General features: G+C 41.0%; 1 protein-coding gene across 4 annotated transcripts; it reads right to left on the bottom strand.

Moving 5' to 3' along the window:
• Nucleotides 1-1,460: 1,460 nt before the first annotated feature.
• Nucleotides 1,461-105,439, bottom strand: thrb (thyroid hormone receptor beta). 4 transcript variants are annotated; one of them, XM_065471474.1, is made up of 11 exons: nt 105,070-105,439; nt 45,625-45,688; nt 28,220-28,289; nt 26,134-26,184; nt 11,829-11,929; nt 11,598-11,745; nt 10,760-10,965; nt 9,675-9,761; nt 9,380-9,526; nt 8,963-9,221; nt 1,461-7,335 (listed from the first exon to the last, which is right to left on the bottom strand). In XM_065471474.1, exons 3-11 carry the CDS (start codon nt 28,224-28,226, stop codon nt 7,094-7,096), a joined length of 1,248 nt encoding a protein of 415 aa, XP_065327546.1. In that variant the 5' UTR covers nt 28,227-28,289; nt 45,625-45,688; nt 105,070-105,439; the 3' UTR covers nt 1,461-7,093. The 4 variants fall into 4 exon arrangements, with proteins under 4 accessions (XP_065327546.1, XP_065327547.1, XP_065327539.1 ...); XM_065471475.1 differs by having other exon boundaries at nt 9,675-9,701; XM_065471467.1 differs by lacking the exons at nt 26,134-26,184; nt 28,220-28,289; nt 45,625-45,688; nt 105,070-105,439 and adding an exon at nt 13,617-14,133.
• Nucleotides 105,440-111,949: the final 6,510 nt, after the last annotated feature.

The raw sequence follows: 111,949 nt of genomic DNA, 5'->3' as shown, positions 1-111,949 counted from the left end.
TTTTGTCAGCCTGGCTACAGTGCTGAAGAGAAACCTGGGGTTGTTCTTATTTTCTTCAATCAGTGACGAATAGTAAGATGTTCTGGCTTTGCGGAGGGCTTTCTTATAAAGCAGCAAACTATTTCTCCAGGCTAAATGATGATCCTCTAAATTTGTGACACGCCATTTCCTCTCCAGCTTACGAGTTATCTGCTTTAGGCTACGTGTTTGAGAATTATACCATGGAGTCAGGTACTTCTGATTTGAGGCCTTAGTTTTCACAGGAGCTACAGTATCCAGAGTCGTACGTAGTGAGGAGGTAAAATTATTAACAAGATGATCGACCTCTGTTGTTAGTCAGCATTTGCTATGAGCACCTTTATTCTTCAGCACAACCTGAACTCTCTCAGGCAGCCTTCAGGAACAACGCTCCGCATCTCTTGAGTATCACTCCAAAGTGCTTCTTTGTAGGTTGGCTACACTTTGCTCTCTCTCTGTGATCCACACTTCTTCAGGGACGCTGGCTCCCTCAGAGTTTGTGTTTGTGTTTCCAGCTATTCTTTTATTGCACTGGAATCATCATCACTGCCAATAAGGTGATTTCCAGATGGTTTCACATGCTGGATCAAAATCTGGCTTTTCTGTTCATAACTGGGTCAAACTATGAAAGAGGCTCCACCATATTTTATAGACGACTTCACCTTCCCTTGTCCTCGCTCACACATATCGATGACAATTCAAAACATTTAAAATTTGACTGATTAGTTATAGTGTAAGGCAAACCTCAGCCTTTTCTCCCCGTTTCCCTTCGCTAAGAATGACCTCTTGACGGCCCCCCTCCAAACGAGACCTTATAGTTCAACAGCAGCAGGACCGTGATCACCCCAATTCTCATGGACTTCACTTTAAGACGCTGCTCTTCTGCTGGCAGTGTTTTTTAGGTCTGTCTGTTTTTGTTCTCTGCTTGACTCATTTTAAGTACTGCACACCTGCTGACAGAGCTCTTTATGGAGAATCACCTTGCTGTTGCAAAAATACTATGTTATGCTTGTCAAGCACTGTGTGATATTTAAAATATATTTGGCATTTTATGGAGATTCACCTAAAGAAATGGGAAGAAATGATATCATTTTAACGTTGTCCTTACGTTAAATTCCTGTTTTATGCTTTAATGATCGATAGGTCAGTGTTTAATGGTTTAACTAACAACAACAAAGAAAACGTCTTTAAATCATCAGGCACAAGAACTGGAATGAAAAATAGGAACCAAAGAAAAACTTTGAACGACCTTCAGAAAGCTCAGAGAAATATTACTTAAGACCACTTTTTACATATTAAAGCAAAATACAAAGAATGAGGTGGGCTCAAGTCTTTTGCACAGTACTGCACATTAACCTGTGTTTCATAAAATGGGCGCACAGTGAACCATTCAAACAGCCATACAGAGCACCTACAAAGTCTGAAGAAGTGAAGACACCAAATCAAATTCTCTCAAAACCATCTTTATTCTTAAGACCCAAATCACAAATTCTGCAATCATCGCCCGTCAGGCAAAATCAAAATCATCAGTCCTCCAAGCTGAAAATGTCCAACAGCCGTTTGAGGAACACAATATTCTTTGTTCTTCCTTTTTTTCTGCCACAGATTCACTTTCACATCTCTCTGCACCTCCTGGTCGAATTCCCGGTTTGCATTAAACAGATGACTTAAACAAGAAGACACTCAAACACACAAGGAGAGAAGAGAAATCTGTGCCGACTGTGGATGACCGCCTCCCTCTGACCACGCTGACCCTAAACGTGCTCATGTGTGGTTTCTTTTGGACTTGAATCCAGCTAATTTAACTGTTTTTATCATTTGTTTTTTTAAATACGTCTCCATCAGACGTGGAAATACATTTGAGAGCAACACTGTATCTTTTTAACACTATGCAAAAACAATATGTTCATATTATGCTAACATCTGTAAAAAAAATCTGCAGTCTGAAAATATACATCCTTTTCCTTTGTACTGTAAAATAGCTTCTCTATGGCGCAACTCTTGTTATTGGTTGTAACTGAGAAACCTTACGAGCAACAACTCACGGGAGAGATCACGGCCAACTTTCACCTCCTCAGGTAAAATAAACATGTTCCTAACCAGCGGTGAGCAATGACGACGTTTACATGCACCACAGCTCTGCGTATGTGCTCAGTGAACACAGCCAGGATGCAAGATACCCAATTTATAGCCGTCCCGCAAAAAAGGAAAAAAAAGTGAAACTATTTGTATCAAAGTGTAAAAAAACATGTCGATTATTTTGGATTAAAGCTGCATTCATCATCCTGCTGTGAACTATTTGACTGTTGCAGATCTTTGCAAGCTTTAACTCCTTGTTTTGGTTTCACTTTCTCCTCAGTGCTTTTTTCAGTAAAACGCTCAGATAACTGATCAACATGCCGAACCAACAAAGTCATGGGGAGAACCCAGAGGAACGTGGGTAGGAGCTGTCAAAGAGCCCGGCTGGTCTGCAGCTTTTTAAGCTAAACTTTCAGGATTCATATTAGAGCGTCCACAGACTGAAATAACTTTATGTCTACAAGTTTGATGATATATTACTACATCAAGGCCATCATTTGCCTCAACCATAAAACTGACAGGTTTATTGTTATGAACTGCTCAACTACATTTATGAGTGAAAGTATTACTGACAGGTTATTTATATTTTTTTTACAGAAACCAAATAATGCCCTCCTCTTTGTTTTTATCCAGGTCACTGTTTGAAACATACACGTTTTACAAAAATACTGAAGTTTCTTCTTCATGATTCCTGATGATTGTGTTCTTCAGCAGTTCTTTAACTGTGACCTGCATTAGTTTTACAGTATCTATGTGACTTTTATGATAACTGTGAGACGTCTCTACCTTCAAGTTCATTCTCTGACAGTGGGGCTGGCTGCACAGACAGGTTGGCTCCATCCATCCAACCACAGGGCTAGGCTTTAGATACAGTACTGTGCAAAAGTTTTGAGCCACCCTTGACGCCTTTATGTTTTGCCTCCAACGAGTAAGCCTGCAAGGCTTTCAAAGTCTGACTTTCATTTCTTCTTCTTCTTTGTGTTAAGCCACTCCACACTGACCTATAAACCATCGGGCAATATTCAAACTGTATGTTTAGCATGAGGGAGGTGGTCTCAGTAATCCCCTCGTTGTAGCTGAAGTCAGCAAATTGAAAAATGCAACAAACTAGAAAGTAAGGAGGAACACGGTCTGATGTGAAAGAAACTGACGGCTGTCACTGTCCTGACCACACAGTGGCTCATTTTATGCTTATAATGAGTATCCTGAACATGAAGCCACAAAGAGAATGACTGCATTGTCGGGCAGCTGCAGAGAGGGGGTGTGGTTTCACAGAAATATCATCAGCCTGTTAAAGCAACCTTTGTTCAATCTACTGCACGCTACAAAAACACATTAAACATAAAGCTGTTAATCACCTAATTTTGGACTTTCAGTGGTTAAAATCTATGCAGCTTTCTTAGTGTCTCTTTACCTGCACAGGAAAACAGAATCATCTGCACAAACTCAGGAACTGTTATTACATTTGACAGCAGTAACAAAGTTCCAGTTTTGATTCCCAGGCCAAAATTCCCTGCCCATGAGGTAGCGGCTAATTACAGCCCAACAACTATCTTGGTGGAGGACTGGCAGGCCAAATCAAGAGCAAACACAGCTTTGTGTTTTTCGGGCTGCAAACAATAGTTGCTGCTACTTTAGCTGAATGTCTGAAAAGTTACACTGCCAAATTCCTGAGACTAGACTAAAAGTCTTTAGTTAAAAAAAGACGTGAAAGAGAGCCTAAAAACCGGGAACGTGCAACAACAAACCATGTTTACCACATAAAAACGATGCTTTTTACATGACTTTGTTCAATCTACATGTTCTAACAAACAGAAGCACACCAAAGGGACATTGAAGTCCTGAGCTGAGATCCTGGGATTGTTGGGTTGAACATTAGATAGTCAGCTAACTTCTGATGTGTTTGTGCAGCCAGCCCCTGTTACTGAGACATGAAGACATTCATTTCATTAGAAAAACAGGTGATGTTACGCTAATGAGTCTAGCACGTTGATGTTGGATGCACGTTCTGACAGCTTTCGTCAAAGGCTTCTTCACATAACAAAGTCTTTCGTTGGCTGCAGACGCAGGGGTGCATGTAAACGTGGCCAACCGTTACGTTTCTGAATGGCTCCGTCTCAGCAGGGCCCGGCCCGGCCCTTCATGTCGACGGGGACCAGCCTGAGCTCGGGTGCCTCTCCCTCTGATTGTCTGTGCATTTATCTGAATCTGTACAGTTTGCGAGGTGTATATGTGTGAGGTCCGGGTCATTCAAACACTGCAGCAATTCTATTGCTTTGATAAAAAGGCATCACTTCACAGAAATGAGAAGAAACAAAATAAAATACAAGCTGCTTTGAGGAGTAGTGTGAAGCTCAAAAAAGCGAAATATAAAGAGCCGAGGTCTGTCACATTGCAAACGGCTTTTCAAGAAACGAAACAAAACCAGAGGCTAAAGAACAAAGAAAGAGCTCTACTTTTCACAATCTCACCAGCCTCGTCAGTGTACCTTGGTGATGGCGAAGCATACAGTTTACTTGGCCTCCGAATGCCACCGGTCGGTCACAGTCGTGGAGTCGGACCCATGTGTTATCTGTGTGAGCGATACACCAATCAGCCACATCACTAAAACCAGTTACAGGTGAACACTGGTCTTCTCTGCTCCATTTCCCAACCCTCCAACCGAGGCAGACAGAGGCCCACTCCAAAAACCACTGCCAGTACCCGAGTGGGACCCAGCATCTGTGCCAGTCTTATTGTTGTGGCTGATCAGCTGCTGCACAACAGCTGCACAGATGTACTGTACATTCTGTATATGTGCATGTGTGTTACTGTACTATATGCATGCCATCCTGCGAGGGTGCCGGGCTCTTATTCACACATGTAAATAACATTACACTTCAATCAGCCATAGCCCCAACTCACCATAGCACCATGACTTCACTGTTTTAATAGAAAGTCCACCTCCACTCACGGAGACACTAAACAAACAGAAAAAATGCTGACTAATTATTTGACTTTGAGGCAACAAGGCTGAGATGAAACACTGAAATCTTATGCTGGTCTTATAGTTGAAGTTCCAACCGCAGACTGAAACAGCAAAGAGGACAGCCTGTGTGTGGCAGGACCAACAGGGAGCCAATTTATACTCAAGTGGAGGGAGGATGTAATGAGGGCATTGTTCACCTAGTTTTGGCACAACATGCAGTACTGTGACACACAGACGATCCTGGCCTCAGTGCCACCGTGTGACGAGTCTCCGGCACGACGAGCGGCTCATTTTAATGCTGCTTCTGCATTCCATTCACTGTCAAGTTTACATCGAAGTTTTGCTTTTGTTGTTTCGTCGTTTTGTTTCTTGTCGAAATAAAGACAAACAAACAGAAACTCGAGCAAGATTTTTTCCACTGTACAGGTTTGAACACGGCCGCACAGAACCTCTGCATTTTCAGTTAATCTGTCAGAGTTGCATATGAAATGCTTTGAGGTTGTGCTAATTAATCATTAGTCTATAAAGTATCAAAGCACTGGTCATATCATGTTGTCTGACAATAAGTCCAAAGGCAATTAACAACGACAAAGCGAGAGACACTCTCTCAGTTTATTAGTGTCCACACTCTGATTTCAGAAACATTCTTAGCTTTCAACCAGACACAAAGATGCTTCCTGCTCATAAACAGAGAGCTGGCTTTTGACTATTTTGCTGGCCCATATATGCTGTTGTAGTGCAACAGTATTTATGCAATATACTGCAAAATGCCACATATCATTTTAAGGGTTGGGTAAGTAGACTTACTGTTAGCTGAAAGCCCAGCATGCGTGTGTGTGTGTGTGAAGGGTCAGAGAGAAGTTGTGTTTGCAGTGTGCACTGCCACCGTGTGAAGTTTGAAGGGACTCATTACTCTCGTAGAGACACTCCAACAGAGTAGTGTCCTTAGATTTGTGCTTCATGCAGACTGTCGGTTTATCCTTTGACTAAAAACATCCTGTTTAGCGCTGCCTCGTTAAGGTTCGCCTTACCTAACGAGCCACTTTCTTCCAATAGGACGGCTTCAGGAAGCCTGGCTCAGGACGAGCTCTACTGCCTGCAGCAAATGAGTGTCACAGAAGGTGTGAGAAAAACCTTTGGAAACCTCGATTTAATAGCAGTCCAAGTGCTGGGATTGTTTTTACATATATTTAGTAAATGATTTGAAACTTTGGTCATGTTTAATAGGAACAATCAGCATTGCAACATCAAATGAGAAAAGACACACAGGTCCCCTTTAATATTGCAAAATCCTGCTCAGGTTTCTCGCTCGGAGCGTGTCTCGAGCTGACGTTTGTTTTTCCGACAGCTCTGGAATGCAGCGTTGCAACTTAACCTCGTAATGTGCGGCTGCCGAGAGACTCGCAGACACCTGCGAGCTGCCGTCCGTTAGAGTACGCGTTTTTAACGGTCACAGTAGGATGGCGAGGCACCGGACAGACTGGACACTCACCAGATGGACGAAGGTTGATATATTAATCACGGGTGCGGTAAAGTGGAGCGGGTTTGGGGAAGTGCCGACGGTTTGCTGACAACGTTTCGTGTTGCGGATGAGGTGAGCAGCCAAGTATTTTAACATAAAGGAAGGAATATACAACATATGCTTGGCTTCTAACGAACAAACAAGTGTTGATGAGATTACCATGATGCAACGGTACAATAATGAAAACAAAAAACCTAGAGTCAAATCTGAGGTGAGATGTTATATCCATGACAACAATAACAGAACAAACCAGAAAAGTCAAAAAGCTATTCACATGTACCCGCACTGTCAGGAATGGTTTCATCCAAAAATAGACCAGAGAGCTACTCTAAGGTGTGGAATGAAGTGACACTCAGTAGTGCTGTTAGAAGGTTCGTTGTGATGGGCTTTCTGCTGGTTCCACCCCTGAGACCACCAGGGTGCCCAGGCGCACACACACACACACACGCACACACACACACACACACACACACACACACACACACACACACACAGAAATCCACTGGTCAGTCCTCGAAGACCTCCAGAAACAGAGGAGGGAACAGCTCGGTGGGACACTCCACTTTCATGTGGAGGAATCGGCTGGCGTGGCAGGTGCCGATCATCCGCAGGTCCGTCACCTTCATTAGCAGCTTGGGCCAGAAATGTGCCACTTTGTGTTTGCGGTAGTTGATATAATGTTCAAAGGCCAACAGGAACTCCTCTTGGCAACGCTCGATTCGCTCCACACTAGTTAGGCCTGGACGATCTGAAGACACAAGCACATCAACAGTGTTGTTATGCAGCGTCCTGCAGAGCTGTAAAGCGTTTGTCCCTGACACAAACCTGCTGAGAGAAACCTGATAACCCTTCATCTTCCTTTGCTAATAGGAAGGATGGCTTACAATAGCTTAATTACAACTCACAAGGGTCTAGGCTCTATCTATGACTGATTTGATTATGTGTTTGGGATCACTGTCATACTGGAATATGAAGATCATCCCAGTTGGATCCAAATCTGACTTAACAGGATCTCCAACACCACTGGCTGAAGTGCAGTCCCAGACCACGACAGACTATCCGCTGTGCGGTCTCTCTCACGTCCTTCCATCCAGTTATTGTGTAATTTGGCATATCTGAGCCTATTCCTCCTGTTTCCCTTACTTAGGCATGTGATGAAGCCCTGTGCATGAGGAAGCAGCCTTAACACGACTGACTGTCAAATACTGTTCTTCTTCTTTTGTCCTCATTGTTTTTAAGGACATGCTGCACACCACGCACAGTTTTCAGTTACAAGCTTTTTATGGAGAATCACCTGGTTGCTGTATTTGTCAAATCCTGTATTATTTGGGATGGTTTGGAACAAATGTGGTGGAGGTAGGGCTCTGATCAGGTGTGTGGTTTATATAAGTAGATATATCTGTAAACATATATATCTTTATACGTGTTACTGAGGTTATAAAAACAAATACATGTAAGAAATTATAATGAAGAACTTCTGATGGGCATAAACAGGAAGTTGGGATTAAATGAGCTCATACTGCTTCCTGCTCGTTTTTGAACATGTAAGTTATTTATAATTATTATTGTTTTGTTTGTTTGTCTGTTTTTTCTCTGTTGTTGTTATACTATTTAAACATGTCCAAAATAAAGATCCAGTACAAATACACGGTGTTTTTGCAACAGCCGTGTACATTTTGTTCATGTGTGGACACACTGGGTCATGCACTGAGTGCCTTGAATGACTCTTATGTCATTTTTGACTGAAAATGAGTTAAACACAGGCGTAGCTGTCTGCTCAGTCTGACAGCTCCATGTGTATACACTACAGTGTCAGTTATTATTTATTGTAGTACTCACAATTATTTTTCTTTTTTGGCACAAATAGTACGAAACAAAAAAATGTAAAATTTAAAGATGATCAATAAACACAAATAATTAACTTTCTATCCCAAAGCGATTCATCCTTGTTGCTCTAAGAGCAGTGTTATCTAACCTTCAGTGGATACTGTAAAGTGTCAGGACAGATGGGTCTGCACCATAAAGCACATGAGTATTGATCTTCAATGAGAGTATTACAGAGAAATGCCAGTGGAGCCAAAAACAAGCTAACAGGCCGAAGCCCCTCACAATGATTACGGTGATTAATTGATTAAACTGTGGTTTGATATAGATTTCATGTCAAAACCAAGTATTCACACAAGCTGTGCAGCTGCAGATTCACGCTGTTGTACTTCCTAAAAACGTGTTCCCTGTAAGCCAACGTTACCAACAGTGTAATAAGAACGCAGTAACACTCTGGTGTGCTAAGACAGAGCGAGACCTAGAAGAGCGAGAAAGAAAACCCTTTAATAACCTCTTATGTACACGGGTAATTGTGCACTCTAGGTGATTACCGGATGAAAGCAGGATAACAGCTTGCAGAAGAGCCACCTCAGAGTCATCCAAGTTAAAGGAGGACAGCGACACGCCAAGGTCAAAGATGGCGTCTGAGACTACGCCCAAGCCTCCGTTCTTGAGCTGACCTCGTGTCACTGCCATCTCGCCGTTGAGTGTGAGGGTCTCGCTTTCTGGATCGTAGCGAACAGCAGCCCGCAGCGACATGATCTCCATGCAACAGCCTTTCAACAGGATGATCTGGTCTTCACAAGGCAGCTGGGTTAAAGAGAAGAACGGCTTATTTAGCAGGAGTGGACAGGTGGAACTTCCGTTATGTCAAAGACTGTGAAAAATTCATATTCAATCTGAATATACAGCTCTTTAACCACTCAGTGACACATTGAGAATCACCGTTTCCACTCAAACAAACTTACCTCACAGAACATAGGCAGTTTTTTGGCAAAGTCCACCACTCGGGTTATGGCAGGGGTGATAATTTTTGTAAACTGACTGAAGGCTTCTATGTCCACTTTACTTCCTTCAGGTGCATTACCCGTGGACGCTTGACCAATATCCTCAGGCTGAAAGAACGAAGAGTGGACATCAGTGTTTGCTGGTTTCATCGCATCATTTGTTATTTATCCATCGTTTGCTTTTTACATGTAAATGGCTGAAAACCTGTGTCGCCATCGTTAGGCTCAACTGAACCGTGTGTCTGCTGTGTCTTACCTTAGTTTCCTTCACCCCCGCTGCACTCTGGTCAGAAGTATAGAATAAATTACATGTTATTTCATTAAGAAGCATTGCTTCCTCGACCTGTTGGATAATCAACAGGAATCGTGAAGTTTCAATGAAGAACCCGTGTCAAGCCAACTAAAAGAAAACAAGTTAAAACTGAAGACAGATGAAAGAGTGCGCAGACAGAAAACAGGCAAAGACAGAAATAGGACACGAGTTTCCACAGCAAGACTCGGGACCACGGATCAAACGGGTCCTTGGGAACGCTCTTCATTGGATCTTTGTATGCGACCTCAATCAAAACTTTGGTTATGTTTTCAACACTTTTTGAAACAAATTGCATGAAAAACAACAGATGCGGCCATGAAAGTTTGCAGACAGATTAGGCTGTGTTCATGTTGCCGCAGGGAAAGTCTTTTCAGGGAAACAGACTTTCCCCCGTTTTCCCCTGAAAAATAACCCTTCTTTTTTTGCCAAACCCCGCCGGCCGATCAAATAATTCTGCGATTAATGAGCGTTGTCTTTAATCGTGCCATAGAAACTCAGTATAAAGTCAACAAACAGCTGACAGACTCTCAGTCCGGACAGAGTAATCAAACTTAACAGAAAAAGCAAAATTAGTCAAAAACAGAGTGAGGTGTGAAATCAAAAGCTACAAACAGAAAGAGAGGAAAATTAAACAGCACGAAAAAAAGCAAGTCATTAGTATTAGCAATTAAGAGTTGCTGCTCGGCAAGACATAAGACAAGAGTAAGATGTTCCAATATAAATTAGTGCTGCTGCGTTGAGGAAACACTTTTCTCCATCGTCCAGCTAATTCTCCCCACTCTACAAGGAGATACAAAAAAACACATGGACATATTAACATAGGGAACAGTGGAACAATGGTGGTGGTGGAAGAGGAGGAGACGGGGACATGATGCGGAAGGGGGCTGGGACGGGTTGGAAGCGGGCTGAGATGGGCGGGAGGGGGAGGTAGGTGGGGGTCAGGGGGGTTGGTGGTTTGAACAAGGCACAGTAATCAATACAGTCAAGGCTTTGGTGAGGAGGGAAGGAGGAGGAGGACGATGTCTCACCAGGAATTTCCGCTTCTGCTTCCAGTGGTTGCCCTGGGCGTTTGTGGCCATATGGGCTTCGGTCACCATACGGATGAGGTCCCACTCCTCTTGGGTGGGCTCCTGTCGGTCCCACGCCGTCTTCTGCAGTTCCTCCCTACGACGGCGCTCCCGGTTCTCCTCGATTAGCTTCCGCTTGGCCAGCCGCTTGCTGTCATCCAACACCACTGGGGCAAATAAAGGGGGTCAGCAGGGGGCCAAGGGAGACCAAGAGAGTAGACGGGAAGGAAAAGGAAAGAGGGAGAGGAGGGGAGAGGGTAGAGGGGCATAAAATGATGAGTTGTTCCAACACAAGAACATGACATCCCACTGAGGTGACACTTGTTCATGCTTCATGTTCATGATTGTTCTTGTGTTTTGAACCGTTTTATTTTTTGGACTTTCAGAAAGCTCACGGTGAAAAATGATACAGATACAATGTAGCAGGAGGCTTTAGATTCAAATGACCCATACATGAAAAAAAACAAACTTTCCATTGTATGAAAAATGTGAAAGGCACTAAATCAAACAAAACGTGAATATGGAAACCATTATTTGTTTTTCCATGTGGTGAAAAATCATCACTGCTTTTATTTGGAGTAAATATATTTCAGGTGATGACAAACCCTGATGAACATTCTTTAAATCCAACTTTTTTTGTTGATTTTGTTACTAATTCTGCACTTTCTTCATAAATGTCTTTGTTTTTGCAAATAAATGTCAGAATTCTTTTTTTCCAATTGAAGAACAGGAGAAATGCAAAAGTGACATAAAAGATATAAAGACAAGAGTAAAATATCCTGTTACTGAGGCCACTTACAGTCTGTTGCCATTCCCACTGCAATGCACTTCTTGAAGCGACATTCCTGGCACTGGTTTCTGGTCACTTTGTCAATAACACATTTGCCCTCGTACTTACAGGCATAAGTTGGATTGAGATTCTTCTGGATTGTGCGCCTGAAGAATCCCTAGAAAACAGAAGGCGACGTGATCAGAACAGGGAGACCGCGAAGGCCGACGGAAGCTGAGGCCATGTGGTCACATGGTTTACCTTGCAACCTTCGCAGGTAATACAGCGATAGTGGTAGCCTGTAGCTTTGTCCCCACACACTACGCATAGCTCATCCTTGTCCAGGTAACTTGGTATGTACCCTAGAGAGAAAAGAAGGAGACAACTGGATTGTTTGTTTTAATTTTAAAAATAAGGCAAACGAATGTCAAGTAAATTTGACGACTGGCATTCACAATGTTTTTCCAAACACATTCATTTTTGATTATATTTTAATTAAAATTGGGGCAATGTACTGTTCTTTGCACAGTAGTAAAAAAATAAATGTATACACACTCACACACACATATATATGAATGAATGTGTGCATTTGCATAACATACACACTACAGAATGATGTAACATGACTCTTTGTAGTCCTGTTAAAAACTACACCCCCCTTGACTCAGCAGTGGGCACGTCTGTCGCTGGCCCATTCTTCTTTATAATATTTCTTCACTTTGTTGAGATTTGCAGGGAAGTTTTCATGCACAGCTCTGCCACTGCCTTTCAACAGAGTTGAGGTCTAGATTGTGATCAGGCACCACTTCCCCCAAGGCCAAGCCTTAGTTTTAGCTTGAGTCTGGAATACTTTGGTATACAGAGAAGTTCATGGTCAGCTCAGAGACTATAAGGTATTCAGATCTGTGGCTGCTAAATGAGTCCAAATCATCACTGCTTGACAGTTGCTATGCAGTATTTGTACTGCCCTGCTGTGTTTGGTTTTCTCCAAACAAGGTGCTTTATCTCCAGACGTGGCTGCTTTGCAAAGTTCTTGAGGTGTTGAGGTTTGTTCCTAGGCAATTTTGTAAGTCTAAGCCATGCTGTCATGTTATTTTAGAGGCTTTCTTCTGGCAACGCTTACAAACAAGCGATAGTTGTTCAGTCTCTTTCTAATTCTACTGCTATGAACATGCTAACTGAAGTCTGTAGAGTCTGAGATGTTGGTCTTGGATTTTTGGCATTTTCTGAATATTGCGTAGTTTGACCACGGGGTGAATTTGTTGAGACCTTGGCTCTTGGGAACCTGTGGAATTGTTTTAGTACCTGAATGCTCTAGATCAGCAAACTGCCAAAACCTGTTCTTTTATGTAGGTGGTCACACTTGCTAACAGCAGAGTGTGGAGTGGCAGGTAAACTCTGATGCTTCGAACACACTTCATGGAAAAATCTTTGTAGACTCTAATATTGTGGAGTCTATCTTGTATTTGAGATTGGGTTGAGTGAGTTCTGTCACCAGGACAGTAGGTTAACAAACTGATCAATATCTTTTGTCGGCCTTCTGTTGCCTCAACAGCAATCAATAAGGAACCCCGTCTACCTCAATCAAACACAGCAACAAGCCCTGATCACAGACTTCCAGCGCTCGATGCCTTATGTCTTGGATTTATGCTTATCGGACTTAATTCGAAAATCCCAGACATCATTGATCGATGATCAAGAAGGACTTGTGACCAATTATCAGTTTGAGCAAGCGTATTACAAGTCTGTTATATTATAGACACACACACACACACACACACACACACAGCTAAACTCAAACACACACACACACATGCGTGCACACTCACTCACTCACTCACTCACTCACACACACACACACACACACACACACACACACACACACACATGCTTGCATACACACAAACCCAGTTAATTACAGAACAGTGGAGGCTGTTTAAGTTACTCGCAACTTAAACAAGTTAAACAACTTAAACACGTCCGAGCTCCAGTTCTAGCCCCTCAGATACTTTGTTAAAGAGCTAAATAATCACAGACTGCCTGTCATACCTTTTCTGTGCGCACTCTGCATCCACCGCAGGTGTGAAAATTCAGGTTTGATCTCGGGGAAGTACTCAGGCTGGTGGAAGTGACTGAGAGGGACCTCCATGCTGCAAAACTCACTCTTAAAAACAGAAGGACCAGCAGCGTAGGAACACGAGTAGTGCTGGCTGGGGGACCAAGCCTGCTCCATGCAGGGTGGATGATGAAGGGGCTGAGGCTCACAGTTGCCATACCCGGACCCTTCGCCCGAGTACATGCAATGTTCCCCACCTCCCTGCACCGAATAGCTTCCGACGCCGGTGTGAGGCATCTCGTACATGTCCGGAACGCAATAGTTCATGATGAAGAACTTCAGCAGAGCACCATAAACACTTCTGGGTCTACCCGGAGAACTATCTGCTCTCAAAAAAGAAAAACCTGAGCTGGCATCAAGCCACAGAAATGAAGAAAATAACTCCTGATCTGAAAGGACTTGATGGAGTTGACCGTACTTAGGAGCAAACGCTTTATCCAACAAATCCACAGACCACAAACAACACCTTGCAACTGCCCCACCCGCCACCACCCGGCCGAATTGGGAAGCAGAGATTTATGACGACATAGGGCTCTAATCTTACACTTCACAAATCCGTGATGTACCACAGACAGTGGCGATGTCACAGATTAAGACATTACATGGTGCACCTACTGTAAGAAACATCTCACAACAACCACAAAAGTGAAGAGCAAATCTAAAGAAAAGCTGGTCCAAGAAAACACAAATGGTTAAAAAACCTGACTGAGGAGGGGTCGCATATGATAAAAGAATTATCTTAACCGCGATCCTTTCCTAACCTCATAACTTTGGCCTTTACATTTTGACCAATGCTTATCCTCTGGGTATTTTAACAGAACCGACTAACAAGTTCCCTTAGGTCAGTTACACAATTTATTCTTGAAGCCACTTGGTGAGTACTACAACACTAAGAAGGTTCTAAGAAGGGTTTTAACACATGGCCCTGATTTTTCACCAATAAGACTCTAATGTGTATTTAGATCCTGCTGTGCAGCTTATGGAAAGATAGGGCACATATTAGTGCAATTATTTGGGATTTACTTAGAATAATGAATACCTGCACAAAAACCAAAATAACATTTTGGTTTAGGTCAGCAGCTAAATCAAATTCAGGGATTGAGCCATGAAAAACTGTGTAAATGCCTGTAAATGTACAAAATAGCACTTAACATTTATTGTCCTTTGTTGAGCAAAGAATTTTAAATTGCTGAAAAACATTTAGTGTGGAAATTTGTAAACCAAAAGTCCATTTGTTTTGTTTTTCTTGTCACTTTTAGACTCAACTAATTGTTTGCAAAATTAGTTGAGTCTAAAAGTGTTTTATATATTTATATCTCTATATATTTATATATATCTATATATAGATTTAAACAATGAAACACTGTGTGGTCTGTTTTTTGTAAAGTCACTTATTAATCCCAGAGAGGTTATGCTCAGTCATACTAATGAGGCGTCCTCGTCAATAATGATGACAGCCTTGAGATTTAAATGTATTTAAAATTTGCATGGTAAACAATATTTTTTCACACACACACACGCACACACACACACACACACACACACACACACACACACACACACACACACACACACACATGCACACACACGCACACACACACGTTTGCTGTGACCCAATTTCATTTTAATAGTTACTTTCACTTAATTTCGCACTTTTTTCCTGTTCTGAAAACTCAAATTTAGAGACAAATAGAAACACTTTTTTACAACAGTTAAGAAAAAAACAAAAACTGATGTACTGAGGCTTACTAGAAAATCTTATTTGTATATTTGTAGTTAAAAAATTATGGTAACACTTAAATCACACGTTAAATCTTCATGCAAAAAAATACTCAGGCTGATTTTCACTGAAATACACTGCCTGATTCTTTGAGAAGGAAACGATGCAGCGACGGTGAGTGGAAACCAAAATCATGGCCCAGTTATAACATTTAAAGTGACAAACATGTCGAACTCTGGTTGGAGGGACAAGTCTGACTGTGAAGCGCTCGAATTTTAGTCTTATTAGTAGCGCGACACTTCTGCGACGTCTACGAGCTTTAAAGAAAACTTTTTGGTTACACAGTAACAGCTGTGCAGATTTAACGCCTCACTTATTGTGCAAAGTTTAACCATGAAATGAACAGAATCAATCAGATTTTCTTCTCTTCTGAAGCAGAGCTAATATAACAGCATCAAAGCTTGTTTATCAGTTTAGATTATGACAGAAAGCACGATCAGCTCCTCAGAGCCTGAGGTCATGGTACCGTACCAAAGAATGATGGAATGCTCCCTCCGGGTTGGGGAAAGTGGCTGCATCTATGCAAAGAAACATCTTAGGATCTTATTCAGGAGTGATGGGAAGGTGGAGTGAGAGGTGGACTGGCAGATTGGTGTGCGTCAGGAATAAAGCTTTGTACATGACTGTTGTAATGATGGTTGGCAAAGGAAGGCAACACTTTGGCCATGAGAGAGAGTCAATAACATCTACGTGCTGTGCTGTAGAGCAGCTGCTCCTCCATGTTGAAAGGTCTCATGTGATGTGGTTCAGGCATCTGGTTAGGATGGCTTTAGGGTACCCAGAATGCACTGGAGAGATTCTGTATCCCCTCTACCCTGTAACTGGATTGAGATTCCACAGGACGAACTGGAGCCTATTGCGAGGTAGAAGGATATCTGAACACCTCGCTTAGCTTGACTAACTATCATAGTTTACTTAACGATTGACTTGGTTGTTGTTGATGATAAGGCTTTCCAGACACCTGGAGTCACAATTAAATTGTGAATGGTCAAAAATTCCCATAAACCAATTTCTAAACCTCATGGAAAACCTTCCCAGAAGAGCTGAAGGTGTTATAGTGGCAAACAGCGGGTCAGCATCATTAGAAAATATGAATTAAGGAAGTCACTGACATTAATATGCATCTCGAGGCAGATGACCAAATAATATAGTTCATTTATGAATTACAGTAAATTATCATTTCATGTCAAATCATTGAAACTCAGCATGATGCCATGGACGAGCTTTTAAAATAAAAACTCAAATTCTTTTTTCTTTTAATTTAGCATCACCAACGTCTGTAGTTCAGACTAACCAAAAAAAGTAGACCTGAAAATAGTAACAGTGGCACAATCACGTATTACAATCTGTTTAAAAGTCTGTTTTGGTATGTTGCATATCCATCCAAGTCAACCAAAAGATGTCATCTCTCCAGTGTATCCTGGGTCTACCCCGAGGTCTCCGCCTGGTGGAACATTACTGGACTGCCCCACATAGGAGGTGCCCCTGGTCAAATTCCTGAACCATCCCAACTGCTTCCTGTCGACACAGAAGAGCATGGGCTCTACCCCAAATGTCTGGACTCTACACCCTGTCTCTGTGGGTGAGCACAGTTCAATCCAACCACAAACCACTCCAGTACAAGCTGGCAGTCATTACTCCATGAAACAACAAAACCACGTCATCTGCCAAAGCTAAAACTGAACCAGACACTATGTGCCCCATGACTGTGCTTACAATTCTGTTCATAAAAGTGATGCAGAGCATTGGTGTCGAAGAGCAGCCCTGGGAGAGTCCAACACCCACCAAGAACCAGTCAGACTTATAATCAGACCAATGCGGACCAAGCTCTGGTGTTGCAGGGACAAATAGCTTGCAACAACGAGCATGATATCCCATACTCCCAAAGCACCCGCCCTGCACAATAACTTAAGGGATGTGGTTGAATGGTACTAGTACTACTACTACTCCCATCCACGCTTAAATATCCTTGACAGGATGAAGAGCTGGTCTCAGTTTCTGTGACCAAGACAAAAACTGCTTCTCCAGAATCTGAGGTTTGAGTACCAGGTGGATACTCGTCTCCAGTACCCTGACATAGTCCCAGGGAGGCTGAGAAGCACGATCCCCTAAAGCTGGTACGCTTTCTCCGATCCCCCTTCTTGAAGAACTATCACACCCTGTACCAAATTTCACACTTAATTTTATATTTAATCAAATAGGTAAGAAATAATAATATACATCTGACACACAAAACATAAAGATGTGGAACAGACGTCTCCCATCCAAGTACTAACCAGGCCCGACCCCGCTTAGCTCCTGAAACCAGACAAGCTCAGGCGTGCTCAGGGTGGTACGGCGGTAAACTAACAGATATCTAAAATTATTACATTTTAATCTGAAACATGGTGGTGGGAGTAGAGAACCACTTTTCTATGCCCATGTGCAAGACTCACAAAGTTTGTACAAAAAAGGGAACTCATTACATAAAATAATCCTCATATACTGTAGCATCTACATGTGTGTGTTTATAGACAGAAGTTGCATAGTGTAAGACCAGCATGAGTAAAGAGTTAATGGGGAAATACTAGAAAGCTTTGTTGCTGTGCTAAAAGAAAACGATCTACTGTGTTATTAATAAACTTTGCGTTGCCTCATTACCATTTTTCTCCTTCTCTGTAAAAGTCTTCTTGATGTCTGCCTCTCTGTGACTGAATTTTTTTAACAGAAGACCTTGACCTTGATTAATGTTTATTTTTGACCCATGGAAAGCTCTCTAATTGTTAATTGGTTCTTCATTAAAGACAGGAACAACAGATAGAACAGTTAAGCCTTTAACCGTTAAATACAGGCTGCTGTCAAAGAAACACAAACATGCTTTGCTGTACTTGTAAGACTCAAAGATTTCTTATTAAAATGCAAGTTGGAAAACTCCAGCTGGAGATCAGTAATAATAACAACAACAATAAGGCTTTAAAGACAATCAAAGTGATAAGAAATAATAATATATAGCTAAAAATACCTGTCATGGAGGTGAGTTATAAAGCTGCTTTATTAAAAATGACCCTGAATTGCACCACATGGGCCATCTATTTAAACAAAGAGTAGTGACTGTTAATAAGATTGAACCTTTTGACTTGTTCCGTTAAAAATACGTTTCAGTGTTCAGCGTTTGATTGATCTGCCTGGACGAACAGTTAAAAAGGCTTATCGTGGGATTAGCAACTCCATTAATGTAATAAGTGTGAGTGTGTGACAAGTAGATGTGATCAACATGCAACAGCTGGTAAGAGGCTGGTCCTATGAGGCAAATCTTCTTGCAAAGAGGGCTTGATACCAGTTTAACTTTTTGATGAGGTGATGTCCTGGTCCTGAACTAATCTTGTTTGTAGTTTCTTAACAACTGTTAAGCATTTGTCAGACAGAGTTTAACGCCTGTCAATAATGAAACAATCTGTTGTCTGAGTGGATGCTGTGACTGTCTACGCTTTTTTCTATGCGAGGTTTTGGACTTTTAGTGACAAATTTAATTAATTTGTCACATTTTTTAATCTCCAATTCTTTGTCTTCTTTGTCTTTGTCACATAAAGTGAAGCTTTATTAGATGCTGAAAAGCTGAAGTAAAACTTACTGTTTAAATGCAGTATTAAAACAGCATAAATAGAAAATAACGTTAATATTTGCATATGACTCACATAAACATTCATTATAAAGTAAAAAAAATTATATTTATTAAGATATTTATATATATATTTCTTTAAATATATATTTTCGTCACTGAGCTTTGAGAAGACAATCTAGCAAGTGTAGCAGATCTGAAAGCACTTATGTCTTTATTAAAATTAAAATATTAAAATAGAGAAAGTTAATATGGTAAAATGTAATATACTCATATGCCTGGTGTATCACTTTTAGTAACTGGAAAACAACAAGTACTACGGTTGATCTACAGTAAATTAAGAGCCCCTATGAATTTTCCTACTTACCCGGAGTAGTCACATAAATGCCAGCTGTCTCTTTTTTCCTCCCCTATTTAAAAAATACAAATGTACAAATACAATCCAGCATCGTCCCTAATAGATGACTCGAGGTATTCCTGCCAAACAGCTGAAGTAACCAGCGAGGCCTTTGACCAAAAAACACCCCAACTTTCCGTGCCGTGCACCTACGAGACGAACTTCGCTCCCAGTGGCTCTTCACCACAGTGGCCCTGCGGCGGGCTTTTGTACACATGTATTCCCTCCCTTGATCGTTTGAGGACTCGGGGGTTCAAAGCTGGTCATGAACAATTTTTGGGTGTGAGGAATCTCTTTTATCCAGAGGCCCTCAATTAACATGATCTCTGGTGCCAGTTGTCCCTGGCTACTCTTTGTTACCTGAGGAGGCCACATTAGTTGGTGAACCTTTCCCTTAAAGTTCAGGGTAAGCTGAGGGGAACAACAGAAGGCTACCCTCAGTAAAGGTTAAAGTTGGAGAGGATTATCCTGCACTTTAGGATAAGGTGGGTGAACTTGTTTTGAATCCTGCTCTTCCTTTTTTCTCATTATAAATACTGTCATTGCCTTGTATACACAACTCCACAAGGATCAGACGCCCAACACGCCCAGAACTGCAAACATTTGCTGAATGAATCATCATATTGTTAAAGAAATATCACCTTGTTTATGAACACGAATCACTGAATTTAGACAAACTTGTAGGGTTGTGTTTATATTACACAACCTGATCCTGTTATGAGGGATCGAGTGCAGATCACCAGCAAAGTCCAAAAAAGGTTTTCCAGGTGAGACAAAAAATGCTGTTTTTAGAGCCGTGTCTGCTTTCAGCACCGATTTTATTAAGAAGTCTAAAGAGGAGCGACTGCTGAGAGGCAGCGTGCAAAGCATCATGGGAAGAGAGTTTAAGAGCCAAATATTACTGCATGCAATTTTGCATAATACACAACTGGAAAATGAAAACAAAGATGACAAAAACATTTCAGGTAAACTTAAAACGCTCCACATTCAGGACATGATACAAGTGCATGTGGGGGTGGGGGGTCATTTGTTTTTGTTTACGTTTGGAAAAATGGAAACGTGATGATTCATATTATTCATTCAGAAAGAATACAATTAAAGTTAAATCTGCAAAAGGGATTTTTCTTATTAAAAGGACAGTTACTTTTCAGTTTCCTTTCAGAGCATTTTTCAGCTAAACAGAGGAGCGGAAAGTGTAGAGCATCTCTATCTGTGTGCTTCACGTGTTAAAGGACAACTCTTTAATTTGGTGTTGAACTCTGTTTAACTGTACGCTCAACCTAATTTCCAATTAAACATTCGTTCCATCTGCCATCAGTTCTGGCTTTTGGTCCAAAAGAATTATGAAAACTTCCTGTTTGACGCTAAGATGACCTTTCAGGAAGTGGTCATCAAAAAGGTATGGGATTATAACCAACCAGACTGGATGTAGCACAAATTCCAGGTGAAACTACTAAAAGTGGTGATACAGTGATGCGTGAATGCTTGCAAACTCTTTAGAGTCAATGTTTCTGCTTAAATATGACCTGAGACTAGGGCTGCCACAAACGATTATTTTGATAGTCGACTAGTCACCGATTATTTTTGTGATTAGTCGATGTGGCGGAGGTGTGGTCCCGGGCGCGGCTGCAGGGGAGGAGTGGCGCAGTGAGCTCGATGGGGCGGTGCTGGAGAGGCAGGTGAGAACAGCTGATGGCGTTTGGACTAATGACAGTTTTCCTGCCTTTTTAGTGAGACGGGAGAGGAGCGGAAAGGAAGCCGGGACTCAGCTGAGACCGGAGCTGTCAGACTGTGTGCTGTCACAACAAACCTGAATCTATAAATAAATGTGGCCGCTGGCGACAAAGTACTCTGCGTGTGTGTACGTGTGTGGAGTGTATTTCACAGTCGACTAATCAGATCATGCATCCATTGGATGTAAAACATACAGCTTATTGCATCAGCAGCATCTGCTTTTATATAACTATCATTAGCTTACAGCTTTAAGTGTTTAATGTGCTAACTAAAAATAAAGACAAGATGATAGTTTATTACATTTTAATGAAATTTGCAGATTGTCTCAGTGGAGTTTAATAAACTCAGCCGTCTGCTCCTTGCTATCTAAAATATATCAGGACACCGGAGTAAATTCTCCAGCATCTCACACTTCTGATAATCAGCTGTCTGCTTGATGTTTATTCAGCTGTGTAAAAACTATAACTTTAATCTCAGTCAAACCGATTTACTCAGGAACAAATATAACACTGAAAAAAGCCAAACAATAACATTTTTAAGTTATCTAAGTGACTTATATATCATGTTTAACCTGAGTAGCGAAAGACGGCGGTGGGTTTGAAAACGATTTGCCGGGAGTCCGGTGTTCTCAGCGGCTCTAGTGAGCCTTGAACCCCGGCTCGCTATCGAGCTGGTGGCTAACAGACGTCTCCGAAAACGTCGGAGCGCTTTTGAAAATATGTGGTGTCTTGATAAACTGAGCAGAACTGTCACAAAAAGAAGGCAGAGAACAAAGTTAATCAAATAAAAGAAAAATGTTACACTATTTCTTTATTTATTGGGAATTAAATCTATAAAAGTTTAGAAAATATAGGAAGCTCCAGGATTAGATTTTCACTTAAAACTAAAGTCAGAATCAACAGAAAGTTGGTCAAGTGTGAGTGGATGCCCTATTTTTATTAAAAAATTGATATTTAAGACTTCTAAGGAAGTGAATTATGACATAAACAAAGGAGATTTCTGAGAACTTCATAAAAGGACTGTTTTTGCTCTTTTTGGAAAAACTGGATTCTCCCAGTCCAGACCGATTACCTACAAAGTCTTCATATATATATATTTATTTATTAATTGAGTGAGCCGAAGCATAGCTGCTGTTTTCTGTTGTGTCCACGATGACAGTCTCCCTTTCAAACACATCCCAGAGGTCTTCTGTTGGATTTGAATCTAGTGACTATGGAGCCTTTTCAGTACGGTGATGTTCAAGAGTCCAGGTAGAGATGATGTGAGCTTTGCTATAGCGTCTTATCCTGTTGGAAGCAACAATGCTTAGTTAGGCTGTGTATTTAGATTATTGGTACTAAGGAGCCCAAATATCCCCCACACCATTACGTCACCACGAGCCACTGACAGCAAGCAGGACACATCCGTGCTTTGTTATTTACGCTAAATCTTACCCCACCATCTGAATGCGACAGTGTTACATGGAGAGAATATAACATTGTTTCATCAAGCATGATGAAAAATGCAGACTAAATTCAACCTTAATTTAAACTCTTCCCTGCTTGTGAGACTGGCCTTGCTGTCCTGCATAAAGTTCATTCATACTGGAAGTTATTTGTGGTAACAAGCATAAGTCAGATCAACCAGATTAACCAGTGTGTTTACAATTCAAGAAACCCCTACACGCCCTGGGTACTCATAAACACATTGTGAACATTTTAGGAATTCTCCACCCAAATGTGGATTTCTAAGAAGAACCGTGGGTCTTTAATTCAAGTTTAAATAGCGGTTTTCTTTTTTCAGTGATCTTATTTTGTTCATTAGCATATGAAAGAAATTTAACTGAGTTCTTGAAGATGATTGACATGCTGAGGTCATTTGAAACTTTATTTTATAATTAAAATTTGACCTAACATTAGACAGAAAACCCCAGCAATCAGATGACCCCCAATGAGCAAGCACTTGGGTACAGTGGGAACAGAGGTTTATTCTATTCTACTCTACTCTACTCTACTCTACTCTACTCTACTCTCGCTGCAGCATTTTGGCTCAGCTGCTTTTCAGGAACCTTAAAAACTCCCAAACCCTGATAATAATGAATTAGTCCAGTCTGGAGTTATAAATACATGAACTAGTTTTTCAGCAACACCCTGAGTTTTTTACTTTTATTTTCTAATTTTAGAGGTATTGTGCAAAGACATCAGTCCTGCATATTTAATATGTGCACTGAAGAAGATTCCTCACAGTGTTACTGGAGGCCAAAGTCATGCAGATGTTTCTACGATTTTTAGGGCTGCGATGAATTCTGAATCCCCTTTCTTCTAATAAACCATTTTTCTGCATTTGATCAGTTAGCTCTTTTACAGCAACTCTTTCAGGAACTTTAGAAATAAAATAAAGACTGGCCATGTTACTGCTTTTTAAGTAACCATTTTTAAGTTCTGGTTCAGTTACCAACACCTTAAAACCCTGAGGCACATAGCTCTTTATCAGACACTGATCATATTCAGAAATGAAGCTTCAGTTAATGACAGAACCTCTTTGAGTCTGATATGTCAGCAGGGGCCTAATGGGGATGCTGATGGTGACTATTGAGGTTAACTCAGAAAGATCATTTAAACTGATTAATTGAACATATTTATGTTAGTTTAGTTAAATGTTTTCATCATTAATCAGTAGGGTCTTAAAAGACAGACTGAATTCAATAGTCCATGTATAAGTGATTTACTCTTTGGTGCAGCTAAGAGCATTATTATATTATATTATATTATATTATATTATATTATATTATCCTTTTTTTGTACTTTTTTACAATTTTTAATTTTTTTTAAGACTTGTGGTGGTCTGAGAGCAGACGATGGTGATTTGAGGGGATGAAAAAAGGAAAGAAGTTCTATGTAGGTGTATTAAACTGCAACAATTTGAATATATATTCAATGAATATTTCAACAACATAGTGCACTTTTATAAAAAAAACCACCCACTTACCTGTAGTTTTATTACAAACATGTTTAAAATGTAATTTTTAAAAAGAACAAAGACCTTCTCTTTCACTTGTAAGGTTGTAAGTATCAGAGTGTAATAAAGTGATCTGGTCACATACGCACAGTGGTAAAACCAAACCAGGCTGGTATCCACATCCCAAAAATCCAACAGGGATTTAGTGTGGGTAAGAATGACTGCAGTGAACTCACCATCAAATCTATAACACAATTACTTATGAAAGAAAAATCAATATGTTGCCGTGGCAACGTCTGAACCTGACTGAAATGCTTTCATACAGAAAATGATTCCTCATTTTACTGCTGCAGACTTTATTTTTCACACATGGCTTTTGCTGGTTTCCTTCATGACCTATTAAATAAATAATGATGTGATATAATAGGTCATGTGATATAATAGGTCATGTGTTGTTATTATCTGAGGTTTTTGATTTTAGGAGCTGCTAATGACCTGATGATTTGGATTACTTCCTGATATGTGAAACCCTGCAGCTGAAAGAGGGGATACTTTGTTTACATTGGGACTCATTGTAAAATGTAAATGAGCACACACACACACACACACACACACACACACACACACACACACACACACACACACACACACACACACACACACTAAAATCTTTTAAACACAACACCTTATTGCTTATTGAACAGCTTTCTGTAAGTGTGTGGAACTGAGGAGACACTTTAAAGAGCCAAATGTGTTCTCATAGTTGCTGACACAGTATTTCATCTGCGCAACAGTTCAGGGTCGACTTCTTCAGCTTTCAGTGGGTGACAGGGCTGCACTGCTGTGGAACCACGGTGTTGGTATATGTGCAGAATGTGGTCAGGAAGGAAAGCTCCTTCTGAATGTAATAATAATAATAATAATAATAATAATGATGGGATCTTTATATATTTGCTCATGCCATGTGCACTTATGCAACCCTGTCCCCTTTTAAGGACATTAAGCTACAGATCCTGCATAGCTGCTTAGACTCTATTAAAGCTTGGATGGCTGACAGCTTTCTCCGACAGAAGTTTGTGCTCCTGACAGATTTGTGTCTAAGGTAATAGAAACCTTTGGTCCCCTTGCATACATCTGCTAAACCCTCTGTCTCTGGGTAACTTCACACTTTTACATTGACGCTCGTGTCAAATCTCTGCTTCACTCTTGTTTTTAAACCACTTAAGAAATATTGCCAAGTTAAGTCCCACAGTGTCACACTCTGAACTGTAAACTGTTATTGGTGCATGTATTTCATGTGTATCACTGTAATTCACTGTTCACTTGTCTAAGCCAAATGTCTCCAGCATGTTCACAGTGCTGCGGTGAGGCTTCTTCGTCCTCACATATCACGGCTGCACTGACTTTTAGAGCTCTGCATGGAAAAGAACCTGCAAACACCTGAGTATGTGCTCAGCAGGTCCCTGGGTCATGTGATCAGGGCTGTGCATTATGCTGAAAATGAAGGAGTAACAGTGAGCCCAGACTCTCCACCTCTGTGGGCTCTGTGGTCTCTTCCAAACAGCTAACAGTCAGCTTTTTAGACTTGTGTTTGACCAACGTTTGTTTTCAGTGTTCTGGTTAAAGGTGCAAATAAAGCTTTACTTATTTATACATTTTGAACTATGTATCGCTAACCTCTTTCCTCTTTATTATTATTGTTATTATTGTTACAATAAGTGAATGTCCCACTTTTTGAAAGCAAACTCTAAATGAGCTGACGTCTGACTTACTGTCTTCAGTTACTCTACGTGTTGTAACGTGATGTATGCAGCTTCCCAACATCAGTGAAACTGAAATGACTAGGATATGATTTATTTTGAACTGAATCTACTCAAAAATGTTCTTAAATTCAATAATCCCAGTTTTTGAAGCCCTTTCCAAGTTTTTCCTTAACAAATCCGAAGCTACGGCATGCTGACAGAAGAAGGAAACAGCAGTGTAGAGAGGGAGGTGAAATATTACCATTTTGAATGGCCTCATCTTTCCAGCGGGGGGAGCATTTTTCTGCTGGCTCTAAAATAGATGGGAGAGGCACTTTAAAAAACATAAGCTACGTTGTCATAAAACAGCTGAGAGAGAGAGAGGCTAATGCTGCTCTGCTTTGTACATGAACTTAAAAGCTTTCAGAAGTTGGTCTAACAGAGCAGCAGGTTCATGTAAAAACTAAAACAGCATCTCAGATACCAAAGCGGTCGTTGTCCCCTTGGAGCTTATGTGGTGAATGAAAGCTTAAGTTCATTTTGTCAGTGTGATAACATGTGAGTGTAAGTCTGTTGGCTATGTAGGGATGGCCAGGTCACTGAGGTCGCCCAGGCTGGTTAAATCCAATTCCAGCCCCGCTGACCTCACTGATGCCCAATTTGCTAGTTAAGTAAATAAATGCAGAGCTACATCCTGTCTTGGCTGTTTAATATAGGGCAGCATGGCTGCATGCAGCGTCCTGCCATCTTCACATTTCTTTGGTTGCTTTTTGATGCTTTGATTTGGCCAAATGAAGTGGTTGGCACTGCTGTGTGTGAACAGGGATGAATCATGTTATAGAAATGAATGGTTAATATGTGTGTGTGTGGAAAAGAGTTGATTTTGTCAGCTGAGACCTTTTTGATCTGGAAACATTTCACAGTTTAACACTGATCACTCTCATAGTGAGACACAGTTGGAGTGATTTCACCTGTTTCTGCTGAATTGATTAAAACATTGTTATCACTCTAACACAACGTGGACCTCTGGTGGTGAGGGCAGACTATCACTGTCCAACCAAAGTGTAGAGTTCAAACTGTCTGACATGCAGTGGTCGGGGTTTTATACTCGTCACTGATCTCTGCCAACAAACACTTTGGACAAAAAGAAGCAAACTGTGCATCAGTCCTGCTGCTCGGAGGGGCTTTCCTGCTACGAGTGTGAGCATCTTCTGTCAGTTACAGCTACCAGGTTAAAATGTTATGTCATCTTTACAAGCTGATTATTGAGACCTGACCATGTTTTTAAAGCCATTTCCAACAGCTACAGTCGAGGGAAAAACTGGCTGAGCACAATCATTTAATAACAGGTCAGGAAATTCACTGACAAATGGAAAAAGTGGATTATTTCTAAGACCAATCCTGATATTTGGTCATTTCTTGTTCACTAGCATTTGTTATGTGCTTGTTTCTGTTTCTTTGCTATGGTAATATGAAAATGCAGTTTAAAAATAGGTTTTAGAAAAGTTGAGTTTCATGGTAATGCAGCAGCAGTTTTAACTGCAGCTATGATACGAATCAAGTTCCTACTGTTGCAAATTCATTTGTGGTACTTTCCATATCACTTCTTTTAAAAGGATGGTCATAATTCAAACACTTAAACTTATTATTAGGTCTTGACTCCCTTCTGCTTCTGCTCTGACGATAATTTGCTTCCACAGCTTGTAACACTGTCCTGGATCTGTACATCTGATTCAACTCTGTCATACTGTACATGTTAAAGCACCCATTAGCTTAATGGGGTTGCACACTACTAATGTGATCCTGAACTGCAGTAAAAACTGATTTTTAAAGAACTCTGTTGAGGAGTTAATGGGTTACTATCTCAGTTGTTTAACACCAGCTCTTTCACAGGCTGAATGACTGACTGCTGTCAGATTATGTGTAGAAACTGTGGGGTGCCACAGCAAACCTCACACTTCATTTCTGACCTCGTTGCCGAGCAGCTGACAAATAAACTGTGAACCAGAGGTCCTGATGTCAAACCGGCTCAGTGAGAAGTGGGGGGACACAAAGTCATTCTACTGGTTATTGTGTAGCAAGTCAAATATGTTTATTTACTTCTGTTGTCTAACACAGTGTTCTGAAAGTACTCGCGTTACAACAGTGCTAACCTGTACGCTTGTACTTTGCTTGATGTTGCCGGAGTGTTGTTTCCCCGACGTGATCAGAATTAACGAGTAAAACAGAGTATCTGCTGTTTTTTTAGTTTTCACATCAACTTTCACACCAACTAAAAAAATAGAGAATAATAAGACTTTTCTTTAGGTTCCATCATATTTGGAGTGAAGCTGGCAGTGTGAGCTTACCTGACATACTGGTGGGGCTTCAAGGCAAAGACGTCATCCTCAGAGCCTCATCAGACATCTGGGTTCCTACCTACCCAAACACAGAGACAAACGTTCAGTCATTCTTTATCTTAACAGAGCAGCTTCACACTTCTACACACATCTCTGAACAACGTGTTTTCCCTCACAGCTCGTCATTTTAAAAACATAAAGTGTACAGGAATGATCACCCAATGTTTCTGTCATCGTTAGATTAAATGAAACTCTGCACAGGCTGCCAGCTCTCAGTTCTTTTCCTCTGTGAAGGATGACATCTAGTGGTTACATGCTCACACTCAGTTCATGTAACGTCTCAGGGTCCAGGTATCATTTCTTTCCCTCTGAGGTTTTGTTAGCGTGCATCCAACACACAAACAACACACTGTACACACCAGGCATTCAACTCTGCTGCAACGTCCTTGTTTCACTGTTTGTCAGCTCAAGGTTACTCTTAGTAGTAGTTCTTATTTGCACTTATGTTTCATGCTCGTTTATCTAAAATAGGTGTTTATAATGCATACAGCACTTAAAACAGCTGCACTCATGTAACAACTTCATGTGCCAACAAAGATCATGTGACATCATCAGAATCATGGTGTCAAACATAAGGTCCGGGGCCCAGAATTGGTTTGACAAAGACTCCAATCCAGCCTGCACATTTCACAGCTTTCTGTGATGATAAAGACTCTGCCTGGCTTTGCCGTTCACACGACACCACAGAAGTGAAAGACAAACACTTAGACGAGAGACAAGGTTTTGTTTTTCCACCATCTACTATAAAATGTATGTTTTTATTCTCGTGGTCTCACAGTTAATTAACAAAACTTGTTTTATAAACAGTCTGAGGGATGAGCTAACTTTTACATCGTTATCATGTAAAGAAACTTAGATGTACTGTTATATTAAAATATCTCAGGGATTAAATGTTTTACACTGACAGGATAGTTTCACTGGTCCAACTGTTTGGTTGTTCTTTGCTAAACTGTCTTATGTGTAGACATGACACTGGTTCATCCTTTGAGCTTTTAATGCTAGAATGACTCACAGGGTTGTGGTGAGAGGCTTAACAGCCAACGACACCAACAAGGACGACCCACACAAAATGTTAACTTCACTATTTGGCTTTTAAAATTCAGATAATGTCTCTTTTCCTTTCACAGGGCGATACATCTGATGCTGAGCGTTTGTCTGATAAACAACTGTCAGTGCAACAGTTTATTGAAAAATGAATAATAAATAATAAATGAATCAAAGCCACAGCAGCACATACACAGTGCAGCACGCTATCTGGCCGTTACTGTACCTGACCCAGGGTGCAGCTGAAACTGTAACTTGCTACAGTAAGACGAGAAAGCAGGAAGCTGAATGTCCTTGAGCAGCTGTCCTCAGGAGGCCACCTCCACACATACGCATCACACTTTCCTGTAGCTGAAGCCACAACAAGAGGACTCCACCTGATTGAGATTGGACTGATAAGAACATGGAAGGCTGCTCTCTGCTCACATAAGCATGTATCCTCTCACTGCACGCCGATCAAACCTCACGTACTGTCACTGTTTTTTAAAACATCCACACCTGACACTTGCACAGTGGATAAAAAAGTGTCAGCATGAAATATCTTCAAGGTTTATTAATAAAAAGATTGGAGGATGCAAATATAATCATGAACAGGTCAGGATGCAGGCTTCAACACATTATAACTAAAAAGAAATGAATAAAAAATGAAGTCAAGCAGAGGTCAGGTCAACTATGACATGATTAACACTCACTGAACACGCGTGTGGGTATTCCTGAGGACCATCTCAAGCTAAGGATCACCAAAAGTCTGGATGTAAACAGGAATACCTGAGTGTTTGTTCCCTGTTCCCTGGGTCGTAGGTGCCTGGAATCTGAGGTTACATGTGGTGGTAACACCTTTTGGTCAGGCCCTGTATACAATCTGCACTTCAATTCATTATATACCTGAAACTAAAATGTTGTATTAAGCAGCGGTCTCCGTTAGGCCGAGTATTAAAACAGCCAATCACGTTCCAGTTTGTAACTCTATACTCTGTTTCAAAAGCTCATTCCCAAAAAGCTCAGGAAAAAAAATCAGATGCCTTACAGTATTATGGGAAACTTTGCTTCAGTTTGCTATTTTTTAACCCTAAAAAACATTTAATATGAGACAACAGCTGGGAAGGCCTCACAACTGGATCCATCCTACCACAGGTCTCTGGCTAAAACGTTTTTTAAAAAGAAAGATGGAAGAAAACAAAAAGCTTCAAACCAGCCAAGAAAATGACTATTAAACTAAGCAAACTCTTCATGCGGCACATTTCCTCTATAAACAACCTTTTTAACCACAGAAACAATAAACTCAAAGTGGAAAAAGCAGTCAGTTCCAACAGGGACACTTGTGCAGCTATAACCCTAATCAGATATGCTAGTTATCAATGTCTTGGGTTTAGTACAATCGATCAATGATGTTGCCTCTAATAAAAAAATAAAATAAATAATAGAACACGATGGATAAGACTAATATTACACAGTGGGGAAACATGGTGGTATGAGGTGTGAAAGTCTTTGTGGTAGCAGAGCTTAATGAGTCTCTTAGTAAATGTCCTGGTGAGTGGTGCGGAGGATGATCCATGATGGATAACAGTGCTTTCTACCATGGTCCTGAAAGAAGTCTTACTCTATATTTAACACATAAAATGTACGGACATCGTGTTGGAGTTACTGCTGTGAATTCTTTCACCCTGGAAATGATTTCCACTGAAATTTCCCTTTCACTTTTTTACATTTACAGCGGTCCCTCGTTTATCGTGGGAGTTATGTTCCGAAAATAACCCGCGATAGTTGAAATCCGTGAAGTAGCCAACTTTATTTTTTTACAATTATTATAGATGTTTTAAGGCTGTAGAACCCCTCACTGCACACTTCATACACTTTTCTCAGACAGGCATGAACATTTTCTAACTTTTCTCTCTTGTACTGAACAGGAGATACGACACGAGATTGACTGACAATGGTCTACAGCCAATCAGGATGCAGAACACAATGCGCTTTAAAACAAAAAAGAAAAGAAAAAAAGAAACAAACATAGAAAATTGCACAAAGAAAATCTGCGAAACAGCGAGGCCGCGAAAGGTGAAGCGCGTTATAGCGAGGGACCGCTGTACCTGATATTTTGTAACATTTTTAAGTTGTTAAACTGGAACAATTTTCAGTCACAGAAGTGTTTCAACTCTGGCTTTGATTCATCTGATACTAAGTATATAAATACAAGAGACATGAAATTCTATAAGTAGGAGAATTTAGCAGGAAAGCTGATTGTTGATGTCAGAGTCTGGCACCTGCAGCTGCTGCCTGGCTCAGTGGTACGTCTGCTCTGCCTCTAACTATACTGGACCTGACTGCTTTATGCCCATATTGAAGGAAACCTTGATCTTTTTAGACAGATGCTGACTGTAACCTGTTGAATAAGCGCGAGCTAATTTCAATGTGATTTCTGTTAAAATGACTGAAGTCATCTGTGAAATAACAGCCGCCTGTGTATGTGGCCTTTTAGCACACTAAACTCTGTTCTACAAGGTGCATGAGGGCACAATGAGGCTATGAGAGGGAGGCTGGGTTAAGACATTCGATTGAGCAATCCAGTGGCATTAATGAACATGAACTAATGGGCTGCTGTCAGTGCTTGTACATCCAGAGCGCAGCAGCCCTTTAAACGAACCCATCAGCCCAAAGGTTTGTCAAATGCCCAGTATGCCAGATTCCCAGTCCAGCCCTGGATTAGGCTAAAGATGTGATTGTGTCACATGAGCAGGTTCCTTAATGGTGTAGGGTTATGGTGTGATGTTGCTGTGTAAGTAACCGTTAAGTGATTGATTCCTTTTATGTAAATGCAGTTGGGGAGTAATGGACAAATCTTATACAGTGACGTTCCAGGACCATCCAAACGGGTCAGATATGTTTGGTTTTTTAAAAACATGTAGACTGATGCTGCATGAGGAAATGCATAATCTTCATTCGACAGTCACATGTGCTGCACTCTTCAGAGGAAGTATTTGAGACAACCTGATGCCATCAGACAGGAGGTCCACAGATGGTAAAAGGGATACAGAGTTGATACAGCTCAGTGCTCTTTATGACTTTCTATAATTACAATTTCTGCACATTACTGTCCCGACTTCCACTGCAGGCAGCATTAGCTGCAATAGCTGAGAGCAGAACAGCCTACTAGACACTTTTTCTACCTGCTTTTGAAAAGATAGAAGCACTGCTACCGGGATGTAGCGATGGTATTTCTCATATTTCTCTGCTTGACGTGCATGTGCAGGTATTGATTTTTACTCTTGAGTTTCCTGGAACAACTAAACGCCCCACTGAGGTCCTGAAAGAATCAACCTTTTGTCTTTTGCTTGATGAAAATGCACCAAGTTGTGATGATCATCAATTTAAACTGTAGCCTTTTGTTTCTCTGAGTGTCAGGTTGTGCACCAGGTTGTGTACAGAGTGCTACACAAACACCATAAATAAATGTGAAATTTTCTCATAGCTGTACTTTCATCAGATAACTGAAGTCAGAAAAGTAAAAACGCTCGGGTAGGGACACGACATGCTATACAAATGGCTTCAATACGTATGGTGGATTTAAAGATCACATGTGTTGTGCTTCAGCTTGACTGGGCTGATGGAGTGAATGACTGAAGACCAGGTTTGGGAAAATCCAGACCAAGACAGAATCAGCCACAGTTAGGTTAATACAGTCGAACACAAAGATGAATGAAACTCAAATGGTCACCAAAGTCATCGAGTTTCAGATCCCACATGAAAGCAGCTTCTGTCTGTTGGAATCAGATTTGAGCCACAGCTGGAGTCAAATCACAATCATGTGATCTCCGGTCACAAAGTGAAACTGTAGTCAGTGCATACTGTCCTTTATAGATGTCACATCTTACAACTGCAAGCACACTGAACTCTATTTGCTTGGAAGCTAGGTTTATTCAAGGGTTTGCACTGCTTTGAGGCTGTGCTTTTCCTCCTGTGGATGAAGACAGAGTAGTTTTCTGAAGACTATAGGTCTTGTTTACAATCCTAAATAAGCCTTTGTGTATATGCCTCTTTATCAGCTGTAAAAATCAGACCCTTACGAATTGATTAGAGCCTTAAAAACATAATGATAAAATCTTAATTCCTGTGATGTGGTATGGTTTCAGCATCAGTCCTTGTTTATGGAGAACTTTTGGTGAGGGTGAGGGTAAGTACTGCTGCTTTTCCACAATCTGAAGTCTGAATTAGGGATTCGATAGATTTCCATGGATTACTTTCAGTTTGGGTGTAACATGGAAGTGGACACCAAAAAGCCTCACACTGTGTGACTACTGATGGTGTTTATCTTATTCAACCTTATCTTATTATTGGATATTTTACTGTTGGTGTTAAAAATAATTTCTTCTCCAAAATGTCCAGATAGACACACTAACAAACCAACACTACATCAGGTACCATCACTCTGACCTGATCAGAGGGTAAATGCTGGTCCTTCCTCTATCTGAGCACTCAAAGCGTTTTAAACAACTTGTACATTCACCCATTCACTTTTTTTTCTATGCTGCTTCCTATCTAACATTCACACTCCAATGGATGCATGGGAGAGCAACATGGTCATATTTGGCATGCAGACTGGAGCAGACTGGGATTGAACCACCAACCTTCCAGTTAGTAGGTGACCTGCTCTACCACCTGTCACTTACAGCCAGGCCACAGACACATCTGCGGCAACAACAGAGGGAAAACAGAGTGGCTATAAAGAACGAGATGTGACTTACATGTATGTGTTCAGAATCCTGAGGTAAGGCAGGAAACAGGAAATAGGCCTGTAATAGGGCACATGCTGTACACTTCCTCGCTGCTATCATCCAAGGACCAGATTAACTGATAGTTACTGACGAGTACTACAGGAAAATGAGGCTGTATACATTTCATTTCCTTTATACTTTTATATAAAAGTTCAGCTGATCTATGTCTGAACTTGTAACCTTGTTCTCTCAGCATTGAATTGGAGAACTGCAGATTTTAACTGCTGAGCATTTTAATTTCCCTTCATTATCTTCATTGTCTGTTATTAGTTAGTTTTACTTATTTTCTTCCAGTGTAATTACCTTGTAAAACCTTTTGGCAGAGGGTAACAGATACGCAAGAAACACAAAATAAATGAAAAGCATGCTCTTGCATCACCATGCTCCACTTTTAAACAAGTTTTCTATCTGTAATGTACTGTCACCACGTACATCCTTCAAACCAGACCCAGCTGACAGAAACTGAAGCTGCATGAAAGTCTGGATCAAAGGTTTGCTGCACACACTTAAAACCGTTGTAGTGGTGTTTAGCTAACAGAGCAACACAAAATCATACAATGCATTTCCAGGTTTGCCTACATTAACATTCATGCCAACTTTTACAAGTGCTGAAATGTAAACATGCCATTACTGTCATGTTCATAAGCACGGTCACTATCAAAGTATAGTTTGGTCACACCACACCTTAATTCATTTCCTTGTACTGTAGTCCAGCTAATTATTCTTTTGGCAAGTTCAGTAGCCCGAGTCTCGTTTTGGTTTGGTCAGTAGCTCCTCCCAACGTTTAGGTAATTTTGCTGCGTTAGGTTTAGCCTTCTCAGAATAATTTCACAATCAGTTTCTGTGTCTGAGTTGGTTACCAGCACAAAAATCAATCAATCATCAAGTGTCCAAGTGCAGTAATTTATGACCACCACTACATATTTCTACTTGCAACTGTCCATCCATCTGTTATCTTCCACTTACCTGGAAAGTCTCCCAAGGGAAGTACTCAGGAAGCATCCTTACCAAACCCACCTTAACTAGCTCCTTTTAACACACAGGAGCAGCGGCTATACTCTAAGATCCCTCTGGATGTCTGAGCTCCTCATCCTATAACTTAAAAGTTTGCTCACTTACCAAGAAATGAACAGTCTCTAACTTAACGTAAGTTCAAACTGTATGTCAACCAAAAATCCACAAAAAAATAATGATACCAAAGTCATAATTTGAGTATCATTACTACTTTTGGAGAAACCCTTGTTGACAAGCACAGTTGTAAGACGTTTCTTGTAGTTGGTCCCTAGGTTTGCGAATATCTCAGCGAGAATCTGGCCCACTCCTCTTTATAGGAATGAAATCTTTCAGGTTTCTTGGCTGTCGCTTGGACACTTGAAGCTTCAGCTCTCTGCACCTACAGACCTGAGGTCTGGAGACTGACTCGGCCACTCCGTCATGGCTTCTCTGAGTCATTTGAATATTCACTGGAAAATTTAAGTTGGACCTATACCGGAGCTTTCTTAGGCACATGACCTGGTGGATGCTGCAAGATTTCAATTCATTAAGGCGTAGTGTGTTATCAGTGTTCTTTTTGGCTGCAGTCCCAACTGCCATCATTGAGATCACTGATCAGGCTCATCCCAAGCGGTTTCGGGCTGATCCCTGACCTTTCTCATCATCCTCACCCCATGAGGCAAGATTTTGTATGGAGTCAAACCAAAAGCAATTTAAAGTCTTTTTTTCTTCCATCTCTGTTGTCACAGTTGTCACTTTTTCACCAAGCTTCTTGCTCATGGTCTTGTAGTCTACAATGTTTTTCCCGTTCATTGACAACCTTCTGGTCTGACCATGGAGGTGGAGAGGTTGGAATGGAAGAAATGAAGTCTGTGGACAGGTGTGCTTTATGAACACGGAGTATTTGTAATTGATTGATTGTAATTGTTGGGTTATAGGACATCACTGAATTTTATTTCATTTCATTGAATAATATGCAATTGTAATGTGCTTTGTCTGCAATTTAGATTGATATTTTGACTCTCTCCATTACAGTGAAATTACCATTAAAAATTCGAGTCTGTTAATTGTTTTGGAAGTGAGTAAAGTTACAGACTCTCAAAGTGAATCTCGACCAGCCCTGCTACCAGGGAGCTTCTTAACTAACGCAGCGACCTCTGCCAGTGTAATAGATGTGGCTTCCCATGAGTTTTCAGGCTCTGCCTTCTCTATATTGGAAGTTTTGCCTCGGTTCATCAAAGTGCCTTTTCCACTGCTCTACAATATCTCAAATCAGAGCCAAGCCCTGGTTTCCCTTCCTGAGTCCCCGGAGAGCTTGCCAGAACAGGGCTCCCAAAAGTCCTCTTCTGTGACCTCCTCCACCATCGCTGCTTTCTTCAGCTTCAGGTCCGTCTAGCAGCCGCCCTGCCCTTTGACTTAACTCACTAGGCAGTGATCAAATAACAGGTCCGCTCTTATCAGATGATACAACAGCAAAGTCGATCATTGCCATGTAGACTATGTACACTATGCACATCTTGTGCTTGAGCATGGTGTTTGTTATGGCCAACCCATGCCTAGCACAGAAATCAAAACGCCACACTGATTTGGATCAAGCAGACTCTTCCTTCCATCATGCTTCTCCAGGTCTCTGTCAAAGTGTTAAAGTCTCCCAGGAGAACTATGGAGACTCCAGGTGGAGCCTCTTCAAAGACCCACCAACACCCAAATAAAATGTCTGTGGGTGGTGCATCCACGGAAATATGTCACGTTTTGACATTTTCGAGCAACAACACAAGCAACAAGAATTTCTCTCTTTTTTTCATGAATTGGCCCATTGGTATAGTCAGGGTGATTGAAGTTGTGAGAAATATATTTCTTTGATTTTATAGCAACTTCTGTTTTTTAATTACCTTCTAATTATTCTGTTATAGGGCATCTCATTTTAACTTTTCTCATTTTAAGGGTTCATGCATAAAATATTTGAAAGCATGGAAATAAAGGATTTAAAAAATGGTCCAACAATGAAGACCTCGTTGTTGTTTGCTGTCACAGCCCATGGCTTGTGGCCTTATGTGAGAGTGAGAACAAGTAACAAGTAACAGCCTCACTTTCACACACAGCTCTCTCTTCACCACACCAGACCATTACAGTGTCCAATCTCGCCGTCATTTCCCATTTATCCTTTTCATACTTGTGAGCGTCCTCAGATACTTGAACTCTTCTGCCTCGGACACCAACACGGAGATGGCACAGGGAATTTTTCTGTCTGAGGATGATGATCTCAAACGTGCTAATTCTCATTCTGGCTGCTACACACATCATCTGCATACATCAGAGATGAGATCATATGGCACACCTTCCAGCCTTAGGCTGCTCCAAGACAATCTGTCCACAAAAATTATGAACGTAATCGGTGAAAAAATGTTAACAGAATTTTTAAATGTTAGAATATCTGTCACAGATAAAGTATAGGTGTGATAAAACAGTATTCCTGCATAAAATAATAATGGCAGCATAAATGGCCAGTTATACTTGTTGTATATAAGAGCTCGGTCACCTGAGGTTTAAGTATAGTTTGCTGCTAACTGCTTCTGATTGTCAGTTTTTACTCATTTTGATAGTAAAACAACCGTGTAGCTTTCACAGTTCAACCATAGTTCAACAGTTCATCTCTGCACTGAATTTGTGTCGCTTGACAATTTAAACTAATGCACAAAACAGACAAATACATGATAATAAAAATGATAACTGTGGTTGTTTTGAAAAAGCCTTATCTAAAGCCAAATGTCAGCCCTGCCCAGTCTTCAGTTTACCTCCATCATGCATCATGAATCAGCACTGACAAGGAACAGTCAACAATAATCGTCATATTGACCAATATGCATCTTATTTGAACTGGCATTTAGATAAGAGTCCATCTTCATCGGACAGCCACTACGCCTGGAGCTCTAATACTTGATTTACAAAGCTGCAACAAACAATGCAACGTGATACACGCTCATCATCATGGCAACCTGCATCACACAAGGGAGAGCAGATGGTGCTTTCATTAAAGAATTCAAGCTGACAGAAGAATCAGCTGAATGATCAAGTCTCCAGTGCACTTATCATATTACATTAAGTTCTCTGTACACAGAGGCTGCCCACTGTGTTTTGTTATACTGCATGCACTGTGAGTTGAGTAGGTCCAAATAATCTACTGGGAGTACTAGGACCAAAAAGTCATGCTCAGCAGCAAGAACACACTCATCATGGATGACAGCTGGAGCTGCCAATCACCTGCAGATCCATGAATGATATTTGGTGCCTAAAGTCATCATCAATAAATATTCCTATTTAAGTGAAACCTTTTTATTTTCATTTACTAATCTCCTCAGAGCAACACAACCCATCTGTTAGGCTTAATTTTTAATAGACAGACTTTGGCAGGCGTGGTTGTGGCGCGGCTGCAGTGGGAGCTGACGCACTGGATCGGTTCATCACGCCGACCTGCATAAATGGTACTTGGTCCTGAGTGTGGGGTTTGTTGTTGATGCGAGTACGGCTGGCAGTGGGAGAGCTGCGGCCACTGTGTGTATACAGCAACTGTGTGTGTAAATCGTGTGGCGAATAAAAGATGCTGGAAAGCACGAACATGTGGTCAGGTCGTGTCATTACAGTGGTGCCGAAACCCAGGACGGGGGCACGGCAGTTCCAGGACCGGGCACGCCAAGGGAGGAGCTGGCCAAAATGGTGGCTGAGCTGGTGGCCACGCAACAGAAGCAGGCAGCGGTGTCACGCTGCAGGACCAGACCGAGCGTCATATGGAGGTGATTAAGAATCTGGCAGCGCGGATCCAGTCCTGGCCGCCACCGCCGCCACCCCCACCAGCGTCCCCCGGCGGCGCGGGTGTGGAGGAGGTCCGGACTGTTCAGGCCCCCGTGCAGGCCCCCAGGGTGCGACCAGCCAAGGTGCAGCCTGCCTCAGCGACCATACCCACTCCTCGGGTGGGAGCGGCTGGGGCGCGGCAGTTGCCTGCACCTTGGATTGACCACAACCACGCCCGCCACACAGTCATGTGTACAGCAGGTAAAACAAGTACTGTACACGTCTTTAATTTTCTAAGTAAATGCATTTCTAAAGGTGCCTCTGACCTGAAATTCTCACCAGATGCTGGTAACACGATGCACATGCATTGCTCAGGTGTGATTTCGGCCCATTTGGCCACAAAAACAGCCCAATAAACCCTAAGCTTCAGTCCTTCCATAGAGTTTCAGTTGGAGTTGATTGGCTGGCGAAAAAAAGTACCATGTGGACCAATCAAAAAATGATATGGCAACATGGCATTTAGTTGTTTAGGAAGGGGGAAGTTTTAGGAGTGACGGCGGTGTTTTGAGATGTGAGAGATTTGAGACGTTTAGCATAAATCTTGTGTAGTCAGTGTGTAGTTAGTGTGTAGTGTAGTCAATAGTTTTGTTGTGTGTGTCAGAACAATGAGGCGACTGCTGAATGTTACAGGTGTTACAGCAGTGATACATCTCCTGTTGTCAGGCCTGCAGGTATCAGGCTGTTGTTCTCCTTTATCTCATAGTGGACACAAATTATTTTTTGGAGTGGCACAAATAATTTGTGTGGCATCAAATTTGATGCAGAACAGCTGATTGTTCTGTAAATAGTTTGAAATGTTTATTTTAAAAAACACCTTGGCTGCATTTTTAGGTAAACAGCTGCAAAAAACTTTGTTGTTTGCAAAACTCAGTTACTTTTTTGAAGAAGTAACTATATAATTAATTTCCCAACATTGGTCATTATTTACTGTATTTTGCAGACAGAGTTACAGGACTCTCTCCCAGACCACAGACTCAGACTCATAATACAAGTCAGAGCAAAAAAAAAAGAAAAAAAAGAAAGTTGAGTTCAAGTTATTTTTCCTTCCAATAGTGTTAACATGCTACACAGGTCATGAACAAGAGATTTTTTTAATTTTCATTGTAAGTGGGCTAAAGCAGTTAATTAAAAGTAGTCTAACATAAATGCTGTAATTTGATTACTTTAATAAACCATGTAACTTGGATGGATTGGATGCTGGCGTGACCACAGTGCACACGTCTGCTGTTGCTCACAGTGGTCCAAGGGACCGCTCAGGGAGTTTGTGTGTTCGCTCAGACACATGAAACATTAGAGGGAACATTGCATATGACACGTGCCAGTGTCGTATGCTGAAGAACAGCCTCACACTATGATGTTCCCACCTCCAAACTTCACTGTTGGTACGGTGTTTTGGGGATGAGTGCCTTTTGACCTCCAACCATGGTGTGCATTACAGCATCCAAAGAGTTCGGTTTTGGTCTGATCTGACCAGACTATATCCTCCCCGTATTTCACAGGCTTGTCTAAGTGCGATGGATCCTGCATGAGTGAGCACACGTACAGGCCATGTTAGTTGAGTGCACTACTCATCGTTTTCTTTAAAATAATTGTATCTGTCTTCCTGTAGCTCTCCACAGGTGCTCCTCAGCTCTTGGACAACTCTTCTGATAATTCTTTATATTCCTCTGTCTGAAACCTTGTGGGGAGCACCTGACTGTGAACAGTTTATGGTGAAATGAGGATCTTTCCACTTCCAGATTATGGCCCAGCAGTGCTCCCTGGAACTTTCAGTAGTTTAGAAACTCTTCTGTAACCAATGCCATGAGCAGGTTTTGCAACAATAAGGTTGTGAAGGTCTTGAGAGAGCTCATTGTTTTTACCCATCATGAGATGTTTCTTGTGTGACATGTTGGTAATGAGACACCTTTTTACAGACCATCAGCTGGGACTGAACCAGCCTTACTTTCTCATTTCTGACAGATTTCTGCTGCTGTCATGACTGTCCATGCCTTTTTGCACCTCCCTTTCTTCATGTGTTCAATACTTTTCCCCTGTTTCATTTCTTATTATTATGCATAAGTTAATTTATGGATTTGATTTCTGTGGATGGGTTGTTACCAACATCTGATGAGAATTTCACATCAATAGCACCTTTACAAATATATAATACAAAAATATTTACTTAGAAAACTGTGTTCTATACTTACTGTACGTACTGTACTTACTGTTGTATTTCCTGCTTGCAATCTACTGTACATAATGCTGGAATGGCCACAGCTTAAATTATATGGTTGCAGAAGTCTGTGACTGTAGCTGGTGGCTTTATATAACTGTCCAAACAACTCCAGACTGAAATCTATGTTTCTTTTTAATTAGAGGATGTTAAATTAGCCACAGACAGCTAGTGCAGGGAGATATTTACTGAACTTAGTATTTGTAGCATCTTACCCAAGGAAACTTGACATGCAGACTGGAGCAGACCTGCTCCTACCTACTTGTGTTAAAATCTGTGTAGGGTGCAGAAAAGGAACTTTTTAGTAGGGGTGGGTTTTGATTATCGATTAAAATCGATTCTAGCTTGGATAATGTGATATCGACTCATTAAAATCCTGAATCGATTTTTAAATATACATTTATTTTGCCCGAACCACCAGAATCTCAGGTTAAACCTCACAAAATTTCTACAACCGCCAAACAGCTAAAACAGTAAATGAGAGCAGGTACACGGATTCTGCACAAAGACGTAAACACAAAGCGCGGACCCGACGCATCCGAATCAGTGAGATGTCGCCTTTCTCACCCGACGGCACGTACGCGGACGCGCTGTCGGGGCTGAAAGTCGACCGCTCACTCATTTTGAAGCGTCGGCGGGCGCTTTGTGTTTTTGCGCTCGATTCTGAAGCTGCAGGTTTTATCTCTCTCCAACCAAAATTGATTGAACCAGCAGAGAAAGACGACCCAAACTAGGCTTCACATTTCGCTTCACATAAACATCGTCAGGAATTTCCTCTTATTTTTTGCTGTTTTGCTTCCACCACGATAAAATCACACTTCATTTCTGCTGTTCAATACTGAACAAATGTAAACTTTTTAAAATTCTGCAAAATTGCAAAATGCTTAGCTGTGTCTCTAATCAAACCTCTATAACTTTGCTAAAAAACCCAGACCAGGAAAACCGCCTTCTGTGTTTTATCCTCAGTTACTTTGACACAAAGGAATCTGCTGTGATCACCTTTGATAAAGTCTCACAAGTGTCAGCTTTCTTTTTATAGATATAAAAATATAGATATGTACTGATAAGTGATCAGAATTATAATATTTCTGACTGTCTGAGGCAAAATTTCCCCGATTCGAATCAAGTCGTGGATCAAATCGATTCTAGAAATCAGTGACGATACCCAGCCCTACTTTTTAGTGAGGAACTTAACTTTCAGATCCCTTCTGATTTACATGAAATGTTATCTGAACTAATTACCATGAAGTACAGCCAGAGCTTAGTATCACAACCTGCTTCTTGATTAAAACCTTTTATTGATTTAATAAAAAGAAACTGGGTCACTATAATTTCACTCTTATTCCATTTCATTATTGCAAATAATATTAGCATATTACTTATCCATGGAAATATTTCAGTCATTAAATCCAAAATGCACTGTACTCTTGGAGTTCTGCCTTTTTAGCTCTGTAACCATAACTTCATTAATTCAAGTTACAGCTAATAATTTGCATTTATGAATCAGTGACATGGTAAATGGGCTGGTTCTTATACAGTGCTTTTCTCCTCAAAGCCCTTTATACAACATGCCTCATTCATCCATTCACACCCAACTTATACAAGAACATTTTCCAAGACCTCAGTTCTTCCTGTCTAACATTGACACTCTGATCAACGCAGCAGAGAGTAACTTGGGCTTTAACGTCTTGCCCAGGGACACTTGGACTGCTCTGTCTCCTGAGCTACAGTAAGAATAGAAGAGAACAATCAGGAATCATTTGTTTTTATATTTTTTCAGGTTTCTCCTCCTAACCTTAGCATCATTCTTTAATGTGCAATGTAGCACTCCAGCCTAGCACCCTGCTATGATGAATAAAAGCTTACACAGGCTTGTCTAATTAGCAGGCTTGGTAGCACAGTAGTAGCATAAACCACCGGACTTCCACCCAAATGAGTTAGCTGCAGCCTGCTATTTGTAGACATGTGTCTGTGATTTTGATTTTTAATCCATGTTTAAACCAATGAAACCAAAATGACCTGTTCAGGTTCACAGATTTGTTCCACTTTAGAGTATGGTTTCAGTTCAAATATGTCCTTTCACAACCAAGTATAAAATATTGATGCAATTTCAGAGTCTGAAAAGAGACACTGAAGCAAATGTGCCCTAAACTCTTTTAAATGTCCATCAGGGAGGACATCTGTGGTTGCAAAGAAGCCTTATTGTCCTGCAGACAGGAGAACAAAGCTCTGTGCCTTGACCTCGCCAAATGTGATGAATCCATGTGCTCAGTCGCTCTTCGTGCATCTTACTATTATACACAAAGTCTCTGTGTTTGTTTCTTTACGTATATCTTCAGGCCCTGTGGGTTCTAACAGTGGGGGAAATCTCTATTTGATCAGTCACCTCTGGTAATAAAACCTTTATGACTGACAAGTAAGGTCTGTATACAAGCTGCCACAATGAATTTCCAAGTCTGGGCTCAGACATAAAGATACAGTGAGGGAAAGAATTATTTGATCCCCTGGTGAACTTTAAAATTTGCTCATTAAAAAAACAAAACCAGTCTGTAGTTTTTTATGGTAATTTAGAGAGAGACAGAATATCAACAAAAAAGCAGAGATCCAGTATTTCATCTTCTGGCCAGAATTCTTGCTCCCGTCGACTTGTTACAGTCAATCAGTGACAGACACTGTTGATCTCAGCTCATTCTGTGTCCACATAATGAATTTCTTCCATTCCAACCTCTCCACCTATCACAGACCAAAGAGCTGTCAAAGGACACCAGGCACAGGATTGTAAATGTTGTCCAAGATAAAGACAATGTTGGATAACACAGGAGCACGTTCAGTGAGAGACTGAGAGTACCGAAAAGCACCACTGAACGACACAGGAAATCATTCCTGCCTGTGGCCATCTCCCTGTACAACATATCCACTTAACACACTGTTTACTGCAACAGCTACACCCTTCTTGCACATGTTCTTTTTCAGCTATTTATTAATAGTGACTTTTATGTATTTTTTTCTCCTTATCTTTCCTCATGTGGTGCTTTTTCCATTGTTATACCTCTCTGACCTGTCTTCCCCATGTGATTTTTTGTGTAATGTATGTATGGTCGGAGGGTAAGATGGCGCCGCCATTGCATGCAATAGGTCGGCAGCCTTAACATTTCCCCTTGTGGGACTAATAAAGGTATATCAATATCAATATATATGCCTGTATATATTGCGCTATTCTTAGTTAGTGTATTGTCTGTCTTTGTTAATGTTTGTTTATAACGGAGCACTGTAACGAAAAAGAATTTCCCCTAGGGATCAATAAAGTATTCTGATTCTGATAAATATGCACAATGCACCACTGGTATTTGGCAGCACCCATCTTAAGCTTGTCTAAATGATTCAGAGGTGGCTTGGTAGAAAGCGCTACGGTCAGATGAAACCAAAATCAAGCTCTCTGCCACCGACTCAAGTGGAGGAAAGAAAATGCCAAGTATGACCCAAAGAACACAATCCTCATAGCCAAGCAAAGGGTGGAAATATGCTTTGGAGCTGTTTCTCTGCCAAGGATACAGGACAACCTCACCGCACCGAGGGGCCAATGGACGGGGCCACGCGCTGTAACACTGGAGACGGGGAATGGATGGGTCGTCCAGCATGACAATGACCCAACACATGTCAACATCTGGTATGTAGAATAAAACTTTTCTAAATGATGGTCAGGAAAGAGGATCATCCAGGGCATCCTCATTGGCTGATGATTTGTGACAGAGGATCCACCTCGTGCTCATCACATCTGATCTCAAGACACCAAAGACTTTGTAAGGAGACTTTACAAGCACATTTTTTAATGCTTCATCTAAACTGTCTATGTGCTGACCACATGTTCTGGGCCCATCATAGCACCTGCATTAGTCATGTTGTGTGCAGTGATACCACCACAGCTTTTGTCAAGCCTTTATTTTGTTGAATGAACTGCAGTGCTGACACAAGCATACCTGTCTATATTTCATGTCTTCATGAAGAATGCAGGCTATCCATTAGGACTATTATTATTAGGACTAGAACTAGATTTGCTTTTGTAATGGTGGAACCACAGTTAGGTCATTTATTGTTACATGTGATCGGATTGGACTGTTAGTGGAGCGATAAGGACAAAAGTTAGAAGAAGCAGAAGCAGGTAAACATGACAATATGTTTGACATCGAGTTCTTCAGCTGATGTATGTCCAATTTTATTTACCACGTACACACACACACACACACACACACACACACACACACACACACACACACACGTGCACACAGGCAACAAACAGAATAAACAGAATAAACAGAGCCTGCTGTGGCACATAATGACTTAGGCTAAGATATAAACAAAGATTTGAGTTTAATTATATGTGTGTGTGTGTGCGTGCGTGTGTGTGTGTGTGTGATACTGTGTATTGGCATTCTGCAAGCTGCAGGACTCTGACTGTGCAAAATGAAGCAACATGAAGGTCTTACCAAAATAAGTCAAGTTTGACTCGGGGCCGTGCTGAGGAGCTGCTGAGCTCCCCCAGAGAAACACCTACGAAAACACAAGGAGACACACACTGAGATTTGGGAGAGTAATGACAAACTAAGATGATAATAACAGTCTAGCTATGAAAACCAGTAGGGTCCCAGTAAGGCTTTGAACATTGGAATTAAATATTTAACTAAAGCGTAGGTACAGTTGAAATCCAAACCTCACGCTGAAACAGCCACAATGTGGGAAAGCTCTTCCCTTTTATAATTTGGATTTCCTTCTTGGACTGGCTGCCTTGAAATGGATCCATTTGTCTTTTTTCTATGTGTCCAGCCTTGAAGTCAACAATGGCCATGAATATCACAGTGATGACAACACAACATGTGCAGGGAAGCAGAAACAAACCATTTGTTAACTTCATGCTGAGATCACGGGGAAAGATTAAAAGAAGCCTACAGGAGAAAAGCAGGTCTGATGAGTGAGAGGAACACATTCAGTGGCAGGGCAGTGGTGATCATCCCTCTCCAATTAAACACTAATCACTTGTAATCAGACTTACAGCTGATGTTCTGTCTGTAAACAGGAGTGTGTATGTGTGTTTTTCACACACATCTGCATCTCCACTGGGAAACGTTGCTGCCACACTTTCATCTGACAGACAGTAATTCTTTTAATACTGCCGTCTATCCAAAACAATAGTGCACAGCCCTTATTAGTATGTAGTGCTGTAGCTGCCTGGGTCACACCGTCTACAGATTTCATGCACATGCATTCATTCATGTGCAGCTGAAACTGCAGCTCAGAGTCAGCTGCTCAAAGCTCTGTTGTGTTAGCTCACTGTTTGCTGCAATCACAGGTGACAACAATTTATTACAGCAAGTTATTATAAGGACAACGTTTTTTTACCCAAGATGATAGCACAGGCTGTTTTAGGCAAACTGCAGGTGTTATTTCTACTGTGTATACATTGGTTTTACTTATTGGAACTAATCGTGAGACCTGCAACACTATGATAATGAAGGCTATACACCAGCGGTCCCCAACCTTTTTTGCGCCACGGACCGGTTTATGCCCAACAATATTTTCACGGACCGGTCTTTAAGGTGTTGCGGATAAATACAACAAAATAAAACTAGTACCGGTACCGGAAAAAAGAAGATTTATTCATAACACAGGTGAAAAGACCCAGGAAAACCGAGTTAACGATAAAAACAACAACAAAATAACGCTGAAAACCGATAAAAACCCTGAAAACCAAACATTTCACACCTGAGCCTCAACTCTCGCGGCCCGGTACCAAACGACTCACGGACCGGTACCGGTCCGAGGCCCGGGGGTTGGGGACTGCTGCTATACAGTATCTGTGTATGCACTTCATAAACAGTCTAAGAGGAAAGCAAACACAAAAACAGAGTCATGGGATGTACTGCATCTAGGACTGGGCGATATATTGAGTTTTTAAATATATCAATATATTTTTATACGAGATATAAGATCTGACAATATCGTTTATATTGATATAGTCTATGTTACGTTATAATTATACTTGTGGAGCCGCAAGTTTGCCTCTCTTTCGTCCACTTTTGTCTCTACGCAGCGTTACTCTGCCTCGCCTCTCCCTCACTGAACATAACTCCCCCATCGCTTCACCTGCAGGCAGCACAAGACGGACATGGCAGCTATCAAAGAGGAGCTGCTCGGTAAAAAGAAAACATTTGGAGATTATTATTTTATTGCTGGTAGTGTTAAACTCGTTAAAATGACGTTAATGCCATAACTGCATTAACACGGCAAATCTCTGTTAGCGCGGATCGCCCCGTGCGTGGGGCTGGACGGCGTCAACGCGTTAACGAGCTGACCGCGCTGACGGCGCTAACAGTTAGCGTCTTTTTAGTTTACATTTTGACTGCACAGTTGTGAGCTTTTTGTTATGCACAAAAACAACATAGTTTTATTTTATTTATGGAGCATTATTATTTAATAAATGCTGATAATTTATTTTTTTCATGTACATCTACGCTGTATGTTAATAAAAGTGCCTGTGTGACATCTGGGACACAGCTTTGACTAAGAACTCTCTTTTTGTTCTTACTTTATGGCTTTAAAAAAATATTGAGATATATATCGTATATCGCCATCCAGCTAAAGAATATCGAGATATGAATTTTGGGTCATATCGCCCAGCCCTAGCTGCATCCATAGCGTACTTTCCAATTTTATATACACTCAGCCAGTAAAAGTCTTAGTCCTGCTTTAGGATCATATTTCTAAATTAAGGCTTGTAGAACTCATTTTTTAAACTTGCTTGCAGCAAACACTAAAAGCAGGAATGAAGTTGGTCCTGGAAACATGTTTCTTGACGATTGCTCATTAGTTGGTTAATTAGGAGAGCACAGGGAGAGAGGACACAGTTTAATGACCTGTAGTCGTGGTGTCAGTGCATCACGGGAAGACGAACTGAACATATAATGAATTGACCCCAAGGGAAGCAGTCTGATTATTGGCATTATTAGCAGTACTGTTAGTAGTATTACAGTTGTTATCATTATAGATATGTCTGTGGGAAGGCTGTGAATATAGATCTAATATATACCTGTTGGAGCTAATGAAATGTAGGACTCTGTCAGGCTGGCTGAAATAAATCAGAAACTCTGAGTACAGGACAGGCAGACGAACAATAGTTACGGTGAACAAAGCTAAGTGTAAAATGAATTACAGCCATGGCTTCGTCTTTGGCTGATTGATAATCCAGAGTGAAAGACACACGCTGTGCTTCGAGGATTCTGACACACGGGCACTGATCCATTTAAACTGTCTTCTTCTTATTGCAACTATAGGACAAAAACCAATACGACTGTTCACCAGCAGGTTCAATCATACGCATTTTATTGTTTTGCTCTGCGCTGCTGTTGAAACTGTTATTCTTTGTGAATTTGTATGTGTAAATAATTTTTTTGCTGATATTTGGTTACGTTGTCTGATATAAGCAGACACAGCTTCTTTCTCACAGCCATACTGGGGAAAGTTTGCCAGTTATCTATGAAGCTCACATTGTTTTCTAGACACCACCCAACAGATAGCTGTTGAAGGATGACCTGCGGCTACACGTGTCATCACTGGTCAAACTGGGCAGAGGATCATCAGAGTCTGACATTGTTCTGGCACAGTCACACAGTGATGCTACTATTCATTTTAGTGGTGACTGACTGAAACATATGGGTGTCATTACTGCTGAATTATAATTCTAATTTTACTAATTTTACATTGATCCATTGCCAGTAGTTGGCCACAGGAATACTCTGGTCATTCAGTCTTTAGCGCCACATTTGTAAGGATCCTGATGCCAGAATGTTTCTTGGGCAGGTGAGCTGTCCAGGAGGAGAAACCCATTTTAAAATGGCTCATGGCGGTGGATCGAGGGCTTCGCCGTGCTGGTCACCCAGCTGGGTGCTGAGGAGGACCTAAAGACATCAACATTAGACTGTCTCTAAAACTTCTACACCTGGGCTTCTCCAAGAATCAACACACAACTGTTCATAATACTGATTGGTCAGTAGGTGTTCATTTTGTATGTTCATCTCAAAGATAACCTGCTGTGGAGAAGCTCAGGTCTGCAGTCTGAGTTACTCTCCTGTGTACATCTGTAAGAATGTAAAACTGCAGTTCAATCCAAAGCTACTTCACTAGGCTCCAAATCGTGCTTCAAACTTTGGCTCCCTACTGGATTTGTTTTGCTTTATTACAAACGTAGTGTTCATGACCTCAGCCTGGTGGAGCCTACTGCACGTTTGGACTTCAGCTGTGCCTCATGTGACCTGTAGCTAAGTCCTATTGGACTGGTTAATGTCAATAGTCTTTGTGGTGTAGTAAAAATAAAATATAATATATATATTGTTTGTATGAAATTGCTCTAATTTGTGAAACTTGAACGCAGCTATAACTACAGTTATAACGTCTGTGTACATATGGGCCCATCATCATGGGCGAGAATTTTGCTTCCAAAATATGTTCAACAAACAAGTGTTTTTGGACCGAGGGCCATCTGTTGTTAGTCAGAAGTGTGTGTGTCTGTGTCTTGGAGAAGAAAAGCGAAAAGCAAAGACATGACAAGAAGGTGTGTGAGTGTGACTGAGGGGGGGAACCCTAGACGATACGCTCAGTTTCCATAGTGATTGGAGTTATATTTGAAAATGTGACGCACATTTCAACATCCACTTTTGCCTTTTGCTGTTAGTCATCTTCATGAGTTAAATGTGTGAAAGGTTTACAGGGAAGAAAAGTGAGATAAGAATGACCTTCTCTCTGGGCCTGGAGAGAAAAGACAGTCAACGAGGGCTTTGATGGGCTGAGCTGTAACGGTTGTAAATGGTTAAACCTCTGGATGGCACATCTGTTGATCCTCCATTCATCCCAAGTCGAAACTTTATGCTTACAGCCTGATGAGTACTGAGTGCTCAGTTCCTTCACTATTAGGTCCTAGACTCCGGTACTGTGCGCTCTGACCTACTGTGCTTTACACAAGACCTAGGGATCTACTCTGCAGTGTCCTGTTTCTGAATGTCATGTTATGCAACATTACCACATTTTGGAAGAAACCAGTTTACAGACCAGAGACATACTGGACAAACAGGACGCCTACACAACTTTTCTGAACCAATTTTGATCAGCGGTCCCCAACCTTTGTTGCTCCACGGTTTAATGTCAGACAGTATTTTCACGGACCGGCCTTTAAGGTGTGGCGGACAAATACAACAAAATAAAATGATACGACAAAAACGGTGGTATTTTGTAAATATAACAATAAACGTGAATTCACTGTGTAATTGTGTAACTTTATTACCAGCGTCCTCCTGAAATGCACCAACAACATTGAGAGTAACATCCTCCTCTCTGCCCCTTAATGTGCTCTGGTCGCTATGGTAACACCTAAACATTTCTTTCAAAATAAGACACACAACTACAACACGGGAAAGACCCAGGGAAACCGAGTTAATTATAAAAAACCCTGAAAACCATCAATTTTACACCCGAGCCTCAACTCTCACGGCCCGGTACCAAACGACTCACAGACCGGTACCGGTCCGTGGCCCGGGGGTTGGGGACCGCTGAGTTAAATGACCTTTGAAATATATTTTTTTGATCAATCCTGAAAAGAACGCAAAAAGGAAAAAAAAAGATGTGCTCAGTACAAACTCTAGAAGCAAAACTCATCATTATATTCAACCACTAAATAAAAGCCCCGAAAAGACTTTTTACAACAAGAAAAACTAACAAACAATAACAAAAGGAGTTTAAGGTAACTAAACTAGCTCTACATATTTAAACTGTGGTAACGGATGAAGAATGGGAACCACAGAGACGCAGTAATCTGATTAAGAGTGAAGACACATAAACCTTATATACTCTTTAAAGAATTCCTTCAAGCTGTCAAAACAGAAGAACGTAAGCTCAGATAACTGAACGGACAGTGAGAGTGTCGTGGGCCAATGAGAGACCCAATCAAACAGCGAGAACCACAGTGAGTTAGGCTGGAAACACTGTCAGAGTTAATTCTATCAAACCCTGAACAAACCAGCAAGTGAACATGCACCAACACTGACGGCACTAAAACCAGGTTCCTAATATTGTGGCAGCTCATAAGAATGCAGCAATCTGCTAAAAGTCCAGACACGAGGAACAAACACAACACAGAGAGCAGCTCATCAACCCAGCCCTCAAACTTTCCGAATCCCAGTTCGATGACATATCTGAATGGGATTGGACCGACTGACCGAGAGCTCCGCAGCATTCTTACACCGATGTCTACCAACATGTGATTGGTCCTACATTAAGTACTGAGAACACAGTAAACGCTGGAGTTGGAGTCACTGTGATGTAAAAACTATGATGTGACCAATTTCTGCATTATGCTCTCGAAAAATAGGTTTCATATTTGCACATAGTGACATAATTATAATATCAAGAAGAGGCCAGTATCAGTCAGTACTATCAGCTGCGCTTAATATTTACAGCTCCAGAGGAGACAGTGTGTGGATAGAGTGCACACACTAAGACATGGACATGCTAAGTGTTAAAAATATATGCAGGCAAGCATGTCATGCATCTGTTTGCCTGCTAAAATCCCCACGCTACACACATGCACTCACACACAGACGCCTCCCTTCGAGCTCGCTGCTGCCTTTGCCTCTGTGAGCGAGCACGGGTCATATCAGGACAATACCCCTGCATGCAGACTGTTTGCAGCAATAGCGTGTTTTTTTCGCCCCATTTTTTCAGCCTCGTGGACACAGTCTGAGGGGCCAGAATGGGGGAAAAAGGAGGGAAGAACAGAGTCCTTTTCAAATTGATGACAACAGTGGCCGCTAAGGGAAACTATTGAAAGGAATATATAAAGCAACATCGTAGCGTCTACCCACCACCCAATCCTCTCTTCCAACATCAAAAGTGCACACCCATCTTGAGCTGACAGAGCTCCAGATCACTCCAGTGCACGCTGGGTATGAGAGGACAACTAAGGACATAAGCAAGGGACTTTAAGGATACTGCAGTAAGCTGCTCACAATGGAGGGAGAAAGGAAGAAAAGGGCGAGAGAAAGCTGCAGAGGAAGGATGGGAGACGAGATGAGAGGGGGCAAGATACCGAAATACTGGATTAGTGAAGGACGGGGGATAAACTAAGCACAAATATATCATTTGGAATGAACTACTGCTTCTGCTACTCCCTAAATATTAACAATTACCTAGATTATTTCTACCATACCACTTAAAGGGTGGGCCAATCCTAATGAAACTTATGTCTTCACACACAGAACCCAGGATCTCCACTTTAGTCGTGTCATTCTTAGACGTATAAGCCACAGTTTGATCTGTATCTCCTTCAGCCACGTGTTTTTCCCCATTGTGTGTCTTTTTTTTGTCTGGCACCTAAAGACAGTTAAAGTATCCAGTGTCAAACGATTCACCCCAAACACAGAGCAAGTCTCTTTAGACCGGACAGAACTTTAACACTATCCACACGGGACTTGTGGTTCTCTCTGAAACGTGCGCGCCAAAACCTAAACTAAATTTGGAGGAAACGAGATGGGCTCAGTCCAGTTCTATGTACGCTATGTTTAGGCTGAGCTGGTGAGACAACAGGAGGGACGATGGAGTACAAAACAAGTGACAAACAAAATGAGAGAAATACATTTAAAATAAATAAAGAATAACTGAAAACAAAGAATAATAGGGAATAAAAATACATGTATAAAATAATAAGAATGGATTAATTAATGAAAGACCAAAAAATGAATAATTAAATGCCAGATTTTACTTTGCACTGAATTTGATCTGTTTTATCTGTTTACATCGATTTCTGCACACAGTTTGATCTTATTACATGTAATAATGTCATCAGATGCCAAAGACACGCAGGTACCGTGGTGTAAAACAAAGGATCTGATGAACTGATTGTCCTACAGCTGCTGATCATATCTTTTAAACGTTTAGCCTCTTTTACACTGTCTGAGCGGCTCCGTCGCACCTTGTTTACGCTGTTTTACCCGGCAGTGTTGTTAACATTGACCTTGTGTGCCAGCTCGCTCTTTCGGTCCTGCTGCTGGCCTTTAACAGTCCAGCTCCACAGTGACGGCCGCAGCTCTGACACAGCAGCATATGCTGGATGTTGCTACGTGAGATGGAGGAGTTGTGTGCGCACTGACATAGAAGTGTGAATTATTTTTCTGTTGATTCAAAGGATGTATATCTGCAGCTCAGTGCAGTCACAATGTTAAAAATGTTACAGCTAAGAATACGGTTCAGTCTGATTGGGACAAATGGATCCAAATTTGCGTTTGGATGTTTTTTGGCTTGATCACGACCTGCAAGTGGGAATTCAAAAACCAACTCAGGAGGTGCTGACATATCGTTTACCCACTGAACCAATTATTTTAACCTGTTTTCACTCAGTTAATCATGGGAGCTTTTCATTTAATGCTTCTTCAGCTGATCATGCCTCAGACACACCGGCCTAGAGAACCGTCAGCAATCTCCTGACAACCCCTGCTGCAGGCGCCTGCTGTTAGCGTGGAAGTCGCCATTTACAATTTGTGCCAGTGTGTCCGCCGCAAACACAAGAAAGTTTGTCTTCAAAGTAAAAGGTGCACCTTTTATGTTTGGTTGCGGTTGGTTGCAGCCACTGGTTTCCAGTGGGTCACTGACCAGTCTCTAGGCCTGTGTGAGTGAGGCTTTAGCAAACTGTTTATTCACAGCGACTCCCAGCAAAGTCCAGCAAACACCACCAACTGGTTGGAGAATACAGCGTTTGTTCTGTTGTTTCCAAGTCAATACAGGCCTGATCTGTAGGCCTGTGAGACGTGGAGCTTAAATTAAAATTAAAAAATGAAAATAAAATACAAAAGTTACAATTTTCTTTTTTGATGTAAAAATTATACAGAGTATAAAAATAAGCAGTATAATATGTCTGGTGTATCAGTTTCTATGTATTTATTTGACTTCTAACTGAACAACAAACAGCATTAATGACTGCACATTTAATTACATGTCTAAATAAACTGTCTGAATAAGGCTCCGTGCCCTGAAGTTGTTGCACTTGAAGCAGCCTTTCAGAGCACCTTACTCAAGTACTTGTTATTGTTAGCTTAAAAAAAAAGTACTTCAACACAAAGTAAACAACTAGCTTATCACTGACAGCCAGGATTAGCTTTAACTACATAGATTTAAACAGAAAGCAGGGTTTTTAAACACACAGAGCTAATCTCCACAGCTATGTCTCACCAAACAATTTTTTTTTACATTGTTACTTTAAAGACGAGGTTGGTCACATAACTCAGGATATCCCTCACCATCACCACACAGTCTTCCTTCCTTTTTGAGAGAAAAATGAGACTGGATATACAAAGTAGCTGTGACTGGACATGACGCACACCCGCACAACGATCCATTGGGTTGTATATAGAAGATCCAGAGTTTTGCTTTGTTGGTTTGTTTAATACTGACTTGCTCTGTTTAAATCCCGCAGCCAGATTTACAGCACGGATGCAAAGCCCTGTTGTAGCACCAAGTAGTACTGTCAGCATGTACTCTGTGTTTCTTGTTTTGTTTAAAATAGCACACTGAAATAACATCCAAATTCAAAATTTGGGATGGAGAGTATTTTAGTGAAACACACAAGACTGATACTAAGATGTGAGTCAGTCAGGTTACTGGTATTTGTGCCATTATCTACCTTTAAACCATCTGTTGGATCATTTAATGCAGCTGTTGCAAGAAAATCTGGCAGGTGGGTCGCATCGTCAGAAAGGACGGGACACACCAAATGTTGCAGGAAGGTGTGTGGACTTCCTTAATACACAGACACACACAGGGGCATGGATGTTTAAAAGCCAAGAAAGTGATTTTTCAGTTTTTAATCCCACCTCTGCACAGATATTGGTCCATATGACTTTTTGCATGTCTTCAGTTTGTACACAACATATTTCTCATCGGCATTACAAATCAGCTGTAATGTGCGTTCCTCCTGTTTTTGTCAGGTGCATCGTGTCAGTTGTGATAATGTCTGTCACAGTATGTGTGTTCAAGCAATACGATGGGTAACCAGCCTCATACGTTTGATTGTAACAACCAAATTACATAAATACTACAGAGTACTGATGTACTCTAAATGAATTAGTGTCAAATTTTGGTAGCAGAGCACATGGAGCTTAGAAAAGGAATAAAAATGAGACCATGTGACCGTGTGTTAGAGAGCAACAGACACACCGGCTGGAGAAACAAAAGCAGTAAGGAGTGTGGTTACACTCTTCAAAAGTCGACACAGACAACGCTGTCTGCAACATTTGTGATGCAAAATGCAAAGCTGACCAAACCAAGACAATCAAACACAAAATATAGAGTGTAGTGTATTTGACAGCCTGTCGTATTTCCTGACTTTCACGTGTCTGCAATATTTAAGAAGAAGGAGAAGAAGATGAAACTTGTAGTGAAGCATTGAAAGCTTAATGACTTAATGGCCTACTTTGGAAGACAGAAAATTGGATTCATTATTTCAGATCCATGGAAATATGGAAAAGGATACTGCTGCCTACTGGTACCAGATTCCAGGTACAGTTCAGAGATGAAATTTACTCAGGAACATCTGAAACATGTTAGAATAATGTTTGAGTCGCACAATCATTCCAAACACTGGATTAGTCCGATGTGGTGGGAAGTAATGTTCAGTCTTCTACACAGATTACAGGTTTATCCAGGGGAAACGCTGCATCTGAGCTGTCGGGGTTCATGTGGAACAGCAGCTCTAGAACGGGAACAAACATTTCTTCCCAGTAACAGAACATACTCGCTCTGCTCTAACTCGGTATATTGTTGCTGATGGAAAACACATACTGGGTTATATGGTGAAAGTTTATGGTCAGATTACAAATAACAAACTGTACCTTTGTTAGCAGATTATATGTCCTGTCAACCTTTTAATCTGAGCTAGTCTTGGTAGATGGACCATCACTGACATGAACAGTCTGTGTTTGTTCATAAAATGACATCCTGTTGGCAGATGTTTGTGCAGAACTATCAGTGCAAAAACAACCACAGGACCAAAAGCTAAAGCATTAATAACTGTGCAAGCATGTGACAACATTGCTTACAGTCACAGTTAGCTTATCAGCCAGTGTGAAGTCTGGGAGTCTACCCAACACAAAAACATGAGGAGAGCATGTTGTTTTCATTATATGAACACAAGCACAATGTGCATTAAAAAAACATTATTTCTGCTGATAAACAACACAATAAAGTCCTCAAACAAACAAACAAAAACTTTTTAATCAGCATCATTATGCTGTTATTTGTGTGCAGAAAAAAAACTGATTTGAAGAAAGGACCTTTGGACTCGAACTGCTGAGTATTTAGTATTTTAGCTCCTTTCATTCTGTAATTGTTTTATGTAAGAGCAAAGTTCACCCAGTAATATCAGCTCAAAGTCTGTTCACAGAACATGCTGCACTTTGACCTACATTATAAAACACGTGGGTAAGAAAAATAGGGTCCAAAGGCCAGAAATGCTCTGTGGAACATGTCTAAGCCGGGCCTGCAATCATACAAGGAAAACTAAACATTTATCAGAGTAGCAAGAAGGATGGCGCCTATCCAAGGCATCACCGGGCAAATGGCAAGACAGACCCCGGAAAGGTGGCCAATCTACTGCAGCGCTAACACAAAGACATGACACCTATGGCCAATCACCAATGAACCAAATGCCATGTATGATTTTGCACTGTAGAAGTAAGCTGGACTATATGTAGAGAATCCACACAAGTGTGGGAAGATGATGGAAATTTCACTTAGGCTACATATGCAGAGGCGGGTTGGTGCACAAAGTGTTAAACATGTCCATGTAAACTGCTCCAGAAAATCTCTGCTGTCTAACTCCACCATCATCCAGGCTCCAGTCGCTGACCATTATGCTCTGCAGCTTCTATTTGTATTGGGTTTTTTTAATGTGTGACCTTTTGCTTCAACCAGCCGCAAAGAAAAATGTTGCCCACCCCTTCCCCATTCATCTAGAACAAGCATTCTGCTCTTTATCACAAATGCAAAGAGTAGGAAGTGATCGAAACACTAAACCAGGGGTGCCCAATCCCAGTCCTCGAGAGCTACCATCCTGCAGCTTTTAGATGCATCCTTGTTCCGTCACACCTGAATCAAATAAATGGCTTGTTATCAGGCCTTTGCCAAACTTGATGGCATGCTGAAGAGGTAATCCAATCATTTGATTCAGGTGTGACGGAACAAGGATGCATCTAAAAGCTGCAGGATGGTAGCTCTCGAGGACTGGGATTGGGCACCCCTGCACTAAACTGAGACACCTATAGGAGAGCCCAGACATGTGTTGTGGTGTTGCAGGGTTCCCTGTAGACACACTGGGATGTCTTGGAAAGACAGGCAGGGACAGAATAGAAAAAAGGTAAGCTAATAAGTAAGATGGGTGGCAACCTTCCCGTACCAAAGAATTGGATAAACAAGTTGTTTTTCCATGGCGGTAGATGTTTGGTGTAGCATTTCAGGCACCACAAATCCAACAGACACTCGTAAAAACAGAGAAAAAGAGTAAAACGAGTCAGTTTAAAAAAAGGTTCACGGGGAGAAGGCCGAGCTAAAACTAAAGTAAAGAACCTCTACGAGTCATTCACAAAGTGTTGGTTTGACTTGTGTTCAAATAGTGCCAAAGCCTGCCTGACTGCAAATAGGTCAGTAATGGTCAGCCTAGGATTTTCTCCAAAGCTCCTCCTCTGATTGGGTAGTTTCCATGTCTCTGGGGCAGAAACCTGGATATCACACAAACACAACCCCTGCTTTTTCTAGGAGCCCTGCCAGATTTTAGGAAGCACATGTGTACGCACACACATTTAGCTATAACTCTCCACAACTTTACATGCATTTGGGGCACAACAGCTCCCACACACACCCAGACAAAACATTCAGTATCCAGTCTCATCACATACAAGTATGTGAAAGTGATGATGTCAGCCCAGGATGAACTGTGTACTAATACCTTTGGTTTTGGATGTTAAACATTCAGCTTTAAACCCTGGAAAATCTGTATGTTATTTTCAGGCTCAGAAAAACAGCTGTACAGTCAATGCTGTTCTTTCACTACTACATCAGATCTCTGTGCTCTTGTCTTGAGACAATCATTACAGTTCAAGTACAAGAAAGACTTTCTCAGGGAGACATGAAGGAATGGACAGCTGCCACTAATCAGTCTTTGGCCCAAGGTCAGGACAGACAGGACACAAACCAGTTTACTACACAGACCTGTATACAAACGAGCATTTTATTCAACTTTGCCCTACTGTTCTAATGCTGTACAAATATTGTATATAGGTCAAGTTTAACTTTAATGCCAGTCAACATGAAATCTGTACTTTTGACCATCACATTGATAACCTCCATGCCTGAGTCATAGATGTACTTAACGAATGTCATATAACGAAGGAGGAGAAGAAAGAAGAAAATATCCAAATAAAGTTAAAACACAAGCTGTTTTGTTGTTGTTGTCTTGTCCTGCATGCACTGGGCTATAACAGCTGCTCCTTCACCAATGTGACTAAATGCCAATAAATGTGTTGCTGCTTCCTCTCCTGGCAGCCTATCGTGTGCTTAGATCCACTAAGACAAGTGTAAGTCCTTCTGACCTCGATATGTCTCCATGAACAGTCTCAAAGCAAACACTTCAATGGTCTTTACTGGCACAAAGCCTTACTAATCATCCCCTCTCTTTCTGAACTACCTTTAACAACCCATAGCTTCTTGGTACGGGTCATCAACTTTATCCCACTGTAGATACTACACCTTTGTACTTCACCCTAGTTCTTAGAAATCTGTACCGGTACATTCATTTTAAACCTGGAGCTGTTTTGTAGTTATTCACATGAGGATACAAGCCTTACAGGAGTCCCTGCTTCATTCTAAAGTATGGCATTAACTATGTTAGCTGTAGTTTTAGATTACAACACGTTGGGTATGAAAACAGTTCAGTTTTTATTGTTTTATAATAAGCTGTATCGCCTTACAGAAGCTGGTTTGTGCTAAATTCAATGTTGTCAGTTGTCAAGGGTTAAAATCATTTATTTTGTGCTGTGGTGGTTAGTCCCACTGCCTTACAGCAAAACGGTCCTGGGTTCAAGTCCTACAGTCGAGGGATAAAAATGATGACTCTAAATTAGCCAAAGGTGTGAACACTGTCTGTGTCTCTGTGTGAGCCCAGCAATAGACGGGTAACCTTTCTCAGGTATACGCTGCCTCTCACCCAATGGAAGCTGGGACCTCGAATTAAAAAAGAAAACAGATGTTGTCTTAAATATGTTTTATGTAATTTTCAATATAGCCATAGCTCATGAAGCACAATGTTTAAATGAAAATGATAGTTGTTAATGTAAGTGCAGCAGCTACTCTAGCGTGTAGAGATTTTCTCAGTAACGGTAAAATTGACAGCTGGCGTTTGCATTTATTTAAAACAAAAAGAGAAAGATCATTTTTGTTATGATGCATTAAGCTGAGTTAGGTCATAATGGAAACCTGTGCAAAGTATAATTTAGCATATATGAGAAACTATGAGATAATATGACACAAAACATGTGACAGTCATTCTTCTAGAGACAGAAACAGAGAGGTAAATGCTAATGTTCTTGTTCTTATAAAGCACCTTTCTATTCTAATCCAGTACTCAAAGTGCTTCATACAACATGCCTGAATCACACAGGGACTTTTTTTCTACACTTAAATCTAACATTAAAACACCATCATATTCAGCTTTACTTAGACAGCTCCTCCCAGTGAAGATCTGAGCCTCTTCATCTCTGCCACCGCCAGCTCGGCTTCCTGTCTTTTCGTTAAGTGCTTTTTGTTGATGGAATTATAGATACAGAGAGCGACTGTCAGTACTGGCAACAGCTTCATTTTACAGCAGGGCAATGAGCCAAAACAGAGTGTGGGTGCAGTAAAAGCACAGTAGATCCCCATCGGTCACGGACCGGCCTCCCCACAGCCCAGACCTCAACATTACTGAAGCAGCATCAGATCATCTTAGCAGAGAATGAAACAAGAGGCCAGCCCCATTTGCTCCTGGCCAGCAGATAATCTAGTGATTCCTCCATGATAGTTACTCTGAAAAAATATTACTTTATACTCAGTTGAGTGTGCGTTAAGAGAAAACGGCCTTTTAGATAGAACTCACTACAGCGAGAATCCCAGTCTGACGATTAATCGATTTAGTTTAACTAAACGAGCTCATGCCTGCCGTATGAGCCTTTAAAAAGGCCCCACATATTCTTTAGACGGCACAGCACCAATGATGTGGATGATCCATGAAATGACTCCAAACTCTCTTTGGTGAAGTGTACAGGTGATTTGTTCACTAAGATGGATGTACAGTCTCAGACCAAAGCACAATTTGAAGACGATCATTAATCTGAGCAGAAACAAGCAAAGTAAAAAGACATTATTACAAAAACAGTGCTAAAGATACCAAGTGAGGGGTTCTTCACATGAATCTTTCAGTCTTCTTCCCCCCTTTAGGGGATGAGCAGATCACCTGCCAACCTTCTCCCATTCTGTCACACCAACCCTCTGCTTGTCGTCCTTCATCACATGCATGAACCTTTGCTTTGGGTTTACTATTTTACTCCTGCCTGCCATTTCCATCTTCAGCATCCTTTGTCCAGCAGATTCACTATCCCTCCTCTGCATGTCCAAACCAGTTCAACCTTGACTTTGTCTCCTCTGATGTACTCATTTATTATTGTGTCCTTCCCAGTCACCGTCAACAAAGATCTCAGCCCAGCGTGTTTTCATACTTGGATCATGCTTCTCATAAGATTTTGTTTGGACAGACTGAAAACAGATTCTAAAGGATCTGGGATGTTTTCTGATAATGTAAAAATTTGGTGAAGCATGCTGGTGCTGTGGTAAGCAATGCTGCCTTACAACCAGAAGGTCCTCCGTTCAGATTCTGTGTGGAGTCTGCATGCATATCCCCAAGACTCTCCCAGGGTACTCCAGCTTCCTCCCACAGTCCAAAGACATACAGTTAGTGGGGTCAGGGTAACTGGGAAATCTAATGTGCGAGTGGTTGTCTGTGTTTCCCTCTTAGCCATGTGACAGACTGGAGACCTGTTCAAGATGGGGTGAGATCTGTAGTGGGAGTAGGGAACAGCATGGAGAGGTGGAGGTACACACTGGAAACTCAGTGGAAGTCAGATATAATACGTGTGCGAGTAAGAAGGAGACCAGTGGAAAGGTGAACATGTACAGAGCAGAGGTAGTGAAAGCAGATACATGGTGTCAACCATCTAAAGCAACTGAAACGGAAGAAGAGAGTGTCGGCAGGGCGGGGTGGGTGGACATGAGTGTCAGGGGTGGCTTGTGACAGACACGAGGATAGTGAGACCTGCTGTGATGTAAGGTTTGGAGACGCTGGCACTGATAAACAGGCAGGAGGCCAGTTTGACAGAAGATTTTCATTTGGAGTGAGCGGGATAGACAGGATTAGAAACGAGTACATCAGACAGACTGCTCAGGTTGAGCAGCTTGGAGACAAAGTTAGAGATCAGGCTGACTGATCTGAACATGTGAATGTGCAGCATACAGAGAGTTGTATGTGACACTAAGAAAGGAGAAAGGATAAGGAAAGCTTCATATGGAGCTGCTGGGAGGAAAATTCATGGATGAAAGAGGAAATGCAGAGGGCTGAGCTGGGAGCACACGATCTGCTGTGGCAGCCCTAAAGGGACCAGCTGAAAGAAGACGACGATGATTACTGAGAAATTTCTCCTCATCTGCTTTGTTTAGATAAAGAAAGAAAACTCGGTTCTGTTAGTCTGTGTTAACAAAGATAACTGAAATAAATCTGATGATTTATTAAATATTAAACACAAAATTAAATAATGACATGTTCAAAACAATAAGATAATAGTACTTTATTCTATTGCATATAATATTTTAGTATAGTATAGTATTTTATTCTTGTTGTACAGTATGTTATTCTATTGTGTTTTTTCTTAACTTTTACTGCTTTTAAAATTGTACTTTCTGCCGTAACCAGAACATTTCCCACGTGTGAGACTAATAATCCAAAACTAATAATAAAAAAATCTTATATTAATAAAAGCCTACATACTTTTATTATCTTAAAATATACAACAACAGAAAAGATACCTTTTATTTAGAATTAATGAAAGAAATGTAAATATAATGAAGTGGACATTACAAGCAAAAGTAAAACAGTTACATTTTTAACTTGAAGCCACTAAAAGAAGTATAAATGAAATGAAATAGTCATCATCATCATCATCTGGATAGAGTGGATCCATAAGTGGAGCTGATAACACATTTGTCTAAAATGTAAATCATCCCTGGCTCAGGCATGAAGCAGTCGTGTCAGCAACGCTGCCCGACCTTAGAATCTACCAGTCGACTCTTTCACAGTGTTTTTTTAACTCTACTGGAACAATCAAAGTGATTTATACAACTGCATTCACCCATTCATCCTTTTTCTAAGTGCTTTCTAACGTTCACACACTGATAGATGTATCGGAGAGGAACTTGGAGTTAGTATCTTATCCAAGCATATTTCCCACACAGACTGACTGAACCCCCAACCTGCCAGGTTATCGATTACCTGCTCTACCTGCTCTACCTGCTCTGCTCCACCCCCCACCCTCTAAAGTGGTGACTCTGGGGAATAAGACATTTTAACAGACCACATTAAAGGGGATTTAAACGGGAATAACTAGGAAACCTGTTGCAGATCACCTGAGGGCGCTACCTGGACAACAGCTGATGGCCATTCCTTGGACAGCACAGGCATTACATGTTTTTAAACTTATCCTATTTACTGAAAGCTGAATGAACTTCCTTAGAAATATCCACTATTAATTAATTATACATCTATATCTGCAAACTACAACGTCACAACTGTTATGATTAGAAGAACCTTTGCGTTCCTCTTACAGTCATTGACCTCACCAATCCCGTTTGATCAGAAGCCATAACAGACCGACTGTTTCCTGTGTGGGTGTGGTCTGTGCTCTCCTCCAGGCTGAGGTACCACCCTTCAATGCAGCTGACTCCTCTTAGCACTGAGGCCTGGGAGCACTTAAGGTCAGGGAGAGTGGAGCACTTCAGTCCTTACAGTATGCTGCAAGTTTATGGCTGCTCTGTGGTGAATAGCGTGTTACACTAACTACATCCTTTTTTAGAAGTTTTTTTTTTAAGCATTTCTCTTTGCTTTTGAAAACACAAATAGGCTGAAGGTGTGTTTGTTTCCTAAAACAATGGGTTTTGATTTTGCTCCGATTCAGCCTCCTCGTGTCCTCGACACTTGTTGTTACTTCCCCGTATCCCCTGGACATTCATTCTGGAGAATGTAACAAAGACATATTGAGTCATATTGCTGGATCTGTGGCTAATTAAGGCAGCGTATGGACTGCAGAGACTGAGAAGAAATCATTTCTGACCTGAGAAACCACACAGAAAGAGGGGGTGGAGATGGTGCCAGGGCAGAGCCAGCCTCCAATTAAGACCAAAATAGAAAAACAAACATTGAAATCAATGGGCTCTAATGTGTTATTAGAAGGCAAAAAGCTGCTTCTCCCACCAGCCTGATGGCTGATACAACATGTGTGTGCTTTGATTGTGATCTGCGATCCCAGCATTTGGAAAATAGCTTCACAATATGTTTCTCACCCTTGTTTTTTTAATCCAGTACTTCATTCCCTCAGCCTCTCGATCTCCTCCTTTTCCCACTTCCTCCACATATTTTGGCAGGCGCTTTGCTATTTTCCCTCTCCTGCTCCAAGTACTGTATCCACATCAAATTCTGCTATTGTTTTTACATCAATGGACCAAAACTACTTTTTTAAACTAAGAAAACAAACAAATAAACAACTAAGATAATTTTTCTCACACGTAAAATTATTAAAATGTCAAATTTCAGCATTAACCCCCCCCCCCCAAAAAAACCTGGCTTCAATTCAATTTAATTGTATTTATACAGCCCCAAATCACAGCATTGTCTCAAGCAACTTTATATTGTAAGGAACAGACCCTACAATAATACAGAGAAAGCCCCAACAATCATATGACCCCCTATGAGCAAGCACTTTGGCGACAGTGGGAAGGAAAAACTCCCTTTTAACAGGAAGAAACCTCCGGCAGAACCAGGCTCAGGGAGGGGCGGGGCCATCTGCTGTGACCAGTTGGAGGTGAAGGGAAGAAGAAAGGACAAAAAACATGCTGTGGAAGAGAGACAGAGATTAATACTAACTAATGATCAAATGCAAAGTAGTGTATAAACACAAACAGTGAATGATAAGAGGTCAGAGAAGAAGAAACACCCAGTGCATGATGGGAAACCCGCAGCAGCGTAGGCCTATTGCAGCATAACTAAGGGAGGATTCAGGGTCACCTGGTCCAGCCCTAACTATATGCTTTAGCAAAAAGGAAAGTTTGAAGCCTAATCTTAAAAGTAGAGATAGTGTCTGTCTCCTGAATCCAAACTGGAAGCTGGTTCCACAGAAGAGGGGCCTGAAAACTGAAGGCTCTGCCTCCCATTCTACTTTTAAATACTCTAGGAACAACAAGTAAGCCTGCAGTGCGAGAGCGAAGTGCTCTAATAGGCTGATATGGCACTACAAGGTCATTAAGATAAGATGGGGCCTGATTATTTAAGACCTTGTATGTGAGGAGCAGAATTTTGAATTCTGGATTTAACAGGAAGCCAATGAAGGGAAGCCAATACAGGAGAAATCTGCTCTCTCTTTCTACACCCTGTCAGGACTCTTGCTGCAGCATTTTGGATTAACTGAAGGCTTTTCAGGGAGTTTTTAGGACTTCCTGATAATAATGAATTACAGTAGTCCAGCCTGGAAGTAATAAATGCATGAACTAGTTTTTCAGCATCACTCTGAGACAGGATATTTCTAACTTTAGAGATGTTGCACAAATGGAAGAAAGCAGTCTTACATATTTGTTTAATATGTGCATTGAAGGACATGTCCTGGTCAAAAATGACTCCAAGGTTCCTCACAGCATTACTGGAGGCCAAGGTAATGCCATCCAGAGTAAGAATCTGGTTAGATACCATATTTCTAAGATTTTCAGGGCCGAGTACAATAACCTCAGTTTGATCTGAATTAAGAAGCAGAAAGTTAGCGGCCATCCAGGTCTTTATGTCTTTAAGGCATTCCTGGAGTTTAACTCATTGGTGTGTGTTACCTGGCTTCATGGACAGATAGAGCTGGGTGTCATCATCAGCATAGCAGTGAAAATTTATGCTATGTCTTCTAATGATGCTGCCTAAGGGAAGCATGTATAATGTAAACAGAATTGGTCCTAGCACTGAACCCTGTGGAACTCCATAATTAACCTCAGTGTGTGAAGAGGACTCTCCATTTACTTGAACAAATTGGAGTCTATTAGATAGATATGATACAAACCACTGCAGTGCAGTACCTGTAATACCTACAGCGTGCTCTAATCGCTCTAATAGGATATTATGGTCAATTTTACTTAAACACACACACAAAAACAAGACAGTTTACTGTCATACCAATTTAATGTACTGATGGGATGTAACAACCTCACCTTTTTATATAGAAAATATTCATTATTTGTACCATTACTGGATAAAAGTACATAATGAGATTTACAGAAATTTTAATATTTCTCAGTGTACTCATTAATAATTTCATTTAATATCAGCCTGTGCTGACAGATAATGGCTCTCTCTAACCCAGAACAGAGATGTTTTAGTGAGGTAATAGTTAATAGTCAGAGTTCATTTCCGTAACTGTTTCACATTTAACTCAATAATACAGGGCAGCTTCTTAAGTCTTAATGAATGTACAGTTTTCTGTAATTAGGCAAATATTTTATAACAAATGTCTAGCCTTGTATAGACGTTAAATATTTCCGTACACAGATACAGATGACCTATTTTAAATAAGGACTACAGATTGTGTCATGAAAAAATAAGCCCCTATGAACAGGTGGGAAACAAGTCAAACTGGATCTGGGCCTGAATCCATGCTCATTGTCCATTTTGGACCCATCCAGCACAGAAAGTCAAAAACAAAGAATCTGTAAAATACATTTAATCCCATGTCAGGCCTTCATTCTCTGTAGATCATCTCCAACATCACAACTATGAAAGATATTTGTTTGTTTCACTCTGTGCTCGAACGAATTCTCCCCAATCTGGACGCGGTGCTCAGTTCAGCTATCATCGCCATTGCTCTGCACAGCCAGACCTGTTCTGTCTGTAATCACTCTGCAAGAGGAGATTCCAGAAGACAGACACCTGTCCAGTGGAGCTGCAGAGGGCTCTACAAAGTCCTTAACTCGTCAGTAGGACTGGTATCTTCTCTTTTGTGCAAGAAGGAACAGAATGATCACTACCAGAGTCGTATTAAAGGACGTTGAGCAGGCCATTCGTGTGACTGTTTAATTCAATTCATGCAATTTTATGAAAATGAGGGCCAGCAAACACTGGAGAAAATGTTAAAAATGTCACCTTTAGATTGTATAAAAAGCACATTAGTTCTAACCCTACTCTTAGCATTGAGCTTCACTGCTTTTTGTAGCAGCAGTTTAACTGCACAGTGAACTGATGGGAATTTACTATTGAGAGTTCTTCTGGATGATAAGGAGGTTTGAAGTTTGCAATTTTGCTGAGCCATAGCAAGTACATATAATATGTGTCAGCCATATACCCTTTACTGTTATAAACAACCTCTGCTGCTGTGGCATACATTGGATGTCGTCTCTCAACATGAAATGCTTTAAACATCAAATTAGTTTATGAGCTTCTTTCAGGTCTAAATCCATTTCGCCTGTCTGTGCCGGCACTTGATAGTGAATAATGCATCCCATCCTCCAGAAGATGGCAGTAATGCAGCAAGAACATGGTTTCAAACCATCACTAAACAACTAAAAAACAAAAAACAGTTTACTGCCAGACAATGGGACTGATGAAGGACCAGTAATACAGATGTAGATACTACTGCACTGAAACCTTCAACCCAAAGTGAAACTACAGCCATTAAAAGTTCTGAAAAATAAGCAAAATGAAATTCAGTGCAAGCCATCAGATAGAGCTAGCATATCACCACATACCATCATACAGACATGCCCGAAACACCTGACCTAGGAGGTCCATCCTAGTCGAACACACAAACTGCCTCAACAGGCTTCTGATGTAGAGAAGAGCAGCAACGTTTCCCCCAGTCCCTCCCAAATAGCTCCTCCCCCTCCCCGAGCTCCTCCCCGAAATGCTTTGGAGGTCACCTGCTTGCATCAGCCGTCTGATTCTGTTGCTACACAGGATTGGTGGAGTCAGGTAGGAACCATTGAATCTGTCAAATTCCAACTGCCTTCTTTTCTCATGAATAAGAACCTGAGATAATGTCCTCTATTTAGAGCACCAAGTAATTCCAATGCAGAGTGGGAGAAAACCCTCTGAAGTGGAACAGCTCAACGTCTTTCCAAAGAATAGTTTGTAACCATCTTAATAATTCGACGTTATAGAGATTCACGTCAGTTTTATCCTCTTTTGAAATCACATATCCTCATAAAATTAGGATGCTTAAATTACCAAACGATGGAAACCACCAAAGAGAACTCCCCTCAAATATGTTCCTGACAGAGGTTGTGCATGAATTTTCTTTGGGTTTTGAAACAAGTTTTGACCATCCAAGCAAAAGTCATATTATTCTTAAAAACAATTCCTTTTTCCAACCCATATCCTCTTGGAAGTGACAACAACCACTCTGGCAAGATGCAACTCATTCAAGGCATCTTGGAGCCCCGACAAAAATGCTGGTTTTAACCACAACACCCAGTTTTGGAAATCTGGAGCACATCATAACAAGTAATAACACCAACTGCAACAAGTAGGACAAACGGGGTCTTTTTTGGTCAGTGTGGATATTCAGTGTTTTCACATTACTTGTTTAACCTGAAAGCTTTGTCTCACTCTTTCAATTCTGTGTGTGCGCACACGCGTGTGTGTGTGTGCGTGCGTGTGTGTGCGTGTGTGCGCGTGCGTACGTGCATGTGTGGCCAAACTAGGGCAGTAAGTCCAGCTGAAGCCTCATGCACAGCTGCAAGTCTAGAAGAGGCCTTTGTGTTGGGCTACACTCACGGCCCCTGAAGGAACAATAAAACTGTAAGTCACTACATAAGACAGGGTGGTATAGCAAAGTAATGAGCACATTTTGAATATCTAAAGCCAAGTGTAAGGTCTTCACTGCTGTCTTCCCTGATAAAAAATATCCCCATTATCTCATTCTACATTAGTGCTGGGTCACATTACTGCATCCCCCCGGACTCCCAGCCAGGGAAACTGCTCACACTCACACCATCAACATCAGCTAAGAGGCTGACATAAGTTAGGTTTGCTGGGAGTGTGTGAGCTAGTTTGTTAGTTGAGGAAATTTGACCGTGGCCAATCTTTTCTTGCCAACAGGCCACCAGTAGTAATTCACATTTGTATTCTGGCCTGGTGTGCCAATTTGTTTTCATCTTCCTTCATGAAAAACAACAGTTTGATTACTTAAAAGGGAGTGAGTTGCAAACATAAGCAGTTTTCATTCTAATCTTTGTCAGCAGTCAGTTTGCTCAGCTGTATAGAGTGCATCTGCACAAAAAGGTGAAATTAGGCTAATAAGTAGACCTTGACTGATTAACTTTCTTTAATGAAATGGAAAATATGGAGTGAAGAAAGTTTAATCCAGGCTATAAAACTCATCCCAAAGGCTCATCTTGATGAACACTGCAACACAAATGAACATTGGAATTATTTATCAGTCTGTCCTTAAAAACTCTGTGTTGCTCACCATGGTGACAGCAAACTACAAAGAAACTAAAGAGGTTTCTCCATATCTTCAACTCAACTACCTGGAGGTTTGACATTGGACAGTGTTAATATAAAACCCCAATCTCAAAAATGCTGTGAAAAAAACACAAAGCAGTAATTTGCAAATATTAAATCCATATTTGAATCTCACAGAAAATTTATTTCATGTAAAATGTTGGCTGATTTCTCAAAAGTTTGGACAGGGCCACAAAGGCTGGAAAATGAAGTGTTTCTAAAAATACACATCTACAAGAACATTTTCCAACTCTAACTTAGATTCATTGGCAACAGGGTATTAAAATGACTGAGTACAGAACGTGTATCTTAGAGAGGCAAACTACTTCAGAAGCAGATTAGCAGAGATTTAGCAATATGCAAAAACTCCCAAAATCTTGGAACAATTTCAGATTAAAATACATCAAATACAAATATTCGGGATCTACAATAATATCGCAAGAATCCAAGAATCCAGAGGAATCTGTGTGCACAGTGGACAAGGCCAAAATTCAATGCTGGATGCCCATGATTGGACCCTGCGCTAAATAAAAAGAAAGGGAAAAAAAGCATTATTCTGGAATGGAAAGGCAAAGATGTTTTTCCTTTTTTTAATGTAAAAAACTGTTTTACGGTCAAAGGAACTGACATCTGAAATGATTTTGGTAAGACATGGACGCTGCGTCTCGCAGGCTAAACAGGAGGCTTGTTATCAGCACTCATTTCAAAAGCCTGCATGTTGGCTGGTATGGGGGGGGTGCATCATCAATGATGACAAGTATACACAGGTTTTAAAGCACAATATGCTCCCATCAGATTACATCTTTTTCAGGGAAACCTTGCATATGTCAGCAAAACAATGCTAAACCACATTTATTACAACAGCATGGCCTCATAGTAGAAGAGTCATGGTGCTGAAATGGACTGCCTGAAGCCCAGACCAAGGGTGGAAATTAAGAATTGATGCAACACAACACAGCCGGTTTTCTCCAGGGCCGCAATTCCTTGAATGATGCATTTCACCTCCTTATGGCCTTTAGATGATCCGAGGTCCTTGATGGCCTCTAATTTAGAATATTTTGTGTCTACAATAAAGCTATCAGTCTTGCTGCTGGAAGTCGCGCATCTCACGGTTGTCACTTCTTTTCCATTTTTCATTTTAAAACTGCCGTTTAACGTAACACCTCTTTGTTTCTGCCACCTGCTCAACTCAATGTAACGCCACATTACTAAAGTTACTGCTTCCTTTTAAAGCCCCTTTTCCATTAGTACCTGCTCGGATCGAAGCTGCGTGGTTGTCGACATAGCAACGCATCCAAGCATCCTGTGACGCAATTAGTAAGCAACACAAACGCTACAAAAAAGATGGACGTCGAGGCGACGACATACCTGCTGCTCAGTCTGTGGCTTTGCGTGCATTGTTTGTTGCAACCATTTCCCTCGCTGCCCAGTTTCAAAACTGGCGGTTGAAATTTTCGTGAAAGAGACGCGCTCACGACTCATCGAGTGACGCTACTGACGCCACATTTTAGTACCCGCTCGGATCACATAATGGCGTTTAGCAACCCAGGCACATCGCTGCCCCCGGCAGGTCAGGAGTCATTGAACGTAGTTTTTTCTGTTCAAACTTAAACCCGCCACGGTGGCTTGTGCATTGTTCAAATTTACACGCCACTTTATAAATTTACCCACATTTGGCCAGTGGCAGGTGCTAATTTCCACCCCTGGTCCAGATTGTTCACATATTGAAACCATTTGGAGTATCATGAAAGAAAATTATGACCAAGACCGCCCAGGACTGTTGAGAAATCTGTCTCAAACCCGGGACAATTCCTAACTGTTTATGGATGTTTATGCTAAAAGAACATAGGATGCTACACACTGGTAACACACTGTACTAACTGAGACATGCTGCCATCATTTCTAAATACTTTAACATTTTTATTAAAATTACACATTTTCTCAGTTTGATTTTTCCATTGTTCAAAACAAACAAACAAAAACTGAATACACTGATTAACAAAGTATCAATACACCACAAATATTACCGATCTGCACTTAACTTTAAAAACAGATCATAAATTGACAAATTCTTAACTGCAGGTCTCCAGTATAAAAAGACACTACTACTACACTAGAAGTACTACTGCAGTCGGTAAATAAAAGTGCAAGGTTTAAACACATGCAGTATAATATTATATTACACTAACGGGATACTGTTATACAGGTCACATTAATCTGTCCCATTCTATTCTCCCTCATTCATGAACAAGACATCGAGATACTGGAGCTCTTCCACCTGTGGCAGCCCCTCGTCCCTGACCTGAAGGGGTTAATCCACCCTTTCCCACACACCGATGTCAAGTAGAGTTTTCCTAAGGTTACCGCTGCTCAGATTGGGACTCGTAATGTCATAGAATCAGTTTTTCATATGTAGTATGACCAGAGACATGTCCCACTCCTCTGACCCCAAAACATTTGTATTTTAAAAACACAACATTCAAAGCAGAAATAGAAACCAATGATGTGACACCACTAGGAACAAGTTGACAAAGTCACAAAAAATTGGAATGACAAAATTTATACGAAAAAACCCCAAAACCCACCTGAGATATGACAAAGATTATTCCCTCTAAAGTGTTCATGGACCCCAGTTGGTGAGATGAAGGTTCAAGTAAATTCTTGGCTGCATATTTAATTATAGAAACACAGAATACCTTCCCAGGTGCTTCAAGAGTACGGGGTATATTACCCATTCATACAAGCCATTCAGTGAGAGCTCGCTCTGCATTGCTGCCAACTCGATCCCAGTGGGTGTTGCACTTCGTCAGGCCTTCCCCTTTGTCACAGATTCTAGTCATAATTTTTATGAACCTGTAGGGGTAAGTGGAGGAAGGTGTCCGTTTGGTAGGCTTAGAATATTATCTCTGCTTTTGTGGATGCTGTTGGCCTCATCAGGTGATGGCCTCCACACTGAAGTGGTCTGCATTTCAGTTTAAAGCAGCAGAAATGAGAATTAGTCCAAGTCTGAGGCTGGAAAAGGCTGAAGTGCTCATTCTGGGTCAAGGACAAAATGTATGTCAGGGCCTGATACCCAATGATCTATGTTCCTCCTGATCATGAGCTTTGGTTAGTGACCAAAAGAATTAGATTGTGGGCAAAAGAGGTTGAAATCAGCTTGGAAGGGTGTCTGGCCTCTCCCCTTAGAGATAGGGTGAGAACTTCAGTCACTCTCAGCTGGCCTGGAAAAGCCTCAGTCCTCCCACCTGGATAAGTTGGAGGAAGTGTCTGATGAGAGGGAGCTCCGGGCTACTGTGCGTAAGCTGCTGTCCCTGTGACCTGGCTGCAGTTAAGTGGAAGAAAACAGATGGATAAACGGCATGGAGATAAAAAGGTGTACAAATATTCTAACCCTGCAGCCACTTTTCATGCCAACAACGGACAAGGAAGCTGAATGTTTCTCCCCCACACTGTGACAGCTGAACTGGTACGTGCATAAAGCCTTAATGGATTTAAACTGGTGCACTTGATCATTAAAGGCCATTTGTTCCAACAGACAACTTTTCATATCTGATGTCATAATTTGGTTCTGAATACTGAACCTGTGCTCTGCTGCCATGATGGCGACTGAAATTAAAACATTATGTTATTGCAGACCACCACCAGGGAAAATGATTCCCAACCTTCATGCCTCGCTCCCACTATAACGGAAATTCGCTTGCTTCAACCATTATAACCAAATCTGAGTGCCTAATCCATGCTCACAGGTTCTTGTCAGGCACACTCTCAATGAAGTGCAAACCACAGAGGACAAGCAGATATAAAAACAAAATGGTGCAATAATACTCTGTGTGTGTGTGTGTGTGTGCTCCTGTCTAGCTATCTTTGTGAGGAGCGAAATCTGCATTCTACTATACTTGTGAGAACCAGCAGTCACTTGTGAGGACACACAACCCGGTCCTCACATTTTTGAAGGCATTTAAAGGCATTTTTGAGGCTCAAAATGGGGTTTTAGTGTCAGGGTTACAATTAGGTTATGGTTAGGTTTAGGGTAAGGGGCTAGGGAAACCATTATGTCAATGAGGGTCCTCACTAAGATAGCTGAACGGGGTTGTGTGTGTGTGTGTGTGTGTGTGTGTGTGTGTCTGTCTGTGAGTGTGTGTGTGCGTGTGTGAGTGTGTGTGTCTGTGAGTGTGTGTGTGCGTGTGTGTGTGTGAGTGAGAGAGAGAGGGATAGACAGACAGAAAGGGAGTCAGCTATTTCAGTGCATTATAATTTCAGAGAGTGCAATGAGTCAGCAGAAGAGGAGAGCAAATGAGGAAAAGGGAGAGGGTTTAAAAGAGAGAGACTACTAGGGAGGATGACAGATGGCTGGTGTAAAGGAGAGAGGAAAGGAGAAAATGAAATAGGCGAACTACAGAGCAGTGCTGAATAATATCCAGAGTCCAGAGGGCCCTTTGAAACAGCAGGGTGATGAAACCTCCTGTGCTTGTTGGCAGTGGAACAGCCCAGGGACCACGCAGCTCTGAGCGCCACAGCCAAGGTCTTACATAACAGGCAACAGCGCTGAAAGCTCCCATTCCAGCACCTCTTAAAGGTGAAGGCACACCAGCCACAGGCCAAAAAGACGGACAAAAGCGCCTTTCTAGCTGCATATCTATGGTTAATGTTACATGTTAGTTACACTTGGAATGGAAAAAGTGTACGAACCTAAGATAAGAAAGAAGAACGTGAGTTTGAATATAAAGCTGCACAGTGTTCAATAGATGTTGTGATCCCAAACTGAAGGCCGGGCAAAGCATATTTATACAGCTCCTTCCACTGTCATTCAACTTGCTCTACAATATATAAGATTAAAACCGTATCACAGCCCCGTGACACAGCTACCAATACATGTGTCACCATTACAAACACACATATATGTATCTACATATATAGGAAGAAAATACAAAATCCCCAAGCCTGAAAAACAAAGAACAAATCCATGTTTACATTTTGTACAGCTGGGTGAAAAACCCAATAAAACAACATCCTGCTGCTTTGTTTTGGTTTGCTGTCTTCTTTAGTTTAAAGTATCGCTGTCCACAGTATCTCAATGGAAAACACTCGACGCCATTTAAAGGTCTTTTCACACCTATAGTTCGTTACATTTGGTCAGTTGATAAGTTTGTAAACTTGTAGCTTTATCCCAGGGTTTTCTTCTCAGAGAAAAAAACTGAAAAATGTGTCACTACACACCACATTTAGTCCTCTTATTGGTCAGATGTGTCTGGGGCAAGAGAAAGAAAGGCGGGTGCTGTGTCCCAGAATGCAAAGCATCCCTGGCTACAGGATGGCATTGAGCTAAAATACACCAGATACCTGGTGGACGGCTCAAATCACACTCACACTATAAACCAACCAATCATCAGACCACGTCCTCCGAAGGGTCTCAGTGTGGCTCTTTTGGTCCACATCCAAGTGCAGTCCCCACGTTCACGGGTAAATATGGCCTTTAGTGCTGTTACAGTGTTGCAGTGTTACTGCTGAGCATTTCCATTAGTAATGATACGCTTCATAGAATATGACAGACTTCACTGAAACTTTCAGGACTGAGCACTGAGGTGGATGAACACATCAACTGTTGACCATTTGTTAATACCAACAACAACAACAACAACTACTACTACTACTAGAATTATTATTATTATTATACAGTATTGTAGAGATATACAAAGGGGGAAAGTGACCTCATTTATCGTTGATTTATTATTATGCCTCCTCAACAGGTGAACTGAGCATGTGCAGTACAGACAGAAGCTGTGATTATATAAACTGTGATGGACATCTTTCACAAAGATGGGGCAGATTTGGTGAGGTGCAACCTTTGCTCACAGATTTGAGCAGATGACCCACAGACTGTAAGGCTGCTGCACAGCTTTGAATTCCCCACACAAAAGCATATTTGCAGTTGTGCTCTGGCATTGTTTAAGGGCGTGTGATATTCACCTACTTGTTTATTTAAAAAGGTAAACGGTGTCCTTTTAATCTGACTGCTTTGGCTAAGCCTTCTCTTTAACTCTAACAGTAACTCCATTACAGCCTGTGCTAGAAACACAATTCAGAAAGACGATTTTACTGCACGTCACATCAGGTTTAACCGTTATGGGCTAGAGAGAAAATTCAAGAAAGAGATTCAAAGATTTGAGTTATTTTGTAAATGTATAGCCAAAAGTACAAAATAAGCCCAGAAGGCCTGTGTGACACTTGGGTGACAAACAGTTCATTCTGTTCAATAGAAAATCTCTGGTTTAGGGTAAACTGACCAGTCTAGACAAATATATACACAGGTCAGAAACAGTCATTCCTCCCTGGCTATGCACATCAACAGGTAACAGGAATTTTACATCAGGTCCATTCTGTGCCAATGCCAAAGACATCAATCCTCCCTAATGGTAGTGAATCAACAGAATCATTAGTAATTAGTTAGAGTAGCCAGCCACTGTTGCTTGTGGAGAAATCAGTATCCTCCACATCCTTCACAGCTCTTATAGACTGGTACCCAGTGGGTTTACTGGGTCTTAATACCCTCTTAACGCTCTTACCCTGATAGTCCATGTGGTACTGATACTCTACAAGCATAATCATGTGCCTTCTTACCCCTACTCACCCAATCACACCAAAGAGCAGCACAGCCAGGGGCAGAAAGCAAAAATGAAGGCTTTTACTTCTCCTCTCACTCTATCGCCATGAATAATTCAACTCCATCTAAGCCTGAGACCATTTTTTTCTCCAACGTTCCCTGAAGCATGAAAAGACAGCGCAGACTCCACGGTGGCTGCCAGGGGGTTCATAAGCTCCTCATACCTAACATAAATCCACTCCTGATTATAATAAGATCACATTAGGCCACACAACCAGAGCTCGTGCTGTAAGCACAGATATGCATATAGTGTTTAAAAGGCACACAAGGCCCTGTGTTATCTGCTCAGGAATACTACAGAAACTGATCAACTACATGACCAATCTGCTGACAAAACAGTTCAAGTGATTCTACAAAAACAACCCATTTTATTATGAGCAAGAGTGAATGTGACCAGTTAAATGATCTCAGTGCACAGAGCGGACCAGCAACTCCCGTGACCTGAAACTGAAGCAGAAGAGTAAAAAAAAACCTTTCCGACTTATCCTTTACACTTGAGCATCAACATATACCACGCAAGCACAAAACTCAACTCCAAGCAAATTAAACATGAATATGAAGAGATGCTAAATGTCAGATTTCAAACTTTGCTTTTTACCATTTTGCACAAATGACACATTCCAGCTGGAAGCCAAACAACCATGGAGGACATACTCAAATTAACAGCAATACACAAAAATCAAATAGGAATGGAATATTTCTTGCAGCACAGCAAATACAACACTGTTAAACCTGCCAGCTGAGGTACTCGCTTCTCCTTCAACATGAATGAATGAATAAAACTTACCTGTGGTGGTGTCAGTGGATGGTTCCCATTATCCAGTCACATAGAAGAAGAAAGAAAACAAACAGACATCAGTTTCTTGTGTCAGTCAGCCCTCCTGTTTCAGATGCATAACCTCATTCGCTGCATGACAAATTATTCTTTGCTAAGAACTAGGGCTGTGCGATATGACCAAAATCTCATATCCCGATATAAGACATCTATCGTCCGATAACGATATAAATCACAAAAATATAACATTTTCTGTAAATTCTGTGAATCTCGGGCAGCTCGACTTGTGTGACGTGTTTCCAGCTGGGCGTCGTGTACCTGGAGTCGAGTGTTTTAACTGATGTGTGAAACTATATATTTTTAGAGATAAGTTGTAACGGCCGCCGTTTTCTTTGTGAGTATTTATTACACGGTGTGCTGCGAGGAAAAGACGTTTGAGTCTAAGGTTTATTTTTTAGCACCTGACGGCAGGATCTTGAGCTTTATTGTGAAAGGTTTATGTGGAAAATAAAGAAATGGACACGCGATGGTTTTACCGTCGTTGTTGCTAACATCAACTCGTAAAAACAGGTGCTTGTCCGTCCATAGTGTGGTTATATTAAATATAAGAGAAAGAGAGAACTTTAAGAAATGAATATAGCCACTACAGTGACCATCAAAACCATGAAAAACAGCCGTAAACAGTTTATTTTGTGACACCATGAAACAAACAATAGCATAAAATGAAACGATAGATGTTTTTATATCGTCATCCGATATATATCGTTATATCGAACAGCCCTACTAAAAACGATTGTCAAAGTGTTAAGTCTAATTGTTGAATGTTGTCATTGTGGTTCTTAAATTTGAAAAGTCTTAGTTCAATCTATAGGATCAAGACATTCCTTTGTCTCTGACCACCTCTCCAGCCACTCTGTGCTGGGGGAGGTTTTATTGTAGACACATCCAATGTTCCCTCTAAATTTTCATGTGTCTGAGCGAGCACACAAACTCCCTGAGCGGACACTTGGACCACTGTGAGCAACAGCAGACGTGTGCACTGTGGTCACGCCAGCATCCAATCCATCCAAGTTACATGTTTATTAAAATAATCAAATTACAGCATTTACATTTATGTTAGACTACTTTTAATTAACTGCTTTAGCCCACTTACAATGAAAATTAAAAAAAAATCTTGTTCATGACCTGTGTAGTATGTTAACACTATTGGAAGGAAAAATAACTTGAACTCCAATTTTGAAAACACAACTTTCTGTGGTCTGTGGTCTGGGAGAGAGTCCTGTAACTCTGTCTGCAAAATACAGTAAATAATGACCAATGTTGGGAAATTAATTATATAGTTACTTCTTCAAAAAAGTAACTGAGTTTTGCAAACAACAAAGTGTTTTGCAGCTGTTTACCTAAAAATGCAGCCAAGGCGTTTTTTTAAATAAACATTTCAAACTATTTACAGAACAATCAGCTGTTCTGCATCAAATTTGATGCCACACAAATTATTTGTGCCACTCCAAAAAATAATTTGTGTCCACTATGAGATAAAGGAGAACAACAGCCTGAATCCTGCAGGCCTGACAACAGGAGATGTATCACTCCTGTAACACCTGTAACATTCAGCAGTCGCCTCATTGTTCTGACACACACAACAAAACTATTGACTACACTACACACTAACTACACAAGATTTGCGCTAAACGTCTCAAATCTCTCACATCTCAAAACACCGCCGTCACTCCTAAAACTTCCTCCGGTTTCTTAACAACTAAATGCCATGTTTTGATTGGTCGACATGGTACATTTTTCGATCAATGGGAAAAGGTGGGGGGTGTTTTGGTTTTGTTTTTGCTCACAGGCTTTTCGAGCGTTTTCCTTATAAAACACAGTTTTTACCGTTTCTTCCCGCAGTAAATATAAACAACGATAGTATTCAGGAAGAAAACCAAACATTGCAGATATTTTTATCATAACTCTGGTTTTACGTGGCCGATCAACACAATTTAAAAACTGGTATAAAGTCCACACTTTTCCCGTCAGTTGTTCCGTCTGTCCTGCTCACATCTCCAATGGTTGTACACGTTGTCATTAACGTGGCTTCACTCCACATCAGCCACGCCGCTTTGCTAGCTAAAACACCGGTGTTACCGGTGGCACATATTTACTTTAATTTCAATTCAGGTTAGAATCTGTGCGCAACGCAGATTTTTTCTGCGCAGAGACCGTGCCAACAGTGCGCAATTGCGCACGCGCGCAGCTTAGAGGGAACATTGGACACATCCCTTGTGAAGATTCTGTTTGATGTTTGGTAAGCTTCCTGCCCTTTTGTGGCTTCACTGTGTTGTGCATGGTGAACCAATACAGGAATTGAACCATATATTGGGTGTGGGGGAGATTACCATTTTATGACTAAGGATGTTGTTAGAAACAGTTGGAAGTCACGCACACAGAGAGACACACATTCTCACACACTCACTCAAACACACACACACACATTCTCACATGCATACACACACACACACACACACACGTGCTTGCACATGCATACACATAGTGCCTTGTCTTAGAACCATTGGGGGGTTTTATGGAGGGAGGTGCTTGTGCTGTGATGTGTACTGTAACTGTCATGTCAATAAAAAGGCGACGAGGAAGCTGCTCTTTGAAGGATTTGGGCTGGAGTCAGGTGAGGAGCATGAGCTCCAAGAGCTGGCTCTGACCCAAACTTCCCTCGTTAGCGAGTTAAAAAACTGGTTGAAGATGTTCTGTTATGTATTGCGTTCTTCATGAGGAATAAGTCTCTAAACTAGCGGGGCCTGTGGAAACACAGACCCAACACAAAGAAACCAGTCTGCTTATTCCAATGAATTGAGCGTTAAATACATTTATGTATACATAAAGATATCTTTGGACCGACTTTTGCCAGTATCTTCTTTAAAGCCCAACCAAACTGACAGGCGCCGGGATGTAAACGCCAAAAACTGAAACATTTCATAAGAAGTGAGACATGAAAATTTTCACGTGAAGAATATTATTATCAAAAACATAATTCTGGGTTACAAGAGACAAATATCTTCAGAAATCAAACCATCAAACTTCTGAAATATCAGTACTGGCGTTGGCTGTCTGGTAAAGGTGAGCTTTGTGCAGCTGCTCTGCACGCGGTGAACAGACAGCACATCTATGATGAAATGCTGCCAGCAACAACAGTGAAGGAAGTGTGTGTTTGAACCACACTACACAGGGTTCGCTGCCGTGGACGAAGCAAGCGCGCCTCTTTGTAGTAAATGACAGATATAACATTTTCCAGTCACAGTCGGGTGGGTACTCATTTATTACTTATCTCTGCAAAAAACTGATGATGTAATAAAGACAAAAATTCAAATGCAACAAATCTTTGGACCTGTTACTCCACTATAGCACAGAGAGTCTGTCATGGATGAAGTTAGGTACATATTCAAAGCAGCGGAGATGAACTGATACAATGAAACACAAAAGCTGAGACACGTGAGCTCTGATTGTCTTAGTGACGCTCACAGATTCACTCCAAAGGCAGTTCCAGACACGCACGTGTTCTTATCTGGATTCTTCTTTGAGTTAGAACGACTGCAAAGGGCATTAATCAAAGCCGTGCAGTCTGTCAGACCTGCAAACCTGCAATACCACATACAGTATCAATGATACCTGAGAGTGAATTCTTGGCAATCAACAGTTCTTTCCTGTCATTGTGACTCTCGTTGTGTCACATCAGTGCAGATCTCAGAAAGCTACTACTATAGCCAGAGAGATTACAAAGATAAACTGGGCAGGTGAATAAACCCAGGTCCTGGATTTTAACCCAGGACCTTGTTGCTGTGAGGCAGCAGTGCTAACCACTACACCACTGAGCTATTAGTGACATGAAATGCATTAAATAAAGAAAACTGTCAGCAGCAAGCTGGAAAAGCTTGAAAGCTGATTGGTCCACTGAGTGATCCATTATCAGTGTTAGTAAAGATCTCTGTCATTTTCCTCCAGTTAGGTTAAACTGTTTGCTCACTCCATTTGTTAACACAGTTATCGTTGTGGTCGCTTAGTTAACATTATATAAACGGGCACATTTAGATGAACTCGTGTATCACAATAAATGGATCCTGACTGAAAGGAAAGAGTGAATTGAAATGAACATGAAGACTGCACCACTGTACGTCCAACATACATGTTCCCTCCATATGATGGTAAAGCGCAGCACTGCTCCTGCCTCCACTCACTCCACAAAAATAACTATTTGTTTGAATCTGCTGAAGTAAGCACATTTCCAAAAAGAATTTCCCTTTCCTGAATGTTTCACCTTGAACAGACTCAATTATCAAACTCCTCAGGATACTGACGTGCTGTGAGAAAACTGATGTGGGCATCAGATTCCAAAATCAGCATCCCGCTGGCCATCTTTGTCTTTTGTAAATGAAGTCTATAATTTGAAAGTGCTAAATTCCTGCGACAGTATCTTCCCACACACTTTGGTTAAGAGAGCTGTCCCCACTTGAAAGTGAAAAGATTGTATAATGACAACAAAGTTGTCTGTTACATTTTTGTGGTAACCCGTTTCTTCAGAATAGATATCACCACAGAAATCTCCTGGAGTATTTATCACCGTTTAACAGGCTTTACAAAGATTACCACTGTAAAAGTAATCTCAGCAGAAGCTTAACGACACATGCTTTATCAGCATAATACTCACTGAGGATGTCTCAAGCTTAACAGCACTGATTAAGTTTCAGTGGCAGTCAGTGACTATTTCATTTCTTAAACTTTATTTACTGAAGACCAGTAAGTAAACTAGCTAACTGGAAGAACTTACGGGATACAAGTGGAAAAAAGCCATCATCAATGTTAATAAGTATTCCTGCAATTTTCTTCTAACTAAGGTAAAATATCTGCTCACTCCCTTTCTTATATCATAAACTAAGGTTCTTCATAAAGGACAGGAAGCTGTCCCACGGGCTACATGGTCCTGATACACAAATCAAAATTTCATTTGCTGTTTTCATTTATGTCCATTTTAGTTTGCATTAAATCCCGTAACACAGTGGATATGGTCGACTACAAAGAAAGAGCCACAGAGCCAAGAATGATTACTTCACGCTTTACTTTCTATACGTAGCTCATACACGCCAAACTTGTTTTTAAGTTATAAGGCGTTCTGTCAATATTCGCCCAATAAATAATGAAGCTGACCTTGAGGACCGTGGTGGATGTAAGCCAGATTTGAATGGACAGTTATCACGACCCCACTCTACGTCCCTACTGAGGTTTTAAATCAGAATTTATTTTAAAATTTGAGCCATCATGTTTACTGACAGAATTATAACATGCAAGCACAAACAGACGCTACCAAACGCCTCTCTGGTGGAGGTAATAGACTTCTTTCTACCTGGTCAGGGAACAGTGGAATATTTTCCCCTACCACGTATAAAACACATTTCACCCACCTCTCTCCTATATTTTGCCAGGAAAATGGGAAATAGGTGCAGCAATTCATTGAAACATGCAAACACGGAAGGTAGAAGTAGAGTTTGTTCTATTCCAACAAGCCTGAAAGACTATTTGGTCTGAGTGCCTTTTCTTCAACGCAGCCTGAACTCTGAGGCAAGCTTTATTGTAATTTATTTATGTTCTCCAGGCTTTTTAGGAACATTAGAAAGCTCTTCTTTCGAAGTTTGCTGCCTTTTATTCCATTCTGTCAACATTATCCCAAACTCTTTCAGTACCGTTGAGCTCTGGGGAGGCCAGTCCATGACAATGTTCCACTGCCAACAGCTAAAAGCTCTTTGGGAATCACATTCTTACACTATGGAAAAATACTGTTTTATACCTGTCAAACTAATCTTTGGGAGGGTTCATTCAGCCAAAGAAACGTGTTTAATGTGCCTAAAACCTTGTAACCAAAAAAAGAGATCTTGACTATTTAAAGATCCAAGTTAAGACAAATCAAAGAAGTGGTTTTATGTGCAGATAAAACACTGGTTTATTCTTCGAGGCAGGTTAAACATGAACAAAACAAAAAAGGAGCCAATGTCCAAAGACAAACTTTGACAGGCCTTCAGGAAGCCTGGGGAACGATTGGCCAAGATCACAAGTTACTAAAAAAATCTGTTTTCTTGGAAGCAAAATGCAGAGAAATGAGTGGCTCGAGACTTTTTGCACATTACTGTATAAGTCCATGGACTAAACTACACTTAGAAATGTAGGTATGAGGTACTTGGCTTTCCAAATTGTGGTGTGATTTAGCAGCACTAGCCTATCTAGATGTTAGCCTTGCAGGATAAGGTTTTAGGAAGAACAACAAATTACAGAAAGCTGTGTGCAAAAACAACCGGGCGCATACAGACTGAAACTACAAACATCAACAATTCTAAAACATGGCTACATCTTTTACTTAATGTATCCAATAGCACTTCAGTGTTTTCTTTGACAGTGTGTGTGTGTGTGTTGACGGGTATTAACATCTTCATGGGGACCAAAAATTGGTAGTTTGCTATACTTGTGGGGACAAACAGCCCTTGTGGGGACCAAAATCCCGGTCCCCACGAGTTTGAAGGCATTTTTGAGACTCAAAATGTGATTTTAGTGTCAGGGTTACAATTAGGTTATGGTTAGGTTTAGGGTAAGGGTCAGGGTTAGGGTTAGGCATTCATTTTTGATGGTAAGGGTTAGAGTAAGCGGCTAAGGAAAGCATTATGTCAATGAGATGTCCCCACAAGGATATAAATACACACACGTGTGTGTGTGTGTGTGTGTGTGTGTGTGTGTGTTTGTGTGTGTGTGTGTGTGAAACTGTTGCAGTTTTCTCTCCTTAATAAACCTTACATTTGTATGCTGCACAGTAACCTCTGTGCTCAACATCAGTGTTTTTAAAATCTACAGGGGTTACACTTAAAGAAATGTCAAAGAACTTTTTCTTTCCAACAGAATAAAGGACACATTAGTTCTGAGCTATTTTGCTGAAATGCCAATTAAAAACCACCCTGGAGGCTAAGTAAGCTGAGAATGCACTACTCAACTGTTAGAAAAGGACAAAAGCCATAGCCTCGTATGACAGCCTCCGTAAACAGGACGTTCATTTAAATTAATATTGCACCCCTGCTTTGCAGTACAGCGATAGTGATCACATTGATCCAAAACTGTGATATATATATATATCATAAGTCTGCAGAGACACTAGATAGACAGACACTACTTGCCTGTGACTGCTAATTTGCTTAATTTAAATGATTAGGCTGAATGATTGTATGGAATCATCTTTAAGGAGTTTAAACAAGTTTGCCCTTTGGTCAGCTGGTCATGTGTCACTTTACTCTAACACAGCTGACCTACAACCACTCCATGTACTGTTCTGTTTACATTCCCTGTTTGTTTTCATCCTACTGTCACAGAGAGAGAGGCCACATGTCTGCAGGCAGGTAGGCACTGTAGTGACTGCTCCACTGCAACATCTTCAAACTCACAGGTAACCACCATCGGACTGACATGTTCACCAGTGACTGGCTGATTAGCAAGGGCAGCAACATTTAGTCGAGCAAATGATCCAAACTGTTGAGTGACTCAAAATGATCAGTTATAATAGAATATTTAAAGCTTTGTGGTTTCAGAAGGTGAGCAAGAAAGTCAGGCTGTGCTTTCGTAGCAATCCAGTGCACTGTTGTCTAATTTACATGGTTTGCAACTGAACACGACATCTATTTATCCCATTTACTCCCAGTTTTATCAAGGCATCTACAGTACGCACGCGCGCACACACACACACACACACTAATGGGCTTGTACCTGGACCATCAAGGCCATTTTTAGACGCCTTGCATAGGTTACAACCTTTTCTAGCACATTCCCAGGAAAACCAAATCTTTGATAAAGTTCCAAATGTTTCTATTATTTTTATTATTATTTTCCAAATGATTATACTTTTTTTGAGATTTTCAACTTCCATATTCATTTCCTGTATCAAAGCAAATACCAAAGCAGGTTTAGCTCAAATAAAAACACTTGGAACTAATCGCAGTAAAAAGGTTAAGGTGCGAGGCCAAATCTGATTTGCTCTCAATCCAACATTAAGAGCAGTTGGAGAGCCGCGACAGAAGCACCAAAGCCTTTTGTTTACTTGGCTGAGTCATCTGATTACTTGGATGCCTGTAAATCTAATTAGCCTTATGTCTCTCAAAACCCCAATTACTGAACACTGACACTGAGAATTTTCTCTCCCAGTATCATCAGCAGCACCAGTTTGGTCAACAAATGTGTCATCTTTATTTTCTAAATGCTGAAAGTGAAATGCTAAACGTATTCTTTCTTTGCAGTGCAGATCAAACTATCAGGCTCTTAGTCCTTTGTAATTTTGATACATTTTTTGATCAATTACAAAAATACATTTTGCCATATCTTCATATTTTATTTCCTGTTCAGCCAGTTTTATAATGAAAAGACGCCCACACACTTCCTCTGTGCCTCGCTGTCATGTGTACTTCCTTCTGTTTGGCTGGCTCAGTGATACGCTGAGGAGGGGGTAAGGAAATGCAATACAAACAATAAAAATTCTCTGAAGATCATAATTAAATTAAATCCTTTTAAACTATTTAGTCGGCTTAGTTTACACTTAACTTCTCAGGAAACTTGGCGTTTTGGGGGCAATTATGAGTTTTCTCCAAGTGAGCCCTCACCCCTTTAAACCTGTGGACTTTACTTCCTGTTTCCTGTTAAGGCTGTGACACGATCACAGAGCGATCAGGTGTGATTTAACAGAGATGCTTTCAAAATGATTCTCCTCTAATATGAGAAGCAAAAGAAAATGACATTGTTTACATTAGAGGTCATTTAGGTGCAGTCCAAAGTGGCCCATCCTGTGGCGGATGCACTACACTAACAGCTCTGTGACAATGCAGAGAGGACGTTTAAGTGGATGGATGCTAGACTGCCTTCAATAAGCATTTCTACAGTAAACTTTCTCTTACATCATACTGCTCAAACATGACTGCTACAACTTAAAATGCATCATTTGTTTTATAATACAAGGTAAACTAGCTCCCAATGTGACACTTGACTTTAAAATAGATCCAGTCTGCAGCCCGACTGACACAGACTGATACATCGCCGATCAGCGTCTTGTGATTTGCAGTCATTTCGCCTGAAATATCAAAAGAATCAGCCAGCTGCTGGCACTGCCTGATAGTAAAGGACTGCACAGTCCACAGTGAATAAAAAGCCACATTTCATTTAAAAAGACTGAGTGAGTGGTTATTCTACATGGGTGAAAGTGTCCCAAACAGCAGAGGTCCCAGTCCCACGCCCACTGGGCTGGACCGGTGCTGCATGGTATTCTAATGCTCTCTTTCCCACATGTCCCGCCTTTCTTTTCTGAAAAACTACCCAATAAAAGGCAGAAAAAATAGTTTGTTCACGTTTTTTTTTTTTTCTGTTGAAGGAAGCTATACTGTTGCTATTACACAACATCTACTGTTTCAGGAGTGTGTTAGTCAACAAACCTCCTGTCACCATTACAGATGATACGATTTCTATCTGACTCAACAACATGCAGTTAGTGGGGTTAGGTTAACTGGTCACTCTAAATTGCCCATAGGTGTGAATGTGAGTGTGAATGACTGTCTCTATGTGTTAGCCCTGCGGCAGACTGACGACCGGTCCAGGGTGGACCCTGCCTGCCCTGTGATAGCTGGGATAGGCCACACTGAGGTTCAGAAGGTTCTTGTCCATGCATTTGTGTCTCCACGTGTTGATTATTGTAACGCTCTTCTTTCTGGGCTACCAAAGAAAAGTTTTAGAGGTCTACAGATGGTGCAAAATGCAGCTGCTCGCATTTTAACTACAACTGGGAAATTTGAGCACATTACCCCTGTTCTGAGATCTCTGCATTGGCTACCTTGTCAGGTTCGAGCAGATTTTAAGGTCCTGCTGCTCACCTACAAGGCTTTAAACGGATTGGCACCTTCATACGTCTCCGACCTTTTACATCTTTATGTTCCATCTCGTGCTCTCCGATCTCAGGACTCTGGCCTTCTAAAGGTTCCTAGAGCCAGAAAAAAAGACTATTGGAGAGGGTGCTTTTTCTTTTCGTGCCCCGTTTCTGTGGAACAACCTTCCTCAAGATAATAGGCAGGCATGCTCTGTGGAGGTCTTTAAAACTAAGTTGAAGACACATTTGTTCACCCTATCTTACATGTCTTAATTCTATGGCTTTTAGTTTTTAAATTCTTACTGTTTTTAACTTGTATTGTGTTTTTTACTTGTATTGCTATGTATCGCTTTTATTTTATTTATTATTATTATTATTATTATTATTATTATTATTATTATTATTATTATTATTATCCAGTCATTGCTTTCATTTTAGAATTGCCTTCACATTTGGCTACAATTAAATAAAAACATTTTAATAAAGTCATGATTGTATATCTAGAGCACTGAAAGTTTACCATGACGTTCACATGAGCCTCGTCACTGGACCTGCAGTGTCCCTCTCTCTCATCCACTGTCCACATTGTTCCACGTCAAAGCGGTCCATTTCAGATGCACTGCTCCATATTTTACTCTTGGCCAGAATTAGCCCCATTCTAGACTCACTGTTCAGTGCAGCTGTTTCCCCTGCTGCTCTGCAGCCAACAACCTGCCCGGACCTTCATGGGTTCTGTCACACATTCCCCCGTTCTGGCCTGCTTTGTCAAGTTTCCATCTGCCAATCGTTCACCCCGGAAGTATGTATTTATGTTCTATCTACAGACAGGCCCCATATACATCGATCTGTCATAGCCAGCTAGCTCTGGCTCAGATAATCGCAGCCTTCAGATCACAATGTGTGTAAACAATACAGGTCGGTAGGAAGTTTAGCATGTTATAAATGTTCTTATACCTTAATTTATATTTCAATTTGAATTGAATTACATTTTATTTATGCAGCACCAAATCACAACAACAGTTGGCTCAAGGCTCTTTATACTATAAGGTAAAGACTCTACAATAATACAATAAAAACAGACCGTGGGTCCAGACATCTATAAACATCCTGATGAGTTTATGGGCTCAGTCATTCATTTGAACTTTTACTGAATAAAGTTAGAGCACAACTGATCTATATCTATATTTTTAAGGTGTGTATTACTCATTTACACTTTGTCCGATCAGTCAGATCAGAAAAATAGTAATGTCATGACTTTATAACGGGACTATACCAATGTAGAAATATATATATATTTATTTTTTCAGGGACGGGCGCTGGGAGGAAGCCGGAGGACCCGGGGAGAACCCACGCAAACACGGGGAGAACATGCAAACTCCACACAGAAAGACCCAGCCTGATGGTGGAATTGAACTATATATACACACTTACTTACTCTTACTTTGTACTATTCTATTATGAATGACACTGGCAGGAAGTCTGGTCAGAACTGAGGGCACTACTGTACACGCAGCCAAACATACAGATATTAGAAGTAACCTGCTGCTGAGCGCAAACAGCAAACTGCAGAAAGGCAGAGCACGAGTGGCTGAGGCAGTGAGCCAAAACAAAGCTGGACGAGCTTTAAGTTTGAGTGTCCTTACATGACCCATCCGGAGTTTGGACTCGCCTAAATGTACTGAGACTCAAAAATCACACTGAAGTAATGATTCGCTTCAACTGTGGAAAAAAAACTCTTCCGGGCAAAAATGAGAGTCATGCAGAGGCAAACTCAACAAGCCTCAACTTTCCACTGTTACCCATGATTACTATGATTTCCTACTATTACGCATTAATGGCAAAGCGCTTCTCTAATAAAATGTAACTCCTCTAAACTAGTGGAAAATAGAAATGTTACAAAACACCTACAGGAAGCTCAGTCATGTTTGGCATTTAGTAACTGACCCAACAACACAGCAGCAGGCTGTCCAGTCTGTTGCCGGGCCACAGCCTCGTCAGCCCTTTGTAAAAGAAGACTCCTTAATGTTTCTGGGCTTCAACTCACATTTTATAACATTATGTCCCAAATATTTGGGCTGTGCAATGTTGTAAGAAACTAAATCTTCTACTACTAAATACTTAACAGACTGGTTGATGATGTTAGCACAGGCTGTAATACAGGCTGTCATTTTAATTATGATTTTGCAAGATATTTAAAAAACAGTTTCATCCTGCCATGTCTTATAATAAAATATACATGCGCTTTTTTTTGATAAATGGGAACATCAGCTGACCCGATGTTCATGGAGTCACTGCTCATAAATGAAGCTGATGTATTTGTTTTCATATCATTAGAAAGAGTTTCTGAGGGCTCAGATACAGAGAGAGTACTAGTCAGAAAAAAGAAAACATACTTGGCTACTAATTGGTACAAAAACTAATACTGAATGGAGATACTCGTTTGCAACAGTATCAACACCAACAGTGTCGTGTTGGCCTCCTCCAGCTGACACACAACTTTGCACAGCACCACTGCAGACAGACACTAACAGCAGGTTTTGACATTTTATAAAAACTATTAAAACATCACTATTTCTGAAACAAAACCAACATATGACCGGAGCTAACATTAGCCACAGCAGTTACTCGTGTTATGCTCGTGTTGTTTAGGACATAAAGATCCAGACAGCAACAACTTTAGCATTATTCTCACGATTACTAACCCTAACTTGAGGGGGGAAAGAGAGAGAAAGAAAACTAGGTGCTAATCTTTAACCAACAAGTGACTGAAATTACAAAGGACTACAACACAACCAAATCCAAAGAATAAGAACAACCGCCGTTGGGTGCCTGAAAGAGCCTAGCCTCCTGGGAGGAGGACTGCCATCCTGGAAGAAAACCAGCTTATATAGGCCCAAACACATGACGTCATCTCTTTTAATAGATAAAATAACAGCCAATAACAACGAGCCCAGAGTCGTAAAATATTGTTAGTTTCCAGTTCCATACTAAAAAGACAGAACAACAAAAGAAGTAGAAAAAGACAGTTTTCATATCTCTAACAGCAGATTTCTTTTTCAGTACAGTTTCTTTGAAAGCGTGTTCTCTGTAAAGCCTCAGAGTTTCGTCATTCGTTAACTCGTCAATGACAACATTTCAAGTTCCTGTAACTGAAACCAACATTTCTGATGTGAAACAGACATTAAACCCATTATTTTAAAGGTTTCATACACTTTGATTACCTTGTTTATCCAACCCAAACACCCTATACTATTAAATACAACAAAACAATGCTAAAATCCCAGATACCAATTTTTTTGTACAACTAATAGCATATATCCAAAAAACAAGATTCTTCCAGTTTCCCCTAAACTGCAGTCAAACAACTGAAATATATCATGTCTGCAGGGGAGATTTACATGCAGATATATAACAAAACAAACTTCAGATACTTGCATAAGTTTCAACCCTTTGGTCTTTTTTCATTCACTGGTTTTCACTCCGCACTGCTTTGATCCTTTGCTCATAACATTGCTTTTACTGAGGCTGCAGCTTGTGGCCGTCTCTCTTGTTTCAGCGATTTTCCCTTGTTAACTTTTAAAATGTCTTTCCAGCTGGGCGAGGGTTAGTGCCCAGTTAGGCTTGTTGTTATGAACACTGTTGTGCTGGTCCACCTATACTTTACTATGGGGAAGTTTGTGTCCACACTTACAGTGAGGAGCTCCAACAGGAACGACATGTTAGCATGTAGCTGTGAGGGTGTTGTGCATGAAAGAAAGAGACCAGCTTATAATCCGACATGTGTCACTGACTGACCAATTATCGGTCTGTGCTGTGAACACTGACAATTGGACGGCTCAGTTTTAGGGTCACTGCTGGTAGCATGAGGCGATACCTGGTCCTGCTGAGGACCGTGCCATCGTCAGAAGGTTTGCTGTGTCTCCCAGCACAGTCTCAAGAGCATGGAAGTGCTTCCATGGGACAGGCAGTTACTCTAGGAGAGCTGCACAGGGCCATACAAGCTGTTTAACCCATCAGTGGGGTCGGTATTTGCTCCAGAAACCAGACCCCTACAAAATGACCACCAGTACGGCAGCGTGAATATGGCCAAATAGTCAAACTTCTTGAGGGTGTCCTGAGGGCCCGACGTCCTCCACATTGGCCCTGTGAGCACTGCCCAGCACTGCTATTGAGAATGTGCAGGTCCACCACTGGCTCCCGCTGCTTTCCACAGACGAGAGCAGGTTCACCCCGAGCACAGGTGACAGATGTGAAGGGTCTGGAAAAGCCGGAGAGAACGTCATGCTCCCTGGCTCAAACGTGGGAGGCCGTCCCCCAGGACACCGTCCGTCATCTCATCAGGAGCACGCCCCAACCCCACAACACACAAGCACGCGGGGGCCACACAAAGCGTGTCTGTTTGTTAGTAATTTATAACGCCATCAAACGACAGAAAATGATCCCGGCTGTACCAGCACCAATATCCAGCATTACTTTTTCCCCACTGACATGTGATGTGTTCTTTTTCAAAGTGCTCCTTTTATTTTGTTGAACAGTCTCCATCATCGTCCAGCTGATTATTACTCCACGTTTCCAGGTTGGTAAATGAATAATTTAACCCTTTATATAATACCTTTGGGTAAGCTGATGTGTTAAGGATTTTTGAAGTATTAAAACGTATAGTATTACTGAAATATCTGCTAAAAATACAAACCAATGTAGTTCTACAGATTCAAAATGTAATGCGATTAGGGATGTTCCTGGTGACTGACTACCAAGGGCACCAACGTCTGAAATCTAGCTGACTTGTTCTGCACATCTTTAAATGCAATAACGATGTTTCTACTTTTGTGTATTTAATGCAACTTAACTGGTTCAAGAACTCAGTCTGCCTGTGACCTGCAAAGTTTGGACACTAATAATGGAAAGACTCCTCTGGATACTCAATCTTGAGCACCAAAGCATCAGTTTACCAGGAGTAATATAAATGCACAAAAAAGGAAATATGATCCAAACTAGGGTAAAGTAGCAGTCACGCCCTGAAGTTTGAGCTGCGTGTCTATAAAAAAATAGGACGTTGCCAAAGGTTTAGTGGTTTCTGCCTGTTATTCTGTCCTGATGAGGCTAATGTTAAACTCATAGACTGATACAATATTATTAATACTCACATTGACACTGCTCATCAATACTTACTGCTGTTCTTTTAGTTCAAAATAGGCCCGTAGCTATTAATAACTTTAGTAACTGAGTATTATATCAATTATGACACCGACTAATCTGATAATACTTTTGTCTTATTAATGAGCAATACTAAACATTCAAAAGCGAAATAAACTGTTCATTGGTTTTTGTTCATTGGCAGCAATGTTTTCATAGTTTTCATACATGTTATATACAGTTTTTTTAATTTAACCTTTATTTATACAAGTAGTCTCACTGACTCAATGTCTCATTTACAGGACAGACCTGTTTCAGACAAACATGCTTTATAAAAGTTACAGAATTAAATCCTTTCACTGTGTTTATGTGCCAAAAAACATCGTTTTTATTTTGAAGAAAATATTTTCTGAACTTGAAAAATAGCGCAGTGAGGTATACCTAATATCCAGCCTTTAGTCTGGAATCCTTTCCTATATTAAAAGAAGCAAAAAAGAATTTTTGTGTGAATCTTTTGTGTCTCCTGGATGATTTGAAAACAAATGGCAGCAGATGGGAGCAGCTTTCCTTCACGCTGGAGCTTGTTATCCAGGCGCTTTGATTAGGGACTCCTGGCAGCTTTTCTCAGTAAAGACCTCAATGCTGATTATAGTTGCAAAAGAGAACAAAAAAAGTTTCCTTTCACACCACTCGAGCTCATCGTCTTGGTAACGGCTGGGCATTTTGCTTTTTGCAGTTTTAGATAACTCCACGTTAAACTACGACAGCATCTTCACAGCTGCTGCTGTGCTATCAGATATTCGGTTGAGAAAACGCGGAGCTGCTTAGGCTTAAGGTCATACGCTTTATTCAAAGGTTTGCTCCTGGATACTTTTCAACTGCATGTCTAGGTGCAAATGTGGGTGAAACGCATGCAACTTACGTGATGAGCTCTACAGACTCATGCATCATATGAAGCATCAAGTCACTCAATGAACCATTGCAGCCCAAGAATAATTATAATTCTATTACAACAGCTCACAATGAGTTTGAACGAGGCCCCTCTGAGACACACCCCTGCCTGCAGGTATTAAGAGAACAAGTGATTACCGTCTCAGCCTGTAGGCAGGTTTACAGGGAGTTGCCAAAACCTGACGTTGTGTGTCAAAGAGGAGTCAGAGACACACAGACAGCACTGCTTTTGTTATGCCTCACTACAGTGCTGTGGTTGTGTAAAACATAGAGCAGTGGATAGGATCAGGACAACGATACAATCTGTACATCTTTAATGCTTGTTGAACCAAAAAGACAAAACTAATCAGGCATATTTTACACACAGATGACACTATCTAAGCTAACGTAGTGCAAAAACTACAGTAATGTAACTTTTTGAGATTCTCTTAGTGCAAAAACAAAGGAGTACTTCTGGTTGTCTCAGGCAGTGCTGTGCTTGTGTTGACATGACACTACATCTGCCAGCCTTCAGTCTAGTTGTTGGTGGACTTCTCAGCCTCAGTCTGGGACTTTCAAAGCAACAGAATACTTTTTAGAACAAACAACCTAGTTACCGGTTACATTAACATGGTTTATGAACTAGTAATGACTGACAGGTACGACTGATAATACTGAAAAGTAGGCTGCAAATATTAATGCTGTTGGCTTAATGTTAACCATAGCAACTCCTTTAATAGTGACTTCACAGACAAAGGCCACTTAAAGCCAATTTTAACACCACGTTTTTCACAGCTTATAATTTGCAATGCCAAGGTGTGTGCTCTAAGCATAATCCCAAGTGTACACGGAGTACCAGACCTCTTAACATTGTTTTTTTAATGAGCACACTCAGCCAAATGCACATTATTTCTAAGCACAGAGCACATGTGGGCACAAATGATACTGACGTTCTTCTCACTCGCAGCAGTGATCGTTTGATAACGTGTGGCATCGTTGCAGAGGTCAACTGTGGCAGTGTAATATCTAACTAAGACATTTTATTTTCTTTGTCACTCATTGTTTTTCTTGAAAAATAACGTGTAAAGGACACATTTCACCGTTAAAATTCAATTAACTTGCTACACTTGATAGCCGAGACAACACGAGGCCGCATGTTTTCATGACTTAACAGGTTGGACAGTTGTGTCTGTATGTGAGCAGCTGTTTTTGACAGCTGCAGAGTACAGTATGTACAGCCAGGCACAGATCACACCACCCAGCACAGTTTGTCAAGACTTATTCCTCCTCATCACTATGACAGTTTCACACACTATAGTAGTGCCAACCAAATACTTTCTATAGACAACGAGACGGTGTACAGGGCGAGACTTACATTGCCAATATTATGTAATCAAATCCTGCAAATGTAGCAATTGTAATGCGGGAAAATCCCACAAAATTACAGCAGTCTCATTATGTTCATGCTCGTAGGATTCACAATTTCATCTTGCAGGAAGGCACACACACGTGTGCATCTGATGTACATCTCCATCAACTCATTATGTTATTATTGCAGAAGGACAGCATTAGCATAACGCTAACGTGTGTCTGAACGACTAAACTGACTGAGTGCTAAAACTGACCTAAAACTGGCTACAACAATATAAAAAGCACATTTTAACAAATCAATGTAAGCGTAGTAGTTGCTGGGTGACGATTATTACATGCCTGCAGCCTCACGCTGCTCCACCTGCCCCCCTCTGCTCCTCAGGCCTGAAGCACATCTGACCGGGCTGCTCTGTATTTCTATTTGCTCAGGTTGGTTCTCCACACTCTGGACTCTCCTCAGTCCAGCTGTGGTTCCCTCGCTGCTCTGCACAGCCTCAGCATGCCACAGCTCAATATTCCATCTGCTATCTGTCATCTTTTACATAACTGCAGTCTGCTATGTTAATGACAGCAGACGGCTAATGTGACTGTCAGGGAATTCATTGAAAATTCATTTAAAAAAATGTAACAACACCAATCTGACTTTGTGCACAATCATATTATGATTTTACATAACAAAGTCCTTGTGTGTGTTATACTAATAATAATAATAATAATAATAATGATAATAGCCGTTCATTAATCAAATCACTCAGCCTTTGATGTTAAACTGAACAGGGACTCAAACCAACAACCTCTGGGTTAATTTCAATTAAGTCCCCCATTATTTGTTAACACAGCAGACAGGAACCGTCCAATTACCCCCCCAAAGTGTAGAAATCCTTCCATGGGAAGCACTGAAGGGGAAGTATATGTCAGGCTCAGATTAAATAACACATATGGACTTATGTAGTAATAAGAAAGAGTGTAAAGAAAACGAAATGTACTGTTTCTTGCAATTATCAAGCAAGAAAAGAAAATCACAGAAACAAAACAGAATTTGTCCCAGTGAAGCTGCAGCACCCAAATGAACAGACGAGATCTTTGCTGATCGCTCAGCTGACAGCTTTGCACACCATCGGCAAAAAAAGAACAGGCAGGATTTCTACCCGTCTACATCTGAGAACATACTGTTCAAGTACAAAGCAAGCAGACTTTTGCAGTGATCCGTATTATGAAAAGAAGTTTAGTTGGAGCATTTTAACTTAACAATCAGAGTTCAGGCTTGGATCCAGCTGAGCATGGTTTGCAGTAAGTACTGAAAGAAAAGCAGCCAAATATTGCTTAGCATAAGTGTTAGCTTTAGTTAACTGTTGGAAAACCTGCAGGTGACACAAAGAGCTCGTTACAGATGTGCAACACTGATAGGTTTGCTGGACTGATGTCATGTATCCAAACAGACACTAGCTGTGCCTGAAATCACCCTGCCTATTCACGCACTACATTGAAACTTTGCTATGTTATGTGAGATTCCATATTCCAAAGGGTAAACATTTTGTTTACTTGATGCCCTGATAATGACCAATGCAACACAAAGGTTTGTGTTTATCTCTGCAAAAACTGAGGGATTTGATCTTCTAAACAGCTGCTGCAGCACGCTCCAGCTGTGTCCAAGCATTCCTGAGCAGAGTGGCAACACCACTATTTGAATTCCATAAAAGAACACATAATCGTAGCATTTTGGACACAAACTGTTGCATTAGTCAGACTTTTACTAACTGCCAAAGATGTTGCAGCAGGGAGAAAACGTTAGGAACAACAATCAAAATACAACAGTTCTGCCATGAAATAATGAAATCCATAACAAGTTCATAGAACCCCGTGTTGGGTTCACAGGGATGAGACTTCAGCTGTCTTTTGAAGATAAGATTTCCCAATCGTACATCCCTGAAGCGTAAAGCTGAGCTTTAACTACGGTCAAGAACAGCAGAGGTTTGCATTTGAAAGAAAGAGCCAGTGTGATGAAACACGACATATCTGAGCCATCAGCTGGATAAATGCTTTGATCAGAACACAGACAGATGTGGTCTGTGGGATGTATGAAGTATCAGGTACAATAAAAAGAGCATCATGTTCAAACTTGTAGAAAGGCTGTTACTGAGCTTTGTCTTTTTCAGCTCACCTGTTTGGTTTGTACAGCCACTTAATTAACCACTCACTCAGTCATCCAGTGAAACTGTGTGAAACTCTAGCACACAAACATAAAACAGTTTATCAGGTTTGTTTCACTTTGCATCCTGACGCATACTTTCAAGTGTTTTAACGAGAAAACTAGCTGCCACTAGTTTAAAGGGTTTACAACCTACAAAATACTGCATGTTTGAGTACTGCTTGCAGGTCTTGCCTTCAGCTTCAACAAGACCCCACATCTACTTAGGGCAATAAGTAAGGGCAGCCAATAGTGAGAGAAAAAACCTAAGGGCTCAGACGTCACCGTGCCTCTTACTGCTGCTCACTAAGTTCATTGCTGAACTGAGGCATTCATATTTTCCCAGCTTCTCTCAGACACATGAAAACTTAGTGAACGTGTTTATCCTGAAGAACATTTACGGCATCAGCTCATGACGAGTACAACTGTAGGAATGCTGCATTCATGTGGATGGGAACTGAGATCCCAAGGCCTTTTTAAAAAACACAACACAGCAGGTTAAGGGCTGTGTCAGCAACAACGTGGGACCACAGGGAGGTTAGGTAGGACTGATTTACCACACATGATCATCTCTACTATGCTCAAGCTCATCTGACTCCTCAAGGCCAGTTAGTGAGTTGTGAGTTAGTAGGACAGGCCAATGAAATGGCAATCATTTCAAAATAACTTTTCCTCTATAGAAATATGAGAGACTGTCGAAATAAAGTCGACAGAACTCATTCCAGCCACATTGTGACAGACGCAGCGCACCATAAAATAAAGACTTACAACTTATTTTGATAACTATGGGGTTCTGTGCACTGGTCAAAGCATTCGACTCCAGGTACACAACGCTCAGCTGAAAACACTTCACACAAGTGTATATCACAAGTGTCAGGCCAAAGTATTGGAGGAAATCCACAACGTGGCCCAGTACACAGCAACAACACACAGACAAACAGCGGTGTCCAGAGACAGACGGGCTGGTTTCCTGCCCACCGCACGGACGCAGTAATGACAGCTCGTCTCTCCCTGATCGCTCAGCTCCTGTGCATGTGCGACATAACGCCAAATAAGGACCATATTTATGACATTTTTGATGGTTTAATTGAAATGTAAAAAAAGAAGAAGTTACAGAAAATGCACTACATTGATAAATATGTAATTATCGGGATAAGAACTGACTTACATTAGGATTATTTTCTATTTAAAATCAGACAAAGAAGCAGAATAGTGTACTCTGCAGCCATGTTCAAAGCATTTTTTCACAAAGGCAACGCCACACACACACACGTGACCTGCACAGAGTTCACAGATCCAGGTACAGTTTGTGCCTTAGCACAGAGTGGATAACAGCTGCAAGCCTCACAGCCCACCTCACTGAGACAGCGCCGCCTTTTTATTTATCATTTATTTATTTATCCTGACACAGTCGTCAGTTTTCTTTATGCTCCTCTTTGTTTACGTCTAAAAGTTCATTGATTATATAGAAATGCTATAGTATTATGTACTAATATCTACATTACTTATTTGGAAGTGACCAAAGAATTTAGTTCTCCATTTTGTTTGTTTTTGGTCAGAATTTATTTATTTTAACATTTATTTTATTCAATTTCTATTTTTTATATTTAAAATACTGTGGTATGATGTTCCATAGTACATTTATCTGTACATTGTTTAACTTTTTACAGAAAATAAATCATATTTAAATCAAATGAGTTATACCTTCACTTTGGAGTGAAAATGAACTTTCAAGCTTTCCAATCATTTGATTTATATGAATTATTGATTCTCATTGGCTCCGTTTTGAGAGTCCCCCTCATCACTAAGCAGCAATGAAGAAATTCCATTCATGCAAATGAATCTGATGCGGTGCATGTTTGTGGAGGTATGCTCCTTTCTATTTGTCATGATTACACGTATTACACAGAACACTTTTCTTAAAAGTAATGCAGTACATTACGTAATCACTCCCAGGGAAAAGTAATTCATTACACTACTTGTAAGGTTACTTTCATGTTACTCTGTGAAACACACTCATAATTTAACAATATGAGGCTACACCCTCACACACCCTAATGAGGACACACACGTCTCTAAGATCTTAGTGAATCCAAAGCTGACCGCACAACGTGAAACTGAAAAGCAGCACAAAAAGGTGATGGACACAGTGATTCTGCTTTAGGAACCTGAACAGGTAGAAGGGGAGGCTGCAGCCTGACTGCTCATCTGTTTGTTACCTGTTGACGTTCAGGGTCTGCTGCTCGTGTTCAGCATTCACTCAGGTTTCACTCTGGGTTCTTGGCTAGCTTAGCGTTAGCATGCTGTCTGTGCAGATGCGTGCAGAGAACCAAAGTTGTGTTAGCAGCACAGTGCAGTTGTTTCTGTCCTGGATGCAGGACATTTACCATTTATCGTGTCCTTTTGTGCAATAAAAATAATCCATGCTTTAGCCTGTATCGCAATTTCCCTCCTCTGACACGGCAACTGAAATCAGCTGATTGTAGCACGAGTGCAAGACCTGATAGGCAGGACGGACATGGAGGCAGACTAACAATCCCAAGGACCTGGACCACTCCACTCCCATTCCTATAAGTGATGTATATCGATACACTTTATGTTTTCCCCCCATGTAGTCACAGCATACCACGGCCCAGCTGCCTGAAGTACTGGGCCTAAGCAAGGTTCTGTTGCACTACGGTCGAGCTCTTACCAGAGCCAAACAGGAAACTCCATAACAACAGCTGCCTCTATGAACATCACTGTGTTCAGTAATAAACAGACAGCAGGCAGCTGGCTCATTTTAAAAGTGGCTACCAGTAGCCTGTCCAAAATCCTGTTATAACCAAACATCACAGGATCAAATAACAATAGTGAAAACTGATGTAGCAGAGACCGACATATTCCTACTGTCACTGCACACATGGTGTGGCTATGCAACTATGAAAGCCATAATGCAACGATTAGAGCCATCGTTCAGTCTGACATGTTGCACAAATTCAGCCTACAACCAGGATTTCATCAGCTGTAATCCTCCCTCACTGACCAAGGGAAGTGCCATCAAACCTGCCTCACTGTGGACATTTGGATCCCTGAGCTCCCAGTTGATGTGTCACCAATCTAACACCTGCAAAATGCATGAGAAGTTGATTACAGCCAGACAAAGCTTTGTCTATTAGATCGAATAACCAGCCAATCTCTCCTTACAAGTCCCAGTGCTGAACGGGACGGACAACATTAACTCGTGCCCATTACTGAATATTGAAAATTGCAAGACAAATGAAGGTAACTGCAATAAATTATTTTAGGACGGAAGAGGGCACATTAGGCCTCATGATGACACAATCATTAATTTAAGAGTTTAAATCACGACTTCCTTAAGAGGAAATAAAACCCTATGGTGAGCCTTCAGTCTTCAAAATCATAAATAAACAGCTAGCTGAAGAAGTCCAGTATATTTATCAATCACATCTAGCTAGCTTAATATCAAAATGTGTGCAAACAATCATGTTGGTAAGTAACCCAGTGGTAGCAGCAGTTTGACATTTATTTTTATTGGATCATAATGACGTGGTTAGCTGTTCTAAGTAAAAATGTTTGTTTGTTTGTTTGTTTTTTCAGCCCACACACCAAAAACTAAATTAACAAAATATGAATTTAAAGCCCATTTTAGCAAAAGATGGGTTTTATTTTAACAGTTTTACCATTTTTAAAATGCCAACGGGTCAAAATGTCCCCTTAACAACAACAATTAAAGGTTTTTACTCCCAAGTGAAAATCTAAAGATAAACTTAACAGAAACACTGATTTGTTTTATCTCAATATCAACTGATGTGGGAAAAAAAGATTAGAGAATAATTTTCCACATCACTCAGCCCCATCCAGCGTAGATGAAGGTACCACTGCACTACTATTACTGTTTTTAACTTAGACTTGGCCTTCTGTCAGCTTTAAGCTTCCAGACTGTGTTTATACTCATCTAAAAAGTGAGTGTAATGCACTGTGCTATGAGAGGATCTCTTTTGTAGTGATCTTGTAAGTCAGTTATTGTAGTAGGCCATGATTAGGTGCAGTTCAGTTCTTCTCAGTACAATACTCTATGATTGATTCCTGGACTAATTCAGGGACTGGAGTATTGATTTTAGGCTGTGATGAAGCCCTGACATCCGGCTCTCTGTGCCATTACATCTTCCAACACCTAGCTCACCACAAAAACAAACTAATATCTTAAACTCTTGGCTTAGGATATCAGGCCAACAATTGCACTTAATATCTTTTCAGCTGTCAATAAATACAGGCTGATCCAAAACGTTTCTGCTACCACAGAATCGCATTTTCTCTTTAAAAAACTGATAAATTCATATCTGTTGGAATGCAACAAGGTTATCACATAAGAACCATAATGAGGATTGCACAGCTTCAACCAAGTCTGCATGCACTTGCATGTAAACACACACTCTGACTTGCAAAGACAACAGCACTCAGAACAGAAGAGGAGCAGGTGCACAGCACGGGTATCTCAGCGTAGTTATAAGGTCTCTTAAATCACAGCTGAATGCTTCTCATTATAATGGCCAACTGAAACTTTGAATGAGACAGTGAACGCCTCCATTACATCATCTGAGTAAGGGCAGCCTGGTGAAGGTCATCCTAAGCATTTAATGCAGGGACACTGGAGACTCTGGAGATGAACCAATCAGACCGCCAGGGACCAGAATCAGCTGATTTCACCGTTCCTGGACCGGTGATCGCCGCTCAGCCTCCCATATGACTATTTATAAGCCAGTCTGTTTCATCCATGCACAACACATGCACAGTGGCACAAGCAAGTAGCCACACACACACACACACACACACACACACACACACACACACACACACACACACACACACACACACACACACACAAACGCTAACATGTCCTAAGCATGGGATTTCCTCATTATGAGCAAAGACACAAAATAACCCAAAGTACTTGTTTGGTAAAGTAAAATGGTGAAGTTGGCTACACAGCGACTCATTTTCAGTTAACAATTTAACCCTCCTCCCAGAAGCAGGTGACTTTATTATCTGCCGTTTCAATGAGAGAAGATGCTTTAAATTAGAGCAATCTGGGATACATTTAATAATTTATTTTACAATGAAAATTAGATTTTGCATTAAAGAAAATAGAATTTCTTGGTATATGCTGTCAGGTATAGTTCTTAGAAAGACAACTGGAATTTATACACTTCAAATCAGTCAACAAAATTTACATTTAGAGCATTTCCATGAACTCTGAATTTCACTCCAACCCAGACTACTTTGTTCAAGCAAACCAAACTTCTCATTCTGTAAGCAAAAATGATGATTACGACTACCACAGCATGGTTATTAAAAGAATGTGCACACAAATTTTAATAAGGCTTCTAGACATGAAAAACAATCAGGCCAAAGAAAAAAAAGAGTTACTAAGATACTGAAAGTATCCAAAGACTTCGCACACACCACACTCAATAAATTCAACATAAGCCACGGCAGATGAAACAAGAGAAATGTGCGTTTTAGCTGCACACTAGGATGAGAACGGGTTTCAATTAACCAAACAGTCCGTTTTTTGTCTACAGCAGCGGTGCCCAACCTGTGTTGCTCCACAGACGGTTTAATGTCAGACAGTATTTTCACGGACCGGCCTTTAAGGTGTGGCGGATAAATACAACAAAATAAAAGATACGACAAAAACTGTGGTATTTTGTAAATATAACAATAAACGTGAATTCAGTGTGTAACTGTGTAACTTTATTAGCAGCGTCCTCCTGAAATGCACCAACAACATTGAGAGTAACATCCTCCTCTCTGCCCCTCAATGCTCTCTGGTCACTATGGTAACGCATTTCTTTCAAAATAAGACACACAACTACAACACGGGAAAGACCCAGGGAAACCGAGTTAACGATAAAAACCCTGAAAACCATCAATTTCACACCCGAACCTCAACTCTCACGGCCCGGTACCAAACGACTCACAGACCGGTACCGGTCCGTGGCCCGGGGGTTGGGGACCGCTGCTCTAAAACGTCCATTTTCCTCTCATTCTTACCGGCGCCTGGTGAGATGCGATGATCTAGTGGCAATGGAAAGTGGCACCTAGCAATGCTGTTTGCAAACAACACAAATAAAAGAATGCACTACCAACTTCAAGCACTGATTAGATTTATTGGCACTGTACAAACATGAAAAGAGTAAAAGTATAAAACCAGAGGCGACTACAGCTTCAATAAGCCCTGTGTGGAACTTCTTTAAATAATAATTAGTAAATGAGGTCGAGTGCAAACTGTCAGGTAAAGCTAGCCGGTCTGCCACAACTACGCGCAGTCATCTGGGAGCAGTTTGAGGTCTTCGGTAGTAAAAAAGTCAAATCGCTCCCATTAAATTCAAATAGTATTTGTGGTTCAAATGTGCCTTGTTTGCATTAGCATGCCCATTAACTGCGTACACAGATAAGTTCACGCAGTCTTGCTGTGTGAACTCATCACAGGGGCATTGTTGGCTGGTCTGTAATAGAATAGAATAGAATAGCCTTTATTGTCATTGTACAGGGTACAACGAAATTGGAGTGCCACTCCCTTGGTGCAAAAATACAATAATAAATATAAATGTAAAATATAAAAGGTGCAATAAAACAAAAAATAGTAGGTGAGTAATGTTATTGCTCATTGTTATATCATCACTTCAAATAATGGACAAACAAGAGACTGCGTCACAGTTACCTCGGAAATTGGATGTCGGAACTTGGAAGTGTTTTCAGTCCCGAGTTTGTGCATTCAAAAGAAAGCTTCTTAGTAAGGTAGAGCCGTCAAGCATCACAGCATAAGACTTGTATTTGGGGCTTTTGGACTGCTGCAGTACATTCATGATAGAGCCTGGTCAGTGCCTATTTAGTGAGTCACAAATGGAAAAAGTGGCATGACAGTTTCAAAGTTTCAGTTTTATTACTGTTTATGTTCATTGCCGCCATCTTGGATTGTTGGTAGTGCTGCTCTGACTTTCCAAGTAAGAAACCCTATTCATACTGGGAACTCTGAAATTCCACCTTCTGAATTCAACTGGATTCTTACCCTGGTTGATAAACACGAGTGTGACCCAGAAACATGTAGACTCTACAAATAGGAATGTACACAGTCACTAAGCACAGTAGCAAAATAGTGTAACGGTTTACACAGTTGTCTAACATGCAAAAGGTCCCTGGCATTGCATCAGGAAGGGCATCTGGTATAATTATCTGCCAAATCAAATATGCAGAGCTATTTGCTGCCACGACCCCTTGTGAATAATGGAACAGCTGATAGAAGCTTCTTAGAAATGAAATCTGCACAATACCTTTGATCTCTCAGAATTTTCTTAACGGACTTGTCAGAAACCTACTTTGCGGCGCGCCATATTACGCCTCAGCTTTTCTTTATTAGGGGACAAAACTGACGACTGTCAAGGCTCCACCTTAAATACATTCAAACAGGTTTCAACGCACACAACAAATGCTTAACAACAACCAACCAACACATTACGTCTATTTGCTGTAGCTGGTTCTGCTGCAAACTACATACAGTGCAGATTGGATATACTGATATCACAAGTCAATACTGCCCTCACACGCTCTTGCAAAAAGTCGCAAAGACAGAATGACCTTAAATACCATTCATTCAAAACCACTGTTTCCTTTACTTTCTCCCTTTTTGAAATAAAACGTATCGTGCTTGAAAATGTCTGTTAATTCTGAATTCTATAATTGAAATGATCTTTCGATGTTTTGGCACAGAGGGCAACGTTTTTACTTGAATTAATGATGTAACTGTTTACTTGGAACAACAGCAGCAGTCATATACTAAGTGCTGTGCAGCCATAAAGCCTCTCATCCCAGCATCAAGGCAAAAACGAAACAAAAACAAACGAACACAAATTCCCACAATCAGCTCTCTCGCTCAGCCTTGCACGAGTTAGCACACCCCCCCCCCCCAACAGTCCGTGAAGGTATCACTACAGCTTGTTAAACGAATATCGCACTACGGCAAGGCACATAGGACAGGTGACGCTTGTTTGTAAATAGCTTAACACTTGGGAACGACTCTTTCCACTAGAGCCAATCATCCAGCGCCGCCGACTCTATGTAATCCCAAACACTAAAGTCGCTAATGCACTGTGGAAGGGTCTGCTTGTTTTACACGCCAGATGTTAGCTGAACACTTGAGTGAAAGTTCCTGTTGTTAAACCGAAAGCAAAGGTTAAGGCGGAAATCTAGGTGACATACATGTATTCAAGTCAAGTGACAGAAGTAAACCGAGCCATGCTTATTGCTCGTGGGATACTTTGAGCTATGAGGGAAACGATAACTTGGGCCCGAAAGCAACTCCCTCAAGTCTTTATCAAAGCCATTCCGGGGTACGTGCTGTTCTGTTTTCCTGACAGAACCTCGAGCCAAATATCTGACAACTGCACGGCCTCTCGCTTTCTGTTGACATTAGCCAACTGTGAAAAAACGCGGATGAAAGTTTCTGTATTATTACAAGCAAGTGTACAATTCGGCGACGGTAAAACACACCGGGAACGGAATAAAACTTTAACTTTTAGCGAAATTCTTCTTTTATTCCTGCTGCCTCACTCCGACAACACAAACCGCCGTGGACACGGAGAGCAGGGTCAGATCGCTGTTATGTTTAAATATTTGTTTTGAAACGTTGCTGTTTCAAAAAGAACTGCGCACCGAACTGCTACACAGAACCCGACAGTTCTGCTGAGGTCCAAGTCACATTTGTCCACGAACCAACAATCTAGCGGTTAGCAAGGCACTTGAATTGCACGAATTGTGAATGAAGTTCGTTATACGCCGTCCCTTCATAGGACATAAACACATTTGCGGCTATGTTAAAAATTAATATGAACAATAGCTTAGGAAGCGCGATGCACCGCGATTTAGCTACCACAGTGGCGCACAGCTAGTTTTTGGAGAGGCTGCTGTTAATAGCAAGACTGCTGTCAAAAATACCCCCAACCCCACCCTCTAAAACAAACATACCGCATATGCAAGACGAAGCCCGTGTCCAAATATCACTCGGAGTCCCAGTGGGTGTGCATTCCGCCTCAACTGGAACCAGCGTTGATCTCCGTCGGTTAAAGTGAACGGGACACAGCGCCAGGGTTTAACCTGAAATGACCCGCGCCAGTGCAAATCAGGCGAGGTCTATGCGCGCGGAGTGGACTGAGTGCAGGGTGAGCTAACGGTGTGAGCGACTGTGTCAGTGTTTGCTCTGGACGCTGAAAACTTCAACGTGGAAGCGAAAACAAACGCTGAAAAGAAACAGCTCAGACACATTACAGACGACACAATTGCAGCTCTCCGACTGAACGCTGTGGGGAATTAGAGAGCAGAGCAGGAACTGAGCGAAATAAGCCTCGCCCTTATTACAAACTCCAAGTTTTTTTTCTCCTCGCTCTTTTTCGATGGCGGTTGGCTGCTGGTACAGTAGGCCCGCCTGGTACATGCCGACAGGGCAGGAAACGCTGCTCCAGCTTTATTCTGCACTCGTGTGAGGTGGGCTACTTAGTAATACACTACTACTGGATATATACGCAACGCTGGCCTAAAAACAGCACATATATTGGACTCTGTTCCACTTTAGTCATTTTTGCGTCACTTTCTACAGCTACATCCTTTCAGACATTTGCAAGTTATGCATGTGCACACAAGTATGTAACAAATACTTTATGCAGAAACCTGAATACTGTTTTCTAATCGTTTCTTTGTTTCACATAAGCTATCATTTACTTGATTCATTATTTCATGTGTGTGTGTGTAGAACATTAAGTAAGGTTGAATTTCCCCAGCAATGCTCTTGTTTTCAGCAACAACAGTGAAAACTATTAAAGTAAACCACTGATGAAAAGAAGTATGTTAACCTGGCTGTATCATAGAGAATTAGGTCATCTGAACTTGAATGTCAAAATACTGTGATGTAATAAATTTGTGACTTTAAAAGTTACTTGTTGTATTACTTAAATGTTGTATAACATTTTGGGTTTTTCCTCACTCCTTTGCTTTTTGCAGGGATCCTCCTCACCGTGCCAGGTGGGTGGGCAACCCCCCAAGTTGTGAGTGTAATGACTGGAGAACAAGGTGACATCGGATTTTGAAATCGACACCACAGGTGGATCTACTAAAGTTTTGGATGAGTTTGAATCTCAGTTACCACAGCCTCAAGGTAAAGATCAGAGGTCAAGTTTTCTGAAAATCTGGTGAATGTGAACATTTGAGAACGAGACAATGCAGAAATTTGAAATTATTACCATAGGTTCATCTCAGGTACTTTGATGTCCAGGTCAAAGAGGTCTGAAAATTACTGAGGGGTTTCACATTTATACCACAGGTGCATCTACTACGTTCTTAATAGTTTTAAATGAATTTTTTGCAGGACTGAATATTCAAACCTTGGACGGAATTCTGTCTGATCACAACTTGACAGGGACGATTCATACAACTGTAAATGATCTGTTAACCATTTTAAGACTAAGAGTCAGTGACATGTGGGTTTTGATTAGTGATCAGTGTAACTGTGGTTTGTACAAAAGACTTGGTTTGGCACTTACCACAGCTTTCACAAGGCCTTTGGTTCTAGTGAAGTAGTGTTTGTTCTTAATTCCTGTAGATCACTTCAAGCATATAGTCAGATTGCCTTACAGCACAGCATTTTTAAGGTCTCATTTTCACTGATGAGAAGAGTCAGCGTCACTCCAAAGCTCCAGTTTGCAATTCTTGTAATTATATTAAACCAGCTTTTTTTCACTTTTACTTTCACAGTCTCTTCAGACTCTTAACCTCAATTAGTTGACTTGACTTAAACCATTTAAGGCTTCACCCTGCTGCCTTCTGGCAAGAGGTACCGGCGCCTTCGGGCCAGACTACGAAACAGGCCGTCAGACTCCTGAACACTCAGACACTGGACTGACACACACACACACACGTACCTTCATACATTTCATTACCTCAAGTACCTTTTGCACAATGCTCAGTCTTTTTGCACAACCCACTGTCATTGTTGCACTTTCCTATTGCACTGTTGTGTGCCTACATCGTTCTGTTCTTTCTGGTGTTGCACACGTGCACTTTCTGTCGTCCTGTGTTGATTTACGCCGTCTTTTCTCACTGTGTACTGTCCCACTGTATGTGGTTGAAATCACAATAAAGCCATTTGACTTGACTCTTGACTCACATTTTTATACAAGATGAAACTACATTTGTTACTGGATGCAGTAAAGAAATCATCATCAAATGTTGCTCGGCTATGAAGAAAAATGCACTGATTAATAAAACATTTTCAACTCTGTTTGAGTTCAAATATAATCTAAACATACAAACTTAAAATAGTTTAAACAATACAAAACCTAAAGACTACAGGATGGTTTTAACAACAACAACAAAACTTCCCTGCAGCAGACTGAACAAGGTGCACTGTGATTTGGGGAGTGAATGGCATATACAGGACATTTGTCCACCTTCTAAAGTACAAAATATAAAGTTTGAATATCTGGTCCAAGCAAAGAAGATCAGCTCAGCTGACAATCTGCCTGGAGATTCATTCTTCATGGTCTGTATTTATTTTTACTCTGATGTGGAGTTTCATGAATGATTTGAGTAAAATGAAGTATATTTTGAACATTGCGAGGCAGTTTAGAGCAAGTGGTAAGGAAAGTGATAAGTAGATGGCATCAGCAGACTGGTACTTTATTTCCTGGCATCTCCATCCTGCCATCTTACAACAACCCCAGTTGTCAAAATCTTACTGGTTTTATACAGAGTTTTACACACACCTGAACCTCATTAGTCTCTACCATTAAGAAATAGGTTAGACCAAACAATGCAACCTAAACAAAGAAACAGGAATAAGATTATTCATCCCATTGACAAACCCATTCACACAGCTAAATGTTTGAAAGGTACAACACTGCATACAGTAAAACTCAAAGGCTATTTAAAAAACAAAAAACAATACTATACAAAAGGAAAAACCCTTCGTTTGGTTGTACCCAGTGAGGCAGTCAATGGCTGTATCCCAATTCAGGGTCTGCAGCCTTAAAGGCTGCATTTTAAGGCCGATTACGTCACAGCGGCGCACCGAAGGCTGTCCCAATTCAAAGGCTGCTCGAAATGCGGCCCTGGAATGTGGCCTTCATTTCCCTGAATTTTAAGGCTGTGGCGATGTAGACTTCGTGGCCCAACATATCCCACAATTCATAGCGCAGCAGTCACTGTGGATAATTTTGCCGCAGACGGCAGAAGCGTAGCGGCCGAAGAGTAAACTGTTAAACGTAAGTACTGAATATTATGTCACTTATTTATGTGCAAATGTTTAATAATGAAGAACATTAAAACATTACTGTTGGCCACATGTCGGCAAAGTTATTTGCCATTAGCGATGTTTGTACTTTCAGCGTTTACTTGGTTTTAAAGCCTTTAAAATATAATAACACAATAGTCGGCCTTAATCTTACAGAGAATGTGATGATTTTATGGATAATTAAAGTCAGTCATATATCCACAAACACAACAAGCTGAAAGTCAGTGATGCTGCTCGGTTTGCAGTCCTCAATATCACGGCACAAGCAGGATTCACTGCACTGTTAATGTTAGCTATGTTATATTGCTGCCTCTGTTTGGTGGTGTCGAGCCAAACGGACTTTAACGTGTGTTTGAACGAGCTGACGGTTCACTCGTTAAGCTGAAAGAAAGATGCTTTAATCACAGGAGTCACACATGTGTCCACTGGACCATCTGGGACTCTTCTTGTTTAGCACTCGTAATAACACAAACACTAAATCCTCCTTCTCTTGTGCTGTTTTGTAGCAGTGTATACACCTGAGACTGTCACCTGTCTGTCTGTCCTGCACTCTCTCTCTGTTTCTTTCTCTCTGATTGTGGAATAAAAGTATGAACGTGTATTTATAAGTTACACTTGTGTTTGAATCCTGCAGCTTATCACACATTTGATTTCCATGTGTGACAACTGCAAGTGTCCAGAGTGAGGACAGACTGAGGGACCCACTGCTGCACATCATCTGTGAGGCTTTGCACCCCTGATGATCCACCAGGACAAACTCAGCAGTGTGTGAGGAAGAGGAGGAGGAAGAGCCAGCAGCAGCTGACAGATGGAGAGAATAGACAGACGGTTCCCTGTTTGTGAAGGACTGCTAGGAAAGTTTAACATAACTAATTGTCTGTCCTGAATCAGTCTTATTAGGTAATGTTCAAATAATTTTATCATTCCAGTGTTTTCAGTGTGGGAGAAAGTACTCAGGGCCTTCAAGTTACACACTATGAAAGGCAGCAACAAGTTTAATGTTCAGAAACCTAAAGTATGTATCAGCAGCAGAATGGAGCTAAAAATAAATGTTTGTTTCAGTTCTATGAAGCTTTGAGTATTTTGGATTAGTAGCACTGCTGTGTTTGTTGCATCATATTGCTGTAATTGTTTATATGCTTTATATATTCTGAGGTAAGTTGATCTATAGTGTTACATCATATTCTATAAGGATGTTATGTGTTTGTTTACTTTCTGCCCAGTTTGACCCATTTAGCAGAAGTCAGTCTGTTTAAGGCTCTGATATCTATTCTGTATGACTTAAAGCAGTTATGACATGGTCTGATTTTCTCACCCAATAAAGGAATATTTAATATATCAGTCTACTCTTCATTTTATCAGAAACAGTTATCACAGCTCGTACATTTTCTTTTTATACATATATGTAAGCATTGAGCCAAATGTAATAATGCCAACATATTAGACGAACAATATTTGTCTCTTATGTATAATACATCTACATACACACTGTCAAAGATACTTGTCTTTGAGTGAAGATTTAAGGTGATAGGAAATATAAATAACTGCAACTTGAATCTTTGCTGAAGCTCAGTGTTAGACACAGAGTTCACTCACATGAATTTCACTCACATGTGCTGTACCAGTGTACCTGCACATGTGATGTGACAATAGAAGTGATTTGATTTGAGAGTTCACACTCACTGCTGTAATAACTTATAATGATTAATATAATAACTATAATTTTGGCCATATCATATTTACACTGACTTTAGTCTCATGAACAACATTAGCTAATTGTTATTTACTAGCTAATCTTAAATGACTGTTCAGTACAGATATGAAGGCCAACAATCATGTTTTACAGTCCTGTGGTCTCAGCCTCAGATACTTATTAAATCACACAAAGCTCGTGTAGAAACAAACACACGAACAAAATATGTTCTCCTTCATTTCTGTCAACCACACGTTTCCGGCTATCATGGTTGCTAGGCAACCTGGGCAGCGCCACGGAGGCCAGACTGTCCCATTTCACAAGCCTCGCACTTCCGGCCTTAGCGGTCTTTGAGTACGCGGCCCTTGAGGACCGTTGAGGCTGCGTACTTTAAGGCTGCAGACCCTGAAATGGGATACAGCCAATGACATCATGACTCTATATAAACAGGAAGTGATGGGTCAGCCCCTCCCACACACCTGTTTTGAGTATATGACCAGAACAAAGGGACAAACAAAGGTAAGTATAAACAACATAAGCAAACATAATTTACCAGACATTTACCTGTCAACAGAAGAAAATTTAAATCACCTGAAGGTTGAGTAGTATTAGCTCTAAAAGCATATGCATGGATGTAAACTGTGCTACCACAAACAAACCCAGGATGGTACGTAGAGCAAAGTTACACCAGCAGTGCCTAAACTAAAGCATTATGGCCAACTGTAAAATAACATGGGATAAATTATCAATATGTTTAAGGGACAAGTGGTAGATAAGTTCAAGCCTACCACTGTGTCATAAGCATTTTAGGAAGCTGACGACTGCCCTGTATATGCAATTTTATGCGAGTTCTCAACATGCTGAATCTCTGCATTGGAGGTCATGATAGCAATGTTACCACAACTATCAGACACAACTTTTTGGGGAAATACTGTTGCTTTAAAAGTACCAAATGTCAATTAAAATCGATGCTTAGGAAGGATTCCAATATCAATGTGAAATGAATCACTGGAGTTGCTGTCACTTGGTATTTCTATCAATACGCTGTCTTCCTCTGCTTGTCAACCACTATGATGTTGGTTAGCCATCACCAGTTTGTCCGCCTGTATCTGGAGGTCCCACAGGATCTTAGCTTGGTCATTCTCCACCACCCTAGGGGGACATTTTGCGCTTGGACTTCCAGGCCATACTCGGCACAGATGTCCCTGTATATTATGCCGGCCAGTTGGTTATGGTGTTCATTCTATGCCCCGCCTGCTAGCATCTTGTGTCTTGCTATTATGTGCTGGATTGTCTCGGGGGCATCTTTGCCTGGTGTGGTAGACCTCAGGCTCTATAGATCTTGTTCTTTGAGCTTGTTCTTGTGCTGCTATGATTAGTGCCTCTGTGTTGTCTTTCAGCTTTGTCCAGCCACTGGTAGGATTTCCTCAGATCAGCCACTTCTTCTATTTGCCAGCAGTAAATATAATGCTTCCAGCAGCTCCTGAACAATGTTCCCTCTAATTTTTCATGTGTCTGAGCGAACACACAAACTCCCTGAGCGGTCCCTTGGACCACTGTGAGCAACAGCAGACGTGTGCACTGTGGTCACGCCAGCATCCAATCCATCCAAGTTACATGGTTTATTAAAGTAATCAAATTACAGCATTTACATTTATGTTAGACTACTTTTAATTAACTGCTTTAGCCCACTTACAATGAAAATTTTTAAAAAATCTTGTTCATGACCTGTGTAGTATGTTAACACTATTGGAAGGAAAAATAACTTGAACTCCAATTTTGAAAACACAACTTTCTTTTTTTTGTTAATAAAGCTCTGACTTGTATTATGAGTCTGTGGTCTGGGAGAGAGTCTGTAACTCTGTCTGCAA

Source organism: Pelmatolapia mariae, linkage group LG22, assembly GCF_036321145.2.
Source record: "Pelmatolapia mariae isolate MD_Pm_ZW linkage group LG22, Pm_UMD_F_2, whole genome shotgun sequence".
Classification (NCBI taxonomy): domain Eukaryota; kingdom Metazoa; phylum Chordata; class Actinopteri; order Cichliformes; family Cichlidae; genus Pelmatolapia; species Pelmatolapia mariae.
Note: the sequence above shows the minus strand (reverse complement) of the source record. Positions and strands in the feature narration are given on the sequence as shown.

Excerpts from the sequence above, each read along its gene's own strand:
- thrb (XM_065471467.1), bottom strand. The coding sequence starts at position 13,950 with ATGAACTATTGCGTTCCGGACATGTACGAGATGCCTCACACCGGCGTC. Across the intron at positions 10,966-11,597 it reads AGTGGGAATGGCAACAGACT|TGGTGTTGGATGACAGCAAG; the intron begins GTAAGTGGCCTC and ends TATTTGCCCCAG. Across the intron at positions 9,222-9,379 it reads AACTGCCTATGTTCTGTGAG|CTGCCTTGTGAAGACCAGAT; the intron begins GTAAGTTTGTTT and ends TCTTTAACCCAG.